Consider the following 144,179-nt stretch of genomic DNA (forward strand, 5'->3'; position numbering starts at 1 on the left):
CAATACAAATTTGGTAGTGTCAAGCCACGTGTTAAAAGGGAAAAATGCCTTATTTCTATTAAAGTGCGTCGCTCAAGAACGCCTTCTGCTTAATCTCCCTAATATTCACTCCCGTTTCTCATTTGTTTGTTTTGTCCACAGTTTATATCAATTATTTGCGGATAAGAGCGTTCGTTTGAAGCAAGCGGTTATCCATCCATTTTCCATGTACTCCAAAAGGACAGAGCCATTAGTGTCCGAGTTCTAAAGGTATGGACTCTTTTAAGTTCATAGTATAGAGAATGAGACTGAGTTGCCCGGTCCTAATTTAAATTAGTTTCGTTAACAAATCAGCTCATAGCTGAGCGGATAGAGCGTTGGAATTGTTATCCGGAGGCTCCGAGGCTGTGGTTTCAATCCCTGCCATGACCGCTAGCCAGATTTGTTCTCGGTAATTCCGAGCTCAACTCTTCGGTCACGCTTTTAATAAGCCAACTGATTTGCCTCCCGCTAGCTGGGATTCTTAACCCTGTGGGCCAACATGGAAACTACTGGTTTACCAGTATTAGTGTTACCTATAAAGTCATTATTATTTTTAGAGTTAATAAAAAAAAACTCTAACGAATAATGGAACTTTACAGTTTTCACGCCAAATTTCATTTAAAGGTAACCGAAACTCTGTTAATAAAATCTGGTCAGGTTGTAATTCAGAAGAAACCACTGCAAACTGCCATAGTTCGGTAATTAAGGGTTGAGGCTGTTTTCCCTTTTTCAAAGCTACATCACCAACATTTATCCAATTTATATCATAACAGAATGTGAAGACTTTATTATATATCAAATTAGTTAATGATATACCTACAAAGACTCAGTGACCTAATCTTTTTATTAATAGTATATGTTAACTATCGACAGATATTTTTATACCTATCACTTAACCCTTTTCTTTCAAGTGAATTTTCACATCCTTTGACTTAAAGCAAGCAGATGATATTTACGTTAGTTTTCGCCATCAAAATCTTGCCCACAGCAAGGATTGGTTCCTACATAACCTTTTTATTTTTAAATCTACACTTAAATGAATACAGAGCTGTATGTGGTTCTTTGCAGCCGAGTTGTCTATCGCACACACGAATTCTCTTCTTTGTCAAACCTTAATTTTTTACCGACGATAAAATGGATATTAAACACCGTTAACTCAGTATAAAACATGTCGTTCGCCACAAAGTTACTCTCGAATGAGGGTACTCCCTTATAGAAGCAACATGGGTTTGTGGGTTTGTCTTGGCTCTTCTTAGCTGATACTAGATGGGTCCAGAAAATGAAAGTTTGGATCTGGGAAGAATAGATATTTTCCAGCCTCGGCTTGAAAGTGGGTAATTTTAAGTTGAGCCTAGAAAGGAGAGCATAGTTTGGTTCGAAATATGAAGAAGGATGTAAAGCAGGGGGCTGCGAACTCCGTCGAAAATTTGGCGGTGTAACCGGTCTCTTCTCCGCTCTACCGTGCAACACGCCGTGCATACGTTAACATCAGTACAGTCCAGTACTTCGTGTCCTAAAATTCTTTCCACGAATTACCCTTCCAACCTTGTGAATCTCTCTCAATACCTCACTGGTCTTGGTCAGAATAGTCAATTCCGGTGTTCGGCCTCTTGGTGAAGTCTGACATATGATACGGGCGTTGTAGTAAATTATTTACACATTGTCACCCAGGCGTTCTCCACGCACTCATCGCATAAAACGTAGCAACACCAGTTAAAATGGCAACGGCATCTAGACTTAATAGTCATGTGGACCGTATCGTAGCCTCTGTCGCAGCAAAGATTATTACAGTTGTCACTGCCCAAGGAATCCACTTTGCAAACTCTTCCTTTCGTCCCTGGAATGCTCAGCGAGGCATCCTGTCGACAATAGTCAGGAGAAGATTCATAAAATACCAGATCCCTCAGAAACTCGTCACGATGCGCAGCCTTTAACTTACGCTGAAAAGGTCGAAGTTTGCCCCTGTTTCGGTTGCTCACGCGAATTGTTGTAGCAAAGTCATACTTCTCCTTGAGAACTGTCCCAATTTCACCGAAATCAGGGACAGTCTTCCAGCACGTTTTTAGGCTGCATGAGCCGGATACCCCAATACATTTGCACTTGGTTTTCATAAGATCAAGCACTGCCTACAAAAGAAAAAGGAAAGGAAGAAAGTTCAATTCAGAATTATTTCAAGAAATTTCCCATCTAGTAGCGGACAAAGTCAAAATTCAAAACGAAATTACTTGTTGCCACGCGCTGAAAAACAATTTGTCTTGGGTCAAACCACAGCTGAAAAAGTTCGGTATAAATGCTTGTAAATTGAAAATTTTAAATATCTTATCATCGAATCCCCTCAGGGCTTTTCAAGGATAATTTATTACACTGGTTGAGGGACGTTTGCCAGACTGCTTGGAGTGCAGTTTTCAAGTAATAAAGGAATGAGTAATGACGCCTCTTATGTGATTGTGAAAGTGAGATAGACCACCACACCGAACTTGAAGGACATTATTGTGTGGGATCTTTTAAGACCCACAGAATATGTGCAAGACGTGTGAGACGGAGACTACGGTTTATCTTCCCTATCCCAAATTGTCACAAGTTAAGGCTGGGCTCAAAATAGCGATTAATCAAGGGACAATGTCCGGCCAGAATGGCAACGTGACTGCCCAAAAACTTCACTCGACAGTCATATTGACCGGTCTTGCATACTCCCATTCTTGAACACACAGCCAAATCCTCACCTGTAAATCTTAATTAGATTTTTTTGTCTCTGTGTAAAAATACAAATAGAAACTTACACAAGGATTTGTTAACTTTTCTTCCCAGTATTTTGATTGGTGAGAAACCGGACTTGACGGAGCAAAAATTTCTTTGGCCGGTTATCGTGTCCGGCCACCCAAAAATTATTTTGAGCCCTGAAAGGATTTCGTCCATAGGATCTTTACTTTGTTCACTTTTGAAAAGTGGCACAAGGAAGTCGAAGGCTGAGCTAGTAGCTTTCAGTTGAATGCCAACACTATGGGACTTCGTCGCTTAAGAGGTAAAGCAATTTTGCAAAGCATGCGTATTAGTTGAACAGGTATTCGGACCGTAGCGGAAGTGAATAAGAGGAAAAGAACCCACTGAGACGGAAGTAAATATTCAGGAGTGAGGATTGGAATTTACAGAACTACACCCTCTCCGGCCAACCGCTCCGGCACGATGTTTGCTGTTCATACGTTACCTGATAGCCTTTCGTGTCGGCACGGTACCTTACTATGATTCATTTGCCTGTGCAATGTGATAATGAATATTGAATTCGACTAATTAACTGTTCGACTCATGAATCAACCGTCGATCTTCATCATTTTGGTCGACCCATATTAAATAGGTATTACGTTCGGTATGAAAGGTTCTACATTTAAACTAGGTGCAAGTCTTATTTATTAAAGATTGGGATAGCCTCCAATAGAATTTCGATTGTATTTAAGCGCAAATGCGTTTGAAGCCAACAGTTAGTTTATGCAACATTGTGATAAGCGGTTGTGATAATACCAGGGATGCCCACCGCCGGGTTGTTCAAAGCCGGATAAAGATAACCCAAGGTTAGTGCGAGATTTGAATTCAGATATGAAAGCTTAAGAAAAAAAGTTAGGTTAAATATTTTTGTCTACAATTTGATGACTGGATGCTTTAAAGGAGAAAATATTATCCGAGGAAATGCTTTCAACAAATGAAAAAGAAACCCAGATTTAAATTTAACCCCAGGTTAGCGCTAATCGGCCTTCGAACAACTGGGCCCATGTCTCTCTTTCGTGTTCTTCTTCTTTGGTGTGGGATTAAAGCGATATACCCAAGCAGCACTTAATTAAAACACATCAAAAGACATTTTCAATCGTTCTAATCAAGCCCGGGGCGATGAGACGATATAATGCGTTGTTTCTCTGACTGAGTTATCTCATAAATATTTTTTAATCCTCCTCTTATGTATTTTAAGAAATTTTAAGTATTCGTTAATCCTACATTATCTCACAGAGTAAACGTAGTTAAAAGATAATACGCGTAAAAGGAACATCTTGGGTGACGAAAGAAGTCAACAAATAGTAATCCTGTAAATATGGTCTTATTATGTAGTTTCCAAGAACTCCTCAAGTTAGTTTGGGAGATTTAGCTGTCACATGCAAATATACTAGAAACGTTTTCGAGATATTCTTCCTTGCGTATTTAAGGGACAAATTATTTACGGTATAATACTAGATTTGATTGACTCAAGATAACACAAGTGTGATGTTTGCGTGTGATACCTGTGAGTCTTTGCTAAATTCCCAACACCTTTGACATACTTGTTTCCTCTAAGATGCCAGGTTATTCTATAACCATTTATGATACATGAATTAAACCGAAAATACCCTTGCCGTGTAGCACGCTCATTATGATGGGGCAAGTTAATTTTGAGTTCAATACCAGTTCTGGAAGAGAACAATTTACATAGCTATACCCCTTTTCTTCCAGAACAACCCACTATGTAAAGTACTAGAGTCTCCACCCTCTCCAGACAGTTTAAGCATCTAAACTAAACGTCATTATAGTATGTTTTATTTTCACACCATTAACCCTTTCACTGCCAAATCTAGCCAAAAGTAAATTTCGATCAAATTTCCAACTTCATTGAGTGAAATATTGAAAAACAAATAGCACCATGTGTAAGTACAGGCAGGGAGGTCTCATTTGAATGGTCACATCATAGGATTTCATCCACAGACTTGAAAGTTAGAGTCAACTTACAAAACTCCACCAAGCACTCTGACAGTGAAAGGGTTAAGACGCATTAAGCCTACTTATGGCTTTGTGGTGGAGGATAACCATTTTCTAAAACGTGTTCAAAATTTTAAGGAGTTATTACGTAGAACATAATCATGTTATTTTTGGAAAGCAAACAAACAAATACTTTTAGTTCCAAAGTCGCATCAACATCATTATTCCCAAGGATCGGAGAGGGAAAAAGTTCTTCAGAGGGCTATGGGGAGCGAGGTGGGCGGGTGTAGTATTTTAATGAGGGAATCCGAAGCCAGAAAGAATACGAAATTGCAAGGAGGATACAGAAATAGCCAAACCTTTCACCATGTGAACTTTTTTAAGATTATCTTTGCCGAATTAAATTATTTTCTCTTAGTCTTCCGTTTGGGAATTTTAAACAGTCGTAACAAGATCAAATTTATAAAAGCCTCAGGAAATATCGATATGTGAAAAAGACAGGAGGCAACTAGTCCAATCTTTATTTTTTCCTGATTGAACGAGATTAAATGCATTCCACCCCAGATTAAACTGTTTCACTTGTCGAAAACTAATTAGGCTTTTAAATATGCGGTTTTGCTGTGTTTGTAAAACTAAGAATTTGCCTCTCTCTTTCGTTTATCACCATACAGGACGCTTTTGACATTGTTGATCTTAACAGTGTGCAACACGCGTGTTACATGTAAATTTTGTAGAAGGCATGCATGATTCGCCACAAGTCTCTCGTAGCTTAGTGGTTAGAGTACCCATGACCTATTTGCGGGAGGTGCATGTAATTGGTTCAAAAACGCGGGCTTTTTTTCCCCTTCCTTTTACGCTCGTGTCATGATTTACATATCAAGTTGAAGTGTCTTAATAAATCGCTTGCGTCTTTTGAAAAAAATTCAATAAATCCTTATCTATTTTGGTTGTAAGTTGCTTACGTCCATCTAAAAGTTGAATCTTGCAGATGTGCTTTTCTAAAAGGGTTACCGGTACTCTTTCCCAAATAACCAGTTACCCAATTATAAGGCAACAGTTATCACGTCTACTTAGCTTTTGCGACTGTGTACAATATCCTGTATTGTAACCATTTAACTGAAACCTTCTGCCCAGAACTTCCTCATGATACAATTAGGTTTTCAATTTTTAATATCTGACACTATGAAGTTTCTTTTCTCAATTTTTCTTTTTGTACTCTTGGAATGGGAAAGGGTTAGCCAAGCATTGCTTCAGACTTAAAGTCTCTGGATGTAATCTTTTGGTGTGGCCTGAAACCTTTCTGGAGATACTTTCGCGTTATGTCATCTGTTTGCCATTACTATGAGATATGGAATTTGCTGGTCTTCTAAAATGTCGAGTAAATATATGAAAAAAATAATTCCGTTATTTACCGTCTGCAGTATTTATAGCACTAATGCTAGTGGGGTCGAAAACTTAAAAAACTTAAAAGGAAGTCCAGCGCTCTAACCACTCGGCCACGCTGCCTCCAGCTTGGAAATGAAATTGGTTGCTACATGGGGGATTGAAAAGGAAATGGAATTTTGCCAAAGAGAAAGATGTAAACCACAGAGAGGGTGAATAGTCCTGATAAACTTGCGTTGTTAACTTTGACAAACATTTATACCTTCAAGAGCATAATGATAAGTGAGTTTTAGTTTTTGAAATAAGCCAGATTTTGGAGAATTAGTAACTTTAAGATGCTTTGGTCAATTGCTGAGTTGTTGTAATCCCGAATTAATGGATCTTTTAATAATGGCAATACGCGATCTTATTCACTTTACTGTAGATAAAGCACTTGAATGTATTCATGTCTGCCTCTTTGTCTCTTTTAAGCCTCTATTCAAAGATTTTACAGGCCTTACTGACTATAACTGCTTGCTTCCGATCACTAAAGCGATTGAACATGGTTGCAGACTGATCCTCCTTTAAAAGCGTTACCATACATGCGATGCCTTGTATTCCCAAAAAATCGAAGGTAGAGCTCGATCGTGTGATCTCTTACTTCGCAAGTGATTTTAAGTAATGGATCTTATCCTCATGATACAATTAGGTTTTCAATTTTTAATATCTGAGACTATGAAGTTTCTTTTCTCAATTTTTCTTTTTGCACTCTTGGAATGGGAAAGGGTTAGTCAAGCATTGCTTCAGACTTTAAGTCTCTGGATGTAATCTTTTGGTGTGGCCTGAAACCTTTCTGGAGATACTTTCGCGTTATGTCATCTGTTTGCCATTACTTTGAATAATGGAATTTGCTGGTCTTCTAAAATGTCGAGTAAATATATGAAAAAAATAATTCCGTTATTTACCGTCTGCAGTATTTATAGCACTAATGCTAGTGGGGCCGAAAACTTAAAAAACTTAACAGGAAGTCCAGCACTCTAACCACTCGGCCACGCTGCCTCCAGCTTGGAAATGAAATTGGTTGCTACATGGGGGATTGAAAAGGAAATGGAATTTTGCCAAAGAGAAAGATGTAAACCACAGAGAGGGTGAATAGTCCTGATAAACTTGCGTTGTTAACTTTGACAAACATTTATACCTTCAAGAGCATAATGATAAGTGAGTTTTAGTTTTTGAAATAAGCCAGATTTTGGAGAATTAGTAACTTTAAGATGCTTTGGTCAATTGCTGAGTTGTTGTAATCCCAAATTAATGGATCTTTTAATAATGGCAATACTCGATCTTATTCACTTTACTGTAGATAAAGCACTTGAATGTATTCATGTCTGCCTCTTTGTCTCTTTTAAGCCTCTATTCAAAGATTTTACAGGCCTTACTGACTATAACTGCTTGCTTCCGATCACTAAGGCGATTGAACATGGTTGCAGACTGATCCTCCTTTAAAAGCGTTACCATACATGCGATGCCTTGTATTCCCAAAAAATCGAAGGCAGAGCTCGATCGTGTGATCTCTTACTTCGCAAGTGATTTTAAGTAATGGATCTTTCAATACTTCTTTATTCTTCAGTGGTGACATCGACCATTTCCCTTAGCTGTAAACAAAGCACTTGAATGTGTTCATGCCAGTCTGTGTATAGTCTCTTCATGTTTAGCGATGTCTGGCCAGAAATCAGATTAATTATGGTTGCAAATTATTTTCAATAAGTATTTGATGCCATGTATTGATCCTTAAAGAGTCTCTTTAGCTGTTTCTCTTTTAATTGGTAAACTGGAGCTTTGCAAGAGAAGGGAGTGTTTGATCGCAGCTCAAATGATTAATAGTCCTTGAGCACTGAAATTCAAATAAAGCGTTCTAACGGAAATAAGGATCCGACTTTGGAACCTCGTTCACAGTATCGATAAGTGTGAGAACTGGATGTATCTTTTTTACAAAATGAGCATTTTTTTAAACAGCAGTCATAATTTGTAAAGCAACTCAATCATGCCATTATCAAATTTTCAAAGGAGAAGATTTTCTGAATTAAATAAGGGCCTACTGTACTTTTTTTCGCCTTAACTTTCTTTTGCAACAGAAAAACAAGTATAACTCAGCTGAGACCAGCCAAACAAACAAGTCCACCAGGTATTTGCCCCAGGAAGTTTTGTTAGATACAGACAAACAAAATGGATCTCTGCAGAGACCATCCAACCACTGATTTACACCATAGTTACGGAGACTTAGACTTACTTGCAAAGAAGCAAATGAAGCTCAGCTGAGACCAGCCAACCACTGATCCTTACTATAGTTACAGAGAAGCAAATGAAACTCAGCAGAGAACTAGCAAGCCACTGATGTCCACCATAGAAAAGTCTCCGTCTTAGAGACAGTTTTATTACAGATCATTACAGACAAGCAAATGAAATTCTTCACAAAAAGCTCCTCGTACCAAACTAAGCTTCATTCAAAGAGTTATCACGCAAACAATTAAGCAAAACTGCAATCGCTGTCCTTTATATAGTTCAGCTACGGGACAAAAGAAGCGCAAATCGATGTTTCAGAGACCGTGGACCGCTGATGCTCTTCTTTAATAAGAAAATATCTGACTTAAAAAGTTGAGTGTCCAACAAAGATGTCGGACATTCTCCAGGACCTTTCATTCATTGAAGAGTGTCTTCAGAGAGGAATCTGCCTACCAAAGAGTGAACCTTGAGAAAGTTTTCTTTTAGAGAAAAACGGTGTGAATTATAGTTTAAGACAATATTCACTTGACTTAAGGTACAGAAAGCAGCCGCAAATGTCGGACTACATCTAAATGCAGTTAAAACTCAGGCAATTGTCCACAATCAAGATCCAGCACTGAGTAATGAAAACCAAAAGGAACAGTGGCTGATTTAAAATACCGAGGGTCTTGGATCGATGACTCTGTCAAAGACATGAAAACGAGAAAAGCTTAAGCATTGGTGGCGTGCAATATAAGTTGGGCAAAATTTGGAAATCTAAACTGTGTAGGGAATTAAAGGTTAGGGTATTCCTGGCAACAGTTGAGAGTGTTTTCCTTTACGGCAGCGAAACATGGACTCGGACCTAAAGCACAGAAAAGCAAATTGATGGTGCCCATACTAGAATGCTTCGCACAGCACTAAACGTTTCTTGGAGGGATCCCATTACAAATGAAGATCTGTACGGTCACCTCCCAAAAGTTTCTAGAGAGGTCAGGGAAAGAAGAATGAGAGTAGCCACAAAGAGGAGGAGGCATCGAAGCACCTCGAAGCTTGTGTTGTGACAGCCACAACACGGACAAATTAACCCTCTAAGTCCCAATAGTGACCAACATAAATTTTCTCTTAACGATATCCCTACATTGTCATGAGGTGAGGTTATGAGAATTAAGAAAATCATCACCTAAGAGAAAATACTTTGATCTTTTATCAAATTTTCTTAACTCATTCTTTAAGGAAATGTATAGAGATCAGTTTGGAGAATTTGTATGTGGATATTGGGGCTTAAAGGGTTAAGAGAGGGAAGACCTAGGACCAGGTACATACGCACTTTGCTTGAGGCCACCGGGTTCGCCACTTTTGGAGAACTCAGAACGGCAATGCTAGACCAAAGTGACTTGAGAGGGAGAATCCATGTTGTCCGAGCGAGTGCTCGACCCCTCCTTGTAATGAATCGTTGAAAAGGACCTTGTAACAGCAGTATAGCCAGACACATCTGGGAAAACGAGTATCGGCCATTTCATTTTCTGTGTCGAAAGTAATATTTCATTCCTATGTTATTATTAGTCGCCATTCGTTTGAATAATCACTCGATCCCAACAGGTGTCTTGTGTTTGTTTATGAATGGGATGCCTACTGGAGGCCTAAAATCGTTTCTCATGCGAAAACCACTTTTTGTGCTAATTGCTTTTGCAAATGTGACTTTTGTTTTCTTTCTCTATTCACGATTAGCCTTCGCTGGGTTCATGGAAGTGATGAATTAGAATGAAAATAACACAAAAATAAGAAAAGATATTCACCTGTATTCACCTGTGTCATAAACACCTTCAGGGAATTATCTCCTCCGGATAAGGCGAAAGAAATTGAATACACCAAGCACTTCTTTGTTTCAGAGATAACCTGTATGCCCTTGGTATACACTCAGGTTATCAAGAAATGTCTGTTTCTAATTAACTTGAATTGCGGCTGATGCTTCGCAAGGCGACCTTTTGAACTTCAAAAATGAATTTTGCATGTGCTGAAATTGCTGCGTGATGCACGAATGTTTAGACGCGTTTAAAGGCCAATTAGGCTAGTTGAAACGAAGTCAGCAGGAAAATATCCAACTGTTTTAAACAGATAATTAGCTCCTTCAATTCACCCTTGGTTTAAATCGAAAAATGAGGTATCAGAGCCAAACATTTTTCGAGAAGAAAGAGCGATATCTCGGGATACCTCTTGATCACTTCACCGTAAGCAACATTACTCTTCATGTCTACATATGACTTGCATTTTGCTTGAAATGTTCCTTCACACACTTGAGAAATTCACAATTGGATAAGACACTTCCTTCTACAGTAGAGTGAAGGGAACCAAGGCAATGACTGAATTTCCTTTATAAGATCGAAAAATATTCTCAAAATTGTGTGTAGCGTGTCTCTGTGGTTATGGTCACGTTGGGCTTCCTTTTACCACTGAAGAGGAACTACAAATATACATGTTACAGCACGGAAGGAACTCTTTTCAAGCAATCAAGAGGGTTTCCGATCAGGAAATCAACTCTTTCGCTGCCTACTGGGTTCCATCGACAAACTATTGAACCTTCAAGGAAGCAGTTCCTGCCTCATGGTCACGCCCAGAGAGAGAATCACGATAACATGATTCTCTGATTCTCACAATTTTTTTCCTGTTAAATTCGTGTAGCTTGTGATGCACAAAATGACTTTGAATAGAACACAAAGACAGATTCATTCTTCAAGGTGAAAAGATACCTTAATCATATATTTTTCAATTTTCCCAAATCACACTGTTAAACATGAAGGTATCTTGGTCCAACGTTTTCTGTAGACTTTTTATCAATTTTTTCCTATCCCTCTCTAACCAAATACCGTTTTTAACCGAGTTTTTATGTACTGTTATCCCTATTTTTAGCAAGACCGGGTCCCTGTCTGAGATTTTCCACATTTCAAGTGGATGGTACTAACTTTCAATAAGACTGCCCCTTTACTCAACCTGCCGGCGCTGAGTGCAGTAACCTGAAGTTACCCAACTTAAAAGATAAGCTTAATGTCAACAAAATATTCGAGACAAGAGTTTATCAAAAGTTTCCCACGTGCTTGAGTCTTGCTATTGGATTAAGGGCTCGGTGAAACCCCGACTAATTGTAAAGCATGTTGGATTTGAAGTACTGTGGTTCTCACGCAAAGAGAACCCAGTGCTTCCAGGCACGTGTGGGCGAGATATCCTCGCACAATCGGACGAACAAGGAAGTAAAAAGGAAGAGAAAACAGAAGAAGATTTAAACTCTTTTCACTCTACTTCTTCAGCTGTTCTTTAACAGTTGATATTTGTTATCTAACAACTGCAAACATCTGTTTTATTTCGTACCTATTTGGAATGTTCTCGTCGGTGAAACTTAAACGATGTATACATGACAGATAGCTGACCCTGTGTCGCGACTTAAGCCTCAGTGTATCATCGGCGGTAAAGCATTGTACTTTCCGAGTCAATTAAGTTACATGAACAAGTATAAAGCAGTTCTTTAGTCTATAGACTAAATGACTTATAGTGTTACCAGTCAAATAAATATCCTCTCTAGCAGTACTTTGCCGTTGTACTAACTATTTGTTTGTCTTAGTTGGTGCTAACTTTACTTAGAGTCTGTAGGCGAAATCATATGGTGTGCAATAAAATGAAAGCTACCGACCAGTACTTTTCTGTGGTGCTGTTTATTATGCTGTACAAGGTGGTTCTAAGTGTTAAATCCGTGGGCGAAATCCTACAAGAATAAGATTTATTTGTATGACTACAGTATTGCAAAAGTCGTTTATATCTAATTCTTAAAAAGTTGATTTAGTAGCCGGGGGGAGAGTTATGTATGAAGTTCGTTTAATCAAACAACCTACCAGTCGACCCGCCTGGTTGTTGTGCTGATTCATCAGTGATTTTATATCGGATCCTTTCTCTCGAGAATCCATAAACTTGGCTGCGAACTTTGCACCATATAATGCGTTGTCGCTACAGCCTCCCCAGCTCCAGCCCCGTCCTTCGCCAGTAATGGTTTCGTCACATCTACAAGTCGCCAGTTTTCCCATGCTACATGACGTAGCAATGGCTTGTGTCATCCCTGCTGAGATGATGGCGTGCACAAAAGCGGTCTCTCGAAAACCTGCAAGTGGCAACAAGTTAATGAACTAGGCGCGCGTTTTGTGGGATTACACGGAAAATTTCGATCGCTATCTCCGAAAAAAAGGCCAGAGCCGGACGTGAGCGAAGGTAAAGATTGAGGTTGCGATAAACTCGTTTTGCCCAGATTACTAAAACACAGATAGTAATGTGCCAAAGTATAGGCAAAAAGTTTCAGTTTAATGGTCATGCCATTCTATTTTGTTCACGGACGCAAAAGGTACAACCTTCACTCTTCTTAGGCTGTTAAAAGAGTGAAAGGTTCATGGAGGAAGTGCATCAATGTCCATTCTTCACATATTCGTTTGATTAAATTTAAATTAAAAGCAGTTCAGCAGACACTTTTTGTGATACTGTTATTATACGGACCAACGTGGTTCCAAGTGTGTATAGGACGCGTTTTTATGAAATCCTAAAGAGTGATGAAAGCCACAAAGAGGTACCTTTCGCGCTGTAAGCTTCAGTGTGTGATGAGATGAAATGGATCTTTGCTACAAAGGATGGCATCCAATCAAAGGATTATAGCCCTTGTTAGAAGTATCAAGCCCAGTGTATGGAGATTCCAATTTGAGTACATTAAGCACTCTAAGAAGAGGACTTTTCTTTGCAGCAGACCTAAATGTACGCCAAAGTGAATCGGATGAGATTGACGAAGGTTTTTATGCACTTCTCTGGAGATCTAATCGTCTTATATTCCAGCATCGCATGTTTACACTTACAAGGGCGGTAATTGTTAACGAGACCTTTCACGTTGAAGGTAGCTCTGTTATATAAATAAACCTTTGCTATTTTTATGTCTTGACTTGTTTTCATCATTTTTAATGCCCTAATGACGTCTGTTTTGGCAATAACGAAGTGCCAAGCAACTGAAAAGCCTCGCATTCCCAAAGATCGCTTAAGAGTTCTGATAGGCTGCCCAAAGAAGTTTAAGAAACGCCGATTAAACTCTAGTTATGAGATGAAGGTCAGAGACAAAGACCACAAACTTCCTTTAATGATAATTCCCCTTTAGCATGTACTTCCCAGGTGTTTGTCACTATGCTATAAGAGACTTAGACGTATTCTTAATTAAGAAGCCTTCCAGAAGCCTTTGTGTTTGGTAGACTAGTATCAACGTACCTCTCGCAAGCAAGCCACTTGTCAAAGGATTCTTATTTTTGGTTTCCAAAGCAGAGCAATTCCATCGATGGTACTTGAACCTTTCTTGACACTCGTGAACAGCCATCTGCGCCCCTTGCAAAGCGCTCGCCACAACGTCAGCATGGCTTTTGCACAGTTCCATTTGTTCTTTGCTCAAGGAAGGCGTGTTCTTGCAGACCGTGTTTGGGTTGAGTATCGGATCTACTTCCAGAGGGACGCCGGAGGTAAAGATGTCGTACCCTGTAAATCTAACAAACCGCTGCGGGTTTAAACTACTGACCAGTGGAAATTCGCAACTACAGTACCGAGGAAAAACTGTTGCCTACCTTGTGTCGTTTGCCAGCACTTGTAGGCTCATGTAAACACAGGCCAAAGCAATTGCTTGACGTGAGAAACGCATCGTTGAAGTCCTAAGATTCCTATGGTGGCTATACTTGCGTCTGTCAGTTTTGTGCTCCAGCTAGAGCCCCTGCTGTTGAAATAATGAGCCAAAGGTGAGGTGTGTTTTCAAATCCAATTTCAGTTCATTACATACAGACCGCCGACCCCGTGAATGACACACCAAAAGCTAGTGCCTTGGCCACAGCGCGAGCGATCGTAGTAAACATCACCGCTTTCCAATCGATCGAAAATGCATCTGCCTCTGTCCCTTTGGGAGTGACATGCAGATAATATGGTCTGCCTTGACATGTATCTTATGGTTGGATGGGTAAAGTCGCTTTTTGTCGACGACAGACATGGAATGAGATAGCCAATTAAATAACGTAATGACTTTACACTTTAGGGAGATTATCTCTTGGATATACAATCCCAAACGGGTTTATAACTGCAGTTAGATTTTCCACGTCAAAGCTAAAGTTCTTAGGATGTTTTTGTTTGTGTGGCACCATGTTATTGGGTGTAATAGAGTGCCATGACAAAATCCTATTTCCCAAAAACAAAATGAAGTGCACATATGTGCAGACAAAAACATGGACACCGTAGTACCTAGTCTGTGGGGGAGGGATCATTGCAATAAAATGCTCTTTGATTCACATAGGTCAGGTCGAGTCAAACAAAAGTCAACAAAATACCCGCGGTCAAATGGAATAATTCAATTAACAGCCTTTTGAAACTGGAACTTCCCGGTGTACCCTCCCGTAAGGTGTGACTATTGGGCTTTTTTGTATACAGAAAACCGATGTATCTGTTCGGGGATTCTTGTCCAAAAGAATTAAATTATTGTTAGCTCAGCGATTTAGAAGGAATAAAGTTTTAACGGTTTGGGTATGTTTAAGTTGTGCACCGTACGTTGCCTATGTGGAAACAAGAAAAGTACGTCCGGATTAAGTCAAAATCCTGAGTCGATTTATGAAGCATTACTCCAGGAGGGGATTGCAATTTTGTGAGAAGTGAGAACTTGCGGACGTTTGTGCAGAGCTCAGCGGCTTTCTCAAATTTCGCACTTTGTTTCTAAAGTTTAATTCTCTGATTATTAGTTTTTCATCATGGACAATGTTAAGACTTAACGTACCCTAGCGTAAATTGTCGTTTTTGATAGATAATTTTTCTTTTTTTCTTTTTTCTCTCTTGTTATTGGTTCCCTAAGCTTGTCCCGCCTTAGATTAGCCATCACTATTTGCTGGCATGCCAAACTTGTAAATTTTTCTGAAAAAAACAAGCGTGTGTCTGTACTTTGTACTATCTTTAACAGACTTTGTGCCGCTGTCATTAAAGGGTATTTGGTGGTTTGGTCTACGATAGACAAGGTTTAAAAATTAGGGAGTTTTAGTCTAGGATTAAGTTACATTAACCGGCAAACTAATCAGTAGCATTATGAGTTAAGTCCAAGTGGTCAATAATAGGACAGGAAGTCTGGCATCTGACTTAACCGCTTAATTCGTGTTATTTTGTATAATGTCTAAGATTTTAAGCGGAAACTGCTCGGAATATTTCAAGAAATATATACAATACCCTCGAATGCTGTTCAAGGCACAACCATAAGCTTAGGTCAGCAAGTGACCCAGTGGCGTTAGGACTAAGCTTCTAATTACGCAACATCTCTTGCGCCTTTCACGACTTTGGAATACGTTATGCAACAACCGCAATGGTGCGGCATTAAGAGATTTTGTAAGTTTAGCAAACTTCTGACCAAAGAAATATTTCGTTGTTGTTTTACAACGCTAACTCAGAAATAAAAGTGTAGGGGATGCTCGTCGTCTCACTTTGGGGTGTAAATTGCAGATTTTGTCTCACTTAGGGTGTTTGGGATGGAAGGTCACTATATTGGACCATTCAGGTATCTCTTAGTACTGTGCATAAAGAAATTTACAAAAATGTCCTGACATACAGTACAGAAATCTTCCTAAGGGGTCAGTTTAAGCTTGAGCCACACCCACATTGGTCTCCCTTAGGGGTTTAATTTGAGTTTTCCGGCGAGAATCCCCGTCACGTTTTTATGTGAGTCCCCCCAACCACCACCCCCTCTCTTTACACGCTGTTCCGGGCGTTTAGATACAGTAGTTGGGACTACACAAAAAAAGGGAGCAGGAACATAGGCTAAATGAAGCTACAATGGACTATAATAATAATAATAATAATGCTTTATTCACATACATATACGTATACTGATAAACATGATACATAGTTGAAGAGGTGGAGTGCGGTGGAACCTCGACATTGCAAAGGGCCAAGGGAGTGGCAAAATTTGTTCGCTATAACGAGGTTTCTTTAATACTACTGGGGTAAAAAGAATCATTCATTATACCGAGAACTTCCTTATTTATAGGTTTGTTATATCGAGTTTCACTGTAAAATCATGGACCTGTTCCAAAGATCTTACTACAACCGGTTTGAAGAGTATGTTTTGTTTTACAAGGGTTATTGTTCTACAGCGTTCGTTATATCGGGATTTTAGAGTTGATTTTAACTTCGTCATATTTACTAGACAAAGTTCTATGCCCAAAAAAGTTTTAAGCCTCCCTTTTCATAATTGACGGAGGGTTGGACTTCGCCCTTTCACAAAAAAGGGAAGAATTTTGACTAGTAAACGAAGTGACGTTTTTGAAGAGTTGCCAAAAGGTTTACAAAATTTCTAAGCCGAAACTGTAATGTTCTTGTTTATTGAAAACGGTCACGTTTTTATCCCTGGACCTTGACTTCTATTAAGAGTACCGGGATACCACAAGAATCCATTAGGGAGCTTATGCAATTAACCACAACGACAACGTCAAAAACCAACAGCTCTACACTTACATGACGCCTCGTAATATATTTCTTTGACGCGTCCAATGCACGACTACGACGTGAAACCTTCTAATACGACGTTTTATGGAGGATGGGAACATTATCTTTCTGTCTTTGAAGCTAAATAAAATCTTAACAATTCAAGCCCACTAAAAATCGCCTACATTTAGCTATGATATGACGTTCAAACCCCGGAATCACTCGCTTGTAATAAGCCATTAATTTGCAAGATGGCGTCATTTTACTACTAACTACTACCAGAATCCTTTGGGGCATTGTTTTCTTATGCAAATTAAAGCTTTTGATATTTAGACTTCCCTGGGATTACCAAATTTGAATATGAAAAAAAAATGAATTTCAGACGTCATCTCGTAGATGGCCTATTTGCATGTACAGTAAAAGAAACCGGAATAGAAACCTGTTGATTGGCCCAGAAACAATTCTTATGAAAAGCCCTGTTCTAATTGGTTTGATATCAATTCTTCCCATGGGATTCGAATTAATTTTTCGTGTCTGACAATGATGTCAAAATGTAGCTTAAGCTGATAATGCTTCATCTCTCTGACTGTTTTCAAACAAGTAACATCAAACCATAGGCTGTGTTAATACCATACCGTATAGCATTTGCTCCGCCATGAAAATCATACCTGAAAGGTCTTCTGTTCACTGTACTCTAGGCGGCGCAATTTTTGTGAGGGAGCGAAGCTGCGCAGCGCCGATCTCGAAAGTGGAGCGTTACGTATCGGATAGGTTTTGTGCCATACTTTGGTGCATTGTGAACACTTATTTGCCGGCTAAGACGGAAGTAAATGTTCTTGAGTGAGGACTGGAAATTAGTTCACCAAACCCTGTCGGCCAACCGCACCGGCATGATGCTCGATATGTGTGAACGATTTCTGCTACTCCGGGCCGTTGATGCTTTGACTTCACGAGCACAAAATAATTCGGTATAGTACACGGTTTTCGCGCCTCGTGCAGGTGGAATGCAACAAGTTGTCTCCTTCCCTTTCTGCTCGAAACGAAAAACAAACAAACAAACGGTGTTTAAAACCAGGCTTAAGTCACGCCTAATTGTTGAGCAGCGAGACAGTGGGATCTGAGCTTAGGTATTGAAACAGGAAATAATAGGGGTCTTAGTCGCCGTTTTGTCATATATTTGTTTTGATGTCTTTTAACTGGTTTTGCTGATTGTCCGAGACATAATTCTTGGCAAGCCACAAACCATTCTGACCTTTTTAAAACTGCTTAAAACTTCAGTCTCCACAATACGTAAAGAGAGTGTGTGCAGGGGTTAAATGTGTTTTAGTTTAGTCGTGAATTGTAGCTACTCTAAATAAAGTCGACAGGATAAAAACATGTTAATTGGTTCCAAAGTTAGCCAGGACTATTGTTGAAGTTGTTGTTGTTGATGATGATAACCATACTGTGTTTTTCTTTATCATCGTTTTACAAATTGAAAATTGGCCTTTTTCATCTCAGCGGAACTACCATCTCATCAACTCTAAATGCACATTTTAAAGACACGTAGCATTTTAGTTAAGCTACTTTGAAAAGTCTGCAACTAGGGCCCCTTTTTTGTGACGGTTTGTTTCACTAATCGCGTTAATGCAAACCTTGGATAAGCTTAAATTGGGATATTTCATGAAATATGCTAACCTTGATTATCCAGATTATGTCATCATCTGCCCTAGCAACAAACTTCCCACCAAAACATAGACATTTGGGTGGATTTCTACTGTTTGTAACGACTCTGCTATTACTCTTTTAAACATTCATAAGCCTCCAGCTTTCATTTTAAGGTTAGTTCTTACTGCACAGTTTTACCTTTGCAGTTTTATTACGGTTACAAGCTTTGTCAAAGTGCATATGCTATTCCAACCCCAAAACATTTTGTACATGTTTAGTTAAATAGGATTGTTGTAACACCCTTATGATCTTGTATTCTGGTATAAGCAAAACGGCTCCAATAGCATTAGTAAGGGAGCTTATTACGACGGTGACGGCAGCAAAAACACGTCAGCCCAAAAAATAAATTCGCGCTGCTTCAAATGCCATTGCCACCATTCACTCACTCACCATTCACTCCCAAAAATACCCATGTCAAAATCTTGAAAGAATTTAAAATTTCATTCTGTAAAATGCAAAAAAACACAATTAGTACCGTATTGTGAAAGTACTGTTCAGTAGCTTTCATTTGAATGGTCACACCATAGGATTTCGCCGAGAAACTGAAAAGGCAGAACCACTGTGACCTTGTACATTATAATAAATATATAATATCCTCGCATAAATAGAGAGACCTTTTTAGTTGACTAAGATGTTGACGACTAAGAGTACGAGATTTTCTTAATACTAAGGGACGGACCATTAAAAAACTTATGGGGGGGGGGGGGGGACCAAGTACCAAAAAAATTTTTTGCGCAATGAAAAAAATTCTTGCACGCCAATTAATCCTAAAAAATATTCATGCTATGGCCTGAAAAAAATTCATACAAGGAATTAAATAACGAAAAAAAATTCCTGAGGCTCGAAAATTCCCCTCCCCTTCCCCCATAACTTTTCTAATGGTCCGTCCCTAAGTAGAGCGCGCGGGTGAACCAGCGTCAGGGAAAACGTGGTAGCCGTCTGCATTCTTCTACGGGTTTTAGCGAGGATGTCATAGTGGCGGAAAAAAGTCATCAAGTGTTAGTAGTTTTATCGTTTTGCGATGGGCCGAGATGGGGAGAGAGAGCTTAACCTCCTTCGATAAAAATAACCGTGTTAACTTATGTGTAGAAAAAAAAGTACAACGAAGCTTTCCGGGGTGTATATGTTTAAAAGAATATACGCGAGAAAAAAACATTTATTTTAATTAGTTTAAATCTGATAGTCGTCTTCGTCCTCGAAGCTAAAGGTCTGTAATGTCCGCTTGAAAGAGGTTTCCGCTAAATAAAGGCTCGTTTTAACCCTTTCACAGCCAGAGTGCTTGATGGAGTTTTGCAAGATGTCTCTAACTTTTTGAGTCTGTGGACGAAATCCTATGATGTGACCATTCAAATGAAAGCTTCTGAGCAGTACTTTCCCGTGGTGCTGTTTATTATGCTGTACAAGGTGGTTTTAACTTTTGAGTCTGTGGATGAAATCCTATGGAGTGACCATTCAAATGAAAGCTTCTGAGCAGTACTTTCCCGTGGTACTGTTTATTATGCTGTACAAGGTGGTTCTAACTTTTGAGTGTGTGGATGAAATCCTATGATGTGACCATTCAAAAACAAGTTCTCTGCCTGTTCTTTTACATGGTGCTATTTGTTTTCTGAAATTTGACAAAATGAAATTTGGACATTTGGTCGAAATTTGCCTTTGGCTAAATTTGGCAGTGAAAGGGTTGAAGGAATATATGTGAGTTCAAAGTGGGACCTCCTGTTTAACTTGTGTCGGATTAGAAAGGTTATGTGGGGTCCGCTTAAAGGAACATGTCATGATGTTTTGGTAATAACTTGTAAACCCTAAAAAAAACAATGAGATAAAGAACCCTCAACTGACGGTTCAGTTTCGTTTTATCTTTAAATAAAACTGAACTTTTAGTATCAAAAAAATTGCTTCACCACTGGCTATAACTTTTTAAGTGTAGGTCTAATTGGCTTTCGAGGGCTAGGAGGCTTATTGTACAGATTTCGCAAAGTACAGCTTTTCAATTCGTTTCGCTTCGCAAAACGGGCTACAAATTGGGCCAAGTGTCTAAAAATGACCAAAACTGATCATATTTAGTTTTCCCTCTGACAGAATCAGTTGATTCTTTCTGTTCGAGTTCCAAGTATAACTGTGACGAAATAACTGAGAATACTTTAGTTAGAAATTTTTTATGAGTTTTGAGCAAAACATCTTGAACTCCCTTCGAAATGGAGTTACAATGCCCTTTAATACAGGTCGACTGTGTCACAAGAAATTCCGTGACTTTCCCCTAAGCGATCCGCCTTTTTTGCCAGAATTTGACCTTCTGCTTTACTTTAGATAAAGTGTAAAAGGTTGCCGAATAGTGAACCAGCTGATTATTTCAAGCTTATTGAAAAGGTCATTGAAAAAGATGGATGAGGTCATTGGAGCTGAACATTCCTTTTAGTTAAGTAAAAACGATGCTCTCAAAGGGTCACGGAAACCACTAGAGGTGCTCATTCCTTGCTCCATCTCGGCATTGTTTTAAAAAAGGAAGTCTTCGAAGTTTAATCAAGTTAGCACCTATAATTTAGTATTGCAAACCAAAATGACATTTCACATTCTTCTCATACCTCTGTTACATTTCCTCTCAGTTTTTCAGCTGGTTTTTCTACCGTACCATTCTATTGGATTCCCTATACTGGCCTTTCCTTCTCCAAGATCTACACATAAAGATAACTTAAAAATTTTAAATTAAATCCTTTACACTGGGGAAATCCTGTAGTGCGATCTTTCAAAATGAAATGTCGGCAGTCCGTTTGTTCTGACAAGTACTGGTTCTGAATAGCATTGATTGGATTAAAGTTTAATAACCACACCTTGAGGGTTTAACTTCAGTTCTTTAACAACTTTGGTCAGATCAGGTTGATTTAACGCAGCTACCTTTAAAGAAATTGGGTATATTAAAGTGTAGAAAACGTTCAGGAAAATAGTTACCTTCACTTGACAACAAACTACAATCAAAGCCGCTCTGTAACCTAATTGGTGCAAGAGTCCCAGGACAGTGAATGTTGTGGACTCACTGCTTGCCATCTGTATTCTTACGTTATTCATCTCAAACTCATTAATAATTCCTAAAGAAAATAAAAAAGAAATTAATGTTTAATGAGTGTTTGAAAAGCAGATAAAAAACTGCTCATTTGTGCATCCTTAATTTCTCCTTCTAAAATTATGTTGTTTGAGAAGTAATAGCAACCATTCGACACAGTGTTTCATGACCAGATGAAACACCTCGAAGTTCGTCATAAATACTCCACTGCCGGTCGTATTTTCACTTCTCGGTGTTTCATCGATCTAGTGATGAAACACTGCGTTTCATGCTTGATATATTAATACATCTTGTTTTCAACACCACTTTCGTGTCCTTGACCTAAAAGTAAAGCTCTGGAATTAAAACCCTCTTGGGCAAGAAACCTATGGATTCATGGTTTTCCTGATCTCTCCAAATATTCGGATTTTATAACCAGTGAATTCCTTGTTTTAGCATGATAGACCCTTACTGGGATAAAAAAAAAAATGATTCCTCGAGAGCCTCCAGTTTTCTTGTCCTAAATTTTAAAGACGGGGTCATTACACCTCCTGATCTTGAGACCTGACTTTAAGCGATTTGTTTTCTAAAAATTAATTTGCGATTGTCTCCATGATAAGCAGGAAAATCACTTTATAGCCCTGATAAAATAACTAATTCTTATTCGGACCTCTCTAAAGGGGTCAAGGACCTTCGGGACAAAATAATTATTTCAGAATTACTGACTCCAGAGTCTTGAGATAAAAGAAACCAGGACTCTTGGCTCGAAAGGCACAGAAAACCAGGCTTACTGTTTTTCTACCCAGTTTACGATGCGAACTCTAGTCTTCCAGTCAGTTAAAGATTGCTTCAAAGGAGACTAGCGCTCAGCACATAAAGAAAAACGAAATCAGGGCTGCAGCATAGCCCACGAATCACACCTCCTCTAACACCCGCACCACACCACACCCAAATTTAACGCCTGAAGGTGTTTTAAAAAGGAAAGGTAATAATGGAACTTATTTACTTTGTTCCCCTGAAATAATTCAACTGTTTGACAAGAAAAATCTTGTGGATATCACCCTTTTCCACGACGGATATAATAAGAGGGGTTTATCTCTAGCTATGAATGAACCTTTACTCCCATTAATTATTTCAAGGTGGCCTTTAAGGTTTTTCATGGGGCACGTTGGCCATCTGAGTAACCCCCTAACCCTTTCTATCGTAAGAGACTCAACCATGCAGCAAATATAGAGGATAGTGAATTTTAAATGTGAGATAAAAAAAGATTTGACCAGGTCGTTCGCTGGCCACAAGAATTGTGTCAAATAAGAAGTTTGATAATCGAGAAAGCTTCAGGTCATTATCCTTTTATTTGTCCGTGAGTAATAGCAGAATAACCCCAGCTTATCACTTGGATGGTAATGCAGTAACATGCGAGAAAGATTTTGAAATACGATGCTGGCAAAAAGCCTTTAATAAGAGCTAACAGAGACTCTTTAGACTATAAAGGGATATATCTCAAAGTGGGCTAAATCCTACGCTTAATAGATCCAAAAGCTTCGTGTTACACTTCGAATGAAAGTTATTGCAAAATAAGTTCATCTAGAATAATGGCAGGAATAAAGTAAAGAACAAGTGCCACTTACCAATGTAAAGCTTTTCACCCCCGAGCACGACCGAAATCTAAACTTAAGTCATGCTAACACCAGAAAAAACAAACAAACAAACAGAAAAAAAACTATTTCGAGAAAGTAACGCCCCGCAGGCATGCCCCGGCGATATGCTAAAAATGGAGCATAGAGAGGAGATTTTATTCGGACGGTCACATCAAAAGAGGCGGGGGGCTTAGGTAGACCCTGCTGTCCACTTTTACCTCCAACTTTACTTAATACCTCCTCTAAAGTATATGACAAGAAAATGCTGAGAATTATTTGATGAAATAATAGGTGAATATGCTTTTTTTAGCGATTAATAGGGCTTTTATTTCTCACGGAATGTCTTCAGGGTAAAACAAAATTATAGAAAAAGAAATTAAGATGATGGTTTTATATAAATTAAACAATTGTTTTCTGCTTTTGTCATTCATTGTGAAGAATACATTGAAATTACCAAATGTAGTAATACCGGAATAAATTGAGATTTTTGTCACTACTTCTCCACGATAAAATGACCTTTTATCTAATTTTGATAGTATCAGCGCTTCCTCTTCCGCTATCGAGTGTTCTTGCATGTATATGGAGTCTTTATCGAATTGCGAGGAGTAAATCAGTTTTCTTAAAGAACTATCAAACTAATCCGCTTCAAGGTAAATTGAGAGGCTGAATCGCAGAGTTTAATCCCATTTTTCTCTGTGTGGTAAAAGTGATAGATTATGCTCTGGTAAATGGGCGCTTTGGCGAATTTAATCTAGTTTGCTCTTGATTGAGCAATAAAACGTACCTAGCTTATACAGTTCACCTGAAACAGGAATTTAGTTTGAGCCTCTTATATGCTTTAATTGTATAACAATAGTTCAATTTACTGTAGCGCAGGAACGGATTATATCGGCAGGCTTGATCTATAGCAAATACTTTCTTTGTTCGACCGACTAACTGTTAAGTACACTTTAGGCTCGATTTCCGCCGCTCTCTCGGTCGGGGGAGGAGCGCGGGCTCATTTCCCGAACAGCGGCTGGTAATCGAGCCTAAGTAAACTTGAATGAAGCGAAACTCGTAGGAAGAGCCTGAATTGTCCAATTAGGATAGGTATGTGCTACGACCCACATGAGGGATATATACCCTCAGACAGGAGCCCATCGGGCTCCTGCCTCAGACCTTTAAGACTCCGTCGTGTCAGCCGAGGGTAGCTTTTGACGAAAAACTGCGCGTGCGCCGCCTCTTTCTGTAAATTAGGGTCCTTTAAAAACTACGTCGGCAACGGCAACGGGAGCGTCAAAAAACGCTTAACGATTAATGAGCCAAACAACTCTGCCCTTGCATCACGCTTTTTTGTACATTTCTTTGCAGTCGCTGCACAACTATGACGTGAAATGACCAAATTTTAAGTTAACTTGGGAACGGGAACGGCAAGGCGATAAATTCTACCATCTCTGCTGTGCTGATTATGGAGGGTGTTATCGGCCGAGGCGGTGACATCCCCTGGCAGAGATCGGTATAATTCTTCACATCATACGAAAGCACGAGGCCAAATTGCACTTTAAACATGCTTACCTCGATCAATGTTAAGTTCCCGTCTTCATTCATCTGTTTGGCAAATTCACGATATAAAGGGATGTTTAGTCTAGCAAACAGCACTTGTCATCCGTCGAGTCGTAGCTGTTCTTTTTTTTTTGTTATGATTTTAGGTAGAAGTTCAGCCATTTCGTTTTCGCAAAACGTGTAACATTTCCCGCCATGGCTATAGCCTGCACTATTGACGTCATTTTACTAGATATTGCAAACGTCTTCCACCTTATTTTGGTCAACGCTTGTGGTTATGAATATATCAATATTTTCGCGGCACTGCTCACCCGGAGTGGCGAATCAGTTTGAATCAGGTTTTCCATCTGCCCATGCGTTGAGTGCTACTTTAGCAAATCCATATAATAGCGTCTCCCAGCTGTCTCAAAGTTTTCTTTTCATCCAGGGCACGAACACGAAAATCCTAGTAAACTTTTGTATCGTCAAAAATTCTGTTCTCTAATCTCAGAGCCTAAACAGCATCGCAGTGTACATGTACGCGTTGTATGAACAGTAACCGAAAACGAAATGTATGCTTCGGATTCATTCCTCTTTTTAAAAAAGTTTAGCCCTGTGCCCTGGATGAAACTAGTGTTTCTATCTTTTCCTAATTTTCCGAAAAATCCGTCGAGAGAAATTGAAAAGCAACACTCCTAATTGTAAAAACTTCACAAAGAGAAAATTTAAATACACCTGTTTGTAAGAAATTACAAGAACAATGCAAAAGTTCTGCCAAAGTGGTGCTCTTTATTTATTATGATTTTGTCCACACTGGAGTAAAATCCTTTCGTGGTAAGGAGGAGCGAAAGAATGGCTTGAAAATGTGTTGTCGAAACAACTTTAAACTAATTCCTTCCCCCTTAAACGTTTTGAAAAGAAATCTCCTGTCTGACGCCCTGGCTAACTCACCATTTAATAATCTCTGGAAACCGGCCAATTTCACGTTTACAGTAATTCGACCGATAGCTAGCTCCTAGTTCCCATTTATATCTGGTTCACAATTATTTTCCAAATTTTAGCCAGCTCAAGAAAATGATTACTTTGATTTTACACTATTTGAAGCGAAAAGAATTACTCAAGATGACCGTTGTTCAGGTAGTCAAGCCTTTGACTGCTGACGTCAGCGTTAGATGGTAACTAGAGTTTAAGGAAACTCGTGGCATCACGTTTTTAGAAGCTCTTAAGACGATTTTAAGTCTTTCAGCGACCTCTTCCTTAAACTTAATTGAATCAGATACCGGAGGTTCAAAATGAATAGCTTTAAAACGTTTTTGAGAGAGGTGAATCTCTCATGGTCATTACATAAATTTCCTGAAATAATGACAGATTTGATAGACGAAACGAAAAGAGACAAGTGTCCCTTAGCAACCTCTTATATTATTAGGAAACGTTTACTCTGTTCTTCTAAATATTTAGACATGACAATGCAGATTCTATCATCATCAATTTTTACGTTGATAAATATGTTTCAGTGCGTCTTGAATATTTCCGATGAATTGCAATGAAGAAGAAGGCTTCTTTTAGAATGAAGTGAAGTGTCAGCTCTTAAAAAGGTCGCCACCATGAGATAATAAAAAACGTTTATTAGTTTCCCTTGGATAAGATGAGCTGTATTTTCGGTATTTGACTGATAGGGCTAACCATATTGACCGTCAGTTCTTTCAGAAGTAGAAAAGGTTCATACTGACGGACGTATTTTTCAAAAAACAATGAACCTAAAGTGTGAATAGCTTTCAAAACTATTCACGCAAGTTTAAAAGGATAAAAAAAAATTCAATAAAACTTTTTTTTAAAATACCTGTGTGTAATCCCGAAAGCCAAACAGGGAATTCAACAAGGCCCTAAAAAGACAGGAATAAAGAAATAATGAATATGCATGGACATAAATGCCAATATTACTAAATTATCGTGACGGAATTGACATCGCAAAAAATACCATATCTTAATTTGCATACTTAATCAGGAAATAGAACGAGAGATGTAGGTTAAATATAACTTTTCAATTTGACTACTACAGTAACTAGTGAAGTTTTCGTCGTCAATTTATGAACTCAACCTCAGAAAAAAAAAGAGCAAAGTGAAAAATAGTCATTAAGGCGTTTTAATTCACTTTTCCGTTCTTGATGACTGAGAGTCTGAAAGGATATATTACTTTAATACTCGGCATAATTCTGGTAAGGCTCAAATGCAACAATTCCAATTATTTACGAACGAAATCCTACAAGACAAAAATGTGAAAAGCTGATCATGATAAACTAAACTTGATTTTGCCTGTTTGTTTCTTTGATTAATGTTGGTTGTCCTTTCAAAGTTCCACTGAAAAAACTTGACCGTTTACAGAAAATTTATATACTTTTATTAAGAGTGCAAATCGATCTTCCCCTCTTTTGAGGGTACAGAGTTTAGTGGATCTGGACTTTTTAAGTGATTTTATCAGTATAAAATCTGGGAGAGATATTACCGTCGTTGCTGCTGATTCAGTTTATCAGGACTAAATCTGAAAGGAGATATTATGTAATAGTTAGTATAGTTGTCTTATCGGAAAAGAAGAAATATCAAGTTGTTTGTGAATATGAATGTGAATCAAACCCCAGAACAGAAAGATGAACAAACCAAATAAAACTGAAATTGGTTTTGTTTTTTTGGTGTGTTGAATGACGACAGTCGTACTTGTTCTACAAAGTAAAGTGTTTTAATTTTTTTGTGGTTTAAACGCTAGCAAATTAACACAAATCGTTTCGTTGAAGAAAGCCGTTTGACAGCTTAGCGGACTGAACCCCAACATTGTCAAAGTGAATTGAGAGGGCTTTCTGGCCTAAAGGAGCCTAAAAATATTCCTGTCTTTTAGATATTTTATGCTACAATTTTTTTTAATGTTTTCCTTATACACGAGTTGCTATACTTGGAAACCAATAAGATGTAATCAAAAGCCGTTCTATAAAAAAGGGTACTTGGAAAGCTGTTAGTACCATTTTCCACTTGACACCACTTTATAAACTAAACACCAAAGCTTGTCTTAAATCACGTATGAGTAGCTTTTCTTTGCTAGGATAACTCACGGTCTTATGATTTCACTTTGGGTTTTTATTTCCTTTTGATCAAAGAGTGTCCTTTAGATTTTCAAAGTTTAAAGACAAAACCACGTCACTTTTATCCTCATCAACCCACCATTTTGTCAAAAAAATATATGTTCCTTAATTTAACTTTTAAAGTAACTACTAAGGTGTTTTATTCTTCAAGAAGAAGGGCATCCATACTCGTGTTTTCAGTCTAACCTTTATTACTCAAGGACTAACTTCACTTTGCCTATAACATGAAATAGAGCTTTCTTAGGAACTATCATATGTAGTTAATTAATCTTAATTAAATTTACAGTAATAAGATTTGTATTTATATATAGGATATTTAACTTTTGTATTTGTTGCGGCTACGCGAAAGAGTGATTAAAGTTTCCCGTACAAAATCTTTGACCAGACGTTGTAAAGAATCTTCTATTTATCACGCATATCATGGCATAGTTAAAAGCGATACTTTAAGTCTTGCAGACCTTCGACGTTAAGCGGTTATCCTTTTCAGCATTTCAGGTTCCACGCTACTTTAACCCCTTCACTGCCAGATTGTTTGATGGGGTTTTGTAAGGTGACTTTAACTTTTGATTCTATGGACGAAATCCTATGATGTGACCATTCAAATGAAAGCTCTCTGCCTGTACTTTCACATGAGGCTATTTGTTTCTCAAAATTTTAGAAAATGAAATGTGGAACTTTGGTCGAAATTTGCCTTTGGCCACATTTGGCAGTGAAAGGGTTAAAGAACACAATCAAATTCCACGAGCTAAAAATACATGCAATTTCCATTAATTTTTTAGTTTCGAGTTTTATTGTGAATTTCAAATAGCCTCCAGTGTTTTCACTTAGCAATAAATGAACATGCTTTGAGAGATGCAAAAGGACAAATGATAAATGATAAAGTTATGTTTTGCATTGACAATAATTAATCATGTCACAATTTAACGCCATTAAATCATCTTTCTTCAAACAGCCTTAATTCTATAATTTGCGAGTATCTTATTTCCTATATTTACTCTAAGGGCGGTAAATACTAAAATATACGATACACGATGACGCCAAACGAGCATCTACGTGTCCATGGTGTAATGCAATTTATATGTATTAAAATTGGTACCATAAATTTTACACTTTTTAGGCTACTTCCCGGTACAAATGAAAACTTTTTATAGAGATCCTAACTATGTCAAGCACCCTCTATAATTGTTAATTGGAAATAAAATTTCAAGTTTTAAAGTTTAGCAAGATATATTTCTGATTATCGTGAGTAACCCTTCCTTTCTCTTTCTATGCCTGAAGCTAAAATCCTTTTAAAACGGTACTGTGGCAAAATACTCTACTGTTTTTTGTGAAAAGAACTTTAAATTGATTAGGAAGTTGCGTCTATTTCCTGTACGAGTATTTAGTTTATATTCAGAAGAATTTCACTATTCCGTCCGACCACGCAAACAAAAACTATCTATAAGTAAAGCATTCTAGGTACAAATCACTGCGCAGTTTAAGTCACCGTGTAGATCGGCTTCGAACATTATGAATCCAGGCTTAGTGCTTGCCTATTCCTTAGGGATTTTCATATGTATTTCAGGTAAGAACAAGTGGTTTTCTTGTGAAGGCCTAATTTGGAACGGAAAAGAAATATAACCACCTTGAACGTCATGGTCGTTTTTTACAACAGGTGAATACAGACTGCACCATTCTTTCAACAAAATGTCATCCATCAGAATAAGATTCGCTCATGCGCAATCTCAGTGCGTAAAGCCAAACTATCCCTCGGAAACTTAATGAGGCGTTATAAAAAACTTCGTGAGGTCTCTATGCTATTAGGTCCGTTATCCGTTATTCAGTTATATCATGGAATAGTCTCCTTTCATTCTATTAAGCATGCTACCAGTGCTCAACAGTTTAAGTGTTCTACATGCTCACTACTGATAAGATCAGGCTTAGTTTCTTTGGCTATCGGCCGCCACAGTTACACCCGTAGCAGACCCTTACTGTGCACACGTATATTTCCATTATTTACCTATTTTTTTCTTCCGATTTAAGTATTTTTATCTTATAGTTTTAGACATTGTAGGGGTTGAAATTCAATTGTGGCTCCTTCCTAGTTTTTATCTCCAGTCAGCGTGCTGTTGTTTGTTTGTATGTAATTTCTTTCTTGACAAATATATAAGCCCTTGAAAGTTGAACTGGCGAATTACTGACGGACGTTTTGGGTTGGGTTGTTTTGCTTGATTTTTTCCAGGATATTAACTAATATTATAAATTAAGATTTTTGGCAGTGTCATGATCAACTCCTCTTGTTAGTCTCAGAGCTCGTTTACTGAGTACATGTATGACACTAGCATAAGCACGAAGATATCTACGGAGAGGGGGAGGGTACTCAAACAAAATTTTAAAAGGGGGGCCTCCGCCCTGAAGTCCAACACCTTGCGCTTTGACTTACCTAGTTTAAATCCCTTTTAACTGCTGTGAATGCACGCTCTTTTAAATATGAATAAATCACAAAACTGGTGATTTTTCTTGCCTTTTTCACAGCCATGCAATCCTTCTGTAGGCCTTTTCGATAAATTTACAGACCGAAATGACAGATTTTCCTACCCTTTGATATACTTTATCTAGTGAAATCCCTACTGTTTATTTACCCGAGGCCTGAAAGCCTCCCCGTATAGGCCATAAAGAGTACCCCCCGGGATGCAATAAGCGTAACCATTTCTCTCTTAAAAAGATCAAGGTAAGAAAATTCTTAAAAACATTCTTTTGTCAAAAGAAATAACTAGTACTATGTAAAAGTTCTGCCGAAAAGGTTTCATTTGAATGGTAACACTATAAGGTTTCCTTCACAGATTTAATACTGGTTTTAGTAGCAGATAGAATGGTTTTCGTTTGAGTGTCGTAAAACCCAAACCAAAGTAATTACTCTGGCCAATCACATAGGACACAGACAATACATTGAACCAATCAAAACTCGAAGTAATTACATGTGGCTGACGCAAAGCGCGGGAAAATGCATGCGAGCGCGTCACAATTGGCTTTGGTTTTACTTCTGATTGGATGAAAAGGTGGCGCGAATCTTTTAAGCCAATCGCATCGTGTAGAAAGTGCAAAACCAATTACTTTTCGACACTCAAATGAAAACCGCTCTAGTAACGAAATACGCAGACCCTGAATCCACCACTGTTGACGTTAGAATGAGAATCCAAGATGGCAGAAAAAAAGAGTTCAGTAGCGAGTGCCAAAATTTTTGTTTTTTTGTTTGTTTTTTGCCCTTGTGCTCATTATGGCCTTCTGCCGATTTATACGTGTGACGCTCGCAAAAACGTGACTGCGGGCAAGCGCACAGACACAAAGCTTTTCTACTTGCTTCGTACCGATTTACACGCTTATTGAGTTAGGCTTATGCTTTTAAAACAAGAAAGATTATTAAAATGTAGACATTGCAAGATTGCAATTCTCTATACTTATGAGAACTGAAGGACAGAGTCACACGGGCTTTAAACTGAATTATGAAAATAGGATAAGTAGCTATCAATTCTGGTTACACACAGTTGTATCAGTTAAAAGTAGCATTCAAACTTTTTCACGCTTTTTAGGTGAAGGGCTCCTGTTCTTTCATTGCTCCTTAATTAAGAAATTAGAAATAAGATTTATAGGGACAATGTTAACAAATGTTTCTCGTCTTAGGGACATTTGCTCAACATCACATGATGTGGCCGCCAAGACCTGGTGACGAAAAGTATAAAGAGGGATGCGGAAAAGAAAAAGAGGGCCATGACCTTCAATCTCAAACCCTAAAAACAAAATGGGGAAATAGCAGGTGGCGCAACTATCCAAAGGCATGGGAAAATAAACGAGACGAGACCGAGTATCCGCCAAGGCCTGGTGATGCAGGAGTCGACGAAGACATGGGCTCGACTGCATCCAGTCTTTCCGATGCCATATATAATGAAATACAAACCCATAAGCATCACGGAAATCGAATTGCACCTGGCAAAAGATCTTTAGCCCGAAGGAAGCTTAATCGATCAGATTAGATGCCTGTACAAGCTATAGAGACAAAATATTTATTGTCTGGAAATGTCTTTAAAATTGACTTTAAAATAAACGGCCACTGTGTTGAGCTCGAGAAGGAAAGGAAGTTTAAAAAGATTTGGAATGTTTTTTTGTTTACAGCTAATAAATATCGTTTCCCTGCTTGGAAAGTTTTTATTTTTATTGCAAGAATAAGGAAATGCGATCTTTTATAACTACGAATAAAAAATGATGCTGCGCGTGAAAAGTAAAGATAAAACATTAGTTTAAAGGCACGTTACCTTTCATTTCAAATCCAAAAATTAGACAGGGCGAAAAAAGTTTTAGCTTTAAGTGACAACCGTTTTCGCGTTTCGTTCGCGCTGATTAATTACTTGTCTCTATCTAGATTTGCATTGTCCTTGCTTTGACATCTGCGAGTACTTACCTACAAAACAAAAATTTAGTTTTCCATGACTTTCCAGGCCTGTATAACGAAATTGTTGAATTTCAGGACTTTCTCGAGGTTGTGCCATTAATATCTATTAAATCCCTCGTAAAGATTTATAACCTGAACATATGTTTGCTAAGTTGCTTTTGCCCTTTTCAATAACCTTAACTTTGACATCTCTTTCCTCGTAGAGGCCCCTGCTGGTATGCCCAAAATTAAACTGAAATAATAAGCGCGCAGGGGACAATTGGAAGGAGTAACTCTTTGTCCTTCTCCTTATAGAGCGGTTTTCATTTGAGTGCCGAAAAGTAATTGGTTTTGCACTTTCTACACGATGCGATTGGCTTAAAAGATTCGCGCCACCTTTTCATCCAATCAGAAGTAAAACCAAAGCCCATTGTGACGCGCTCGCATGCATTTTCCCGCGCTTTGCGTTAGCCACATGTAATTACTTCGAGTTTTGATTGGTTCAATGTATTGTCTGTGTCCTATGTGATTGGCCAGAGTAATTACTTTGGTTTTGGTTTTACGACACTCAAACGAAAACCACTCTATCTATCAAATTGACTGATCCAATAGGAGTAAGATTACCACTCTGATGACAACGTATCCGAAGAAAGTTTCTGGTCATTCAATGTTCCCCGTATCGATCAAAGTGTCTGTATGGGATAATGGGAGTTTTTGGCTCAGGAATAGAGAGATTCCAGAGTAGGGTACGCACTACATTTCCAACTACTTCAGGAACCATGTCGACGATGGGTTCTCTGTTGAAAACGCTCTGATTTTTAAATTGTTTGGGTGTGGTCTTTCTTATATCTTCCAATATGTCGGCCCAGTTGTCAAGCAGCTGCTGGGGATAGTCGTTGTGATTGTTGTTTGTCGCCGTCACTGGAGTATATCGCACGACTTGGCCTCGAAATAAAATATCCGAGGCCAGAATAACATATTTCTGGCTCTCCCACCAACTTATGTTCTCATAGTCAAGTCTGTACGGTAAAATGTATTTAACCGCGTGGGTGTGAAAGGCGTTAACAGCAGCATCAAACGAAATAGATACTGGTAAAATTGGCGGTAAATCTCCATTAGTTGGTCGTGGAGAGCAGCAAAGACCAGATACGTACGAGCCATCTCCTAGTGGCTTCCCACATCGACTGCAATAATTACACAATCCCACAGCGGGTTCGTAACTAAGTAGAAAGTTTTCAAATGCTTTTAGTGGGTGTTTTGTTCCCGTGCTGTAGAAATCTTGAGATGTGTTAGCTGTAAAGGAAAACTCTATATCCTCGTCAAGAAAAATGTAATACCGATAATTGATTTTTTTGTTCAAGGCCAGTCCATATAAAATATTTCTTCCAGAGCTCCATGTAGTATTCCTGTAATTTACATACACCACACCGCTCAAGTTTGTCGATAAATCTAAGCATTCTTGTCCCCAGCTTAACACTATGAAGTCTCGTTCGGTGCTGCTCTCAAGATTTACAAATGACCGCAGATGTTGAGATAGACAGCTCTCTGCTTGCACAAGGTATACGAACGGCTTCTCTTTATAGCTAGATAATTCTTTGGCCAATGGAAATGCTATTTCGTTGATCCTTAAGACATGTAAATACGTTGGGAGGGATATGGTTCGAACATGTATATAGACGACGAAAAACAATCCCAAAGTTGATAGAACGACCAACAGGGTACAGCTTGAACGCAGAGGCGAATACATCCATGGACTATAGCTGCTAAACGACAAATTCTGACAAATTGCACTGAAAACGCCTTTAAGGCATTGGAACTCGTTCTTTAAATGGCAACGAGACAAAATGACTAAGGTTTCCGTTTTGCAAACAAAAACTTCATCGAACTGAGACAGCTGATAGTTCCACCACCAGAAGGGCTGGTACCAGTAGCCTTTGGTGTTATTTTGTATTGGATGGCATGAAAACACAACACGGTAAATAATCGTGTTTCACATCGAAACAGGGAAATATCAACTATTTAAGCAAATGAAAAACAACAAGTAAAATATCTCTTCGTTTTACGTGTCTAGACTCCGTGATTTAAATTAAATCCGTCTTTAGCTTGAAATGTTAACTACAAGTTGACTGTTGTTTTTTGGCGGTCATCATTTTGATACGGTTAAATGAATTTCCAAAACTAGGAAATGTTGCCCCTGTGGTGAAATTAATTTAAAAAGATACAACACCAGTGTTTCCATTTATTTTGATACTTGAAAATACGTGTGATAATTATTGCGATTGTTTAACTTAGTTGGATACAATATCAACGACATTAAGATACCTCAACAGGAAAATACAACGATTTCATTGTTTAGGTACAGTTTTTTGGTTATTTTGAGAACGAGAAATTCAAAAAATTTTGTCCATTTTCGCTCCGCTGATGCGATAATGGCAAACTATCGAAGCATTTCAAAGGTCACTCACCACGACAGGTTACTTCATGTATGCTCTAGTTTAAATTTGTATTTCAAAGAATTCAAATTCCATATTTTATATGGATGTCTCTGAATGCCAAGAGTACATTTTTGGTAGAAAAATATAGAAAATGAAAGATAAAATATATTCATGAGTCATATATGTCCCTTTTCTAACCCTTTTACTGCCAGAGTGGATGATGGAGTTTGTGAGGTGGTTCTAACTTGTAAGTCTGTGGACAAAATCCCATGGTGCGACCACTCAAATGAAATCTCTTTGGAAGTACTTTCATGTGGTGTTATTTGTTTTAAAAAATTTTACAAAATGAAATTTGGGATTTTTGTCGAATTTGCCTTTGGTCATATTTGGCAGTGAAAGGGTTAAAGTAATTTTAACGTTAAGTATAATAAACAATTAAAAAACTCTGATTATAAGACTCATTCAAGCATAATTGTATTTGTGAGCGGTCTTCTTAACGTGTTTATTGAACCTCGTTAATAGAGAGAAGTCGTTCCGTCACGTTGCCATGGTAGCAAAATTTCTGGATGGCAACAAACCAAGGGCGCGATCCATTCAACCAAAATTCCAACCGGTCCGACCGGGAAAAGAGGACCACCTCAAAAGGTGGACCCGTTTTTTCGAAACTTTTCCGGTTGGACCAAACCGATCCATTGAGTTTTGGACCGAAATTTCCGTAAAGTTTGGTTGAATGGATCGCGCCCCAAAACGTCACTTAAAAAGTGGATACGCACTGTTTCAAACTTCATCGATCTTATTTAATTTCTCGTTTGTCAAGTATTGGCGAAATTTTCTGGGTTGAATCCGAAAGAACCGTATCTATGTTGAGAAAAAGAAAAAGAAAATTTTTGTGTTGTGCTCTCTTACTCCATAAAGGGGGCGCGTGAAATTAGGAAGTTTAACGTCACAGTAGTGCAACAACAGCTAAGAAATGGACAAAAAGCGTGATGTACGTGCAAAGTTGTTTTTATTGCCAATCTAAACCTATTGCTTAATTGCCGTTCGCCGTAGCCGTTGCAAAAACTCTCTGTTGTTGTGATCTAGGAAATTTTGCTACCATGGTAACGTGACGTCGCACTTCTCCTCTCTATACGGACATTGAAGAAAGCGTCCGAATTGTAGAGGTGTTCTTTTTATACAGGTGAATATGTTACTGGTAAAACCGAACTGCTGAAAATTTAATCGTATTTAATCAAAAAAACGCCTCGGTATGGCTTAGTGGATTTTCACTCTTTTACAACAATTGTCAGGGGCACCGCTTGCCTTATTTGATGGAGACGTTCATAAAGACCTTTATAAGGCTATATGTCCACTCGATAGGGTGTTTTCACTCACGTGGCCAACATCTATGCAAATTTATTAGAACAAAAGAAAGCGTTTGCACTGAAGAAAAGAGTTCAAATCCCACAGGACTGGTTATTCCGGGCAACTTTAAATTTCTTTTACTGTTTCTTCAGAAGCGAGGACTGATCACACCCTTGTTCGTTTAAGCCCTCAGAGTGAACAGCAGCAACAAATTTCTTCTGGTGAACAGAGTGGTCACTAAAATTAACGAACAGTGATCACACAAGATGAATTCGCTTTATAATTTAACATCTCTCACGGTAGAAGAACCCCGAAAACTCGAACTCTGGAGGGAAACGAAAAACAGTTCGAGTTAGCGGGGAATTCGAGTAATCGGTGTAAATTTCAGTGAAATTTTGATACTGAAATTTTGATCAAGGGAAATAGGAAATTTAGTTCGAGTTAAGCGAGTTCCAGTTATCGAGGTTCAATTGGACTTCTATAGGAAATGCATAAGGGGGACGGAAGAGAATTTAACAGTTTTGATAACAGGGTTGAAAGGCTGCAGGAGTATCTCTTTACAAAAAATGACGGTACTAATTTCAGAGATTTTGAGACTTCTAAAGGAATTTTTTGCAACGTTTTGACCATTGTATGCGTTTCGTCGTCAATACATTTTTCTAAATTGCCGAAAATGTCGTTTAAATCTAGCTAGCATTTGAGACTTCAAGGTTGAGCCTTATGTATATGACTCAAGAAAAAAAATCTGAAAGAACCATAACTTTAGACATGCACTTTAACCCTTTAAACCCTAAGAGTGGTCAGCATCAAATTTCTCCTTGTAATATCAATGCTTTGTAAAACGGAGTGGTCATGAGAATTACGGACATGATCACACAAGATGAAGTTGCTTGATATTTTATCAACTTCTCCACACTACTTCTGTAGGAAATGAATAGGGGCAACAAATGAAATTTTGATCTTATGGGTTAAAGAGTTAATAGATTTTAAGAGTGTTCAGCCACGGTTTGAAATTCTTTTACTGCACTCTCCAATTGAATACAAATTGGGCGTTTTCAATTATTATTTAATAAACGCTCTCTGCAATATCTGGTTTACACTTTGAGATGTGAATCTGTTGTTTTCTGAGAAGTGGTGTTTAACAAATCTTTAGGCGAAATGCTACGTAATACGTAGCATGAAACACGAAATTTTAAACCCTGACTTTCCTATTAATAAAAGACTGACAATATTTAAACAAGTCCGAGAATTAAAGACATTGTAAAGAGCTTAATATAAAGTGTATCTCGGACATATAAGTATCTAAGTTAAACAGAAACAAAAAAATTGAATATTCTATACAATTTTGTCCCTAAGTATTAATTAAGTGAAATGTATATAAATATTTTTTAAGGTTTGATATAATCAGTGTTTATAGAAAATAACTGTAGTATGATCGCAAGAAATTCTTTCTACGTGTTTCGCCGTGCTTGACTCACAGTATGTTAGCTTGTGCATTGAAATATACATTTGCATTTTTGAAAGCTGACAATGTGGTATATTTGCGTCTCTAAGCAGCCGAATACGGCAGCTGTCAATGAATGTCTCGCGCATGCGCGCGAACCAGCACAACCACATTTAAAGTTTCTTATTCAATACCTTGACTCTTTCTAAATTTCTCATTTCTAAATTTTAACCGAAAATATTTTAGAACGCTATCTAAAAATATATTCGTTGAGCCAAAGGGGAGTTTTTTCGAATTAAGCAGGCCTTCGATGTGTCAGTTATTAATAATAAATGATTCTAATCTCCATGGCGCAAACGACAAACTTGAATTTGTAGAAATTTGCATTTTCGCAATGGCTGCTGTCAAAGTCGTGCATGAAGGCTAAATACGAAGGTGTTAGCACTACGATAAAACCGGAAAACAAAAGCCTTCTTGACTCCAACTTTTGAGATTTAACATTTATAACGCCGAAGAGGATTTTAAGGCAGCATTACCGTCATAAAATGACTGGCATGTCGTTCAATGCCGCGCTTTCTATTTTGAGCTTGGTGATTATTAGCCGAGCTTGGGAAACGCTGGCGAGCTCTAACGCCACCAATGCGACTAGCGGTAAGTGTTTAGTAGAACTTTTCGATCAAAAAGCTTCTGGAAAATTTACGGTGCAGGATAGCGTTAGATTCGATTGAAATATGTCGATTTTCTAGATCTAATATGTTTGTGTTATGCGCTAAAGAAATATACAAGATATATTTCGCTGTGCAGGTGACCGGCCAGCCGATGGATAATTGAGTTTACGTCGGTAACCTGGGATAGCCGTGCGTGTAATAGAAATAGAGAATAGAGATTTATGAAGTGCTTTTAAAATACAGATAATTCCTTTTAGAAGAAAAGATTGAATTGTTGATATTCGCCATGGCTTGATGACTTTTCTGAAACTCTGACAATAACTTTAATTTGCTGTAGATGGATTTTAGTTCAAAGTACCGAAAAGGTTAGTTCTTAAAGGAACTACTGCTTCAGATTTATTTTTCGATATAGGATTCAGGGAATCATTTAAGTTTTAGAATACTGACTAGGTAATGACTTGCTCAAAGTCTCAAGGAAATCCTATTTTCTTTTTAATAATTAATATTTGCGGTAACGGAGAACATCCTCATGTAAACTGCATAACGGGAAATAACTGTTTCAACATCGGATACCATGAATTTATTTCAATATCTTTCATGACGTAGGAACTGATTCAAATTAGTGACTTCAATTGCAGTTTACCGGTAGGAATCATTTCCAGTCGAACTTTTTTAAGAATTAACCACTGACTATTAGCTGAGATTATATCCTCGAACTCTTGCCACACTACAGGTAACTTTAAACATATCTTTAACCTCTCTCTGAGGGGGTTTTGAGATAAACGGCCTTTTTTCTGACAAGAAACGAGATAAAATACAATTTGTACTTTACGGTTGATAGTTTTTTTTTTCCACAAAAGCTTTTGTTCTCGGTTATATCTTTACGATACCCTGGAGAAAAAACTCATGACATGTACAGAAAGCTGAGAGATTAAAGTTAGTCTTGTGCCATCCCATTGCGAGAATTTAATGAATCTCTTCGTGCTAAACCTGCAATAGTTTTCAAAGTTTTAATTTATTAAAGAAAGCTTGAGTTCAGAATGCATTCTAGAATATTCCAGCTAAGTTAGGCTTGTCAGCGAATCGTGGGCGTTTTGTTGTATCCATGTAGATCTGCAATATAAGTTATTATAAATTTGCTCTCGTATTTTACCATATAAATTATGCATAACTGACGTGTAAGAGAACTAATCGTTCTCATCCGCTTTGTTCTGAAAAGATGAAAACATGCCTTAATTAAAGATGGTGAAGAAACAAATCGGGATAAACCGTAACCTTTGTTTTAACCCTTTATGACACAATAGTGTCCAAAATCAATTTTCTCCTAACGATATCCATAGCTTGTCAAGAGCAAGGTCTACGAGAATTGATAAAATGATCTTAAAGAGAAAAATCTTGGATCTTTTATCAAATTCTCTCAACTAATTCTTTAAGGAAATGTATGGAGATCAGTTTGGAGAATTTGTAAGTGGATATCGGGGCTTAAAGGGTTAATAGCGCAAATGGGCGAAAAGAGGAGAGAGCTCTAACATATGCGCAGCTTAAAATGAGGACGGATAAATCAATACTGTTAGGTAAATAAACTGAAGCAGAAGTTGTTCAACTGAAAACACGCACGATTGTCAAAGTTGACTCAGTTTGATAAGTACAATCAGTATCAAACAAGAAGTTATCGGACGCATCCGTTGCACAGTAGATGAAGATTTGGCGCAAGATTTTCTTAGGCCATCACAAAGCAAAGTCATGGCTGTACAACATGTTCAATACCACCTCAAACACGAAATTACTCTCAATGCCCAGTTAAATACTTCTATAGCGCTCAAGATGATCTGAACTAAAATTCCCGGTTGTATTTTCTAACAAAGCTCTCACGTTATGTCTTTGAACCCAAGTTAAGTCAAGTCCCATACCGTCTCTTTAGTTCTTTAAACACCTGGACCCGGTTGTTCAAACGTTGATAGCCCTATCCAGGGATAGGTATTGGGGAGACTAATAATTATTGCACTATCCACTGGATAGAGATTTATTCGGTCAATAGCGCTATCTAGCCTCTGAACAGCCGAGGCCTGTCCTATAAGGAAAAGATTTGTTATTCACGAATATCAATCCTGACCTTGACAAGTACAATATCAAGCAAAAAGATAAACGGACGCATCAGTTGCACATTAAATCGAGTGGTTGGTAAAGAGACAGGTTTGGGAACAGCGGAATGAGAAGAGGCAGGGAAGCACTTTATCCTATTCTTCTTTTCTCGCACTGTTTGCTTGCGCAAAGTTCCTTGCAGTTTAGAAACAAAGTTCGTACCCCTGGGTACCCAGAATGAGCCAGAGATTCGGAACTTCTTTAACCAACGACCTATGTGCAGTTCTGACAAATTAACTCAGACGTAACTACCTTATAAACAGCGACGTCATCTGATGAGGTTTGGGTTTGACGTTAGTTCTGGGCGCCCTTGCTCCGTGGGGTTTTATTCAGCATGCACTCCGAATTTCACCTCCCCCAAAAGCCAATGTTTCCAAAATTCCAAAGTTTGATCTAGGATATAGAAGACGAAAAGTTACTCTTTGAATACTACCATAAAATTCTTTTTTTTCTTGCCATTTAGTTGTTCATTTATTGATTTGTTTATTTCATTGGACCTCGCTGAATTTTCTATTCTCTTTGTCTTACAGTGTTAACTTCGTATTCAGTCTGAAGAGTGTTTCGAAATGTAAAACAACGTCTATAGACCACTGCCAAACTTAACAAAGTTTCTGATTTTAAAGTGCTCCTTCTAGAAGTGATGATGATTTTTTTCCAAGCTCATACACAGTTGCTTAATTAGATTATTCACATAACTCATAAATGATTATTATTTCGTAAAACATCAGCACTTCTTCATTGAAGATTTGCATCATATTCATCAATCTCTGTTTTTGTATTGTATTTTTATGCCAGCATGCGCAAAACAAGTTAGCGACAGATGTCCCTTGTCGCTCAAGATAGACTGGTGGGAGATTCCCCCCTATATCTACAAAAACGAGAAAGGCGAGGTCAAAGGTATATTCCATCAGGTTTTGGAAAAACTGGTGAGAGAATGCTGTGATAAAGATCCGGAAGGAATTCAGCTGGATAGTGTCCCAGTCTGCGTGAAGCTTAACTACAGTGAAGTGCCTTCCAATGACTCCGAAGTTGTCAAGAAACATATCAACATGAACGGTACATAAGCAGGCTTTTGTGGTAGTTTTTAGCTGTGTGACGTTAACATCACAACTAAAGTCTGAATTATTTTAGCCTATCACAGCAAGCGTGATAATTCAGATAAGCTAAAACGGCAAACGTGGGAAGACGCGTTTGCAAAGTTCATGACGTGTCTACGGAATTAATTACTTTGACCAATCATAATGCACATGGGTAATCAATGAACCAATGATGTCCTGAAGCAAGTACATCAGTCAGTGACGAGCGCGGGAACTTGTGGCGCAAGCAAGTTACGACTGGTCGAGGTTTGGATTCTGACTGGCTGAGAATCTGGCGCATGATTTTCATAGGCCATCACAAAGCACGTTCATGGCACAACAGCAATGTCACCCCAAATGCGAAATAAGTCTCAATACTCAACTAAAATCTGTTCTTAATTTGAGTTGATTATAGTTTTCGTCCCATGTAAGGGAATTCAAGACAGTCTTGGATTCTGGATTCCGCGCCGTGGATTCCGGATTCTTGGTCCGGATTCTAATCGTTAGTGGGATTCCAGATTTCTTGTAGCTTTATATATAACTAACAAAGCTCTTAAGTTATGCCTTAAGACTTAAGTCCCAGATCATCTCTCTATCTCTCTGAAAACTAGCAAAAGGTTACTTGAAAGCAGCGTAGCTCATTTCACATAGGATTTGCCCAACAGTGCCCATACTTTTTACTTTGTTGAGGAGAAGTGCAGTAAAATTTCAAGAAATGAATGGAAACTATAATATAAGCTGTTCCTGGCTCGTTTCAAGCCATGATATCACCGGCGTGTAGTGTAAGATCCATTTGAGTATTGCTCACTTGCTGCATGAAGGAACGGAGAGTGGGAGCTCTACCTAATATGTGACGTATTCGACACAAACGATTTCTTCCTTGGTTTTCTTTAGAAGAACTGGGTGGGTAAAAAAACTATCATCTATCTATCATGTCATCGAGTCCCTTTTTCGCCATGTCACACGAACTCCAATTAATAAAGGCAAGCGTTTTGATCTTCGGTGCAAAGCTGACCTAACATTTGCCAATCCTGGTTCTGTGTTTGGTGAGCAGTGCAGTAAAATTCCTTTCCTTGCTGGGAGCTACCATCCCTTCCATGGAAAAAATGCAATGGTGCTAATGTAGTTATTCGCGAAAACCTGACAGAAACCGTAATATTTTCTTTTTCTTTTAAAGGCACCGTGATGAGCATGCCTATCTATGGCGACATGAAAGACATAACTTTCCAAAATCACCCATTTTACCCTGTTGTGGAGTCCCCCGGGGTCGTTTTCATCGTAAAGAAGGAGGACTCTTCAAACGCCGCTAAAGCTGTCATGGAAGCAGTCTTCCAAGGGTGGCCTGTTCTATTGCTCACGCTGATCATGGCCGCACTCTCAGGAATAGTGGTCTGGGCTCTAGTAAGTGTGTTAAACGTAATGTTTACTGCGGTGAAGCAAAGTATTATTCGAGGAAATACGGAATTTAACGTAAATGGCAAAATGATAATAAAACAAATAAATACTTCGCTTTCTTCTCTGTTCGTAGGATACCTACTGGAACCCGGAGGAGTTTCCTCGCTCTTTTTTCAAAGGAACATGGGAAGGTTTTTGGTGGGCTTTCGTTTCCATGACTACTGTTGGGTAAGCTACATTTGTTGATCCGTTTACACAATTCTTGCCTTTTTTGGTACTTGGTAGTAAGTAAACTACTCTTTCTGCGCTTATAAAAAAATCCGGTCGGTAGGGACATTTGTTATGCTTTACGGTCGTTATCATGACCGGTTTACAAAGAAAGCAAAAGCAGTGACGAAGAAACAAAGTCAGGAAAAGAAATGAGTACCGCCCCCTTAAAAATGTTTCATGGACAAAAACAATACCTTTCAGTGCGCTTTTTACTTTTCTGTGCATTTCTTCGTCGTTTTCTTTGAATTAAAACAAGAGTGGTAAATGCTGCAGGGTATAATTTGACATTAAAAGATTTCCTTTTGAGAGAGTCGAATGTATAAGAGGCGGTACGTTCGCGTCGACTTTCCTGTAGATTCATTTGACCCAGTTACTATTTTTCCTTGTGAGCTACGATCATTTGCCAAAAGTGATAAGGGGAATGGAGCTGAAATGTGTCACGCAATTGTTTCCGTGATCGTTACCGAGAACGCGCCGGTCAGCTGTTGTATAATTTCTCTCCTGTTCCTAATAACAGTTCTAGAAGTCTTTGCGAAAGTTAACGTGACCCACCCTCCTTTCTGAAGTGGCAAATTTACAGTCTTTCATTCTCGCAGGTGATAAATAATGAGCTTGCGCTCCATCTAATTTTTGATTCTTTTTCTTTCAGTTACGGTGATCGCGCTCCTCGCTCAGTTTTGGCGCGAACGTTTGCATTCATATGGGTTCTTATTGGCCTCGTGATCATCTCCATTTTCACTGCTACAGTTACAACGTCGCTGACAGCCATATCCCTCAGCAACGAAATCAAACTTTACGGATCAGACGTGAGTCATTTTCAGCCTTTTAACCCTTTAAACCCCAGGATCCGTATACAAATTCTCCAAACTGATCTCCATACATTTCCTTAAAGAATTAGTTGAGAGAATTTGATAAAAGATCAAAGCACTTTCTCTGTAGTGATCATTTTATTAATTCTCTTAACCTTCTCTGACAATGTATATCTTTTGTTAGGAGAAAATTAATGCTGGTGACCTTTTTAAGTTAAGCCCATAGGAGAGGGCGAGGCTAGCCACTGCCTTTGATCTCGCCGCTTCGCACTATGCACGATTACCCACTAGGGCTGTTAAAAAACTATATAGGGAAGGAGCCATAGCATTTGGAAATGAGGTGGATAAAAAAACACATCACCCATTCCTTCCTGTTGGCACAAAACTGACTGACCCAACCAAACCTCAATATCTCAGTACCTAATTCTGTTTGAGTTTTTGCTATCTTTTCACCGGCTTGGTGTACCGTATCTTTGTCATCAGGTTGTTGCTCTGAAGAACACAGAGGAGCAAAGGCTTGGCGTGAGAAACAATGCTAAAGTCACAGGTTGGTGTAATAAATAATAACATCCATGAGGAAACCTTCAGCATCAATTTTGTTCTAGCCGAATAGATTTGACCCCTAAATCCTACTTTCTGAGGCCAGAGACTCGCCACCGCCCAGATCAAAGCTCTCAATGTCGATTACCTTTTCGTCTCGAGCCCGAGATCAGTGTTTCACCCGTGAAGCCAAATGAGGCGAATTACGGTTACGGTAAGAGACTTTGCTAACGGTGTCATATCCAATTATATTTTTATCACCTTTATAGAGGACGTCAAAAAATTAGCGTTTAATCCTTCCAAAATATTTTAACTTGGGGGCGTATCTACCCTTCCCCCTCTTATACCAAAAAATTTTTTGGTCATATCTAAAATTAAACAATCTTTTTGTTTCAGAAAAGAACGTCGTCGAAGAACTGAAAAATGCCGTAACAGACGTGCAAAGTAAAATAACCGGGGCTCTTCTAGACAGTTACGTCGCGGGCTACTGGGCAAATAATGGGGAAAATCCAGTGTTAAAAGACAACAACCTTCGCGTGGGCACTGTTCTCGATCATCAGTTTGCATATGGCTTTGTGATCACTGGTCTTCTTCAAAACGACGCAACGGAGAAGTGCATGAGGAAGAAGTTAAACAGCATGGAAACTGAGATCACTGAGATTATTCAGAAGAGCGCGCAAACAATGGAGGTAATGAGGAAGTTGTGAAATCATCCTGTCGAATCACTGCCACAACTGTTGCCAGCCTCGTTTTCAACCTCGTCCCGAAGGCCTTCTCTTTTTCCAATCCGCCATTTTAATTGAAAAACGAAACTACCCCTGGCTGCTGACTCGTCCCCAGTCGTCTAGTTGTCTCTACTCATTAATTATCCCCTTCGTTAAAGAGCCCGTTCTAGTCTTCCACGCCAAATACTAGCTAGTACTAATAATGAGAGACGACTGGGGACGAGTCAGCCACGGCTGTATGATCTCATTGGCTCTCTAACTGCCCACCTACCCCTCCCCTGAACCAACATTTTTCCCTAAGCGAGAACTTTGTGTTAACTTTGAGTTATGGGAGGGGCAGGTGAGCACAAATATGGTAGTTCAGAACCGAAACTTGAAGCACGAATCTACTTGACTTACACAACACAGCCTGGTCCTCTCAGTCGAGATCGAGTGCTTTTATAGCGTTCCAGGTGACCAGCTTAGTTTCATGCGTACCGAGAGGGAGAGCCGAGCCCCGGGGTTTATTATGCTAGAGAGACTGCCCGCAATATCACTATTTTTCTCGCCTCCTTCCAACCCTATTACCCTAAGTATATTTCTTTGATAGTCATCTCCAGGCTTAACTCCTTACATTTGAAACCAAGCTGGCCGCTCGTAAGGGTAGGCGCGCGACGAATAGGAGACTGGAGACAGTCTAGAATGAATTTCCAGTAGAACAGGATTCAATTAAAACTTGTAGATTCTATGGTATCCCATTTTTTTTTGTTAGGATCCGGAGGCGAGTGCAGCCGTGGAAAAGACCAACAACTTGTTCGACGCGGAGTCACCTATGTTCAAGAAGGCCATTTACACATGCATAGGGTTGGTGGGCTTGCTGACCATCTGTGGGCTCATCTGGGAGTTTGCTTACTGGAGACCACGTCAACCCAAAGAAGCTAAAACTGGTGAGTGAATAGTTACTCTATCCGGGGGGAGCTGGGAAGGAGGGGAAGTGGATACCCTCATATATACAGTGACTATGAGAAACTGAAAAGCATTGTTTTTAACAACAAGTGGATATGGATTTAAAAAGTTACAAGTCTACAGTAGGGGTGCACGTGAATACTGCTAAGCAGCCTAGTCTGTTTTTAAACAATATATGGCTTTGGAGCTTCGGTGTCACACTACCACCAGGAAATTTTTCCGCTGAAACTCTGTAAATTTTGTACAATTGACTCGAACGATGTCCAAAGAAAAAAGAAAGCGCGTTGTGACTGATGATCGGAAAATTCCCCTATTCGCTGCCCTCACTGCCGCCGGTCAACTCGGACTCTTTTTCCTCCACTTTGGAAAAGTTCTTTCGCGCCACCGCCATCGATACTTGGCCAGAGTGTTTTTATTCCTGAGGAAAAACCCTTTTCTTACCAAGTTTTTTTTTCGTGTTTGTTTGTTTACAGAGGTGGAGCGAATCGTGACACCAGAGACTTCGTACGAAAGCCTGGTAGCGATGCAGTGCGCCGAGATCGAGGAAGCCATGATGAATGAAGTGCAGCGATTTTACATCGCCTGGAACAAGAAACTTGAAGAACTGAAGCGCAGAAATGGAAATCAGTTAGGGGCGGGTGACTCTAATGTGATGGGTATGGGAGTAAGCGGAGGAGATATGAGAAGCATGTGAGAAGCATGTGAACTGTACTCATTTAATGACACGCACTAGCACTGGCCTTCCAACCTCTCCACAACGATCACCTCGGGAAAAGGTGGCACGATTTCCTAGGAGTGTGGTAGTCTTTATAGGGAGGTTGAAATAAGCCTAGAGGTTATAGACAGATATAGCAAAGACAATGCAATGTCAAACGCAGGACTGAACGTGACCTCTGGTGCTTAATTGCCGCGTTGCCATTGGTCAAGTCGGTTTTTAGAATTGCGCGCGCAACCGTCGCCACTGTCTTCGCGTTGTCTTTGCTAAATCTGCCCAGCTGTTTTAACCACAAGCTAAGGTGAGGTGACCGATGTAGGGAGGTCGCTGTTAGCACGATAGAGGTTTCACAGTAATTTCTTTAGATTTTGTATCCTGCAGTGGAGGCTGCGAATTATAAGGCAAAAGAGCCCTCAATATTCCTCTTCTTGGCCGAGGGTTTGGTTTTAAAAGCAGAGAAAGAATTTGCAGATCAAAGGAGAAAAAAAGCAGGAAGTTGGGTCTCACATATTTGCTGACTTTTTCTTCAGAGATTTGGAGGGGTGGAAAAAGGCCGTGGCATCGGCTGGTCACACGTCCATACAGACACTAAGAAAACTTCTCATATATTAGCGATTAATGAAATGTCATTTCAAAGTTGAAATCATGAAACTGTTGCAATAGCAAGGGGTCGCTATCCACGTGTTCTAGCGCCACGCTCCTTTCCACCCCTCCCAATCTCGGAGGGAAAAGCCCTTGGAACCAAGTAGGGGGGGGGGGGGGTGGAGGGGACAGGAAGGTTTCAAAGAAGAACAAAGTAAGGTTGCAGTTAACGTGGGGCGATGAAAAGATAATAAGGTCACTCATGCCATTTGTTGTAAATATCAGATATAGTTAAAATCACGCGCCGTAGGTTTCCAGATGAAGACCACGAGATGATACTCAAGAAAACTAGAAAAACCACTTCTTAGTCACAAGACAAAGAACAAATTCGCTTGAGAACATCACGTGACTTATATTGGGAGAAAGCAAGCTAAAGAGGTCTATTTCTTATTTCATAGTCTCCTGTCTCAGTGCGAGTTTTCTTAAATAACATACTGAAAAAAATAAAAAGAGCCTTGCTCGGGTGTAGTATATCTCAATCTTAAAATGTCGGGCCGATGTTTACGATTTCTTTCGCCACTGTTATGATACTAGTGCTCATTTTTATTCATTGCATTTTAAAAATTCATTCATTAGATTTCAATTGAGTGGCCAAAGTAATTTCGCGATTGCTTTGCTTTTGCTATTCTATGCTTTGTGAATGGCTGGAAAATATCTTGCCACCTCGGCCAATCAGATACAGACCAATCCCAAGTACGACTTGCTCACCCACGTCAGTTTCCGCGCTTTGCACCTGGCGCCTTCAATAATTGCTTTCCGCGGTTCTGATTGGTTCCTTGGCTAGACTGTGTCGATTGTGTCGTGATTAGTCCACAAATATTTACTTTGCCAATGTGGCAGTCTTTCACGGCTTTCTACTGAAAACTGCCGGGAGAGGTCGGAGATTATTATTATTTTTTTTTTGCAAATTGTCAGGTAACGATGTTCAACATCTTCCAGCAATATTGAACCAACAACATGCTGGATGACGTTAAATTTGGCCGGGCATTAAGAATGGGATATATTATCACAACCTGAAGGCCTGTCGTAAATCGTATAATCATAATTCTATGAACATCATAGGAAAATTTGCCTTGCATAAACACTGACATAACTGGTCAAGGCTCGGAGTTAATGAGGGGTTTTTGCTGAGTAATTTGTTTGTTTTCCCATTATCTCCCAAATTCTTTACAACCCTTTTTAAAAGTTATCCATATAGGTTCAAGGTTAGTTTTCCTAGCTTTATTATTCAAATAGTATAGATGTAAATAATCTTACCAAATATATCGATGCAACAGCTTTCAACCGTTTCATTTGAGCAGTAATGCTGGTCACATTGTTCTAAAAATAGATTCCCCAAGTGACCAGCATTACTACTCATTTGCATTGTGCTTTCATGAGTTGTAAGATCGAAGAGTTACAATGTACAAATTACACAGCTTTCTTAGAAGACCTTCGAGAACACAAAGTAGACAAAATAAAGTTTCTTAAAAACTGAATAAGAAATTGACTCACGTCATTTGATGATTGACGGCCTGTGACGCACAAAAAAGTAGTAACTCAGGAAGAGATGTTTAACGCTTGACTTTTTGAACCCAAAACGGTCAAGCATTTCAGTGCATGGGGCATTGTTCTCTTTTTACTTGCAGCCTTATCTGCCAGAAGAGTCTTCTTGGCTTCTTGTATTTCGAGAGACTTAAGTGTGAAATGGAGAGTAAGAAGGAAAAAATGGAAAACGTTGGATTATAGGCCAAATGGCTGCCGCTCCACCACCACCATCATCATCATCATCATCATTATCTCTCGAGCAAGCGACCAGTCCCTCGAGCTCTCACTAGTCTTGAATCATAGTAGCTGGATGTGCATATGTTTTATATCTATAAAAATGAAATTGGCTCTAACAGAGCTTACTTGACGATTTTAATACAGTAAATGAATTGAGTTAACCTGGAGTCAGTATAGAAATCAGAGATCGGGTTTAACTTTGAAACAAGTTTTATTTACCTCATAAAAAGACAACATAAGGTCTAAAACCTGGTAAAGTTTCGCAGTTTCATAAATATATTATATTCATGGAACTGCAGAATAAAGATATTCAATACGCAGTAGTATGCACGAAAGTAAGAAGTTGTCATTAAGCCCCGAAAACGAAATAGGCTTAAAGCCCCGTGCAAACGGACGCAAAGTTGTTGGCCAACAACTCCCAACATTGTTGGATGTTACATGTTGCGTCCGTTTGCACACCCTGTTGCACGTTGTTGGATGTTGTTGCGTGTTGTTGCCCAAAGTTTGAAACCGGTCAAACTTTTCAGCCAACAACTCCCAACATTTCTTTTGTTCCGTGATCGCCAAAGCGAAGCGCAACAATGTTGGATACGTTTGCACAGCTCTTCCAACATTGTTAGGGCCACGCACGCTCATTACGCATTTTACAAAGACTTATGGGTTGTATCCTTCCCACGATGCAATGCAGGTCCCAACATTGTTGGGAGTTGTTGCATCGGTTTGCACACCACTGCCAACATGCACGCAACAACTCCCAACATTGTTGGCGCGACAATGTTGGGAGGTGTTGCGTCCGTTTGCACGCAGCCCAACGGGCTTCGCACCCATGACCCCACGATTCTGGAAGTAGTAGTGCTCCTCCCAAATGAGCTATCCACGGTCAGACCAAGCTTTTGTCGGGGACAGCGCATATATTAGCTAACCTTTGCACGTTTTGCATAGAAATGAGTTAATGTGGAACAGCGACAAAAATTCTCTTATTGCTACAAATCGTAAAACAGTAATTATGAACGGGTTCTTATTTCTATGTTGTTGACATATTGTAATTTGTGAACTTTTCTGGTTGGTTTGAACTTCTTTGGCGTTTACGAGATATTGTATTTTTACCGAACATTTAGAACTAGTTAACGGCTTTAATTCAAGAATTCTAAACCGCTTGACACTCAGCGGTCGATGAATTCCGTTGCATTAAATTTCCATCAACAAACACAACTGATAAACTTGGACCTACCTCATATTCTGTTGTTTCGAGTAGCTGCTAATCCAATATAAAGACCTTCAAAAACACAGGTTATGCGTGCCAGATAAACAGCTTATGCACGTGTTTTAAAGACTAGTAGAATTTGGATCAGCCAGGGGTGGGTCGAGAGAGATTGTCTACAAACAAAACTCCTCTCGTGTGTAGGGTAAGGATGCGGTGACCGATTGACCATGCCACTTGAGACTGGGTGGGCGTGTTGTGTTAAAGTAATGGCACTTTTTAATGGGCCATTTCCGAGTTCCAAAAACTCTTACTTTCAAAAAGGCTAAGTGCAAAACCCTTGCTGTGAAAAGTGAGTTTTATTTGCATGAGAATAAATAGTCATTTTCATGTCAATAGCTTCGCCCCTAACCTCGCTTTAAAACAGAGGCTTCGGGCAACTCGGAAATGGCCTGTTCGTCCATATTTGAATAGAAATAATAATAAAAAAATTAAAATAATAATTCTCTTTTCAAAACAATAGAAAGGTGCACCAAGTGAATAGAATCAGTGAAGAATAGATTGCGTGCAGTCTCCTATTTCTCTTTGAAAAGTTACTCCACGAGTATTGTAACGTTGTTGTTTGTAATCGCGCAGGCTTGGATAAGAATTGGACGGATTTTAAGAGAAAAGGCCGACTCCAAGCAGTCTAGTGAAGAATAACTACATGAAGAAATAAAAAATTCCCTGAGCAAGGTAAAAATTAACAAGGGGTATTCATTGAACGTGAAATGTCCGAAAAATGGTAAGATTTTAAGAAAGCTTAAAATACCTAGAGAGGGTGGAGTCCTAGCGTCACACCAATGTCTAAAATTGAAAAAAAGTACCCTCCTCCCACGTTGATCGAGTTATTCGCCCGGGGAAGGTTCAGACAGCTAAAAAACAACTTTAACTTTCCTTTATTTATGTTTTTTAAGAGTTCGCTTTGTACAAGCATACAATAAACCTTTTACAAAATTTTAACCACTAGTATACAAACTCCGCTGCTAAAGCAACGAATTTTAACTGACAAGTCCACGTAGGAATTACTAGGCTATATTTCAGTCCCACAAGTTCCAACAAGTGACCAGCACTTAAAACACAATTTTTTTCGCAGAGGTTCTTGTAGTAAAAAAGAATAGTTAAATAGTTAAAAGAATACAAATTTTTACGTTACGAGCACTTTAACAAATACTGGAGACAAAAGAATAGAGGCATTAATAAAAAATGGTAACTTCCAATAAATTCTCCCTGGGAGAGATTCATACGACTGCTGATGAGAATTTGGACGATAATAGTGGAACTCGAAGGATTAAAACAAGTCATCGATTCTTTATTAAAAAAAAGTTGATTAGAGATTTAACTAGTTTTTATTTTTTAAACCCTTTGATAACTAACAGTGATCAATATCTAATATTTCCTTAAAATGCCACTAGTCAATCGCGCAGAAAGGGAGACTTCACCGAAACGTAAAGATCAACAAAGCTTTAGATACAATGTTTTGATTGTTTAAGAAATTATCTTTGTTAGCACTATATGATGTGTAAGGAAAACGAGTGTTTTCCAGTGTGGAGAATATGTTAGGTATCTTTAAAACATGCATGATAGTTTTTGGCGAAAAAACCTTCGCCGCCGGTTGAATACTTTTTAGCGTTACGTGAAAAGTAACCTGCGAATACAGCCGTTTGCCATCACTCCCCTTCATTGAGACGTTTTCTCTCGCCTAACGACCCCAAATAGGGGAACGATTAAAGCCTCCGTCTTCGCAGGCTACGAGAAAAGGAATAGGCCAAGTTCTTTGATTCGCAATCTACTTGTACCAAGGCTAGCAAAAGCCGCACACAGTTGTTAAAAAGTTTTTCTACACTTAAATAGCAATTGTTTATAAGAAGTGAGACTTTGTTTAAAGGTTTCTTTGATACAAATATCTTTCGGCCTTTCTAATGTAAGATGGCCAAGACGTGTGATTTTCGAATTTCCCGACAAAATTACACAGAAACATCAGTATCTAACGAATCGTTCAGCGAAGAAATCAATATTCTCAAACGATGACAAACCAAATTCTGCCATTTACCTTAAATTATCTAAACACAAACCAACAACTCACATGTAAACTAAAAGTAACGTTTTAACAGCTAACAACGGAGGTTTTTCACAAAACTCAGTAAGACCAGTCTAATCAACGACATTAACACCCAATGGAAAAATTGGAAAAAACTAAAGCAGCAAGTAACAAAGTGTGAAACAAAATGAAAAAACAAAATAAAATAAAACAAAAACAACTTGCTATAATTGTATTACTGAAGCTTATAAAGACCTTCACATTCCGTGAAACATGAATCGTATAGACCTTTATCTTCACGACCTATATCCGCCATCTTTGTACGGCCGCAAGGAATCATGGAATAGAGCAACGTCACGTGGTCTCCCAGGGGAATGGCAGCAGATGACAGCTGCTAATACAGGAAACCATGGTCAAGTTCGTTTAGTTCCTAGCCTCATTCCCAGGGTCTCTCTGTTTCAATTGGTGGGAACGAGGTTGGCTTATTCCTTCCATCCGGGAACGTAAGTTCCACTCGAGCCAAATGTACAGCTCGCCTTTCGTGTCACTGTCTCTTTCTTCTGGAGACATCTTTTTGGCATCCAAAAACGACAAAACTCAACTTATTCACCTGAAACTCCTTGACCGTAAGACGTTCTTTATACTTCAATGGACATAATTTACAAACTAGACTGTGAATGCTCGTATTGGCCATTTTCATTAGCCGCCTGAGAGACCAAGTGCAAAGATGGCGGATATATCAGGGTCATTACACGTTTCTGGGAAACTGCCCACCTACCCCTCCCCAACGCCAACATAAACACTTAATTCTTACTTAGGGCAAAATTTGATCACTATGATCACCATTAAAATTTTAACTTACAGTATAGAACTCAAATTCATACAACTATTTAACAAAATTGGTATCAAGGCAAACTACTTCTTCCCTTAATGAATTTACAAAAGCCAGCAGCCCGTAAAGAATGCAAACATGTCCCTTACAAAATCGGTTAAGATCACTATAACAAAGCGAACACCACAAGATCTGCAGTTCGAAAATTGCATTACTGTATTAAAACACTCCGTTATGATTATTTTGCTAAGATAATTATACTTAAAAAGGCGCAAATTTCACATATGTATACTAATTTCTTATGGTATCAAACGGCTGTCAAGAGAAAAAATACAATATTTCACAAGCTGTCTTTTACCTACGGATACATAATTATAATTACTTTTTTCGATATTTGTTCCTTGGTGTTTATCTTGAAAATACATTAAAATTAATTTACTTTTTTCTTAACGCAACCAGTTTCAAAACAAAGATTTCATCAGTCCCGGCAACTAGTTTATCACGTGTTGCTGGGCTCGACCGAACGTCACTAACCACTTCGTGAATTTCCGACGTTGATGCGAGGCCGTCCGGAGATTCATTCTCCCACCGTCGAACAGTCGCAAAGTTGATCACCTGTTACTAGGTTCGATCGACGCGAAAAACCACTCGGTAAATTTCCGAAGTTGGTGCGAGGCTGTCCGAAGATCGTCTTGTAATCTTTTGTTTTCTTTCTGTAGTTTTCGGAGTTCTGAATCCAATCGATGCTTCTCCTCTCCTTCCTACAGAAACAACAGACAAGTCTTAAACCCTTTAAGCCCTCTAGTGATCAGCTTGAAATTTCTCCATGTGATATCAATGCTTTACAAAACAGAGTGGTGATGAGAATTGAGCGAATGATCACAGAAGATGAATCTAACAGACACTTCAACAAATTCTCCCTACTACTTCTATTGGAAATGTATGGGGAAAACAAAACAGAATTTTGAATTTTTAGCCATCATCAAGGCAAACAGGCACCAATCTACCACAATTCCTTTCTCTTCCTCTGGACCGAACGCTGTAGACCTCTCCCTGCTCCCCCCTCCCCCTCCCTCCTTTTTGATTCGCTTTGACACGGTAAAGCTAATGTTCAAAACGTCTGTTCTAGAATCTCTTTACAGGGGTCACTAGTCAGGTCATTTCCGATTTCCAAAAAACTCTCACTTTCAAAACGTGGCCAAGTGCAAAACCGTCCTTGTGAAAATGAGTTTTATTCGCATAACAATAATAAAAAAATCATATCAATGGCTTCGCACTTAGCCTTGCTTTGAAACACACTTACACGTCTACAATCATCCCTATGCTTTTTTACGCTAGAATCTTCTAGAAGAGAACTGATAGTTTCATTACTGACCTTCATTAAAGCATTCGATACAATAGCCAGCTTCATTTCAAGTTCAGCTTCTTTTCCTATACTCTCTCTTGTGAGCAAACTGAAAGTAATTATATAAAAATACTAAACATGGACCACGAACGACGGACATTTTGCTTTCTGCCAAACAAAATATGGTAATGTAAGGTAGAGTCTGCATTCAAGCCAAGTGGCCTGTCAGGCCGAAGTAGGAGCTTATCCCCGGTTTCTGTAGCATGGAGCGACTAGGAGTATTCCTATTCCCTCCCGCGTCACCCCTACATCCCCACCACAGAGGGGATGCCAGTCCATCGCTGGGTTAATTTTATTTTATTTTATTTAATTCGTTTTCACCGCATGCATTAAGAACAAACATGAAGAGAGCAGCGGGAAGGACTAGGGGGGGATAAGAACCATGGGAACTAATTCAACCAATTAAAAAGAATAACTTATGTATAAAAAGAGGAAAAATATAAATTTATGATTCAAAAACTCATTAATAACTCATAAAGAAAAAAACAAAATCTACGTCCAATTTTTGAACCAAAATAACCTAACCTGCGTAGCACGCGTTAGGAATTAACGGGCGTAAGAACGCAAGCTAAAAATAACCCCAAATCTAAATTTTAGTGCACGTATCAGAGATTTTGAAGCCGTTCAAAAAACTCGCAGTCGTGTATCATCAGGTTTAAAAACTCGAGGCGAACACTCCTGCTCGTGTTTATAGACAGTACTTAAAAAGACTACGATGACTGATGCTGTGGCCAAGCAACATGTGGGCAGTCAGGATCAAAATTCCTAATCTTATTCTTGTAATACTCTCTGCAATGAGCGTAGTTTAGTGTTACCATTCAAATGAATCCTCTTTGATAGAACTTTTTCATGGTACTGTTATTACTTAGGATTACTTTAAACCAAAAAATGAATTTTCCTTCGCGATGATGATTATACCATGATGATGATTATAATTATTATATTTATTTTTTTACTTTGGCTACTATTAAAAGTAACAAGGCTAAAGCACCAGGGCGTGCATGCAAACCAGTCACATCAATATATCTGCTAGAAATAGCCAACACGGCCCAGTAATTCACGGAACAAAACATGCTTTTATGAAAAACGGGAATACTAGGCAAAGAAAGCCGTTAACATTTTCTTTAATAACGTCATGATTAAAAGCAAGACTCACCTTTCTCCGGAGTTTCCTTTCGCACTCTGCGGAGAAATAAAAACATACGGACGTGACTTTTCTTGCGGAGAAATCAAAACAGACAGACGTGACTATTTTTTATTTAGAATAAATTTAACTAAAATAGATCAAAATAACCCCTCCATTGTCATCGAAAGAGTGTTTAAAATAAGGCACTTAAGCATTACTTGGAAATGTAAAAAAACTCGTAAGAAAACTAAACATCTTCTTCAAGAAGTGAAACATTTCAGTCTCTAGTAAAAACCCTAGGGTGTGATAATTCGTGCGCATTTTACATATTTCACAGAAGGAATTTGGGAAGGGGAGCCAAGCTATCCGACAGGTTAACAAAACAGCCACTAGACCATGACACGGATGTTATCGCGACTATTAAGTAAACTTTATTTACAAACTACAAAGAGATATGATCAACTAGTATGTACAAGAACACGTCGCTTACTTCCCTTAGTTTTGCAGACATGAACTCTCGTCCAATTTCTGAGCGGCGGCTATAACTTTTTACTTTCCACTGTTTTTTTTTTTTAATTTTTTTTATCCTGCGCGGTAGGTCCCATTGAGGCGAAGGGCGGCAATTTCACGTAATGTAAAGCGTGGAGATATCCTGAAGGGCGCATGCGTGATTCTTGGAAACCGCATTCGTGCGCGCAAGCGAAGACGAAAGTTAAGCAAGGGGAAAAAGAACGCTAGAAAAATAGAACCTGTGACGTAGGCTAAAAGTTACCGTTGTTCGCGTGATTCTTTGATCCAATTTACTACAGCATGAATAAATGGCAAAAAAAAACAAAAACAAAAACAATCAGACAAACAAAGAAATTGAGAATTCAGGTGAGAAAGTTTATCGACACTTTCCGACACTAAAGTTTATCTCTGTCCATCACGAGGTACTCCGCCTTGGGGCTTAAACGCGAAAAAACAAAGGAAACAGATGCCTGATGGCATATCTTGCTCTGACAAAAGACTTCTTAGCTCAAACCAATGCTTGATGTGGTTTTCGTTCGGCAAAACAGAAACAACTGCCATAGGAGTTGAAAGCAAATAAATATTAAACGATGGGCAGATAACAGCGGAAAAATCAGCATTTTTCTGGGATGGTAACTTTGAGTGCTAACATGACTTAACGTCTACCACAAAACCGCCTTTGATGGGCTGTACTTAAGTACTCCCTTCAACCTCTGTACCCTACGAATTGCACATAAACGACTTGGTTTGTTTTGTTTCGTTAACATTCTAGATCAATGTTGCGATAAAACCTTTAGATACTGACCAGGGGCGGATCCAAACTTAGGTTAAGAAAGGACTGTTGAACCTTTTTGTGGCAAATCACTTTTCAAAGAGAAACCACGTGTTTCACACTGTGAACACCGCGGGTAATACTGCTTTGCGAGCAGAGGCGAACAGATGATCCCTGGAAGCAACGCGTGTTTCATTAAAAAATTCAGACACTTAAAAAGTGATATACGATTCTGTCGATGTGAGAATTTTAGTCTCAAGCGTCAGGTCTGAGGGAGGGTGGGGGTGGGAGTCCGGACCCCTTGGACCCTCCCCCTGGATCCGCCCCTGCTGACGCCCTACAATAACCTCTCTATTACCGACACTGAGGCTACCGGTACGTACACACGGCACCGGATAAATTTTCGACCGGTTGAAAAATTCGTGCGTTTAGGCGTTCCATTCTCAGGGAACAACCTTAACCGTAGGAAAATTTAGACGCCTAGCTGTTGAAAGTTACGTGTGAACATAGCAAAAATATTGAATGGTCCCGTGTAAACGAAGTATCCGGTATCCAGTGCCGTATAAACGAAGCCTGAGTTCTGTTGGTCCATACCGCTAAGGCGCTTCCCTATCTGGCTCAAGGAGTCGGACAGTTTTTAGCAACGTAAAATGAAAGAAATTGCCCTCTCAAAAAAGGCGTTTTTGTCCGAACGGAGGAGAGGTGGACCAGGGGGTGTTACTTGGGTCAATTTTTGCTGGGTATGTGACGCTGGCCTCCCAAAATTCCTACCCCATTGTAGTTTATTTTGTGGCCAATTGTAGACCCCATTTTACACACTTTGGCCAAATGTAATTTACTGCCACTTTCTGTTTGTGCATCTACCTTATAAAGCCTAGTAGGTGTGTCATCCTAAAATGAATTCACACACTCTTTTGATAATTCCCAGATACAAATATTTTCTTAACCACAAAATCTCGAAAATGTGAGACCCCGTTCTAGTCACTCTATTGAAAAAGCAACTCCATATAGTCAATCCAGCAGCACATCCTTATTTGCCCATTACTAGGAAGTATTTCCCGTGGAAGGTTCTCCCCTCGGGAACAGGAAGTGAGCAAGTTACCTGAATCTACATACGCAGATGTTTCTGATTTCCTAGTTCTAGAGGTTTCTTTCTATATTCGCCCCCACAAAACGGCTTGAGCCATTAAGAGGCGAGAGAAGAAATATCCGAATATTCTCTCGTCACTTTGCACCTCAAGGTCGAAAAGAAAATATCTGGAACAGCACCGCGATTTCCGGGTGTTCGACCCATTTTGCTTCCTAGCTTCTCTGAAAAACGTTTGGGCAAGAGTCTCTCTTGGTTTGACAAAAGTTGTAATATATTGATATACTCAGATGACGATTTCTAGCAAATAATTTTCATCAAATAGTTGAAACCCTAAAAATTTCCGTATTTATAAAATTCTTCGAAGTCTTGAGATTGAGCGATTTGAGTCAGCTATGCAGGTCGAATAAAGTTATCCTCTGATGCACCGCACTCTTTCGTACGATGCAACCAGATTTTTTAACCAACATTTTGAATCGGCCACAAAATGAAGTGAATGAAATTACACTTCCTGAGGCCCCCTCTGGTGCCTCTTGAGTCAACAAATATCAAGATATTTTACAAACATTAGTGCTGTTTATACTTCAACAAATTTAAACAAATCCATGCAATTTTGTTTCAAAGCGGAATTAGCATTGTTCAAGAGGGATCACGTCATTTAGTCAAATTTAACACGACTCGGCTCCATAAACGTACAGTGACTACAGTAAATGTTTATAAGTCTAACCAAACATTGCGCTCAAGAATCTGACAGATGGTAACTGTTAAACGCACAGGAATATAGATATGTCTTTATGACTCATCCTCGCGTGAAGCGAGGCCGCACTTGAATAAACCCAGGCAAAACCCAACGATTTTTATTTCACCAAAATGGAAAAAAGTAATAATTAATAATTCACCTACCGGTACAGCAAATATTCTTTCGTCAAAGCTATGTCTTCTTGGAACAACAGGGATGTAAAACTTGTGCGGACCGTGAGAGCGGCCCCTACCTGAAAATATAAACAATCACGTACAATCAAGACGAACACGGACAACGCGCGTGGAGTGTTAACTTTGACGCCGGGCAAAATTAGCAAGCACACGTCTCGCAATTTCTTGACCAAATATCAGCACGAAAAGAAAATACTCCTCAGCAGCTTTGATTACTATGGATGACTCTATGTGGCCTTCAGGAACGAATATCTCAACCGCAAAAAACACAAATAGTATAAGATTGGCCACGACAGCTATAGAAATGCTTACTAGAAGTCTCTGCTCCAGCTGATGAAGGCCTCGCGTTAGTTCGCCACAATATTCGTGGATATTTGCGCTGAGGATCGGTAACAGGCATGGCTAAACCACCTTGTCGCTAGCTAAAATCGGCAAGAATCTTTGCATCACGAGACGCCATTGTTTTTCGTTTCATTTAACAACGCTACTACACAGATTCCTGCCGCGGGGCGTTTATTTATACGTTACGCAGGCCTGTTTATTACGCTACAGTGAACCTTTTGAAATTATCCACAGGCGGCCAGAGGAGGCCAAAATCTTCTCCGCGCCTTCGAAACCTTGGACAAGATTGCTAAGAATCGACTACTGTATAACATTATTACCACCCCAGTATCCCTTCCAAAAGTGGCAGGGACACTTTCGTCAGCCCATAGATGATAGAATCATGAATATTCAAAAGACATGACTAAACGCTCGATCGTTTCAGTCATTGCTTTCAAAAAAAAAAAAAAAAAAAAAAAAAAAACGAGATAATTAGCTATACGTTAATATGCTGAAGATTTTTAACGAAGGTTAATGTGGTTTTTAAAATTGAAAAGATTTGCTTCACTGAATCTCCAGGAAATGAACTAAAACGCTTTATACTAAAGTAGCCTACTAGAAAATACGACGGGAGCGATCACAATGTTATAGTTACTGCAACGGCTTAACACTCTTAATAAATTTAAGGCACAAGAAGTGGATTTTTCCAGATTTAGAACAATTTGAGGTTATCTTTAAAAAAGAGGGAAAAGGCCAGCAACTAAAAAGGCTACAATCAATTCCAAGACGACCGCAGAGGTATGGAAAACCAAAAATTAAAAGAGGACAATAAAAGCGAACTACTCCCTACAGACAACCCCCTATTGACCACTCCAGAAAATGCCATAACATACCATAATGCTCTTTCTTTGTCACCACAAAATTTTGCATAAGCATTGTTTTCAGTTTCTCTGGGGGCCATTTTTTATAAAACTCCCAAGAGAAATTTAAGACAATGCTTATGCAAAATTTTGGGTGACGAGCACAGAGCATTACACCCTGCGAGCAGAGGCCCTTCGATCTTCCGACTTATCTAGGAAGATCGAAGGGCCTCTGCTCGCAGGGCAACAGCATTATGGTATGCTATGATATTTTCTGGACGGACGGTTCCCTTGCTCCAAAGTACCATCCCACCCCTATAATACTAGCCTGCATAAATGACGCTTTATGAGCCAAGCGAGGCGAACGCGGCATTTTGCGCAAAGCGCGAGACGAACGCGTAATGACGGTTTTGTGAAGATTAGAGAAGTTGAATTTGACGATGCTTACGTCCTCTTTCATTTCTTTGGTATTTTGCTCTAATCAAAAGTGTATTTTTGACTTTAATAACAAGACCCACTTGATACGGACACTTCCTGTGGTCCCTTCAGTGTCCAGTTGACAGTAGTCCGAAATGACATCTGCCTCTTCGCCCACCGCCACAGAGGGTTGGGCGAAGAGACGGATGACATTTCAGACTAGGAACTGAGAAACTGAGCAAGGATTTCAATAGTCTGCTACACAGCCGTTTTTTGTGTCGTCACGCAACGCTCCTCCCCACGGAGCCTTGCGTGACGATACTAAAAACGGCTGTGTAGCAGACTAGGATTTCAAAGGTAGAATAACCTGTGACATAGCACCAAATGAAAGTACTGCCCAGTAGCTTACATTTGAATGGCCACACAATAGGATCCCTCAGCACTGAGACTGAAAAGAGCTACAACTACCTGGCATATAAAAGACATAACTCGAATATAAGGAAGAATTTGGAAGTGGAAGACTTATCCTACGTGCAGCAGGGTGCAGCAGGGTCGCGGATGACGAGTGACGGCAGGCGCGGAATGACGGGTGGCGACCATCGCCGCTCATCACCGAGAAAACCATAGAATTGTAGCAATTGAATGAATCCGAGTTACATTTGACAAAGTCTTATTTCCATCAAGCACAACCTATCTAACCTCATAAAAACCGGTTGTGAAGAAACAGGCAACGAACTGCATGGAAACGCATCCTCGCCTTGAAGAAAAAAACTAAAAACTGACAGATTTACGGCAGACATACGCCCTCAGTTTAGTCTCAGTTCACGTCATTCCGATATTGGTATAATTATCTTTGTTTTAAATAGCGAAAGTACACTGCTTTATTTAAAGACGGTGTAAAAATAATTCTCTCTTTCTCATCGTCAGCAAGCTATTCGCATCATTCACAAATTTTTTTTTACCCATTTCCTAGTTCCAGTAATTCAATATCAACCTAAAGCGACCAGACAATATGATCATGTCTTCCAAATTAAGTAATTATGCGGTCTTGGCTTCTAGAAAAGGACAGACAAATCTACTTAGTTATGATTGTCGGTCAGTCCTGAGTATTATTTTAAAAATCTACGAAATAGCTTCAGCAAGTTCCGTGTGAGAAACACAATTTACTTTCAAAAATACAAACGCAATATTTTGTAATAAAATTCTAAGGAAGACCAGACTTCGGAGAATTTTCTCTTCACGTTTTTCCGCTTCAACCGAATGTGAACAAAAATTGCACAATTCAGTGGCGACCCCTCCTAAAAGTAATGAGGTTCTAAATGGCCGGAAGTCGATCATCCGATTCGCGGTTAAGAGTGACGTCATACAAGCTTTTAACCCCATCATCAGATTTGATCTTCACAGGAACACTATACTAGTACAGTAATAAAAAGCACCGAGGAATAATTAATAACACGCAAACACAGACAAAACAATATCGTTCGACTCTAGAACAAAGCTATATTAATATAGTTGACATGAAACTGCAGTTTGAAACATCTGATTCGTGAATTTTCTCACAATTTCAGAAACACTTTTTAGACCGGGCGAATTAAGAAATTGTAACACCTCCAGCGATAACATGTACAGATCCGTTCCCCGCTGGTTAATTCACTTAGCTGCTTCTATTGAGTAATCCCAAACGGATCTCCGCTGCACATAAATGGTTCTCTTACACCACAAATCTATCAAAGAACTATGTTCAGATTTTACAGAACAGGAGTGACACTCTCCGAGAACCCAAAGCTCATCGTGTAACTCTTACTCAAACACTTTCGAGTTATCGAGTCAAGTAAACATCATTTAGTGTTGAGTTATGATTTCTTTATTCGTCAGCTAATTAGCTAAATACCATAAAATGAGCTCTAATGCGTAACCATTTCACAGATATAAACATTATCCCTCAAATCTTGTAACTAAAATTTCGTTTTAAACCGTCAAACGATGGATAATGCTGTTGAGAGTTTGTAAACCTTCGATTCTTATTTGTTTCCCTATAGACTTACGGGTGTGCGTTCACATTCAAGCACGATCCTTACAACAATGTAGTCCCTGGTTTAGTCTACCAAACAATCAATCCTATTAGGACAATGGTTCACTTTTTCGTGCGAAAAATTTCTTAGAAAACGATTGTTCGATCTAAACTTCCTACGTAAAGTTGAATCAGTGAATCTAGCCGCCTCCGCCAAAAACAACACAACACTGAAAAAAATATATAAAAATAAAAAGTTGCTCTTACGTAAACCATTCGGTGTGAGCGCTTGAAGCCGTGATTTCATTTTTGGAAGGTCCAAGATGTTGCTTACGTCCCACTTCCTTCTGGAACTCATTGTTCTGTGTTCGAAACTATAACTTGGTAAACGAATCCACCTTTAAATGGACAGTATCGGTATCAAGAGCCTTTCCGTCACGTAAATTCCACGCCAGGTTTATTTTTAGCCAAGACGTTTTTTCATTTAGATTACGAAATGTAAACAAAGATTTGTTAAGAACGAGTCTTGTCTGCAATTTGCATAATAAAGAACCTCAATAATACCCACTAATAAACGAACTAAAAGGAAAAAACAGTGGTGCCAATTTCCGTGAAGATGAATTCATGGGTAGGGAAAAGATGCGTCTCGCACTATTTCACTTTCACCTAAGAGAACTAATTGCTGACAACCATGTCACACTCAATCAGAAATCATTGTTATATTCCTAGACTTTCACTCAACTAAACAGGGACTGCCATTGGTTGATTCTTGGTCACGTGGCCTTGACTAAAAACAAATGTATCCCGATCGTGATACATCAAACAATGTATCCCGCTCGGGATACATTGCAGCACGTGATCAAAGCATGGTGGAAAGTGGCGTGACAAAAGGCGGCAAAAACACCGCCAGGTCCTGCCAGTTTTCTTTTTCGTGAATGCACACAACAACACAATCACGAAGCCTCAAGCTAAAAAGCAACGATTTTTAAAGTTATCCCAGAAGTTCCCAGAAGAAAAACAGCAGCTAGTGGAGGAAAAAGATGCAGATAATATAAGGAAAGTACTTTTGTTTGTAAATCATTCATTCAGTGGTTTTGAGAATTAAATTTGTGTTGTTATAAGTACCGAGTCGACTGTTTTGGTTCGCTCCGGTTATTCTTTTGTTGCTGTTGAAGTGAAAGTCTAGAAATATAACAAAATACTTAATGTCAGGTCCCTCGGGAAACCAGTTAGTTTTGTTTTCCCTCGAGTCCTGATGTTTCCCTCGACTTCGTCTCGGGAAACATCAGGACTCTCGGGAAAACAAAACTAACTGTTTCCCTTGGGACCTGACATTAAGTGTATAATATTAAGAGGAGGTCGAAAGATCAAAGTCTACAGTAACTTTTGATCATCGTGTGTGTCATAATTTTATCTAAGGATCGAAGAGCAAAATACGCAGGGTATAAAAACATGTATACTGCGATTCCGTTGCCCTTTAACTGGAATCAAGCCAAACACTTTAGCGCAGAGCTGGCAGGGGCACGACCACCAGGGGAACAGAATACAGGATAGGATATCCCTGGGGTAAAGTTTCGAAAACAATTCTCGCATGCGTACAAAAAGAAAATCCCTTCCGCTTTGCCTCTGTTCGAACATACCAGATTCCACAATGGGCCTTGGTAAAATAGCGGATAGCATTAAAACTTTAAAACTGTCTTAACAGATAAACTTATTAGATAACATTTACAGCTTAGCTGCTTTAAATATTTTCTGATCGACAACCCATGTAAAGGCGCTGTCTCGACTCAAGACTTGACTCGAGTTTTACAGAGTGTTAGTCTAGTTTTTCGTTAAGCTCAAGAACAATTGCGCCTCGCCTCCTATTTTGTTTGATGGAAAGGGACAAATCGGGACCACAAATCGTCTTTCACTTTTCTTTGCCCAATACGAAGGAAGAGGTAATTGTCCAAGCTTCCGCTTGAAAAACCTTCCAAGAGTAGACTACTCGAGGAGGCCAGTTGAGGCGTCGACCTTCGGGATATTCCGCGCATTAAAACGAATTACAACTCAATTCTCTTCCAACAATTTCAACAAATAATGAAGGAAGAAGGTTATTAGAATTACTGAACAAAATGATCACTAAAGAGAAATACTTTGATCTTTTAACAAAATCTCTCAGCTACTTCTTTAGGGAAATGTATGGAGATGAGTTTGAAGAATTTGTATGTAGATACTTAAAAAATATTTTGACACTCGATCTCACTGTTACTCTAAATCTGTGAAGGAAATCCTATGGTGTTACCATTCAAATGAATCCTCTTTGGCATAACTTTTGCATGGTGTTATGTATTTCTTGAGATTTTACAGAAAGGAATTTGAATTATTGTGAACTTTATCTTTGGTCACTATTAGGGGAGGAAGGGTTATACACGGTTTATCCGGTGTATAAAAGACTAATCCCTAAGGGATCAAATAAGATTGACTTTTTCAAGTTTGGAACACTTATGCGAGCCACGCCAATGACATGAATACCACTCCTAAGCAGCAATTTCCGCACATATATTTTGGTTGAAATCTGACCGCGCTTACCTTCAAATGAAAGCCACTGAGCAGTACTTCATCGTGATGTTTTTTACTATGACGTACAAGGTGGTTCTAACTTTTGCGTCAGTGAATAAAACGCTGAAGTGTGACCACTCAAATGAAAGCGACTGAGGAGTCCTTTGATGTGGTACTGTTTATTACGCTGCAGACGGTGGTTCTAGCATTTTTAGTCTGCGGATAAAATCCTAAAGTGTGACCACTGAAATAAAAGCTAGTGAGCAGTACTTTCCTTTTGGCACTGTTTATTATGCTGCTGTAAAAGGTGGTTTAAATTTTGAGTCTGTGGATAAACTCCGAAAGTGTGAATATCCACATAAAAGTTACTGCGCAGTAATTTTCCTGTGGTACTGTTTATTATGCTGTCCAAGGCGGTTCTGACTTTACAGTCTGTGCATGACGTCCTGTAGCATGACCATTCATATGAAATCTCGTTGGCAGGACTTTTAATGGGTCCTTTTTCTTTTCCACCATTTCTCAACATTAAATTTTACATTCAAGACAGAAATTTCACTTTTACAGCTTGCGGAATGACAAGATAAAGCAATCTTACCTGGTGCCTTTATTCTGCTCAACGACTTGTCCTTGTCTCTCTTCTCCTTTTCCCTTTCTTCTCTAGCGACAGAGGACTGGTGATGCAGCAGGTCCGACGCGCGTGTCAGCGAGTGCAGTACATCCTCAGCCACAACGAGCGAGGAACCTTTATCGTACTTGACAGCTTTTGCCGCATGAAGAAGCCGAGAAGTCTGATCAACGATCGAGTCACTCGGTTCTTCACTAGCGCTCATTTTGATCTTGGTAATCCGCGCGTTTTTGAGATGGGAGTGTGACTGAGAATGCGAACGATGTCCTCGAGATTCGCGCGGCATGGTCGCGTGAGGCGTGGTCCGTGTGTCCCACTCACGCGGGAGACTCGAAGATTTTTTGTGACTCTCTGGGGAGAAGAGCAATTTCCCTGCAATCATCTGACTAGCGTCCACAGCGTCCGCGTTTCTTTCTCTGGTTTCTTCATCGGTAGAATCAGAATTTCCGCCAGCAGCGGCCACTGATGACTGCTTTGAACCATGGCGTCGCCTGCTTGATCTCTGACGTGGAACCGTGTGCGATTTATCAGCAGGCAAGTGATGGCCTGGATTCGCAGAACTTGTCAAACGGATTTTTCTTTCGGAGCGCACCACTGGTTTAACGGACGTTCGGTTAGTGTCGGGCGTCCGAAGCTTACTCGGGCTTTGCTCGCCCGATTTCTTTCGCCTAAGATGATGCGGGGTTTTCACGTCGTCATCTTGCACTCGCTCGGCAGGCATCTTCGCGCTATCATCCTGCGTGGTGAGTCTTGAATTTGTCTGTTTGTCCTCGCTTACATTTCTCCAATCCACAGGGGTGCTTCGGCTTTTAGCGTGGTAAATTTTAATCCCTTCCACCTTGTCACTGGGACCTTCCAGGGACTGCCGGTGGTTTTCCAAGCGTTCGATCAGAAGATTCCTGGCAGCCAAACGCGCTTCGTACTCTGACTTGCGCCTCATTTCCTTTTTCACTTCCACGGATGTGGGTGACGCCTCGACTACCGTAGTCGTGGTGTTTCTGCCTTGCATCACATTTTGCGGCAGATCGCCTTCACTCTTTCGCTGCAATACCCTGCTCTGTTCCCTGTCCGCTTCTCTTGTCAGTCTCTTCAAAATGTTTCCTTGTGAGTCTTCACCTTCGCCGCCTCGGAACTGGTTCAGCGTCTCCCCGGACTGCGCTCTGCGGGGAGTTAGTTGAATATCTTGCAGCGAACCCGAGGACGCCCGATCCCCGACTTTCATTCGTAAGCTCCCATTTCTTTCTAGGCTCCCTGTTCCATTTGCGATCATGTCTGGGGTTCGAAACCCAAACGCTTTTTCGATCTGGTCCACTGTGTCAGACATAGAAGCTTCAGTGATGTCCTCGTAGCTTGGTTTCTGTTTGTAAGTGTTCACTGTCGTGATCACGGCTCCTAAACTTGTCTCCTTGAAAGGCATGGCGTCGTTTTTCTGCGCGACATACGGCGTTGTTTCGTGACCCGAATCCCGTTTGTTACTGTTATCCGGCATTGCCTCGATGTTCACTCGGACAGCACCGTAACCGTCTTCCGGAAATCTGGAATCCATCGTACCTCCATCGACCCTGGAGTTTCCCTCTCCATTCACGACCGTTTTCCGATGCCTCTGCGATGTGCTTCCAAATATGGGCTTGTCAGGACTGCGGGGAGATGGCGGGGGAGAGGAAGGCCCGCTTGCGATAGCGTATAACGTGCCCGACGCTGTATGGGCTTTCACTGTGACACCAACGGACTTTGCGACACCCTGAGACCTTTCCCCATTAGGAGTCACACTCGTTACGGTGTACGAAGCCCCGTATGTAAAAGCTCCAGCCCCGTATGTACGCGGGGTCTCTTGAAGTGTTTGCGAGCTACCGCTGACCGAAGAAGTTGAACTCGTTCCAGGCGACGCCGGGGAATCAGGAGGGCGGGAGCCAGAATACATTGCTCTGAAGAGAAAAAGAAATGAGGGATCATTTTACGTTTTACTGCCCACCTAGCCCTCCCCTAAGCCAACGTTTTGCCCTAACCGAGAAGTAACTTTTAAAGTTGGCTTAGGGGAGGGGTAGGTGGCTAAAGGCCTTATCGTATCAACACGCAATTCTTCATAGGTTACCGGTCACTTCCCCCCCAGGTAATTTCGCCCCTGTTACTTAGCCCCCTATTTTCGAGTCATTTAGCGCGCTTCAAATGTGATATTCTTCGTTCTTTAAGCCATAAACCAAAACAAGAACGCTTCAAATATAATATTCCCCGTTCTAGAATAGGGGGGTAAGTAACCGGGGCGAGATGACCGGTAACCTCTTCATATGGTCTCCATACTGGTAGGTTTATTCTGGTGGTGGTGAGGGTACTTTGGTGAACAATCAAGACAACAAAATGATGTTATACATTTGTCAGTGAAACAGGCGACTCCAAAAAAATCCAAGTCATCCCAACGAGAGTCAAACCTAGCCCTCATACTCCGACCACTGAGCTATAGAAGTCTTGTTGGAGCTGAGGTCATTTAACCGGGTTCATGCGAAAATCATACAACATACTGCTAGGAATTGCACGTTAATGGACGGCTATTCGCAATGAAATTAGTAAATATAGTAAATTCTAAGCCTCGTGAATATATGTGAGTGACTTTTTTTAATGTCAGTCACGACGCAGTGAAGATATCATTGCGAGCAGTCTCTTACTTTTTTTTTTCAAGATAGTGGGAGATCAAGCGTCAACGCCAGCCTACGAAACGCGAAAACTGAGGGCTTGTGTTTCTCGCATGTCACGCACGCCACATCACTAACTTTGTAGACAAACGAAAGACTATATGCACTCTAAAGGTACGATGTAACAACGGTTAGTTACCTTGCTTCAACAGAGCCAGCATTATTCGGTCGCATCACCCAAGGACTGTCTTTTCCGCCTTTGCCATTGCTTTTTGAGCCAACTTTAGACGGTGGCTTACGACCGCTATCAGCGGCTGAGAGGGACGTAGACGACCCCGCTGAAACATCACGTGAATCTACATCCTCTCCCACTGACGAGGCACTGCCAAATGAGGAAATAGTCCCCACTGAAGCACGACTGGCACTCCAGTAGGACCCACTAGGTAGCTGGATACCCCTGGGGAATAAAAAGTATCATGGCAAGTTAAACTGTGCCCCTGGGGAAAAAGTATATCTGCATAAGAAATGATAGGAGAATTAGGTTGTAACCCAGGAAAATGTGACCACCCACGCCGAACATAGGTAAGTCCTTGGACTCATCTCGAGAAAAATCATTAGTCCCAATCCAGAACCAATGGGTCCCAGTTTAAAAAAAACGAGTCCGAAATTAAAAATGCTTGGGCCTTTATGTAGACTGTTCACAGTCTTCTATTTTTTCGTGAGATCGTCGAGATGTAGCGCGTCTTACGATCTTACGGAAAAATAGAGGACTGTGAACAATCTAGCCTTTATGTAACCCAACAGTAAAAATAATCTGAAGACAGACTCCAAATGAAAACTCTGTATTACAGTATACTGAAATTAATATAGTCCTATTTTAAAGCGGAACAAAGGCTAAAAGAATTGTGCACCGTTTAACAGCAGCCATGATAATAACTGCCACAGAAATTACACGAACGGGATATTTCTACAAATACACATGTTCAGATTGATCGATCTTTGCGGACGCATGCCATGAATTATTTTGCGTCTTTGGGGATTTATATGCGTCAGGGACGCAGGACGCAGAGGTAACAAAATCACTGAACATATAGAATATATTAGTTATCCAATGCTTTCCCGTGGTATACCGTGAAATATCCTGTGAGTGACTTATACAAGCAAGCCTTTGCATAACTAATTTATCCTGTGCCTTTCATCATGACGACGTAAAATGAAGAGACCTTTACAACGAAGGTAAACTGGAATAATACAAGCTGTAAGAAATATTATTATTGGTCATTCGAACTATTTCGCCGTTTCTGATTGGTTCTAATCCCTGGCTAACTGTTCATAACCTGCTGGCGCTGACCAAATTAAGAAGATACGGGTAATATACAATCATTGACGTCATCAACTCTGACGTCAATGATTGTGCGCATTGCGAGCAGTGCACTTGAGTGTAAAACGAGAAATTCAAGTAGGAGGTACACACTTTCTTGGTTTTCCGCTCTGGAAGGGCGGCACAATAACAGCAGACACTGATCCAGGCTTGCGTAATATGTCAATCATCTGATCATGACTCAGCGTGGCTACAATCAGCCCATTGATCTGGAAAATAAGGATTTGTTATGACAAATAAGTCATTGACATCATAAATTTCGAATCATACAGGAGAAATAGGGGAGTGAGAGCAAGTACCCTTTCTCCTAACCTGTTCCAGGCGTTCAGAGAGTAGAGCGCGGCGGTCAGTGGGGAGCGAGTTACGAGTACACCAGGAAAACGGAGGGGGGGGGGGAGAGGGGGGAGCGAGAGCTTTCCCCCTCCCCGTTTCCCCCTCTAGTCTCCCCTCCCTTTTTTTTCTTCGTGAATTTGTCTCCCGTACCCTACTATCTGAACGACTGCAACTGGCTACCTTTCTCCCCCCACCCACCATCCCTAGAGCTTGCTAGTGCGTTGCAAAAGGCGTCACTTTTTAAACACTGATTTGCATGGCATCACTTGTGTTTCATGATTTTGCAAAACGGGTAGCATACTTGAATTTCCAACTTTTGGGTTGAGGGCCAAAATCTAATGACAAAACTCACAGGGTTTTCAGTAAGAATTCTAGTAATAAGAGGAAGGTGTAACGTTAAAGGAGAATATTTTGAAAGTCTCCACGCCTGAATAAACAGTAGTCATAGGCTACCGCACGTTAGCCGGAGAATTCTCCGATCTCCCATGCCAAATGAACACCCTGTCAACAGCTTTCCAATACAACCTCTTCAACAGTTTTTACATGGGTACGAGCTAATTGTATCTCTGGATTGAAGGTTTTAGTGCATAACCGAAAGAATACAAAGCATTTCTTTTATGACACTACTCTCAATTGGTTCTGTACTTGAATTTTATGACTTTGTTCCAAACCTCAACAAGTCGAGATCCTTGTCGCAGCCCTGCCTGCCAGGCAAGCCCTGAATTTTCAACATCCGCGATCAGTCCTTCAAACTGTACATGAAATCCCAACTGTCCCATGTTGTTGCGCCGTAAGGTCATGGTTTGGGTCTGTCAGGAAGAAAATACCTGCTTTAGATTTGAGGACGAGGAGCGGAGGACGACTATGAGTACGAGAGTTTTTTCGCGTGTTGTGGACAAATATTTAACCCGGAAAGGTCATTGTACAATTTTCCACCTGAAAAAATTAGTGCGGTTATTTTTATTGGAGAAGGTTTAGCACTTTCCCGGTTGCAGAATGTAGAAACTTCTAAAATTTAATAACTTGTTCCGGCCAATACAACATTCTCGCTAAAACTCGTGATAGAATGACTACGGCTTTTACGTTTTCCCGCCAAAGAGACGCTGGCTCACGCGCGTGCACTACTTAGTACTGAGACCAAGTACTCGTCTCAGAATCTTAAGACTATTATTATTAATAATAATACTATTACTATTATTATTATTATTATTATTATAATTATTATTATTACTATTATTAAAAACCTTATTCGCGATGTTTTGCAGATGATACAGAGAATACAGGGAGCAATGAGCAAAATGACTGTCTGATTTATCTACCAAAACATTGAATAAAAGATTTACTGTTACATTTCATAGAGCTAATCACATCGAAATATGATTGGTAGTCCCACCATTGTTAAATCTGTCTTCCTTCGACAAACAAGGAGTTTATAGTGCACTGAAGGACGTTACTATGTGATAATATAAAGGCACATTTGGCTGGCTCCCCTTTCTTTACAGGGTAAAATGAAGTTTAAGTGGAAAAATAAACTTAACGTAATATATCAAGCATGAGACGCAGTGTTTTATCACCAGGTGAAACACCGAGAGCCGTTATGAAGTATTTTTGACAAACTTTGAGGTCGCCCAGATGAAACACTTTGTCGAATGCTTGATATTACTTCTCAAACAAAATGATTTTCGAAGGAGAAATTAAGGATGCAAAAATCAGCAGTTTTTCATCTGATTTTCAAACACTGATTCAACATTAATTTCCTTTGTATTTCCTTTATGAATTATTACTGCGGTTGAGAATGCTGTATCATGAATTTCCTGTTTAAAATATAATAATGAATGTCATTGGCTGATTGCCACGACTTTCATTTCCGCTCAGCAGACATACACTCTGCCAACGGAGCTCACCAGGTAGTTTAGCCCGCATAGCAGGCGCCGAAAGGGATAGGGGATTGCGAGAAAGGGAAAAAGGGAGGGGGTTGGGGAGAGAGGGTAAGGGATTTTCTCCATCTTCCCCTCCCCCTCCCACTCTCCTTTTTGCGCCTACTACGCAGGCAACGAGTGGTTTGCTTTAACCGGGCAGTGTTTGCCTATGTAAGAAGAAACACAGAAAAACAATTTTACCTGGCAACCAATAGAAATTTCTTCAAGTCTCCTAACAATCTCTGGGATGTCATCTGAGTCAGATGTGGGAATGTTTAACACCAAACATTCTCCACTGCCATAAAATACCTTGATACTGTAGTCAGAAAAGTAATGCGTATTACATAAAACTCTCAAAAATGAAAAACTATACATTTCAAGGGGGAAAAACCAAGCGCTCTGTTTTCTATAACCATAAATGGACACATTAATAATATTATTAATTTTACTGACAATAAAGATACCTTTGTGAAAGTGACGTCCAGCCAATCACTGATTTAGATGGAATGCTGAACAAAACTTCCTGCAAGAAAATGAAAAAAATATATATACAGTCGAACCTCTCCAATACGGCCACATTGGGGACAGAAGAAAATGGCCGTTGTGAAAAGGTGACCGTCAGGGGCGTGGCCAGCTTTTGACTAGATGTAGGCCTGGCCGACTTTCATTTCCACGTGCCCTGAAAAGTGTACACATGACTAATACGCACTGAGCTCACCAATACTTTAAGCTCTTAAGCTTTTTAGCTCATGCCCAAAACGCATAATTTATTGCAAGGGGTAGAGTGATCAAACCAAAAAATTGTAGGCTGAGGCCGTTGTGGGGAGGTAGGGGTGGAATATGACAAATATTTTTTTCAGGGAGTACAACATGTTTATTGTGATACGTTCATGCTTAATGTATCCCATGATGGTAATCTAATCATATATAATATATACAGATAAAATACACAAAAAGCTTAATAATGGTTTGAATCAAAAAGTTAACGAGCAAGGTTCGCAATATTCGCTAAAAGTATCGTCGACAATTCATGCTCACTACAGCGTATAAATGGAACACAATCAAAAGAAGATTGCCATAATCATCAACGCACTATACCAATCCAATTTCATGACTTTTTAATCGATGACAGAAAAAAATGGCCATTGTCAAGAGGTTATTTTAGCACTTGGGGACACGCTTTAGTGGTCGTTGCTGTTGTAAAGAGATGGCCGTTGTAGAGAGGTTTATAAAACAGGAGTCAATAATAGGCTGATTTAGCAACAGAACGAGAACGTCAGTTGAAGACGGCGCGCGCACATCAAACAACTGGCTTGATCAGTTGATCAATGGCAGAGCGGCAAATTGAGGACCGGAAGTCGTGTTTAGTCCTTTCCGTGCGCTTTCCCGTCGTCAAATGACGTTCCCGTCCTGTTGCTAAATCAGCCTAATGTATGGACTGTGCAACGGGACAAAAAAAGTGGCCGTTGCAGAGAGGTGGTCGTTAGTGGAGATTCGACATATTTTTTGAGACTAATCACCTAAATAAAAATTTAAAGACATCTCTACATTTACAATCATAAATGAAACATGGATAGAACTAAGTTGGAAAAAGTTGTACAACTAACCTTACTAGAGGAATGGATCAACACCAGTGTATCAGCAGAGATGCCCATCTTACACTCAATCACGGATGAATTCCTGTAATCATCAACCTGCAAATAATTCATACAGCAATCAACTTTGAGTTCATGTAGCATACCGTAAATCCTCTATTAAGCCCCACCCCGGGAAAAGGGCTTATTTATTTCAAACACATTTGAAGAGGGGAGGGGCCTTAATAGAGTTGGGGGGCTTATTTGAGAGGGGGGGCTTATTCAATGGTATCAGTTCTCCATAAATAACTAGAATACAAAGTGGAAAAGCTTAAGTACAAGAGGTTGGGGGTCATGCAGCCGAAACTTCCAGTTGGTAAATAAACCATCCCGGATCAGTCCACACGAAGTTTTACAGTCGTCATTGGCCAAGCAAGCGACAAGGTCCTTCCCCATATTAAATCAGACAAAGGACTTTTATGAAAGTCTAAACTACATGTACCCTCAATGATTACTTTTTATAAGAGAGTGGGTAACACAACAACAAACAAACAAATAAAAACAACCAAAAGCAAAAAACCAACTATCACCTGTACATTCCAAATTAATGCTCCCCTGGAAACTTTCTCTGGCGAGATGGGTGGACGAACCTTCTCCTTCTTCTTTGTTGATCTTAGAATACCTGGCAAAACAGAGTGTCACAGTTAGGGCTCAAAGACCTGTTCATTTATAGACTTATCAAAAACAAAACAAAAAACACCCGCTCTTGATTAGTCCTTAACGAATGGTCTGTGGAAGCAGACCCACTAATGAAAGATACAGCAGTAATTAAAGTTTTTGCTTCCAAAATCAATTTTTGAAGAAACAAATAAACGTCTACCTTTAATAATGATGGTGTAGCAGTTGCCACAAAACCAAAAAGTCAAACTGATTATTCATTAAGTATATATTTACTCAAGTAAATATAATGAGGCTGTGAAGTCTCATAGTTATCATGACTATATTCAAACCAATGATCTGAGAAATGAACTCCTTATCGGTACATTTTGCGAAGGATCCAGAATATTACAGTTGTTAAAAAAAATAGCAAGGCTGCATTAATTTTTTCAGGATTAAAAAAGTATCCAAATGGGCAAGAGGCAAAACAACCAGTTGGCCATTTTGCAAGAATGAACTTGCAAAATGAACGAATTGAACTTAAGACTACCAAGAATAAATATCAGCATGGTAAATCAGAGTGGAACTTAAGCCCGGATCTTCAGACTGGAGCCGTAAAATAATTTTTATGTGGCTAAATGTAATTAAGGCAAAGTTAACCTCAAAGCAATGCTGGTCAGCAGTTTTCCCAGCTATGTTGGGGGTGGCCCAATGCCTCTAGAAGGGGCACCTTGTAAACTTCAAAGTACTAAATCCATCATGTATGTATTATTTTCATTCAGGGATGTCACTAAGATTTCAAGTTGCCGGGTAAATGCAACAAGTAGGTGGGGAATCAAACAGCTAGGGATTTCTTTTGGTTTTATGTTTCTTCTATTTGCCTATGACAGTGGCCGGGGAACACATTCATAGTAGCCGGAGGAAATCCCTCACCCCTGGCTCTTAATAACAGCCCTGTTCATTGACAATGTACCTTTTCCTTTGGCACCAGTCTCCAGTGTGGTGTTGGTGATAAAGTTTGTTGCCAGATCTTTCAAGTATTCATGTCTTGTTCTTGTTGCCATAGCACTGAATTTCTCAGACTTGTGAGCAGCATTTTCGGCATTCATAACTGTAAATTAAAAACAACAACAAAAACTAACATTAAGGTTTTTGGTTTAGCAGTTTAGACCACTCTTTGAATTGGTCTTTCAGTAATACTCTCAAAATTTTCGTTTTTCAGCCACAATTTTCATTTTTCCTTTTGCACTCACATTTTGGTTTTCAGTTTTTTTCAAAAGGAAAAGTTGGTATTTAGGTTTCCTTGTTTGTGTTCACTTTCAAAAGATCAAAATTATTTCAACATTTTAAAATTTATACTTGGCTGCAAGGTTGAAAGGAATACAACAAAATTTATTCATTCACAAATTATTCATCCCTGAAGCTCTAGGTGTGTCCTCGACAGTGCTCGACTTTCAGAAAAAAATCTTGGGGCCAGCTGGCCTCCAAGTTTTCATGTTTGGTCGCCAGAATAACTATTCTAGTCGCCCAAAATTACATTTAAGAACTAATGGCATACAATAAACCTAACATCTTTTAGTTAGCCTTAACAGAAAAAGAATGCTTTAGACTTCCTTGAACTTTCTTTCGAACGGTTTTCGCTCGAGGCTCGATTACCAGCCGGTGTTCGGGAACATGAACCCACACTCAAGCGTAAATCTACTCAAACAGGTATTCAAGCAATGGAATACACATTTAGATAAACAAACTTTAGGAATCACAAAAAATCTTATTTGGGTTATTAAAGAACAAAGTCTGCAAAATTTGCTCTGCGTCCCATGTATTTGCATGTTCAGAAATGAACATCGGTGAAACTTGATCTGTTTCGCGGTTGCCTAGCACGTGATCGAAAGTCTCCAGAAAGAGGAGACGTCGCTAATGTTTTCGGGCAAAGAAGTTGATTTCGCGAGAAGTCTGTTAGACAAACAGCATGTCTTTTGAGTTCAACGGTACTCCATTAGAAGTCAATAAAATATGGCAGGGTCGTCAGGCTCAACAGAAATTTGCATAAAGTAGTTTACCAGAAGCTTGAGAAATAAGCGTCGTTCGTTCTCTATCAGCTTAGGCTTTTATCAGACTAATCTGCTATAAAGTCCGCAATCAAGATACATGTTCGACATAAAGAAATTGTTTTAAATCGATGTGCCAAAAGTCATTCCAAGAGAAACATGGGACGACCTGTTGAGAATTGCAATCAATTTGCTTGAAAGTCGATAAGACTTATGTCGAATTTACAGTCCTCTTTCAAGTAAAAGTCAAACGTCAGACGGACCAACTGTTAGATCATAAGAACAATCCGTTAGAGTGTTGGAAGAAATCGTTAAAGCGTTTAGACAAATGGTTAAAACGTTTAGATACACCGTTAAAGCGTTTAGGCAAAACGTTAGAGGGTCAGAAAAACCGTTAGCTATCCGTTAGTTTTGTAAAGGATAACAAATTATCATTAGTGTACGTTTTTCCAGAGAAGAAAATCCCCTATCTTGGGGGCCAGGTTGGCAACCAGGCGTGAAAATTTAGTCGCCACTGAGAAAAAGCTAGTCGCATTGGCGACCCCACAGGTCGCAACGTCGAGCCCTGCTCTATTCCCCCAAGCCTTGGAGCCGTGTATCAATAATTGGTCCACATTAAAAGTTGATGAAACAGTTAACAGATCTATTGGTTAAAAATTTTAGTGTAGAGTCTGGGCACTAGGAATTTACACTCCAAAAAATTGAATTGCTTATTTTATAGCTCACTGCAACTCAGTTTCGCAGCAAAGAAGGCCTTAACCTGAGTAGTTTCCAGAAGATAGTGACTCCAGGATAGGGGCTTGATTTGAAAGGAATAAAACAAAATTCCTCAAGTAGCCCCCCTCCCCCCCCCCCCCCCCTTAACTTGTAGTGGGACAGTTTATGCTGTTACATATGAAGTAGATTATTCTAAAACCGGTCTGAACCACTCTGGGGTATAACACGTGTGTAGCTTCTGTACCACAATAGATCCGTCTGTCTCGTGGTGATTAAAGTGTTGTGTTCTCAGTTCTACTCATGTCAAATCCCTCTACAAAAGTGGTGGAGAACCTGGGCAACCTTGCCCTAGGAATCACTACCAAATCCTGGCAGTTTGTTTGAAAAGTACGCTATCAGAGGTTTTGGTTTTAAAAAGTACAATAACCATAATAGCATTATTTATTGAGAGGGTGACACTAGTATAGACAGTTTAAATAACTTATAAACCTGTGGCCTTCTAAGTGTCTTCATCTAGCCTGTTCTAGGTGTTCAGCTCATGGGGACAGTGCAAAGAGATGTGAGCAGAAAAAAAAACACTCTCCCTCTTTTCCTCCATATTTTTTTCTCACTCTCCTCCTTAATGTTGCACTCCACTATCTGAACGCCTGGAACAGGCTAGTCTCCAACTAACTGGAAACACTTTCCAGATTGAATTTGAATCTGGATAACTGATACAGACATGCCCAGAGGTAAACGTCCCAAAGCAAGGAAGAGAACCAACAGACTCTACCCATGTATGGTGTTGACACCAAACTTGAACCTAGGTTACACTGGTGGGAAGCGAATGCTCTCACCACCGTGCCATCCCTGATCACCCACAATAATCAATATTCAGACAGATGTACAAAGTCATGGAAAAGGATCTCCTTACCTTTTGTCAGAAGGAAGTCTGCAAAAGCCTTTTGCTTTCCAAACTTGGCCCCAGCAGGTATATTTGGTCCAAATGGAGGTACATCTTTAGAACGACTTACAGCGACTCTAAACATAAACATCAATAATGATTCCCAACTTATAACATTGTCATGGTTATCCTAGCCTGCATTGCAGACGTAATTTAACCCCAGTAGGTTAACGTCTTAGAAGCAGCACCGAGATAAACGTTCTGGGCCCCCAACAGACTCAATGAATTACCAAAAGTACATTTTGAACTTCCTTTAACTTTGATTGGCAAGTTGACAATGGCTTTTTCAACAGACCAATCATGGTGTGTACTCAAATCATGATACAAAGATGGGGACCCGGAACAAGGATTTCAGCGCTGTTTTCCAGACAGACTTTAACCAGAGTTTAGTTTCGTCTGTAGCGCAGGCTAAGCTATCTCTGACTTCTTCAAAATGCAACAGAGTGAAAAAAGGGCACGGGAAATCTAGCTCATGGATGATCTTGTCAATGTTTAAATCTGATTTTCTAACTTTGTTGGCCTTCAAATTTAATGTGAACCATTAAAAAATTTCAAAATATTATTTCTAGCGTGCAACTTGTAAATTCCTGAGTGGGAAGAAATTTTCAAAACTGTGGGTCTGCCTCAAAAGGACACCTCTAATGTTTTTTCCAAAATAAGGTTCCACTCACAATAATAGTACACCTTTCTGAAACTGTATTCCACCCACTAATAGAAAAATATAGTCAATCTGTCAATTTTCTTTAAGTAATTCAACAATATCATTAACTTTTACCTCAAACTCAAAAAGGTTAAATCTGAACATTATTTTGAGAGGGCTGCCTTTTAGTCAAATACCTGTAATATGTATTATCAGAGCAAGGATTGAAAACTCTGACCACAATGAACACATGCTGAAAGTGAGATCTAATATTCTTCGGTGTGAATGGAAGTGCACCAGGCTCTTGGAACACAATAGTGACTATGTCATTGCCAATGTGTCTTTTTCTGAGAAGCTGCAACAAAATGGAGAACATCATTCCATGTTATTATTGACAATTATACCAAAGAGCACTGCCTTGGAGGAAATACAGAGAAAACATGTATAAGGCAGTCACCCTTAGGAGTGACCAACCAACTGCTTAACACAGGTTGACCTTTCAGTGGCACATCCAGGGGAGGGGCCAGCAGGCCCCCCTTACATTTAGACCAAACTGAAGCCTGAAGGGCCGAAAGGGTCTGGATGACTGCCCCACCCCCCAATCCCTTCTCTCAAGGTCTGGATCTGGCACTGACCTTTTGATATGGGCATTGGCAAGTGATCAACACTTGATTCTGGTGTAGTTACTACATATGTATAACATGTATTAATTTTTATCTCATTTCTTCATGGCAACTGGTAAGAGCAAAAGGTTTTTATCCAAGTTAACTGATCACGCTGACGACAGCTGATAAACATGATACCTGCTGTCTATTATTAGGTGTCCAGGGCAAAAGTGTTGAGACATGGAACATAATTTCTCGACCGTGGAACTGTGTGTACACTGAATACTCTCCAGTGGAGTCATCTGCAAAATAGAAATTTTACAATCAGTACTCTGACTGACAGTGAGTTAACCATCAGTCTGTTCATAAGGTAGTTATGGTTTTATGGCAGTTTATAATATCTGTATTGTCTAAAATAACATTATTAAATTTTACTCGCAAACCAGAAGGTATTGTTTTAGTAAAGAGCTGCACCTTCCTTATCTCTTTTTTCTCTCTATCATTCTTGGTTTCATCACTCCTACCCCTCCCTACTTGAGTTCCCCCCAAATAATTCCCCCAAAGTTCTCCTCCCCCTCTCCCAAATAATCTCCCATCAAAGTTCCCTCCCAACTCTCCCAAATAATCTCCCAACCATTCCCCTTCCCCTTCCCCAAATAGCCCCCACCAAAGTCCTCCTCCCCATTCCCTAACTAATCCCCACAAACGTTTTTGCTTTCTGCTACCAAAAAGGTGATATTGTTAAAGAATAATGTTTATTACTTGCAAGTGTAAGGATGATTTCTGAAACCAACCCAAAGTACACTACATGTCTGTTTGTCTAGAACTTACTCCTGTTATCCAGCTGGGCTCTGTACCCTTCAAAACCCTTCAGCGCAACTCTCTTTCCAATGAGTTCCAGAAATTCATCAAAAGCAGGACCTGACATTTCTGTTAAACAAAAAAGGTACATGTTGGGGGCTGTTTATATGATACCGGACTGAAAAAATTCTGGAAATAATTATGGGTTTCTTTTCAGAATGAAGTTTGTACTGCATTCATCACATGATAAAATTGAATCGCTCAACCTAAGGCATTCTCGCGAACATGGTTTTCATGCCAGATCAAATACACATGCGCCACTTGCACAAGTTTGGTTCCAGTTTACATGATACCAGAATGAAACTTCATACGAGAACAAGAATTTCACCAGAATGAACTCATTCCAGAATGACTTGAACAGGAACTGCATGTTGCTTCAGTATCAAGTAAGCAAATACAGAGAAATAATATGGAGATTGAATGAACTCATTCCAGAATGAAAGTCATTCCGGCATCAAGTGAATAGCCCCTAAACCTGAACATCCTAAAAAACTCAGATCAGTTCAGGTTTCTGGGACAACGATGAGTTAGGGGAGGGGTAGGTGGGCAGTTTCCCAGAAACCTTAACTGATCCAAAAACTACATCATATTTCTGTGGCATGAAATAGTTATTTCTATTCCCCATTGAATTGCTAAGTTCATTGCCAGGTTACCCCCAGAATCTAAAAAGCTGGTAACTGTTTTTTACACCTCAGTGGGTGGAGTGAGGCACTGTGACTGTGAAACAAAAGATCACATCAAAATGCCTCTGGCAGGACCAAAACCTGGACCTGTTGAAATGAAGACCAAAGCACTAACCACTGAACCACCGAGTCCCCCAAGTTACATTTTCAGCGTGTGCATTACCGGAAAATTTACAAATTCAATAACCGCATGATGTGCCACAGCACTTCCAAGGAACTTTACTGTTCAACAGTAAATTGCAACCCTTCTTTTGATTTAAAATTTTCTCTCTGCCCTAGTTAACCACATAATTCAACTTACGGTTGTTATACATTTCCTCTTCTGTGCTTTGTCCATCTTTGCAGTACAATACACCAACTTTAAATTGATTCGTCATCTAGAAACAAACAAACAGGATATGTTAACACTGTCTATAAAATATTGTAGATGTACATCACTACCAATAAAATTGCATAAAACATCACCATCAATGGAGGTCAAAAGTGTTGGTAAAACTGGCAACCTGACCCCTCCCACCCCAAACAATTTTGAATTTTGTACAAGTTGGGTAAAATGAGTCCTATTCTGGGTGCAACATTGCTAGGGGGGTGGGGGTGAAGGGGCGATAGAGTGATGAGCCCAAGCGATCAAAAATTGTCATTAGGGGCTCCTCCTTAGTCTCCTGTAACTTGGTTACTTGGAAGGGTTTAGCCTGCAACCAAGCAATCCAGAGCGCTCTGGCGGCAGGGTGGGAAAACTACGTCTCTGGAATTTGAATTCCACCTCTACTTCCCCTGTGGCTACCCGTCAACTGAGCTGTCAGATTTTCGCCAAACAGCACAAAATAGAACAAGCATGAATGTAAACAATCATTGAAAAACACATGCCAAGGGTAATGACATAATTTCTAATGTCATCTCTGCCAATCAGCATTTTGCATTGACTTTTTCGATGCAGAAATTCAAATTCCAGAGATGTAGTTGCAAGCTCTCCTTCATCCCATCCCGGAAAGCTTGCTCGCAGGTTAGGAAGGGTTTTTCAACAGTGTTCTAACTCCTTTTGTGGCTTGATGTGTGGCCGACGCAAGTTTTTCAAATCCTGGACTTTGTTTGGCTTCCAATGTACAGAGAAACAAACATTTCATCTTGTCTTCAAGATGTACATAATAATGTTATCTTTGTTACTTACCCCTTGTTCATCCAGTTTCATAAGCTGCTCAGGCACCTAACAAGAAAGAAAGACATTTTAATGCAACTTAAGTAAGTTAACAACAAAAAATCGCTGATACGTGTTCAGCTGTCAATGGTAGCAGCTAGACTAATAGCACATCTCCTGAGCACCCAATCATTGTGGGAGCACAAAGCATACAGTTGTCAGAAAGTGTTGAAGTAGTTGGAATATCTTCTACTAATAAATCAGATAAATAGCACAGCAGAGTGAGTAACCAAAAACATAAAAAAAGCTAGTAAGAATCACACCCTACTGGAGCCATCTACTCCGCAGGGGCCATTCCTCTAATCATTAAAACGAAAAGGGAAAATCAGGAAACTTCTTCAACAATAAATTTGCCAACTTCAAAACTTTTTTAGAACCCTGAAAGTAGGTAGTGATTTTGACCAGCTGCCAGCTTGACAGTAAAGAAAGCGTATTTGATGAATAGACCATTTTACAGTTGTGGGCTTAGTATCCTAGCCTTTGAGTGAATGTGAGGCTGAGGTTGACCTTGTTTTGGTGCATCTAATAAATTTTAAAAAAAAGCTTCCAAATAATTATGGTTATTACCTTGATTCCAGGCTGTGCCATTCTCAATGCAGAGAGCTGGAGTTCTGGGCAGACATGTTCTAAAATGTCTTTGGCAGGAAGAGCACGTGCTGAGCCATGCCGTGATGTCGATGGAATTGCCTCTTCTAGAATACTTCCTCGAAGTGTAGTGAGCTGCAAGTCCAAAGCAACACATCGGGTCCCAGTTGTTCAAATGTCGGATAGCGCTATCCACCGGATAAAACACTATTCACAGATAGCAAAATTGATTTCCGTAATACTTATTCGCTGGATAGTAATTTATCCTGTGGGTAGCGCTATCCAACCTTTGAACATCCGAGGCCAGGGCTTTCACCAAGAGCTGGGGTTAGGGGATTCCCCTGCCGGTTACCATTAGCAAGACTCCCAGCGACTTTCATGGGAAACAAAGGGGAAATAAAAGCTTACTTATTCCATCTACCTGGCAACATGAAATTTTAGTGACAGCTCTGCACATACTTTAAGAAACTAATCTAAACTGCCTGCTAAAAGCTGAGAACAAAGAAACTCTTTCTCTTCTTTCTTACATGCACCTCCTTCATTAAGGAGGGCTACCATTCAAGGAGCATACATGACTAGGGATTCTCTTCCAAGATTTTCTACGCCCCCCCCCCCCCCCCCCCCCGCCTCCCCAAGAGCAAAAGTAAGGGACCAGGGCCACCAGCCAAAGCAAGAGCACAGCATCAATATTAAAAAAAATGATTTTAAGGCAAATAAAAAATTTTAAACACTGAAGTTTACCTCACTTGTCCTGACAATGATGCGATACTGGTATTGGTTTCCCTCAGAATCACCGCCTCTCAGAAGAGACGTATTTTCATCAAGTCTTTCTCGTTTCAGCGACAAGGCAACTGGACCAAATTTTTCATCAATGCCAAGATAGTTCAAATGCTCTGGAAGGAAAAGGACACATGGCTTTACACTCACAAGTTTAAAACCCAGTGCTGGTCAAGCTTCCTTTTTACCCCTCAGATTCAATTTTTTAATAGTACCAGAAACACAGAAAAATAATTGTATCCCTTTAACAATATACATATAATGTGCAAGTAGGTTAACCTTGTGGGTTTGTTTGTTTTTAGCTTAATATCTCTTGGGTTTAAAATCAATTTTTGCTCTATTACCCACTACGATTAGTCCTCACTTTTCACCAAATGTAAAGGAATTCTATCATTCAAAGCAAATTCTTCTTTCTTTTCATTGGCCGAAAGCCCACCACGTGACCTGCAAATAACTGCCTACAAATAATGGTCCGCCCATGCCGTACAACTGTGTTTGGCTGCAAATAATATTCTGCACATGCGTAAAGGAAACCATGCTTATCTCCTTCTTGCGATCGCTCTTGCATGAAAATGGCAGATCACTTCGCTTCCCGAGGATATTCATTAAAAAAACAAACTCGGTGATCGAATGATATAACAATTATTGAACTCGGTTATCGCAAAACATCGTGATTTGTCAGTGTTTCGCAGATGAATTATTTGCCTTAGCTTCCGCAATTATTGATCTGCTCACCACAGACAAATCATGATATTTTGCTCAACCTCATCCAATAATTGTTAATTTACTTTTCTATTTCACAGCCCAGTCAGAATGAGCCATCAACCAGCAACCTTATCACTTGCAGTGGCATACATGTATATGCTGCCTACTATTAACCTATTTCATAAAAATGACTTTGAAAGAAGTGTTGTTAATTTTCACAGCAATTTGCAAAGCATTCTCAGGGTGCAAAGAAAATCATTTTTACAACTTGCCATTCAGGCAAGCTGAAGCTAGTATTTACTAGCCCAGATGTCATTGCAACTAGCCCCAAAAGCTTTTTGACAAGCAGAATTGATTTCACAGTTCTTCTGTTATTCAAATTCATCAAAAAACATCACTTGCCCATCGGGCAAGTAAAAAACAGAATTCACTAGCCCAATAGCAAAATCCACTAGCCCTGGGCTATTGGACACTACTTTCTTTGCACGCTGCATTCTTCCTGAGACCAGTCTAAAATTCTACACATAGATGGAGAAGGTGGCTGTAACCCATTCAACAGAATTTTTACATATGTATGTAAACATTGATGAATTAATATCAACACTTTTAACTCTTCTGTTGCTAGACAGTAACGGCATCAAACAAACTCGATTTAAAAGTTTATAAAACATAGCCAGTCTTAACGTCTTATTGATGCTGACAGTTTCGATGACTGTCAGCCATCTTTATCAAAAGTTGAAAAACATTAAAAGTGTCAGAAGCCTTAAATAGGCTTCTGAAGGTGTTAATTATTGCGATAAACGTGCAAAGTCATCAAAAGTGTCAGCATCAATAAGACGTTAAGACTGGCTATGTTTTAAGAACATTTAAATCGACTGTTTAACTTCACTAGCCTGATGAATTTCTTCAAGAATCAAACAAACTCCCAACCAATGTTACAATTAGTTAAGAGAGGTTACCATAGCAACAGCTTAGAGCTAAAAAAAGGCAGAGAGAAAAAAAAGACTGAGGCATGCACCTTGTCTACCATTACTTAATTTTGAGTCAATAGTATGTCAGCGTAAGTTTAGAACACTTTCACCTCTAGACCATGTTATGGAGAGATTGATTTGTCACTCTACCTTCTAAAGCTGTGGATGAAATCCTATGTTGCCATGCAAATACTCTTTGACAGAACTTTTGCACAGTGCTATCTATTTTTTAGCATTTCACATTTTCTTTCCTTTGACTACGAAAAGAAGTAAAAGGGATGAACACATCTTATTTTCACCTACCTTGTCCAACAAAAAAGTTCTTGTAATAATAAGCTCCATGATCCACATGCTCAAACACTCGTCCATTTTCATTGTAAAAACTTTCTCCAAGATACAAGAATCCACTTTCAGGTTTTGAATTATCAAGAATTGTAACTCCAGTACCACTGCTTAGATTTCCTACTTGTGCAGAATCATATGCAGTCAATAAAATATCAAGGGTTGACCTTCTTCTAAAGTTGTCTAATTTAGGTTCCTTTGGTCGCGAGGGATCATGAAGACTTTGCAATGCCGCAGTGCCCCTTGATAACCCAATTTGAGGGTCCTGGTCCTCTTCACCGCCAAGTTCATTCCGAAAATATGGGCAACTTAGAATGAGATTATTACTTTTCTCATCGCCAAGGTCTGATTCCTCCTCATTATTACTCACGCTAGAGTCTGAACCTCGCCGTTGTAATTTATCATGGATCGTTGCCGCAGTAACTTTAGTTGACGCTGCAGATGCTCCAGATCTTTTGTTCTTTCTTTTGAGTCCATCACCTTGTTTGGAATACTGCAGTGCAAGTTCATCAAAATCAACCATTACGCTGCGACAATCATAATGCGCAAAGAATTTTCTAGATGGCTCATCTCCAATCTCCTCCTCTCCTGCTTTTGCATCTCCAGACCCCTTAAAAACTCGAAACAAGTAAGCATTGTTTCTAAGTGAGTTTTTACGTTTAAGCAAAGGAGTCCTTCTTTCAGTGAGCGGGCTTGAGGAGGCTGAACTAACTCCTGATTTGCCTCTAACGCCATCAATGGTCTGGCCTTCATTATCGTAAAACCAGGATTTCTGACCTGGTTGTATATGTCTCTCATTTTGAATATTTTGTTCAAACTTCCTTATTAATGCAAAAAAACTTTCATTAGTAGGGGAACGTTGTTCAGCATCCCCGCCATCTGCATAATTGTTCCTCACAACCATATTTATTTCACTTGTGTCGCTGCTACTCCGCACATGCATGGGTTGTGGTTTCATTTTTAAGGGGCTGTCAGCCCCATAAATTGAACCGGTGCTTCGACGAATTTCATCATCCCTGTTGTATATGTAACTGTACCTGTAGGCATCGGAATCATCTTTAGCCCTACAAATAACAGAGAAAATCAGGCATAACTACAGAATATGGGGCAGCCTCTTTAGAACTATTCTTTTGAGTGGCTCGGTGGCTAATCAGTGAGATAAAATGTAAAATGACCTTGTCATTCTTTTTTCTCATTGTCCAAGACTCTAACGTTGACTGACAAACCGACAAGCCACCAAGCTCATCAGTGAGATGAAATGTAAAATGACCTTATCATTCTTTTTCTGGTTCTCCAAGACTCTCACCTTGACTGACAAGCCACCAAGCCACCGAGCCTTTGAAATATAAACCTTCACTTGTTCTTTAAAGCTTAAACCCATATACATGTACGTTAATTGCCATCTAACTCTTTATGAACTGAAATATATTTTTCTTGTTCTTTACACATTTGTTACCTGAAAATTATAATGACGTAATGTACAATCATAATTATCATAAGCTAGACCAAGGTTGAATGGAATGAAGATTTAAACAGCCCTCTTTTGTGATTATGAAATTCCGAAATTAAAGGTGAAGGATTTGTAAATTAATTAAGGCGTATTACAAAGAAAAATTGTCAATTTAGTTGTTGGAGATATGCTAACGACAAAAAAACGTTTAAATTTGCCATTGAAAATTCTTCAATCTTTTCCATCAAATACCTTTGTTGTATCTATATCAATTTATCTTGAGATCTCAAAAGGCTTCCCTCGCTTTTTAAAAAAGAATACTCCCTGGCAATTTCGTTGCAAACCATAGTTGATCAACTACAAATAATTAATTTTCAATTTCAACAAATGAACAGACGATCACAACATTCAGCCACTTCATCACATAATAACGCATTTAAAAAACCTCAAATTGAAGGAGAGTACACAGTTTGTTTCTTCTAAAAACAGGCCAGTCCAACAGCGTGATTGTTATGATTTCAAAAGACAATGCCGAAATTCTCTAGCTACAAGTGCAACATACAAAAAATCATAAACATACAAGCTAATTCAAAACCACATTCAAGCAATTCACAATTCACCTTTTCTCTTCCATCATAAAAGTATAGTTCCTGATTCGAATAAAAGCCTAGCAAACTGACAAATTTCTCTTGCTGATGAAAGCGATGGTTTGCTCATCCCCGCCACAATTTTATCACGAAAATTCACGTTTCCGGTATAGATAAAACACAAATGGCCGCTCTGCTCAGTGCTACGGTTGGTTGGTGGGACGATCGAGAGAGGTTGAATCACTTTTAAGTCTTCCTCGCAGCGCAAGTTTACTTTCGAATCGAATAATCCCCACCACAGTTCGTAAAACACATCCTAAAACGCTCAACAAGTTCTCTTGGCTTTATAAGTTTACAAAATAATCCTTTCGTGTCCAGACGTGCGAATGTCATACCGCAGAATCTTTTTCGCTTCTGGAACTACATGTATCCCACATCGCGTTTTCCGTATCTATGAGAAAAGGAGGCAAATGTACTTCACCCAAAAAACCCAGAAGATGCCAGTAGAAACACGAGATGCGGTAATTGGCTCTTGAAAGACGAACTTTGCCACTTTCGCCTTCAGATGTTGACTTGCTCCGAGAAGCTATATCACAGAATTTCGTTATAATCTGATAATTACCAAGGCCAAAGCTTGCTACTGAAGCCGCTGAAACCTTCAACGTGTTGACAGTTCCAACGAAAAATGGGTGAACTGAACTCTGGTGCCACCGTAAATACCGAAGGTCCAACGTAAAGCCAATCGATAAATTCGATTAATCCTTGAAATGCCAAAAAAGAAAGAAAGCGTTCTGTTGCAGCAATCCGTGGTACATCTGGCTACCGTGAGAAATTGTTCGGTTGATCAGTCTGCATTAATTCCAAACGGATGGAATCACAGAATTAGGAGCAGAAAATCAATACGAGCTAAAGAACGGCTTACTAACAAAAGCACCTCAGATACAAAGTGACCTGATAGGTCGATACGGAGTTGGATTTCAATTTATGAATTTTAACGAAGGCAAACGAATCTCCACAAAAGCATCGTTCTATTTTGACGCGTTCAATCATCAGTCACACATGAATGGCGATGCAAAATGTCTAGAAAGATTCAATCGAACTTTCCACTACACAAGTAAAACCAAACAAAGCCTCTAAAATTACCAAAACAAAACAATATACAGACGCGATCACGAACATACAAAATTCTCACCTCTCCCTTGCGAACAGAGCTGAAATGTCCGATTTCTGATAATATTCGGAAACGTTCGTAACCATTCGTGAACTTTCGTATCGTCGATACCTTGTCGCTTCACTCAGCAAAGCCATGCCAAAGATTATCTTATCTTGTACTTGTAAACTTAATCTTACCCATTCAAATGTAAAAAGAAGTAAAATTGACTCCTAATGAAGAATGTAAGAAATCCGGAAGTCGTGGTTTTATTGCGTGGAGTTTACGACAATCTTCTTAGCTGGGCGATTAATATACCGTTACATAACGTTCATACTGAGAAATAAGTTCACAACAGAACGGGAGAGGAAAGACGACAGCAGATCTTGTGTGACAAGCGTGACAATAATTTTGTTTGAAAAAACCTTCAGCCAGACTTCACATTCCTTTAAACAAATCTTTTTGTAGAAGAGCAAAAACCATCAATTCCTGACAAAACACGTAAGTAATAGCCCTGTCACGTTTGTCACACCCAAGCGCGTTTTGCCGTCCTCTTCAATTCCTTCTCCTGTGCCGTCCTGTTGCGTAAACTCACTAATGAATGGCTAACATTTACTTCTGTATTAGCATCAGTAAAACTTTAAAAAGCCGTGTTTAAGGTTCATGAAGCAACAAAGCCATGGGGTGTATAGTGACCAAATTATTGCCTCGATGTTGAAAAGAGAAACAATATTTAGTACAAATTTTAATTTATACTAAATATTGTCTATTGTTTCTCACTCTCTTTAAAAAGCCACTGTGAACCGTGGCGAAGTTTTTCCTGGAACTGACTTTGTTCGCCAACGACTCTTTAATGTAAAATAAAATATTTTTCTATACCTGTAAATTAAAATAGGAATTTTCACCAAAGCCATGTGAACATCCGTCCCGTACTGGCCAGGTACCTCAGCTTCCTATATACAAATCTTTCTATTTAGTTTAGTCAGCAGCCGGAAATCCGACATTTTTACAGATTTAACACATTTTGATATTTTTATTCAGGTCAAAGGTCCATGGTGCATTTCGGTGACCTATCCTGGACGTGTAAACGAATTGACCATGTGACCCGAAACGGTGGAAACGTGCCGGCCGCGCGGAAAACTGGGGCTCAGTAACTCGTAGAACTGGAAGCGATGATGATACGCTTCTTAACATTAACACCAATCGTTCAACGATTATACGATTCAACTGGCTTTAAATTGCTATGAGCCGTTTCTGAATAGGTTCCTGGATATGGAGAGCCATTACACATGGCTGGAAATGCCACTAGTCCAAACAAATGCAAGCGTGCAGATGATGGAAACTCTTGCCACTGGGTGATCAAATACGGATCTAAAGGAGATTTCCCCTATGCTAGGACTTTTTTCTTGTTCTCGGCGATTCTGGAAGCGAGCACCAAACACAAAAGGGCAAAAATAACCTTTGCGAGCCCACTCGTTTGCGCGCGGACAAGGCAAAGAGAATAAACAAAAAAAATCATCTTAAACAAAAACGGGGAATTCATTCTTCTTCTTTGCGCATTGCTACTACAGTGGAATATAATAAGAGCTTCTTTTGAAAACTGGATTTTCTAAAACTTCCAGTTCTTCGAGCCAAAAGTTTCCCAAAAGGTTGCGCTAAATTTTCCGAATTCTCGAAACAATTTCTACTAGGGGTTCGGAAAATCGGGATTCCACAGTAATTATAGAAGATACAATTTGATACAAGAAAGTTGTGCCGTTGCAGCAATGCTATCGGTGACCTTCGGAAATCTTCGGAACTCTTCGAAAATGTTCCAAGGAATGTGACTCAGTTCGTTACCAGGTTTTATCGGTCGAATACCTTTCTCGATGCCATGTTGCTTGGTAATCTGGCGAGGGTCCATTGATATTTGGGTCAAAGGAGTGGTAAACTTTTCGTTGACTGAAAACGAAATTTCTGTCTCGAAAATAACCGTTCGATAACATTGACGATGACTAGAGAAGACTTAGAGGTATAAGGAACAAATGGGATGATATAATTACCTATTAAGCTCTTCATGTTGTTGAGGATATCCGTTTGATTTTCAGGAGTGTTGTGGTCCCGCGTCGAGCAGACATTTGCAGTTCAGAGATCGTGTGCAGAAAACATTCTATTATGGCCACTATTCGGACAGATCATTACCATCTTTGGCTGTAACAGGTACAAAGATGCTTTCGTAGTTTTTAGGTTGAAATACAGTTCTTTCGCTCTCTTCCAAAATGACATTTGGTCGTGATCTGCTTGTAATTAAAGTTATTTTTGCAAGCATGCTTGTAAACTGTATGTGCTCTAAAAAGCGATGACGTTTTACACTTTCTGCTTTCTACATATTTTCATTGTTATTTTCAGCCTCAAGGCCTGGCAAAATTTCAAAATTTTGACTCTTTTAATGACGTCGATTTCGATGGATTCGTTTGGCACGAAAATATTTCCACACCTCACGTACAGCACGAAAGGAAATAAAATTGATTATATGCTCTTATCTGTTTCCTTTACGTTTATACAAGCTTAAATTTTAATCTTTTATATAGGTTTTCTTGACAGAAAAAAAAATCATGCCGGCGCATGTGTTAGCAGTAACATATTGTTATTTCTCACAATACAAAAGGAATGTAAATGCTGCTTCTTGTTGTTTTATGTTTGAAGCCTGGTTTAACTGTAGAACACCATGCCTTGAACAAATTAAATATGATACACAAGAATGAATTAAGTGAGGAATGAATTTAACACGGTATCCTTTCTTGCGTGCTAGCTATCTATCGGTATACAGTACTCAGTAAGAAAAAAAGGCAAGAAGTCATTCAATCAGTAATAATTATTAGAAGTAAATCCAAAAATGAATGTGTATGCTACAGTGCTTAATTCCTCATTCTTTTGGTCCAAAAGTGAAATAAGTAACAGCTTTCCTTCTTGACTTATTCTCTCTTTATGGACTGCATAGCTACCTTCTAAGGTACATGTAGCTGTCCATCTTTAATCAATTTTTTTCCCTGTACCACTTAGCCAGCTTCTAACCTGAAGATATTTGTCCATCTTGAATTAATTTTTTTCGTGTATTTTCATACAGCAAAGCTGTTGTAGATAAAGACCATTCTCTCATTAAACCAGTATTCAATGTAGTTTGATTCAGAATTTTCTTTATCTCCTATCCCAGATTATAATAATTCTTTGAAGAAAAAGAAATCCTGGTTTAACCTGGGAACAGATTTTACTCACAACAGAGCCACTGTTTTTCAGTAATACAGTCAATGTGGCAGAGTATTCTGCCTGGGGCCTTGTGGTGCTTCAAAAAATATGTCGCCCATTAACTTTTACTGGTTTACTCCACAATGTAAAATAATAAGACAAAACTCACCAAATACGCAAGGTCCTTGAAAAGTGGCATCCACTTGCTAACAGGAAAAAGATGAAAAAAGTGAGCCAGTATTACATTATAAGTTGGTCAGCTGTGTGTTATTGAACAGCATGAAAGTGAGGCAGAGTGAGTTTAAAAAAGAGCAATGTCAAATATATTGATCCCTGACTGAACCAACACTGGCTATCAGCATATTGATTGACAGTTTTTTTTTTAATTCACCTCAAGATAGTGGCGTTTAAACAAGTTGCCACTCTCTTCTGTCATTTCCTGTACAAGACCGTAGAGTAAGCTGGGGTTTCATTTAAAATTGATGTAGGCAGTAGGTTTGAGTAGAGTAACCAACCGTATAAACAAGGGGCTGGTAGACCCCTTCCTCTTGGGGTGTCTGGAGGTGTGTTCGCTGAGAAAATTTAAAATTTTTGAAACCCTGTAAAGTGAGTTCTCTTGGTTTAGGCTCTAAATTGAGTTTTAAAGATAAAGGAAGTTTTTTTTATCAACAGCAGCATATTTTTTTTTTTTGCTGTTATTATTTTACAAAACTTATAGTAACCCTTCATCAGCGATGTCAACAGAGGCCTTCACCCAGCGATGGAAATTAGAATTTGTAGCTACTTACTGTGCATTCTATTTGCTTATAATCTGAGATCTCCCATTAATTTTGTCCTCATTATTTTTTTTAAATATATATTTAGATGTGGCAGTTGAAGTATTTAGTACAGTTGCTCCTACAAAGAGAAAACAGCTTGATGCAAGTTACGCTATGGCTGTCTCAAGGTTAGAGAGTGATGTTGTATGTAGTTGAAAATAAAATTCAGGGTAAAATAGTTTCAATCTACAGCTAGTTTGAATGTCAATTTTTACATTATCTCCTAACCCTAATTATTATTCATGTTAACCTTATTATTTATGATGTGAATAATTATTAGTGTTACTAGGAGACAAAGGAAACTGATGATGCCATTCATGATTAATAAATATAATAATATTATTAGGGCTAGTACATGTAAATTGAAAATCTAACAAGTTTGAAACCAATTTAATTAACTTGTATTTAATTTTGGAATTACATCAGGTACAGTAAAAACCTGCGACTAAGAACCTTGGTTTCTAAGAACACTGTATCCGAAAATTTGCCCATTAGGCACCCTCTATACAGGAACCTGTTAGCCTAAAATTTGAAAGAGGTTCTTATTTTCTAAAATCTATAAAAAATCTGTACACTTGGCCAAAATTAATACATTGTAAGATACAGTGTAAGTCAACATTCAGGATCCTCTTTGGAGACACAGGTGCCTTATAACTTCAAATACAGCACTAATTTAGTATGCAAGTTTTATTTAGGAATATGCTGAATACAGCTAAATACTCTTAGTTACAATCAAAGGTCGCGTACAAAAATTCAGGAAATTCTGGCTAAAATAGAAAAATCGACAGAAGACTCGACATACAATTGGGGTAAGACAGTCATGCCTTCTGCTCTTTTTTTTTCCTTCAGAAAGTAAGAACCGTAAATAGCCTAAATTTCGCTAATTACTAGTTACGTAAGAACCTGTTAAGGCTACAAGATTGTAACTTGGGAAAATGCTGGTTCTTACCTAGGGATTTTTACTGTAAGTACTGCATGTATGTGATCCCGATATGTGAACCTATGGATATTAGAATTATTCACAGAGACTTTCTCTATTTCATCACACCTCATATGCCTCGCCTCACATCACTAACCCACCTCTGATTCCACCTGCATTTACTCCTCACCCCTCTTCCCATAGTACATGCAGTCACAACTGACCCACCCCCCCTGTCCCAAATTAGATTTTGAGCTTAACTGTTATCTCTATATTGTGTTTATTAGCTCTTTTACTTCCAGAACAAGTTATGGCGGGATTGTTTGTCACTCAAACTTTTAAATCCGTGGACAAAATCCTGTGTTGTTAACATTCAAATAAAACCTCTTTGGCAGAGCTTTAACATGGTGATATTTACTTCTTACAATTCTTCAAAAAGAAACTTGAAATATTTTCCACTGACCGTAATTAATAGGAAAATGGTCAATGCAGGGCTTCTGATATTTCACGCGGTTGTGGAGCCGCGAAATGCAGGTAAATCCGCGAAATTCACAAAACACGAAAAATACCACGAAATTCGGTAGAAATCTTATCAAATACATGTCTGTACAACATATTTGAAATTTATTTCAGGTATAGGGGCTATTTACTGCCGTAAACTTGCAAATTTATCTTAGAACTTCGTCACTGAAACGTGTAAACAACTTCCTGAAACTACCAGGCGTAGATTATGTTGCGAAAAACTGGGCATTAGCCATGATTTTAAAGGCTTTGCCATTGGTTCGTTTCTGGAGAGTATTGTTGTTGAAAGAGCAAATGATGTCCTCTGTTAGAAAAACATTAAAAATGCTGGTCAGCGCAAAACCGATCGATTTCTAGCGAAATTTGCCTTGAAAAATTAATAACCACAAAATCGGCCGTTTTTTACCGATTGCTTTTTGGTGAAGTCTGCCCCGAAAACTCCCGCGAAATTCCCGCAAAATCAGCTGATTTTTCCGCGAATTTGTCCCTAAAAATCCCGCAAAATTTGACTTTTTGTTCCGCGACCTATCAGAAACCCTGACAATGAAAACCATTCTTACTTTTTTATAAATGTTTCTGTAGGAGAGCTAAGATATCCCCCTGTACGCTGATGATGGGAATTCTTTATTCTGAACGGCTGCGACAGAAGAACCCTGATTATCTTAAAAGGGTTTCCTCATCGGATTTGTTTCTAATATCCATGGTGAGTCATCTTTACCAATACTTCCTATGTTTTCTCAGGAATATGGGAATAGTCACAAGATGATGGAATAGGCTTAGCTTAGGCCTGGACCAAATGTCGAACTTTTCTTCTTGAGACAAACCAAACTTAGAGAGTTAAGTTCATGAAAAGTTTGATGTCTGGCTCAGATAAGTTCATCTGAATGAGTTTGGATCATCCAATACGTTCTATCCATGTGCTTCAGATGGATAAAATGTCTAAAGAGCGTCTCCAGGAAAAATGTCGATCTTATCACATGCGAGGAGATAAACAAATATGTCAAAAAGTTTGTATGATGTATATTTAGCCTTGTTCGGGAGAAAATTGATTAAAATTGCTTTCTGGTCCGATCCATTTTATCAGTTCAATGCGTCTTAAGTTCAACACCCAACAGACGATCTTAATTAAGTCAACCCAAATTAGAGTTTGGTTCGTTTCATGAAAAGTTTGATGAAAAGTTTGACATTTGGCCTTAGATGAAATCACCTAGTGTAAAGACAGGGATGCCCAGCTCAAGGTGTTGATCAGGGCTGTCACTACAATTTCAAGTTGCCAGGTGGATGCAATCTGTAGGCGGGAAAATGAACAGCTAGGAAGTTCTGTTTTTTCTTTGTTTATTTTCTTTTTGTTTTCCTGTGAAAGAAGCCGAGGGTTACGTTCATCATACATGTACATGTAGTAAAAAATGTGTTGCCCTTTGTGACAGCCCTGTTGATCACGATTGAAGAAATGTTGCATCTCTTTTTTTCAGGAAACAGTCTATCGTGCCATAGTGAATGGTGAAATATACATTTAACATGTTATTGAATTGTAAAATGATAATACTGAAGTATTATTGTTTGTGTCATGATGTAGTTACTGTACAGCTTTACCAACATCTCTTCTACAATAACTTTACGTAAATACTAACTTGTGATCAGAGCTTTCAGTTTTAGTTATTTAGTGCATTAGAGCAGCATGCAAAGAAAGTCATGTCCGTTAGCCAGGGGCTAGTGGATTTTGCTATCAGGCTGGTGAAATCGGTTCTTAACTTGCTCAATGGACAAGTGAACTCTTGGGGGGAATTCAAATTAAAAAAAAGGACTGTAATCAATCCCATTTGTCAAAAAAATTTTTCAGGCTGGTTATAATGACTCTTGAGGTAGCACATGCTAGCTACAGCTTGTCCTTTGTACTGTCTCTGGCTGATAAGTATGTTGTAAATAAGTCGTTGTTATTATTGCCTTACAGATGGTGGCATCAAAGTACCTGTATGATGAAGGAGAAGATGAAGAAGTCTTCAATGATGACTGGGCAAAAGCAGGCAAGTAACTGTCTGTTGTGACATCTTTGGTAAACTGTCTTTTAGGCTATGTTCACTGTATACCGGATACCCTTTGCAACAGCACGAAAACTGTACCGGATAAGGCCTCTGTTCACAGATAAGAACGGTGATTAATCGAGCAAAAGTTCACTGCACCAATCTCTTAAGTGGAGTCACATATCGGATATGATTATTCATTCAAAATATTTCTCCTTTTCTGATTGACTAAAAGTACACTCATAATTCATCATAACAAGCTACTGTTGACCAAATTTGGAAGAATTTTGTGATATTGAACCGATTCATGACATCAAAAGTGCAGCAAAGTTGCAGGTTATTGAATCATTAAACGAGAAGTCCTGGGGAGGAGGTTGAGTTGTTTTGGCAGTGAGAACAAAAATGGCGGACATTTAACTCGTTTTACCAGGAATGAATAGGTGAACTATTGGCTAAAAACATAGCAACAACAGCAAGAAGACAACTCCAAGGGCAACATCTGCTATTTGGAGAATATTTCCAGAGCTAAACAACCCTTTAGCTTCTAAACGTTAAGATTAATGAGCTCTGTCAAAGATGAATGTAACATCGATGGAGATGTTTTAGCTTGTTTTAAACAAGGAATTATTTTGTATGAGTAATAAAACAGTTATACATGATAGCTTTTTGTGTTAGTGCAGAAAGCTATCCTGTTAATTGTAAACATAGTCATTGCTCTTATTTAATTTGTGCTTAAAGCCATTATTGTAAAATTGTCAAGCTGTATGGTCCAATAAATAAATAAAGACATGTCTGTAAATTATGGTAATTTGTCTTTTAGTCCTCTGGAACCATATAGTAAAATTATCATGCAATATGTGGATGCAATAAAAAATATACTTTCTACTGTGTCTGATCTAGGATTTCCTGCTAGGGAAGGCAATGTGTCCCAGTCAACAATTTTCATAGGGACATTTCGTTTTTTGGGGGGTCACTATATTTTTTTTTCATTCTAATGTACCATGTGTTATGTTATCAGCAAATGCAATGTTCGAGAGTGAATTGAACATACAGTCATTATCTAGAGGAAAAATAAAATATTAGTTTATTCACGTGAGGTTGATTTGAGATTTGATTTGTGGAAAAGCAAAAGAACATACCCTTTGGTGGATCAAACTTCAGACATTTGTACAGTGTTCTTCTCTAGCCAACTCTGTTGAAAGTGGACGTTTCTGCTGTTTCTTCTTTAAGTTGTGGCCCAAAAAATGCTGAAAGCCTTCTTTGTTTTAACATCACTTTGCATTTACGCACATCAAGAGAGGGGCTCTCAATTAAGCACGTGGGTCTACATAATCTACCCCCTATAGGGTTTATTCAAATTAGTTGCTGGCAGCCTAAGAAAATTGATCCTTTTACATACATCGTATTCTCTAGATTTTGGTTCCTGCTTTACTTTCAACCTTCTGAAATTGAAACCAAAATATTGTTTTAGCCCTTTAAGTCCCAATAGTGACCAAGATCAAATTTCTCCAAACAATATCCATACACTGTTAAGAGATAAGTTATGAGAATTAATAAAATGATCACACAAGAGAAAATGCCTTGATCTTTTATCAAATTCTCTCTACTTATTCTTTATGGAAATGTATAGAGATCAGTTTGGCGAATTTGTATGTGATACCGGGGCTCAAAGGGTTAAGAAGATTTTGCACGAGGAGAAATTACATTTCCTTGTGTCGTTTTCTTTTGAAACACAATTTGAAGTGCATCAAAATGACCCAGAACAGGTATTTGAAAGGGACATCTTTGCTCAAACTGTGCAATCCCACAATGGCGCACTCTTGATCAACACTGTATCTACTCATTACTGTGCGACTTACTTGAACTGGGGCACTTAGAAGAAGATTGTCCAATCACAAAAGATTCTCAAGTTTTTTGGCAAACAGACCAATAAAATTCAAGGTTCAAGTAAGCAACCATTGAAAACTTTAAAACAATTAATGTCATTGGTCCTCTTGCCTAAAAACTTGAAAATCTTTTGTTTTCAGAAATCGTTGTGATTGGACAATCTTCGAGCTGTCACATTTCAACATGCTGAAATATGCTTTGAGGCTGCAACCAACCTGCGCCGAATTCAGCTGCTACTAGAGAGCTTAAGCTTCACGTATACAGCGAAATTAATGTGAAATGGCAGTGATGACCATGTGACCATTGTCCTCACTGTTTGTAATACCATCTTTTCGCAGTGTTTTTAGGATCATGAGTGTTAGGAAGAAGAGTATTCTTGTTGATGATCATTCACATTAGCCCTCATATCATGGGCCATCATCGCCATTTTTATGTCTGCCATTTGACGTAAACATGATGCTTGACCTCTCTACTGACTGCCATGAGCCTATCCGCTCTTCTTTGTTGTTAATTCAGTTAAATTGCTCTTAACCACTTAGACATACTAGTAAATTTTTGGAGTCGGCTGATTAAATATCTGTTTTGTTTTAATTTCAGGAAATAGGACTGTGAATGAGGTAAACAAATTGGAAATGGAGTTTCTGGCTTCCATTGTGAGTGATGGCTTTTGTGTCAGTTTTATTTTAGTTGACTCTGCTCTATTCCTAAGATTCTGCTTTTTGTCAGTTTTTGGCAAGGACACTGGTTTTTGTGAGGTTGTTCCTTCCTTCCTTGCTTCCTTCCTTTTTTCCTTGTCACAGCCTGATTTCTATAAATACTGGGCATCTATTCAATTTGAGCACCCACAATGTAAACTACTGGGCTAACCAGTAATTGTGAAAGCCATTAAAGTTTTATTTATATATTTTGAGGGGTCCAAAAAGGGACATTTAATAGATAGAGGGCATTTATTCTCATAACTGTAACAAGCTCAACAAACTAATGTGCTTGTGGCGAAGATATTAAGAGGATTTTGCCCTTTTTTGCTAATTCGTAGTATTTTGGAGTAATTCTCTTTGCGGTTGTCTATTAGACAGGGATTGTTTATTAGGGAGGGGCATCTAAAACAATTTTAACAGCATAGAGGGGGCTCTTATTAGATAAGAGGCATTTATTTGGAAGTGGGTGTCCATTAGGTCATTTATGCTTTCTTGTTAGTGACAAACTTGTTGTGCCTTGAAACAATAGTTTCTTGGTGTTCAGGATGGGTGCAATCAGCAAATGACATAAAAACCAAAACACAATAGCCAGGGGAGGATCCAGGATTTTTCTTAAAAGGGGGTGCACCTCTAAGAAACTACCATTTTTACGGCATTTAACATAAATTCTTCAGCCTTGTCTCATGTTTCACTTCAACACCAGTAAACCACAAAGTTTTTCCTTTTTGGCAGAATACTAGTTGTATGAGAAAGCCACATGTCATCCCAGGGAGGGGGCAGGGTGCTTACCCCCTGCACCCTCCCTTTAGATCTGCCCCTGATAGCTAACCGACTAAACGTTTCTGCAACACAAGAAACACCCCTTGAAACCCTATTTGCTGAACATTCAACACTTCTTTTTGTTACTGACTTCCAGGACTGGAGCCTTTTCATCAGCAATGAGGATTTCTTGGATTTTGTCAACAAAGTGGAATCAAGGTATTATTGGGTGTTATCGTACATGTAGGAATAAAATTAATGACACAGCCTGGAAAGTGACGATGCTTACAAGAGCTTTTCATTACAAACTTTAAGTCACAATTCAAACAGGGTTTGAAAGGTGGTCATAACTAGAGCTGGCCACGCAAGAGTGGTCGCAAAGAGAGCATCGACTGTATTATTAAGACAATCTAAGATCATGGCATTTTAATTCCACAGAGTAGCAACTACACATGGACTTGGCCGTCGATGGTTCACTTACGGAGACCTTGGCACACTGCTTGATAATGCAAATTTTTTGAAAACTCTGGGGATTTTCAGGATGGAAATCCTAAAGGTAGGCAGTCTAATTTTAGGGGTGTTGCTGTCAGACTAAGTAAACCTATACATGGAGTAAATGAATGTTTCTTTAGATGTGACCTTTCAAGTGGATGCATGTGGAGTTTTCACATTATCGTTTTAAGAGATGTTCTTTCATGTGATATCCAAACACCAAGGAATGGGTTTTGTTAATCGAGTCTTTATTTATCATTAATTTTTTTTGGAAAAACTTCAAAGGCACAGTGTATTTCATTTGGATATCAAAACTGTGTCATGTGACAGTTTAATGCAACTTCTCAAATTGTCAATAATATGTTCTGGATTGAATTTAATTTGTCATGGTAACTAGCTATTTCAAATCAACAGCAGAGCACCATGGGTAGTCACGTGACCATAGGTCTGTCCATTCACCCTCTACATGTGAGCTGGTGTCAAGTGTCTCACTGTGCATTCCTTTGCCCAGTTAGGCTGATAATGGTGAAACAGAGCTGCAATAAAAGCTAGTCAAAGGACCATGTCAGATTAAAGTTTGCTTATGCCCTAGACTATCATTTTGTCGCTGAAATTTTGCATGGAAACTAAAAAACAGATTTTTCCTGCACCTTCCCCCGTGGCAGGTGTCTCACGCTCCAGGCCCATTTCATACTTTGTTCACCTAAAAAACATTAAAAATAGCAGCTTTTCTCCAGGCTTAAGATGAAAGTATAACAAAGTGGCCATTATTTTTTCAGGTGTTTTGTGCTTGTGCCTTGGCTTACATAATGAGTTTGTCATTGGCATTGTCCCTAACTGCTCTGGCTAGTAGGCATCATCATCTTCATTTAAGAACCACTGATGGACTTGCCGCTCCTTGCTTGCCTACTGAATCCACCAGCCATTTCCATCAAAAAGCTGTCATTAAAGTACCCCCACCACTGCAAGAAAGTGCATTCACAAATGGTTCGTGTAAATTCTGCACTAGCTCCCGGATTCTCACACAAGGAAAGAATAGTCTTGGAGAAAGATCACTTAAGCAGGGAGTTAACCGGCAGTTTGGTGAGGACCAATCAAGATTCACGTCAGAACATTTCAGGAGTGTCCTTGATCCTCATTCATATAGAATGCCTATAATTCCAAATGAAACAGCTCTCACTGTTGAAATTGTTCCCAGACTGTCCGAGGACAAAACCCATAGAGTTATTCCCAACTTATCATGCGTTCCTTCTCATTTTCTTTCCAATTTGTCCTCGCTTAAAGTCCTACTGCAGTCTGCAAAGTTATCAACATCTATTGCTAAAAACGCAAACACGAACTCGAAGATGACTGTTGCTGAAGGTGACTCTGTTTTTTCTGAGATTTTACAAAGAAGAAGAAAACTTTTTAACCATTTGTCTTCAAACCAGAGCTATGTTTGTGTGGCATAATGAGATATTTAAATGTGTAGGTGATGCTCAGTGGGGAAGGGGGGGGACTCTGGATTTCAATTGACAGGGATGACCACAGGGTGTTTTTTGGGTTTAAAAGCTCCGGTTCAGGGATTTTTTTAGATGGGAAAATTTGGCAAGTGTTTTTGTGGGTGACTTGATTAAGTAAGGGTTTTTCTTGGCTGTTTTTTGTGTCATGTGGGTTAATTGAAATTCGGCTTGGGATTTTTTGAGGGGGTTTGTTGCAAGCCCTACGGATTTTGGGGACTTTTAATTTTTGCCCCCATTTGATCATCCCCGTCACTTGAAGAGTACCCCCCCCCCCCCCCCCCCTTTTGTGAGATGATGACTAATTGTTCATAGTTTGACAAAAGTGACTTTGGGTTTTGCTAGTCGTGATAATTTTTTTTTTTTTTACAACAAAGAGGGTAAGTATTTTAGTTTTGAGTGTTAAGAGCAGGCAAGGTACATTTAAATAGCTGATTCAATGAAGCTATTGTTTGGCAGCCACTCAAGCAAACCATTGCAGTGAGCTCTGTAATTGCATGTCCAAGTGCCCAATTGCCAATGACCAGGCCCCAGTTGTTCAAACGTTGGATAGCGCTATCCACCGGATAAATCACTATCCAGTGGATAAGTATTAGGGAAACCAATTACGCTATCCACTGGATAGTGATTTATCCGGTGGACAGCGCTATCCAACGTTTGAACAACTGGGGCCAGTATTATTGTCAAAGAAACCTTTATTCTTGGTTTGCAGCCACGTTACAAGGGGGCCATGTTGGTGTCAATACAAAAAACACTTTTTTTGTAGAATAAGTATAGGTAATAGCATGATTTGTAGTGATATTTGGCATAAATACCACAAGTAATATTTCAAAATTGCTATACGTAATTTCATGAGCCGTTAGGCAAGTCAAATTTGAGACAATTTTGAAATATCACGAGTGGCATTTATGCCAAATATCACGTACAAATCATGCTATTATTTGCTTTTACTACTATCCGCAAAAGGTTTTTAATTTTCACATGTAGGTATTTCAAATTAAGCTGAAATACCACTGCTCCAAGCCAATCAAATTGCAGTAATTTCTCATGTGGTAGTATAAGTGATGAAAATGGAATTTAGTTCCCAGAGAGGAGAGAAATGCTTTTGTTCTTGGCCGTAATGTCACGTGCAAACCAGCAATTGAATTAGGTTTTATGCATAATTCAATTAAATGATGCTTTGGCCACTGGTTATTGGCAATTGGGCTTTGGGCATTGGGCATTTGGGCATACAGAACTCACTGCCATAATTTCCTTGTGTGACCACCAAACAATAGCTCCCCAGTGTGCAATTGCTGGTTTGCATGAAACGTCACGGCCGCCATGTTGGTGATCAAGAACAAAAGCTTTTCTCTCCTCTGGGAACTAAACTCTATTTTCATGTAAATTCTTCAAGAAAAAATTCCATTGTTTTGACCCCCAACATGGCCGCCATGTCACATGGTTGCAAACCAAGAATTGACATTGCCCAAAGCAGCCTTCATTAAATCAGCTGTATATTTAGCAATTACTGGATGAGGCGGATTATGATATGAAAAATTATGTAGATCGAGGAGGGTGTTATCCACCGCGCCTGGGAGCCAATTCGAGCATTTATGGTGTTTCTAGATCAGCTATTTTTCTCATTTTTCACTTATTTCCATAACTTATTTCTCCACATGGTAGATGCTATATTCATTGACACAAAAATAATGTGAAGTCACCATGCTTGCGTTCGATTTTGGGTACTATTTTGGTACTCAGGCTCCTCTCACATAAAGCATAACATTTTGGTAGAAGAACTGTTCTGAAACATTTAGTAGTTCACAGCATAAAAATAATGTTATTTACTCTACAAAGCGCTCTGTAGGAATTTTTGTTTCTTTAGTTGGTTGGCAATATTATGTTAGAATAAATACTAGACCATACAAAATACTAACATTAGTGACTGTTTTCTTTAATATAGTAACTTTACATGTCTTGGTTATTTTACTTAGTGATACATTTTCTTGGTTGTAATACTTTTTGACGTCAGAGCCGAGTTAGAGAAACAGAAAAAACAGCCGACATTACCCGACCCCATCAACGGTTTCCCACGAAATGACGTCTGAGAAACGAGCGTAGAAATTCCATATTGATGACACGACACAACCCAGATAGATCTAAGTAGTGCCTCTGATTGGTTGAAGCAAATTTCACAGGCGGCACGACCAATCAGAAGCACTAGCCAGATCTTGGCACTCACGCGTCATCAGTGTGGAATTTCTGCGCTCGCTTCTCAAACGTCATTTCGCGGGGAAGCCGTTGGTAGCGTCGCGGAATGTCGTCTGATTTAGATGAACCAAAAATAGCCTACGTTTTGCGACGCCACAAACGGTTTCCCCGCGAAATGACGTCTGAAGAACGAGCGCAGAAATTCCACACCGATAACTTGTCACTACCCAGATCTGGATAGTGCTTCTTATTGTTTGAAGTGAATTTCCAACCAATCAGAAGCACTTACCAGCACAGAATAGTGTCACGTCATCAGTATGGAATTTTTGCGCTCGTTCCTCTGACTATAGTTCGCAGGGAAACCGTTGGTGGAATCAAGAAATGGTGGCTGTAATTCTGTGGCTAACAACGTCGTCCAATTTGTGGTGGTTTTTTAATAGCGACCAGCAGCAGAACTTACATGCTGCAAGTTTTGTATTTACATCAACAATAAGGTCTTCCAAGTGAGCTACGTGTACCCGAGTCTTTATTTCATCAAACTTTCTAACTGTTTGAACAAGTTAGATAAAGGAGTTTTCCAAGCTGAGATTTATTTACTTGAGACGTAATTTCTTGCTTCTCACACAGACCGAATACATTTTTTATAGCGGACATTATTTCATGTCGGTAGCTCGAAACGGTAGTCATCCGAGTAACAGACCTGCAAAGCTGAGGCCGACGTCGTTATTCCCCCCCCCCCACCCCCCCGCCCCTTCCCACCTTCTTTCCATTGGTGCTCCGTTTAATGGATATTTAAAATCTACTTAAAGCTATAGGGAAACGATCAGCAGACAGGCACCAATTGATTTATTTATGTATTGCGGACGACAAGAGGAGCCCGCAATCCTAATCTCCAGGTTGTTATTACGCATGCGTCGCATGTATGCAGCCAGCATTCGTTTGGACTTCCAATGAGAGTGAATGGAATGCAAATAACGTAATTTGATCACGCGCGTTTAGACCTTCTAACACACGTAATCTGATCACGCGTGTTTTGACCATCTGTCACGTGAAACTTACGCGGCAACTTACGCAAAGCACAGCGTTGGAGCAACAGCGTTTTGACCTTCGATCGCTGTCGCGCGCATTTCGTAACCTTTGGTTATTACTAGTCTAACTATCCATCTATTCAGGGTTCGTACAGGGCATGGAAAATCTGGTAAGTTATGATTTTATGTCATTTTTCAGGCCTGGAAAGTCATCAAAAAGTAGAATTATGTTAAATAGATTAGATAACGCAGTTGTCAAAGCAAGCACAATGTAACATAGGTACGAGTTAATAAATGGCATGGGTTTTAGTGGACACCGGAGTTTACGTCTGTTGAACTGAGTTGTAGGTCACAAAATACCCTAATACAAGGAAGGTTTTGAAAATATTTGAAACGGTCGCCGCCGTTCTGGCTTCTGATTGGTGCCAGAAAAACACAAGTTTTCTGGCACCAATCAGAAGCCAGACCGGCGGCGACCGTTTGGAACTGGTCTGGTAAGACATTGTCCCCAGGGGCTCTTCTCGCCGTTCTTTACTTTTCTTCCTTCCATATATAATTTTCCGCCCGTTTAGACTTTCCCTCGTCCCTACTATCTGCCCCTGGGTCTCCGAGGATGGTTTAGCATATAATGGGGCTAATTTAAACATAATCCTTTAAAAAAAAAACAGGTACAAAGAAAATCAACGCCCTTAAAGCAGGGCACTAAAAATACATAGACAGGGGGCAATTAAAAAGATTGGATAGACTGGCGCTTGAAATGCCGTTCCGCCAAGGACTTAACGTTAAACAGTCCGTTGCCGATCTTATACCTTCTATAGCCCTGGATGACTCTCTGTACACTGGACTGCGGATACGGATGAACAGAGCCGGTAACAGCCGGTTTCGATACTTGTCGAGTTCGCTACCTGTTTATGCAGCCGAAGTGTCCTGAGTCCAGGGGGGTACTCCGGATTTCAGGCGACAGGGATGATCGAATGGGGGCAAAAATAAAAACCCAACAAAACCTCTGGACCGAAATTTAACCCCCCAAAAGACCAATTTCCGAGCCATAAAAATTTCCAGAAAGCATTTAACAATTATTTGCCGAAGGGGAAGTTAATATTGTTGAATAATCCCCGAGAGGAAGTCAAGGGGATTATTAAATGATTAACACGAAAAATCGATAGAATTAGTTTTGAATACCCAAAAAAATCCTACTTAAATCAAGCTACCAAAACAAATAGTTGCCAACATTTTCCTACCAAAAATATCCCGAAATCGAAAATTTCCACCCGAAAAAAATCCTGCGATCATCCCTGTCACTTGAATTCCGGAGTACCCCCCCCCCCCCCTTTCCCCTTAGGGACCTGAGTCGACTCAGTCACCCCAGGGAGATAAGAATGAGAAAGAGTTTACCTTCAAACAACTGTCAAATCAAAATTAGGGTGCGTTTTGTGGCATGGGTGTCTCCAAGATTGGACTCGCGTCCCTCCCCACCCAATGTTCCACCCTATGCAGAATTTGGTGTAGCTAATGACTGTACGTTCAGATTAGTGTCACCTTTTGTTGTTCGATTGCGAGTTTGAGCTGAATGCCCTGTACAGGTTTGCCTTTCAGAAAGATGAACTTGTTTCTTCCCACAACGAAGCAAATTTTTAGTAGCCTTTCGCAGCTTCTTATGCATAAACATGCAAATAAATGGATTGTAGCATGCAGACGATTTGGCGATGTACGCTGGAATCGACGCGCCGATGTCGCTGACCAGACCAGGGTCGTACATGGCTATAATCGAGGCGATGGTGTACGGCGTCCAAGCGAACAGAAAACCGGTTGTCATGACAACCCCTATCCACGCCATTTTGGTCTCAGCTGCGACAGTTTCTTGAGTAACAGTGGACTTTTCTCCCCACTGCTCACGTGCTTGCTCACCTAACTTGCCAAGAGTTGTGTACGACCTGTACAAACAGAAGATGATCGCGGCAACTGGTACCACAAAGCACGCCAGAATCAAGCACACGGCGTATGAGACATTACCAGCCTCTCTCGACTTCCAATCCATGGAGCAGCTCGTTCCAACTCCTTCTTGTACGTAGCTTGACCAGCCAAGGATAGGGAAAAAGCTCCAGACGAATGAGTAACACCATAGAAATGAGGAGAGAAGCAGGGCTTTCCTTCGGCTGAGCTGAGCGTTACCATTTTTGTACAGCTTGTAAAATGTGAAGCAACGTTCGCACGCGGCCCCGACCAGATTCATCATGGATCCGAGACCAAAAAATGTGGTGAGGAAACCATACGCGGTGCAACCTGCGTCTCCAAACAGCCACTCGCCTCGTGCGTTGGCTGCCACTAGCAGTGGAAGCGCTACCAATGAGTAAAACAGGTTACTAAGCGTAATGTTGAGAATGAAGACGTTGGGAGCATCTAAGAGCCTCGTATTTGTGAAATACACGAAGCAAACGAGAAAGTTGAGGGCTACCCCACATATTCCAAAAACGGACCCAAAAGCTGCGAAAACTTTAAAGACGGTCCTCATCGTCAGTCTTTCACCTAGAGAGCCAAAGAGAGTAGGTGTTATGAGCATGGGCGAATTAAGAAAAAGTATATTGTGATTTAGATTAATTGATTTGGCTTATCTGAAAGGAATTAGTTCAGTAGGGCCTGATTGGGCAAACTGGTTCAGTTTGCCAAGATCCGCGTCTTGTGCTGACCAAATTTGGAAGATGGTTGCTATCACAGTCGAACATATGCTCCACTAACGTTCACTCTCCACAACGGCCTCCTCTCTACAACGGCCACTTTTTTGGCGGACAGTCGATACATCGGTTCTTGTTTAAACCTCTCTACAGCGGCCGCTTTCTTCTGTCCCCAAGGTGGCCGTTATGGCAAGGTTCAACTTTATTCTACGTACTATACTGACAACAGAGACTGGCGTTAATCGTGGAATAATGAAGTGGAACTCCTATAATGCGACCACCGTTGGGCCGTAAAATCCTGGTCGTAATAACGAGGTGGTCACATTAACAGTGTCTTCAAAATGATAAGATGACTCAGTGATGTTTTCGTTTTAGTTCGAAAGAATATGCTTGTAATACCTAGGTGGTCGTATAAACGGGGTGGATTGACGTCACTACTGACGTCAATAGGAGGGCCTGAATGGGCTTTAGTGTTTAGTGTTATTTGGCCAATTCTTTAGTGTTTACTGTTTACGGAGAAAATAGTGTTAAGCGTTTGGCGGATTTTTCGTGAAAAAGAAACACCATAGTCTTTTAGCATTATCAAATCTTATCTCCTTTTGGAAAATTTTCGGATTTCTCCTCGGAAATCTTCGGTTGTCTTCAAAGATCTTCGGCAATCTTCGGACATCCTTGGTAGTCTTCGGGGGTCTTCGGTAGTCTTCGGAAATCTTCTCAAATAATCGGGAATTGTCGCAAAATGGCCGAAAACTTTTTTATATACTAAACAAAATAATATTGGCTTGTTTGGAGTCGTTTTTGTTTCTTTTTGGAAAACATTTGGTGGTAGGTGGTCGTATAAACGGGGTGGTTTGACGTCACCACTGACGTCAATAGGAGGGCCTGAATGGGCTTTAGTGTTTAGTGTTATTTGGCCAATTCTTTAGTGTTTACTTTTTACGGAGAACTGTTTGGCGGGTGTTTCGTGAAAAAGAAACACCATAGTCTTTTAGCATTGTCAAATCTTATCTGCTTTTGGAAAATTTTCGAATTTCTCCTCGGAAATCTTCGGTTGTCTTTAGACATCTTCGGCAACCTTCAGACATCCTTTGTACTCTTCGGGGGTCTTCCGTAGTCTTCGGAAATCTTCTGAAATAGTCGGGAATTGCCGCAAAATGGCCGAAAACTCCATGATATACTAAACAAAATAAAATTGGCCTGTTTGGAACTGTTTTTGTTTCTTTTTGGAAAAATTAATCGTTACAGTGAATTTTTTACTGGTGGTGTTAAAATGCCTAAAATTTAACTGTTTCATTTTACAGAGCCAAAAAAATAAGTGTTAGTGTTATCTAAATACGTCCATTCAGACCCTCCAACATGGGAATAATGGACAAATTATCCACGATTGACGTTGCGCAAGACATTGGCGTGGCATTTTAGCTGTTTGGCAATGGAGAGCTGAAAAAAAAAGTTTAAAAAATAGTCGAATTACTGACTAAAAAGATAGCACGAATGCGCCAAAAAAAAAACACTCAACGAATTGTAAATGTTTTTTGCACTTGAGGCATATTTGAAAGTACAAGAACATCCATTCATATTGTAAAACTGCCAAGAAACAGGCAATCGTTTTAAAGAAATTCTAACCGCGGAAGTGAGGTTGAAAATATTGTGAATTAGTATAATTAAAACGATTATTCATGGAAAATATCACTTCGACTTTAAGTTTTAAAATGCATCTTTGTTGAAGTATACGAAACGTCAAGTTAATTAAAAATTATATTTTTTAATTCCGCTATGCGTTCTTTCCTTTTGTTTATCACCGCTAGTTGAATGTTATTTCTTATGAACATACAATGGCCAAGGAGCAACTATGAGTGAAGTCCCCTTTTACGGAGCATGTTTGAAACTTAAGCCAGCAAGCTGCCGTGCGACCGCAGACAACTAGCCGCAAAACCGCGGAACAAAGAAGAAGAAGGAAAAGAAGAAACCTCTAAGGACCACTGTAGCCTTCCAACAAGCTCTTTATCTCGTGGTAGGCCTCTCACGATACTCCCAAATCGAGAGCTTGCTCTCTCGCACAAGCGATACCGAATTTTTTTTTCACACTTAAGTACTCCCATTCACTACCCTGCCGAAAAGATTCTTTCGTGGATGTGACTAAGAACCTGCCTTCCCATATGCGACATCTAGGAAAAGTAGTAGTTTAATTTCAATCTAGTCTGAGACGCTGCTGATAAAACGGACTCAGCGGTGCACTAACATTAAGTGAAACTTTAGGCTAAAAAAGCCTACAAAAAATGAACTCGTGCTTTGATTAGTACTTACTTGCTGTTGAATGTCAGCCACCGCATGTTTTCAAAAACATCAGGTGCTTAAAATTCCTTTAAAAACTATTTCTTTCTTCCTGATCAATCTTACCCCTGTGCATTTAGCCGCTTCTCAGTGCCATATCGAGAAACGCAAAAAAAAAGTCTTGAGAAACACTGGAAGCGAATCGAGACAGGTGATGTCGATTGACTCTACTTCAACCCGACGAAGTCGAAATGACCTCAGAAAATAATTTCCGCACGGCTTTAAGAAAGACAGATAAATTTGCATTCGAGTTCGGTCCATTTGTATAGCATGAAGATGATTCATTGTGGCAAAAGCTAGCCGAACAAAAAAACATTTAAAAGTTGTAATCATTTTTTCCTTGGAGTGTTTGGTCTGATTGGTCTGTTAAGACTTGCTTACAATTCAAGGACTTGCTTCCTTCCTGAGAAAAAGGAAGAATTCTCAGTCAAACCTGATGTGATTAGATAAACAAACTGATCGAGCGGCACTTTTCAGAATAATTGAAACCTTTTTTATGATGAATCAGTCTTGTGTGGTAACTCAGATAGATTCGATTTTTGGCATTATTATGGAATTGAATCTGTCACAACGAAAAATCTATCTACTAGCGGAGAATCTCACATTAATACAGTCTTTGCATATAAAAAGCAGAATGTTTTCTAAACCACTCGTTGCTCAAAAGACACCGCTGAAAGCAACTGGCCTAGGGTTGCTCTATTCTTAATGTCAATTTAAGTTAATGTAACCGATTAAGGATTTATCTAATTGCGATTTCTTGAGATTTCATCAAGTCTTTAGCATACTGTTATTTAGCACTCAATTCTGCGGCTTTTACAGTGCTCCACGAGTAGCCATTAAAGTCCTTGAGCAGCTTTTAATTTAAAATGGGGACTTTAAGATCCGAGGACTGCTACTGCAGCTGCTAAAACGTCAAGTGAATTCGCGTTCTTTCCATTTTTATCGCGATTTTTCGAACTCACCTCAAATGAAGGTGGAATCTCATGCAAGTGAATTCCTAGAAACTATATCCAAGTTCAAAAAGAGAAAGATTATATAATTTCATCGATAGCTTGCTTTCGTTCTCCATTAAAATAAAAGTAAACATTGGCATTTTCACGTCGTAAACTTACATTGACGGAGAAGAAATGTACAAAGAAAATGTGATGCACCAGCAAAATTGTTGTTTTGCTGTTTTTGAAGGAGTTCTTGTTGCTCAAGTAGATTTAGGCAAATTTTCCAAAAACCATTGTTAAAGACATCCTCCAGGAATAATAGATGGTAAAGTAAACTAACCTGAAAAAAAAAGCACTTGAAAAAGGAAATCCAGTACCAAGTCACGTGATTGACCACGCCCCCTTCCGTTCAAAAGTTGCAACCAACGATGCCCACCACTTACTGAATGTGTAGCCCCAATATCTCCTAATCAAAACTTTGACCCTACAAAGTGTCTACGAAATCAGCTCGGAATGGTTGGAATCTTTACAAATTGTATGTACAATTGCTGTTAATTGACTAGTGCCAGTTCTCCTCTAACTAAAATTTTCGTTAGGAGAAAGACGTTAAATATCTTCGTCTCATTCCAGCCGTTTTTACAAAAAGACATCAGTAGCCACTGTTTGGACCTACAAAAGGAAAACGGTTTGCTTTCTACATACTGGGCATTTCGGCCTGAAGGATTTCTAGATTAAACAGGGCGTGGCTGGTCACGTGATGCAGTTATAATCAATTTTTAAAATGAAATTTGAGGATTTCTTAATTATGGTTAGCCTTAATATATTAGACGTAGGGCATCAAAAAAAAATAACGTAAACCAGCCCCCTTAAAAATTCTGAGAAATCTGTAAAGAACCGGGCCTTAATCTACTTGAATATATAGGGTAGCAAATTTTAGCTGAATTAAGTCTGATGTAGGCGCAAGGTTCCCGAGTCTCAGCGACATATCCCCACCGAAAAATTCCGAAAGTGCCCCCTCCCTCCCCCCCACGAGGTGAATAGCCAGCTGTATCAGTAATCGCGAGGATTAGTGAGTGCGTTCGAATGTTTTCCCTTGGAATTGTGGTTGCAGACTATGTCACCAAAGTGATGAAGATTGCACAGTGCAGTGAACCGCATATGGGGACGAATTAAATCAGCGAGATTGGTTTGCATTGACATAGTCACGTTCCTTTTTATCAATACAAAAAAAAAATCAGCGCAATATCTTCATTGCTTTTGTGCATGCATGTTTTGATAAATATAACTCGGGTGCAATATCTCTAGAACCTTCTTAGTATATTTAAACAATTAAGTAAGAGATTTTTACTCCCCACTGGCGAGCTGAACACAATAGAATATTTCTGAAATTTTGAGGCAAGTATCGGAAATAAGCCAACTTCCAAGCAATCAATCTAACATTGATAACGTTACCAATATCAAGCTCTTAGAAAAAAGGGAGACTCATTTGAGATCCCGCTGCACTCAACGACTTCTTTGCGAACTCAAGAATACAGACATCGGCTTTAAATTTATATTCAATTTGACTTAGAGTGAGCTTTCAGTTGAAAGTTTCAGATATATGTTGTGGTTCAATTTTAGCCTTCGTTTAATTTTTCTTTCCCTTTGTTTTTGGGTATGGTACAGTGTATAATAATTAGTTAAAAACAAAGGGAAAAATACAATTTGAACAAAAGATAAAGCCATAAAACTACGAGCAAACGGACGCAACAACTTCCAACATTGTTGGCCCAACAATGTTAGAAGTTGTTGCGTCCGTTTGCCTGTAGCTAGAAGTTTGACCGGTTTCAAATTTGCGCACTGACAACTCCGAACAACATGCAACAAGGTGTGTGAAGACGGACGCAACATGTTACATCCAACAATGTTGGGAGTTGTTGGTCAACAATGTTGCGTCCGTTTGCACGGGGCTTAACATATAAAACCAAAGCAGAAACTCAAAGGTCAAAAAACTAATAGGGTTTTATAAGCAATTTTGTAGGTGACTCATAATTTTTTAGGTCATTTCCTTAAGGTCACTATCGGGCAGGGCCTCGTCCACACTACTCTCCTTCGCAGCCGTTATTAGGGTCGTCACGCAACGCTCCTCCCTACTAACGGCCGTTAGAGGGGAGGAACGTTGCGCGACGACCCTAATAACGGCTGCAAAGGAGACTACGAGTCACGTCCACATGGATAGGTTTTCTTTCCCTCTTTTTTTTTTCTTGGGAACGGGAATATTTTTATATCCGATTTGGCCTGTCTTCCACATGTATCCGGTGAAAGCTGTCACCGAAAAAGCATCTTTTCAAAAACCCTCTCAAGAGTGGAGATTTTTGAAAACGCCGTTTTGCTGCACTCATATATAGATGGATGAAAACGCCGGAGGGTTTTGAAAACGATTACGTCAAGGTATTGAATACCAGTAAATGCGAGCGCTCCCAAAGATGGTACAGTTTCCAGCCACTATTGCGTTTTTTCATTTTTTAGATCCCTGATATTGGCTACAGCTATTTCGAGAAAGGTTGTTGGAAAAAGTATGAGCGACAATCCCGAAAGGTATTGTAGGTGGTAGTGAGTTCACTGTTCTTCAACGAGATTTGAAGGAGTGGCACAAGAGGCAATGGACGTATGTTTGCGAGTGCTTAAGGAACGGAACAAAAGTAGGTTCGACAGCTACAGTGCCAGGAACAGTGTATTGATCATATCCCATAATGCCTTTCGCGATTGTCGTGTGCACAATTTTTCCAACAACCTTTCTCGAAATAGCTGTATACAATTCTGCATTATATAAGGCTGATCGTTTATTAGCTGTGAGGGAAGGCCGGCCATTTTGGGTCGGAATCACGAGATTGAAGAACCCCATTGTGGACCCACACTGCAGGTCTTTGAGCAGACCCCTTCGGCAAGACAAGACATACCGTAAAATTCGGGAAATAAGCCCCGGGGCTTATATTTTTCAAAGGCTCTTTTCGAGGGGCTTATTTTTGGAGGGGCTTATGTACGGAGGGAAATTTGCCTTTCAAAATCGATTGGGCTGGCCTTATTCGTGGAAGGAAATTTGCCGTTTTTCTTTGTTTACCTTGTATCTGAGGGCAATTTCCAAGTACAAGCCCCCGGAGAGGCTTATACTTGGAGGGGCGTTTTAACGGAGGTTTTTTTGCGTTACGAGTTTTGGGGGCTTATATTTGGAGGGGCTTAAACATGGAGGGGCTTATTTTCGGAATTTTACGGTATAGTAGCCCAAACTCCGAACAGCCGACATTTCTCCATGCCACCAGTGGTTTCCCCGCGGAAAATTACGTCTAAGGAACAAGCGCAGAAATTCCATACTTATGACCTGCCACTTCCCAGTTATGGTATAGTGCTTCTGATTAGATGAAGCAAATTTTCAACCAATCAGAAGCACTACCCAGATCTGGGTAGTAACACGTCATCAGTATGGAATTTATGTGCTTGTTTCTCAGACGTTACACTGGGTACCGGACGTTTTGTCTCGCGTGCGACGAGGAGTTTCGTCGGCCTCGGTGGAGAACTCCTTTTTCTAGTTTAGTATTAGAAATATGGTCTTTCATTGTATATTTCTCGGGAAAAAGGCGATCATTATTACATCCAAACACAGCACAAGGATCTTTTTTCCCAATTAGAATCTTATTCTAACAAAACTTTAAGAAAAAATGTCTCGAAAAGAGGTCGAAAATACAAACGAAATGTGCTCATGCCCCCTGGGCATCCTATAATACTCCTTAAATCGAATTAATTCAATATGGCCGCCGTATCGGTAAAAAGGTGCCATTTGGTAGCCTGAAATTCATCCGATTGCTTCGAGTCGTTTTCTCCTCTCTGAGGGAGTAATAACGATTCGAAGTAATCGGATGAAATTCAGTCTAGCCATTTGGTAGCACAAACGGATCAGATAAAATATTGTTGAATGAAAAAACTAAACGATTAACGTATAGGTTAAAGAGAAGAGGATTTAAAATGCAGCCTTGACGCACAACTCTAGTGTATTGAAAAAGTTGTGTTTGACTATTTCCAATCCTAATAGAACAGGTAGAGTTTGAGTATTTATGACTTTAAAGAAGTTTCCTCGGGCATTTATTTGTAACAGCATGTATAAGAATCCACTGGGTGCCAGACCGAACCACACAATACTGCAATACTGCAATAATCAAAGCATGGTTTAACTATTGACTGATAAACACTCGTCAAATTTGAAACTGAAACAAAAGACCTAAACGTGTTTAAGACTCCTAATTACCAGGAGATACTTTTTTGAGACACTAGTAATATAAGAACCCCAATGTAAAAAACTGGCCAATTTCTACAACCACTGGCATTTGCTACTGCCTACACTTTTAAAGCAAAATTCTGGTTATAGAAAGATCGAGCCCTTGCCCTTGTGTAAGAGTCGTTATTCTTTGGCTTGAACCAACTAACATGTGTACAGTATTCCGTTTTTAAACTTAGCCTGTTTGCTATCAGCCAGTTTTGGAGGTATCGGAAATCTATGTAGTTCAGGGAATCTGAAAGCAGTGAAATTCAAATTAGTATCATCCGCGTACATTCATGTGGCAGCATGCATAATCCATTATATTACTAAGATCATTTATATTTATTAGAAATAAAAGTGGCCAAAGTATTGAACCCTTTGGAACACCACATTTTAAAATGGATTTCTCAGAGAGTACTCCGTTTATATATACAACGTGATAGGATTTAAACCATTCCAATAACGGGCGGCCACGAACTCCAATATACTCCAATTTTGTCAGTAGAAGCTCGTGATCTTCTATATCGTCTCTATCAAAGGCGTTCTTAAAAGGTCTAGAAATACAACTCCACTAATCAGTCCGGCCACTGTCTGTATTAAGACACCATTGATTGGTGATATCAGGAACAATGGCCATGGTTCGAATCCCGTTGAGGCCGAATTGCAATTACCACTGCAACAATCATCAGGGGCATCCAACGTCAATTTTGGGAAAATATCTGTTCGGAAGACGATTTCAGATCTAGAATTTTCGGAACATTTGTTGTAAAATTTCTTGCTTGCCTGCCTCTCCTAGGGTTTTCGAACACCAAAAAACTGGTATAATTGCCCATTTTTAACGGATTTTTACCCTAAAAACGTCACCTAGAATTTTCTGGAGCCTATTTTCTGGCTGAAATTTTCGAAAAGGCCAGTTTTGATCCCTACAATTTTTCGGATCACCAAACTTTCAGCTAGGGAATCCGAACAGATGAAAAATTTTTAGGGGATCAAGATGTGCCTATATCTACCGTTTAAATACTAAAATACGTTTAACAATGCTATGTTTAAGTGGTTTTGAACTATATTCTCGTTGGGTGCCCCTGGATCATATCTTCACCTAAATTTGTATTTCGGCAGATCACATCATGTTCGTTCTCTTCGAGCGGTTTCTCCATATATTAGGATTTTTTTTGGCGGGAAACGAAGAGGTCATATTTGATCTTTTCATCCATTGGCTCTAATCGGGTGAATTTATGTCCCGCTCCCACAGTAGAGCACTTTCTTCATGGCTTTCCGAAGTTTCCTATACATAAACAAGTAAATGAAAGGATTATAGCACGCTGAAAATTTGGCGAAATAGGCTGGGATCGACGCGCCTATATCGCTGATCAGATTTGGATTGAACATTGCTACAGTTGAGGTGACCGCGTACGGCGTCCAAGCAATTATAAAAGCCGTTGTCATGACAAAAGCTATCCGGGTCATTTTGTTCTCGGCCGCGATAGTTTCTTGGGTAGCAATGGAGTTCTCTCCCCAGTGTACCCGTGCTCGCTCGCTCAACTTTTGAACCGTTCTGTTCAACTTGTAGAAACAGAAGACGATGATAGCAACCGGAACTACAAAGCAAGAGAGAGTCAAGCATGCGGCGTAGGAAACATTCTCCATTCCTCCTGACTTCCAATCTACAGAGCAGCTGGTTCCAACTCCTTCCTGAACATAGCTCGACCATCCAAGGATGGGAAGAACGCTCCAGAAGAACGAGTAGCACCACGAAAACCCGGAAAGAAGCAAAGCTTTTTTTCGACTAAACTGAACTTCGCCATCGTCAAATAGCTTACAGATTGTGGTGTAACGTTCGTATGCGGCACCGACCAGGTTCATCATGGCTCCAAGAGCGAAAAACGTTGCGATGAAACCAGACGCAGTGCAACCTGCGTCTCCGAATAGCCACTCGCCTCTGGCGTTTGATGCTGCCAGCATTGGACAGGCGACCAATGAGTACAGTAGGTCGCCAAGGGTGATGTTTAGGATGAAGAGATTGGGAGCATCTAAGAGCCTTGTGTTTGTGAAGTAGACAAGGCAAACGAGAAAGTTGAAAAGAACCCCAATGATTCCAAGAAGAGAAGAAAAAAGTGTCAAAACTACGAAGACTGTTCTCATCTTCAGTGTTCACCTACAAAACTAAAGAAAGCAAAGTTACGGCTAATTAGTCATGCACTGATCCATAATGCTAGTTTAACGAACAGTGGAATTTCCCATTCAACCCATTTTTTGCCTGAGCGTCCTGTCGCACTTACATGTGTACTGTCGCAGTTTGTAATAATCGTCGCACTTTGTAATAAAATTGTCACACTTTGTAATACCTTTCGCACTTTGTAATAACACTGGTCGCACTTTGTAATAAAAAAGCTGTCGCACTTTGTAATAACAGACCATCGCACTTTGTAATAACACTTGTCGCACTTTGTAATAAACTTGAAATAGATGGTCGGAGGACAAGTAAACCCAGTAATAAGCGTCATCATCGACAACAACAACAACGACAATAATAATAATAAGTGTTCACATCAACTTCTGGCTTCAAGATCTTTCTAAGGAAGTACAACTCTTTATATGCGGACGACTTCGATAGAGAGAAAGTGTCTTCGCCTATGACAGGGAGAGTCATTTAAAATGGGAGTTCGTATTGGAATTTCATTTTCATTTATTACAAAGTGCGACAAGTGTGATTACAAAGTGCGACAGGTATTACAAAGTGTGACAATTTTATTACAAAGGGCGACGTTTATTACAAAGTGCGACAGTACACTTTGTAATACCTATCGCACTTTGTCAGAACAGTTGTCGCACTTTGTAATAACAGACCATCGCACTTTGTAATAAAATAAGCTGTCGCACTTTGAAATGGATGGTCGGAGGACAAGTAAACCCAGAGACGATTTAACTGAAAGTTTTGGAAAAACCAGTGCCCAGGAATGTAAAAAGGCCACTTCCGCCCGGTTGACGTGCGTCGAACAAAAAAAAAACGACCGCGAGTACTCGTACTAGCAAATTTTATCACTTCAGTTGCCCCCTACAATATCACGTGACATTGCTTTTATCCCATCGATCCTAAGGGGCTTTTGAGGGAGGGAGGACTGGGTGATTTGGTTTCGGGTGAGAATATTTTGCAAAAACCTCTGGTGATAGAATGTTTTCCCTGAGCTTTCAAAAAACATTTCAATGTTTTATTGCTCTCGATAATGGAAACGGAGAATAATTATGTTTAAGTGTCTATTCTGCGATTAAAAATCGCAAAATCTGCAGCAACGACTTAATGCACTAATAATTGATAGGTTCTTTAGTAAATTTGTCGTGTAATTCCATTCGGTAAGACTATTTTGTAATTCTAGCTTGCTTGTTTTAATTTTTATTTATCCGCATAGTTTATTTAGTTTACTTTAATCTTCATAGCTTTTTTTAATCTAATATTTATGACTGCTGTAACCTTTCCCCTTCCGCCCGCCTCGTCTAGCTTTTGTTATTTGCGGGCAGAGATGGCACAACGATGAGTGTAAAAATAACGTATATAAAAAGCTTAAGCTTACATACAACGCCATTGTATATCAGGTATTTCCTAGGCAATTTTTTTTTCCTCGAAATCAGTCTGCAGGATATGTTTTTTCTGAATTTACCCATACCCCTTTTGAAAAGTTAAATGGTCTACCCCTGAAGCGCGTGCAAAGATGGCGAGCATCGTAAATCAATTGTCTATTGAAGATGGAAACTTAACATCGATCGAGGTAAGCATGTTTTACCTTGATTTTAAATAGGAATTATTATTTACACCCTCCTCAATCTCTATAGTTCCTTCGGTCATACTCAGACTCATCCAATATTGTTGTGTATTATTACATTCATTCACGATAACTTTATCAGCAGTTTTCGTATCCATAACTCATGCTCAAGCTGCTTCCATCGGCTTTTAGATGCTATTTAAAGAGACCTCCTCAAGATGATTGTTGTTCCAAATTATCACCCCCATAGAGGGAGAAGTGCGGAGGAGAATGAATTGTATACATCATCTAGGTTGCAATATTTGTACAGATCCAAGTTATTTCTAAAAGTTCTTCACAATCTTTGAGTAGCTAGGTAGCGTAGTACATACTGCAAACACAGAGATCAGACCGTTGTAATCAGGTAGTCGCTTTAAAGAGGTTAAAAACAATGGAAAATTCATCCTCACCCTAAAAAGTGGTCGCAGTCGTATACGAGAGGTAGTCGTTTACTAGAGGTTCCAGCTATATAAGGCTTTGCAGGAAAATATTTGGGTTTTTGTCTAAGTTGTCGTTTATGGAAAGTGCTCGCTTACGAGATGTAGTCGCACATGAAGGCGCAACTGTATTAAAAATTTTAGTATTATAATAATAATAATAATAATAATAATTATTATTATTATTATTATTATTATTATTATCATTATTATTATTATTATTATTATTATTATTATTATTCTCACTATTATTATTTTTTATTATTGTGAATTTATATATATTTATCTAAGTATATTTAATCGAAATTTTTAAGTCACTTCTCTCTAATAGTGTCTCATCCAGGACACGTTCTGATAAAATTTGGTGGCAGTCAGTTGCTATGACTACGATACATGACGTCAAAAGTGCAAGCCGTACGAACGGAAGGTAATAAATACATTTGCAAGTACCAAACCTAAGGCCGCAAAATGAGTTTTGATTTAAAACAATCAAGCAAGAAAACTGCTTAGTTTCTTAACCATTTGAATACTGAGGTTCTACATAAACTTTTGATCTAAAATTTTGATCTAAAATTCAAAATGACGAGAAAAAAAGTAGTACTTTTATTTATAATTGAATTTCAAGGACATAGAAGGACGTCTTCAAAAGTTTTCCTTGTCTGAATAGCTCGCAAGTCGGCCTTTATTTTTGTTTCGCTCAGGCCCAGTTCAAACGTCCATTTTTTCATGTACCGAACCTAATCCCTTTAATTAAGTACATGAAAAGGTCGACGTACGTTTGAATAAATTAAGTCCGACATGTCTAATTTAGGTCGACCCGTGAATTGAGATCGAATGGCCCAAATGGGAATTTCGACTGTCGAGCGACTTCGTTTCAAAAGTTCAACTTCTCAAGTGCCGTACCTAATGCATAAATTACTAAAAAATTTTTGCACTTGCAATCATTTCAGACCATTAAACATCGTGAAAATGAATTGAGTCCGACTAATAAAGTTCGACGTCTGAATCAACCGTGGAACTTATATCATTTGGGTAGAACTAAATCGGTAGTTCGGTACACGAAAAAATCATATTTTCCCACAGAAAAGGTTTGAAACAAAACTTGAACTTGACACGCCTCCCGCCCGCCCCCAAGCTGAAAGAGAAGGCGTTCGTACATTATGGGCCTTACTGAAGCAATAAAACGCAAGCCCGTCTTATGAGCGCTCTCAGTATTTGTAAATTGACAAAATTTTGTCTTTTCGCCACGCATTTCGAGACAATTTCATTAGCATTTTCTCAGGACAGGTCTTCTTGCTGATCTATCAATACGCATTCATCAACGCGAAGCGTCTTTGTTTGTTGTTGTTTTTTTTTCTTTTTCTCAAACCTAGCAAAACCTTCCATTACGCCAAAATTCCTGGAAATCCCCTATTGAAAGGTTGAAGATTTCCCCTCCAAATAAGGAGAATACTCGTTAACCGGTCAGTCAAATAGATTTCTGAAACATCCAAGCAATTTTGTCAATATCAGAGCCCATAATATCGCTCCATTTTCCCTGTCTGGCATTTCGTTTTGGCCTGTTAAAAAAATTACGAAGAATATTTACTTGGAATGTAAAAAGAGCACAACCGGTAGATTTTTCCTTTCCTTTCTTTAAATTTGTGTCCCTTCCCTCGCCTCGATTACGCTCTTCTATACGCGGGTGGAAGCTATCATGAATGTTGTAAATTATATGTGTGAATGACTGAATAAAGTTGAAAGTTGAAAGTTGAAAGTACATACCTCTGTACTGCTTGATGAAGCTTTCTAGTTCTTCCGCGGAGTTCAGTTTGCTTGGTCCACTTTAGCCGTTTTAACCTAACGCCAATTTCCTCGAAAAGTATCAGTATATATCAGTGCCAAGGATTGATGGCGATTGCATTTGCGAGCGAGTCAGGAGAATTTAGTTCCGGTTGAGAGATCTTCTTTCTCTCAGGCGAATGCCGACTCATTTTAATTGCAAATCAAAAACTAACCAGATTTAAGCCATGCTCATGCTCACACTAAACTTGATGGTTTTGGTGCCGCCGAAAAAAGCTATCTGGTATTCTACACCTCAGTGGCGGATCCAGGGAAGGGGCCAGGCGGGCGGCCCCCGTCGCTTATTTTTAGACCAAACTTTGGAGATCGCTACAGATAATTTCACCTTTCAGGTCCCCGTAATGTCCTATACAATTCTGTATCATAACAGATCGTTTTCACATGGCGTCACGGCGGCCACATTTGTGAACAAAACAATGGATCGGCGGCCATGTTTGTGTACAAAAAAAATCCTGTGAGAATTGAACTATTTTCACATGTTAAAACTTTCTTTTATTCCAAGCAATTTGCAAAGCTGCTGACCACCTGACAGAAAACGATCTATACAACTGTATATGTATTATATTTACATGCATTGGGGAAAAGATTAGCAAGAAAAAAGCACACTTCCTTTAATAGATGGCAAAGAATAATTTCTGATATGCAGTCGAATCGTTCGTAAGCAACAAACTCGGGAACTCGAAGAAGTGGTCATAACTATAGCCTGCGAAAACATCCGTTTCTCCTCGCTCTTCGCCGATGGGGACGTTTCGCGTGGAGGAACGTCTGCGACAGAGCGACAGAAATTCCATACTGATGACGTAAAATCTGTCCAGAATCCTGTCAGAAGCGCTGATTGGTCGACGGAGTAGTTACATTGTTTTAGTTATTGTTTACGAATGACAGACAAAAGACAAAAGGCCACAAAGGTCAAATGTAAACGCGAAGAATCTCTAACAAAACAGTCAATATTTGTGGAATATAGTCTTCTCTTGAAGAAGCATTTGAGTTTTGCTGGAGCTCTTTGGCAGATGAACACAACACTTTACCAAAATCGACCAGAAGACACGTAAAATTGGACAAATTTGTGTTTGGAACCCCATGAGTACTGGGTTTATTATGTAAACATTGGTTTGCGTCATCAGTATGGAATTTCTGCCGCTGAGTCGCAGACGTTCCTCCTCGCGAAAAGTCCCTATCGGCGAAGAGCGAGGAGAAACGGATGTTTTCGCAGGCTATCATAACTAGAGCTGGTTAGACTACCAGTAGTCCCCATTTTTCCTTAGGGATAGTAGATAGTTTCCTTATCTCTCGTTTCGTAAATTGGCCTGTTCCACGATCAAATCATATCTTTCTGCCATTTCCTATGCACATAAGCTCAAAGGTTTTAATGACCCTACCAAATCTTTTCTAATTGACAAGCTGTTGACAGCTTTGAACCGTCAACAGCCGTCGGACATTCGTCTGCCAATTACACGGCCCATATTGCACCAGCTGATTCGCTCTCTTACTTTTTCTAACTCTTCGGCATTTCAGCGTTCTCTTTTCTCGGCGATGTTTCTTGTCGCGTTTTACGGTCTTTTTCGCATAGGTGAACTGGCCTCCAAGAGCACACGATTTGCGCGTTCTGTCGTTCAGTACAGTAATCTAACATTCTTATTTTGTCAAGGCCAAGTGCTTGGGGAAAAGATTACTATTACCAAGTATAAGCATAACGCTAGTCGCAGACCTTTTGACATTTTACTTGCAAAGGATGTGTCTTCCCCTTTTTGCCCTGTTACAGCCCTACATCAGTATTGTAATATCAGGGGAAATCGTCCAGGGCCACTTTTTTGTCACGCTGATCAGACCCCCATCTCCGGTTCACCAATTCAATGTCGCACTTCAGCAGTGCTTATCTTACTGTGGTCTGGACAGTAGTCGGTACAAGACTCATAGCTTTCGCATTGGCGGCGCGTGCCATGCCGCTGAAAAAGGTTATTCTGACGCGCAAATTCGTGCTCTTGGTCGCTGGAAATCCGACGCATTTAAAGTTTATTTGAAGTCGGAAGTTCTTCACGCTAATTAATTGATTTGCCCACGTGTCGAAAGTAAGTCAGACAATTGGGCTGCTACTTGGTGGGCTTAGAAAACCCTTTTTTAACTGACCTTTGAGTTGTTAGTTCCTAATCTTATTCATTCTGTTTTTACGCCTGCTGAATGGGTCAGTCATTGGGCTGCTATTTGGCTGGCATTAGTTCTCGTTTTGTATGACTTAGCTCGTTCTGTTATTATGCCTGTTGTGTAGGTCAGTCATTGGGCTGCTACTTGGTTGGCATTATCTCTCGTTCCCTTGTCTTACTGTTAGGCGGTTTTTTAGCACTTTTGTTCTTATGCTGGTTGCGTAGGTCTGTCATTGGGCTGCTACTTGGTTGACAATTTTTAAGTCCGAATTTTCCTATCGATTGTCATGATCTCTCTAATTTGTATACCAGACGTTCAATGTCACAGTTCAGACAAGGGCTACCGTTTTGTTGGCGTCACGTTTAGTATTGACAATTTTTTTCATAGTTTTACATGTGTCCGACAATTTTTTCGCTTTCCAGCTTTCACGCGAGCTTTGCTTCTTTTTGTGGGGCTTCAGCCACAGTTGTGTGGCTTGTGGCGGATTTTTGTCGCCCCATTTTTTATTCAGTAGGTTAATCGGTTTACATATATCGATGTGTTGTGATTCTGTTAGCTTTGATTTCATTAAACCTGCCACAACCGTGGTCAGATTTATCCAACACAGTTGTTTGTTTATATTTTCGTTCTGTTCCTTATCGGAAAGTACGTAACCGGAAATGCAAGCAGAGCTCGCGCAGAGTTGGGCCTTGTTTTGAACACATGCCTTGATACAGTGAAACCTGTATTAAGCGGACACCCTCGGGGAATGCTGTAGTGTCCGCCTAATACAGGTTTCGATAGTTAACGTCATTTGAGGTATCAAATGCCATTCAAATGAACAGTGGAACTCTTAGAATACTCTCAGAGACTGTGACGGTATACGTTTGCATTTATTTCTTTATCAAAGTGAAACCAATTGATCATAGTACCATAAACAGTAGATTGCAACTCAAATTTGAAGAAATCAGATGAGTGAAAAAAGCTTTATACAAACAAAACGAAATAGAAAACAATACAGTACGGTGAAACTAATCAACGTCAAGTCAAGTTTTTAAATGTAAAAATCAAAAAATTTGTGGGTGGCAATTCCAGGCAATCTCTCACATTTCCGGTGTCTGCCATGGTGGGTCGTGGAATTTAATTACAAGTGTCCGTTTAATACAGGTTGGCAACAATAGAAATGACCATTTCAGGTACTTTTTAGGTGTCCGCGTCCGCTTAATAGAGGTGTCCGCTTAATAAAGGTTTCACTTAAAGTAAATAGGGAAATAAATTTGGGGACCTCGGCTACTGTCCGCTTAATAGAGGGTGTCCGCTTAATACAGGTTTCACTGTATAAAACTAGACATTATGGCAGACATAATGTAATTTATGGCAAGGCATGATACTCACATGATAACTCGCTAGGTCAGGCTGTACCAGGTACTGCAAATCTAGCCAATTAGGTTATAGGGCGGTGTCAGGGTTTAATAAGTAGGTATATCGAGGTGTTTTTCCCAGTAATTCTTCCTTCTCTCCCTCGTCATCAACTCGGTCAGATCTCGATTCTTTCCCTCCTCCTCCCCTTTCACCTGCCTGCGGGTTATTATTGTTCACGGTATTTCCTGTTTCTTCTTTTTTCCTTTTCGTAAATATTTAGTTCTGTAGTTTGTGGCGGATTTTTGTCGCCCCATTTTTTATTCAGTAGGTTAATCGGTTTACATATATCGATGTTTTGTGATTCTGTTAGCTTTGATTTCATTAAACCTGCCACAACCGTGGTCAGATTTATCTAACACAGTTGTTTGTTTATATTTTCGTTCTGTTCCTTATCGGAAAGTACGTAACCGGAAATGCAAGCAGAGCTCGCGCAGAGTTGGGCTTTGTTTTGAACACGTGCCTTGATATAAGGGACTGGTCAAAAAGTATAGGGGGTGGAGGTGGGGGGGGTTGGTGGGCCGGAGCAGAGAGGGGGTGGGTCATGAGGTTTTGAGCCTAGTGCAAGGGGTGGGTCGTGCAATTTTCAGCTACCCTTAGGGGGTGGGTCACCCTATTTTATTTCATAAATAGGCACTAACTACTAACGAGACAGTTGACTACACTTGTTATATAAAACACAGCCAGCTGGAATTATTGCTAAAATACTCAGAAACCTCAGTGTTGTGCGAAAAAATACAAAGGGTGACAGGCCGCACACCTATACGGGCGTGGAACCCTCTGTTAACCTTTTTTTTTGGCTCTACGAGCATGTCCTTTAATGATTTTCCTTTTTTGTAAGGAAATGATTGGTGGTTCTTTAAAAATTTTTTGAGGTTATAGGTGGTTTTGTATAAGACTCCATTTTTTCATTCAAGCTTCCTTTATAGTAGACACTGAGGGCTGATATTGTGACACGATTGGCAATTTTTCTTTTTCCTCCTGTTGTTTTGTTTTAGAAGTTTAGACTCCCTTTGGTGAATTTTATTTCTGATAGTAGGTTTTCTATCAAAGATTGTGGGTAGCCTCCGTCCATCAAGCGTTTTTTTTTTTAATTTGAATTATTTTCCTCAAAGGTTGTTTCTGAGGAGTTTTTTCATAGGATTCTCAAGGCTTCTCCTTTGACAAATCCTTTTTTAACATTTGGAGGGTGACTCCAGGTGAAATGTGTATACAAGAAGGTTTCCGTTTTTTTAAAATGTGTCTTTGCATCAAGGATAGATTTTACGTTGAATCTTGTGCCTTTGTATACAACTGTGTCTAAAAACGCAGTCTCAGTGTCAAATGTTTCGGCCGTGAATTCAATAGTTGGGTGATGTAAGTTTGCTTGTTCAATGAAGGCTTCGATGTCTGGTTTACTCATGTCCCATAGGGAAAGCATATCGTGTATGTAGCCTTTCCAAACTGTTGTTCTAAAGACAGTTTTGCTTAGAGTTGTTGTTTCAATATATGTCATGAAAATATTGGCAAAGGAATCAAAACTGCTGTCTTTGTGCCCATTGCAGTTCCATAGTTTTGGAGGTAGTGCTTTCCACTGAAGTGGAAGAAATTTTTTTTTTTTCTTTGTGGATTAATCTAAACATTTCCGGCAAGTAATGTGTAGGAATGGGTTGTCTTTCTAGAAATTTTCATTTACTTTGTAACAGACCATTTCAATATACCCTCGTTTTGCTGTATATGTGTGTCAAGACTCATAACGTCCATCGAAACAAGAAATGTTCGGTTTTTCACTTTTGTCTTTTCAGTGAAAGGTATGATTTCTGTGATTTTGATATTGGTTGTAGCAGCTAGTGTATCAACAAATTTTGTCAAGCACAGAACAAGGTTTTATTGGATTATTAAGAGGAAACCAAACATCCATGTTTTAACTAGGGGGTGGGTCATGCAATTTCCAACCTTGCTTTAGGGGTGGGTTAGTCATTTTTGGGCCCGAAGGGAGGGGGTGGGTCACGTGTTTTTTATCAACCACATTTCCAAATGCTCCGGCCCACCCCCCCGCCCCCCTATACTTTTTGACCAGTCCCTAAATACTGATCACGTACTAAGAAGAAACAAAAAGCAAACTGCAGTGATATGACAGGAAATACAAACGCATCACTGGAAAGAAAAAAAAAGACTAACATTTTCACTTAGGGAATTTTGGAAGACTCTGCTGATTAGGCATTTAGAACGTTCCTTAAATGAAAATGTCAGAAGTGAAAAACTTTTTCCTTTTTTAGTTTGCATGTTTTTTTCTTTCAAATGCAAATTTTCCTACTATATGGCATCTTTCGTTCATCTAATTAGTTACTTATTCTACATTTAAATTTCTGTTGTTATTCAACGGTTTATTACTTCTGAAGAAGTATGTTTGTAGCATACGAAACGTCAAGTTAAGGTCTTTCTTGTTTCTTTCCAGAAAAACTTTTATATTTCCTTATGTGCATCACCGCAGTTTGCTTTTTGTTTCTTCTTAACCTACGATGGCCAAAAAGCAAAAGTATCTGTGATCTCGTACTGTTCAAAAGGTTAAGGAAGATATGCTCTGTTCTTAAACTTTCAACAGTATTTACCCTTGAATCGTTACCTGACCCCGAGGGAGAGATGTTCAGTTTTCTTAGTGTTAAGGTCACAAATGCAATAATTGGTGCCAGTTGTAATAAGGGTCCCAAATGTAATATGAAATTGGTGCTAAATGTAATAAGGGTCCCAAATGTAATACGAAATTGGCGCCAACTGTAATAAGGATCCCAAGTGTGCCAATTGGTGCCAAATGTAATAAGGGCCCCAAGTGTAACAATTGGTGCCAAATGTAATAAGGTTGCCACTTTTAATAACGAATAGGTGCCAAATGTAATAATGGGGCACAAGTGTGGTAAGGGGAAGGTCACAAATGTATTAATGATTACTTTTCTATTAAGTCATTGGTCACAAATGAAGTCCACGCAGGTGGAGAGAATAGACGACGACCGGAAATAAATTTGCGTTCACAGGCTCACAAATGTAACAATGGCGGGCACCAATGTTAGAAGGGTGGGTCACAATAGTACTGCAATTTATTTAATTTACAATAGCAACAAGGGTCAGTCGGAAGATTGATGTCAAACTATACACAAGATGGCAGAACATATATTGTTTAGATCAGTAGACTTTCGCTAGGGTGCGAGCAAATACCCGTTAAGTACTAAGCATCCTTAAGAAAATTAGAAAAGTTACTGATTCAGTTCAACTCTTAATTAACACTGATAATCAAAAATGCAGTCGACCCGGCGTGAATGTGCCTCGATGATGTTCCGCCTTCAACTTCCACGAATAACATCCCCTAAAAACTGCATTCAGTAATTATTTATCAGGTGTTTTGGCAACCATGATGTCGATGGTTGTGAAAACATCATTGATGAAATGACTTATCCTTTTTTCAAACCTAATTTAACTCACGTGTAGTGAAGTTAAACTGTTGAGGAGAGCATTAAGTCGTGAGTTCTCAATGTGAAAAATTACTACAGAATTTCATTAGGACATTTCATGTTGATGAAAAGGAAAAGACTGTGCTCCTCCTCCCCCCCCCCCCCCCCCTTTTTACAATTGACTGTTTCCTGCTTTTGCCTTATCTTTGAGATTGTTTGTTCAGTGTATAGCACATGATTTCTTTCTGAACACGATTTGTCTCGCTAGTGTATGCCAATGACTGTCTGCGGATGTGCACGCATAAGGAACGGTGCCTCCATTTTCGCGGGAGAAAGTGTTCAAAAATGATGCTAAAAATAATTGATGTGTGAAAACGCCGTTTTAGAGGCTAAGTATGGGAGTTGATGCTCCTCCCTTATGGTCTTCTGATAAGCGGTATTAACCTCAATAGCGTCATTGATAATTCTGGCCAAATAACCCGGGAGGTATTCTGAGGCGCTGTTCTTGGTGCCCGAGCACTAGTGCCTGTTCTTTGCAATAAAATTGAATTGTGTTCACACCCTTGGTACCCGATGCGTAACTGCTCCATTTCGCCGTGACAGAAGCCATTGAAACATGAGCGTAGCAGGAAGTGCAGAACAGTGGATTGTCTCGAAACTAACAGAAAACAACGTGTGCACACAGGGACCTGGTGCCTACTTTAGAGCTCTATAAAAATTCTTGACCTTGTACTTTAGTACTGGCATCATAACCGGGCTCTAGGTGTGAAGGCTGCCTAAACCTAAGGTCTCGACCTTGTACTCTTGACCCGGCATGGGTTGTTGAAAAAAAGGTGTGTTTACACCAGTGCCTAGCGAGACGGCACTCAGGCACCGTCTCCAAACAATAAGTGTGAACGCTGCCTAAGGTCTTGGCCATGTACTCTGGAACCGGACACGTGCCCGAATCTTGGCGTGTGAAAAAAGGTATGTTTACATCAGTGCCCAGCGAGTACCGTGCTCGGAAACCGTGGCCGAGCGCTAAAGTGATCACGGTCTTCCACTTCCTTACTAAGCGGGATATGATGCAAGCGATGATCGTACGTTTTGATTAGATTAGCCTTTTGTTGTGTTATTACGAGTTTGAGCTGATGTGCCAGTGCCTGTTTGCACATTAATCGGGTGAACTCGTGTCCTCCCACAGAAAAGCAGTTTCTTCATGGCTTTCCGAAGCTTCCTATACATAAAAACATAAATGAATGGATTGTAGCATGCCGATGATTTGGCGATGTACGCTGGAATGGCCGCGCCGATATCACTGATCAGATCTGGATTGTACATTGCTACAGTTGAGGTGACGGCGTACGGCGTCCAAGCGAATATAAAACCAGTTGTCATGACAACAGCTATACGGGCCATTTTGCTCTCGGCTGCGATTGTTTCTTGAGTTACAGTGGAGTTCTCTCCCCAGTGTCCCCTTGCTTGCTCGCTCAACTTTTGAACCGTTCTGTATGACTTGTAGAAACAGAAGACGATGACAGCAACTGGAAGCGCATAGCAAAAGAGAGTCAAGCATGCGGCGTAGGAAACATTTTCCACCCGTCCTGACTCCCAATCAATAGAGCAGCTGGTTCCAACTCCTTCCCGAACATAGCTCGACCATCCAAGGATGGGAAGAACGCTCCAGACGAACGAGTAGCACCAGAAAAACCCGGAAAGAAGCAAAGCCTTTTTTCGACTAAACTGAGCTTCGCCATCGTCGAAAAGCTTGCAAATTGTGGTGTAACGTTCGTATGCGGCTCCGACAAGGTGCATCATGGAACCAAGAGCGAAAAACGTGGTGATGAAACCATACGCGGTGCAACCTGCGTCTCCAAACAGCCACTCGCCTCTGGCGTTAGATGCCGCCAACATTGGAAGGGCGACCAATGAGTACAGTAGGTCGCCGAGGGTGATGTTTAGGATGAAGAGATTGGGAGCATCTAGGAGCTTGGTGTTTGTGAAGTAGACAAGGCAAACGAGAAAGTTGAGGAGAACCCCAGTGATTCCCAAAACACATGAAAAAAGTGTCAAAACTATAAAGACTGCTCTCATCTTCAGTAATCACCTAGAAAACAAAGGAAAGTAAAATAAAGTTAGGACAAATGCTATTTAGTAAAATCCAACTAGTGGTTTATTATCAATGCTGCGTTCTGATTGGTTGAGCTACTACTAGGCTAAATGTTATAGCTCACTAGTAGCGAGAGCACAGGCTGTGAAAACCAAAACAGTGGCAGCTAAATCGCGTTTTGCTAGCTAAAGTTGTTTGTCTCGATATTTTTTACCAACTAGTTGGATTTTACTAAAACAATTATTCATCTCGCCCTCATGGCCTCTGGCACAGAGCCCACTCGGGCTCGAGGAATAATTGTTAAGTATATACAATACCGGTATAGTATGAACAACAACGTCACAGAACTGGAACAAGTCGTTCACACACATCGACAACTTTGCGGGAGCGGTTGGCCGAGAGGGCTTGGTAAAATAAATCCCATTCCTCTCTCCTGAATATTTACATCCATCTCTTGGATTCAAGTCCTCTTTCCTACTTATTCACTTCCGGTACCGTCTATATCACCTGTTTCAGTATTTTGCACTAAAGTATGGCACAGAATCCGATATGTGACGCTCCACTGCACTCTCGAGATCAGGGCGGATAAAGGTTGGGCGGTGAAACGAGCGCGTCCGAGCAAAAAGATGTGATGCAGTGGAATGGGATTCCCCTTAGAAATGTCGCCTGTTTTCGACTTCGGTCAGGGCTTGCGATGTGGTTTGTCCATTAGACATTGCCGCTGTGACTGAATCATGGCGGCTTGAGCTGTTTTCTTGCATTTCTTCCTCGTTCCTTTGAGCTGCTACGCTGTCTTCGAGAGGCAAATGTTGCTATTTTTTTTCGGTAGGTTTAGTTGGATCTACTGAATTATATTTTCGTTCTATAACCCTCCAATGTCGATGTTATTCTACAACAAAAACAACTAAAAGCTGTATAAAACACGAAGGAAAATCTCATCCAAGATACAGCAGATGGTGTTTCATGACTAGATGACGTGTATTTTATAAATGCGTGCAGCTCGTGCAAGGTGTAATTATGCTAATTTCAATTAATCACCATCATCCTTCGTTTTAATTTTGAAGAAAACATCTCATACGTCTTTCTGTTTTTCCGGAAACTTCAAAATTAGTTTTCCCTAAGTTTCTACTGTTTACTTCGTTTTGTTTTAAAGAGAAAAACGGAGAAAAAACCTTACAATAAATTTTATCTCAATACATTTTGTTTACATGCGGTTGCAGGATTTGCGACGCATTGCGCGACGCCATGGCGCGTTGCACCTACTCTTTCAAAATACATCAAGCTAATTTTCTGTAATGTTATGTAAAATTTATCCCCCTTTAACATATGTAAATATTAAGGTTAAGAGGTGTTAAATTTGCAAACGAAACGGCGAAAGACGATTAGGTCATATTTAGCGGAAGGAGGAGGCATTGAACACTTTTAAACAGAACTCAAATTTTGGCATTATGCGACCAACAAGTTTGACTTTTAGGCATACAGACATAAACATATGAAACTGTTTATTAATATTGTTGTGAAAGGAATTTATCTATTTTACACTGTAGCCTGAAATTACAGAAAGAAAATAGGACTTCAGGTTTGCAAAAAGGAATTTTTCTTCGGCCTAGAAGCGCACCGGAAGCGTGGAAAGAGCGTTCGTGCCAGTCCTACTCCGCATCACACATTACATGAGAGCGGAGCGCTCGTTTCACCGCCCCAACCCTTAATCCGCCCTGCTCGAGATCGTTTCCCTCCGTTAAAACAAACGCACCGAAATCACTGTTCTCAGTGCGTGAATAGAAATAAACCCTATCCGGCATGGTTTTCGTGCCGGTGCTAGAGTAGCCTGCGTAGCAGGCGCTTGGAAGTAGTGGGCACAAAAAAAAAACGGGCGCGCGAGAAGGAGACACGCGAGGCTCCCTCACCCCTCGCGTGTCTCCCTCGCGCGTGCCCTTTCTCTCTTTCGCCTACTACTTCCAAGCGCCTGCTACGTAGGCTAGTGCTAGAGCAGTTTGGTATTAAGAATAATTTTAGTTCAATGAAGAGTGGAATACCCTTTTTTGTGTGTGTTCAACAGATAACTAAAACCGCAAGTTATCATTGTAAAAAGTACCACAGAATTTGCCATATTATGGTCCACTGAAAATCATTCTAAAAAGACAGTGATAACTGTCGATATTCCTGTAAATAAACAAACTTGGTGAATCGGTAAAATTAATATGGGCAATTTCACAATCGGTTTCAGCTTCAATAAATCCTACAAAACTTGCAGGACATTTGAGAACGAGCCGCCCAGAATGTGGGCACGTTTATTTACTGCTTAGTGACAAACTACCAACGAAAACAACACAGAATATATGTAATCCGTTTATAGTATCAACACTTCAGCCGCATAATGCAAGCGAAACATGCGCTTGACATAAACTTAAAAACACACCCTATCACTTCAGCAACCCATCAAAAATAAAACCAGTAAAACTAAGAAAAAAAACAGTTCATGAATTATACAAACCCGTTAGCACACTGCCCTTCCCTAGTTGCTCGGATCCTAAAATTGACCAGATTCGACACTTTTTACAAATCAAGAACGTATATTATATTAGGGGAGTAATAAAGTTGGCCTGAAGGCATTGTTTACATAGCCAATGTGGCATCCTAAATCAACTGAACACTTGTCAAATCTAATCATTCCTCAAAATGTGAAAGCATTGTTTTGCAGAAATTAGAGGATATCTCGGTAGAGATACTGTCAAATTTGTGAGACTTACTCGGGGACGTAGTTAAATGAAATCAAGAGAGTTCATTCTGCTGGTGTTCTTATAAACCTTTGTTATAGCTACAAAAGAGAGTAAACAATTATTGGATTAGGTTTTTTTTTGTGATATCCGCAACAATCAAGGTCGCGGAAACTGTTATCAGCTGAACCGAAACATGGCTGTTTTTCACATGAAAATTATCATGTTGACAGGCTTTTTGTCGCGTTTACGGAAAACGGCAGACGTAGTTATAAGATGCAAGTTTGGGAATGAACAGATAAAAATTGTCTAAAATAAATCTGATAGACGAACGTGACAAGAAACGACTTTGTCCCGTGTAGAAATAATAATCAGCAAACGACAAGTAAACAGAAAACTTGGTCACGTGGTACAATTTCAAGTTTGTTGATTGTTGTAAACGTGATGGTAAATTTCTCTGATACAATTAACTCCTGATAACTCGAACCCTCGCTAACTCGAACTTCGCGCTAACGAGAACCAAAATCGATTTCCCTTAGATTTCCTTCATACGTTTACTGTAATTTTTCCCCGTGGTAACTCGAACCCTCGATAACTCGAACCTCCCGTTAACTCGAGGTAATTTTTGTTTCCCTTCAGATAATTTCTATAATATAATTTTATCCTCGATCACTCGACTGACCATGTTTTTTGAGCGCGTGAGAAGTCAGTTAAAAAACAGTGTACTGAAGCCCGGAACATAATTTTTATAAACAACACTGTCAATTCTTCGTCTTTACTTTTATGTCACTCCAGTTCAAATTCAGTGTCCATCCGTGTATGTTAATCAAGCTTTGTTGCTTCTTTTTTTCAAATATTAATCTATATCTCTTGCTGCCTTTTAAGTGAAGTGTACATGATACTTGCATGCCCTCCCCATCCATTTACTCATTTCCTTATTTCCAGTCATTTGCTTCGAACTCCCGATAACTCGCACTTTTTCCATTTCCCTAATAGGTTTGAATTATCTGGAGGCGTCTGTAACACGATTTGCAACTGAAAAGCAGGAAGGTTTGTAACAAAACAAGGTCACACCAGTCTCGCCACGCAGGTTAGTCTGCAAGCCACGCCCAAGCCCAAACAGCCGACTAAACGAAAAAACTTCGCACTCTAAAATCAACTCTGCTGGCCATTTTCTTAATTGATTATTCGCGATCCGAGGCAGCCAATCAAAATTCTTTCCGTTGTTTGCTTATTGCTCGGTATGCAAATTTCTATAACCGCATAAGTAAAAAAAAAAAAAGAAATGAAATAAAATGTATTCGCTGTCTTTTATTTTTCTTCAAAGCGATATGAAACAGTTATGATCAGTTATACTGAAACGTTTATGGTTCGATGCGTCTTCCCCTTCCTGTTTGCTAATAAACGAGCTCAATATTTTAGCAAAATACCATTTATTTTTGAGGCCTTGGGAAATATTTTTCAGCACTTTCGTAAATAATGACATTTGCAATTTTACAACTTGTCAGTCAGTTAGCTTAAATTCACCTAATAAGTTGACAAAATGTATTAAAGCAATAACACACAAGCCTTGATAAATCTAATAAGCGCTGTCAATGTTTTGTAAATTAAATAAAAAATATTCTATCTTCAAGGTGCTCTTTCGAAATATCCTCTTCCGCAGTTTCTTTAAGACAAGACCCTCAGTCTTGGCAGAAAATCAAATTTACTGAAGCAACGGCACGCGTTCATCAAGCGTCTTTATTGCATGTTTTTTATGCGAGTAAAACCCGTCCGGCAATCCAAAGCTAGGCTGCCTTCCATAACGCTGAAATTCCCCAACTCCCACGTCAAAACATAGATAAACCCGGTTCTGTCCAGATGGATATTTTCACCTCTGAATGAAATCATCTTCCTTGACCAGTCAGTCTAATTGGTTTAGGAAACAGTGTGAGCGAGCACCACCAAAAATTTCCGCTTAAACAAAACTAGAAACACATACATTCAAGACCTTTTTTAAATAAGTACGTCGTTCCTTTAGAGGGCATAATATCGTTCAATTTTCTCTAAGCGAGTCTGACTGGTCTTTGTGGCATATTTTAAAAGAATATATACTTGGGATGTCAAGAGGCAAAACTGCTAACTTACATACCTTTCTGCTGTGAAAGTTTTTTTTCCTCAAAGTTCAGTTTGCAAGAAGCGATTTAGCAAAACGCCAATCACAGCACCCAATCTCCTAAAATGGTTCCAAAGAGTACGCAAAATTGCTTAACTTCGCCTTGATGGTGACTGCACCTTCTCCATGAGAGGTTATGCATTCTAACTGCAAATCAATTTCCGAGATTTAAAATTATATAATTTATATATCGAACGTTATGTAAGGTTTGGTTCACACGTGCGACGCAAATATAAATGCGGGGAAATTCGTATAGGTAATAGCATGAATTGTACTGATATTTGGCATAAATACCACGAGTGATATTTCGAAAATGTTATACGTAATTTCACGAGCCGCTAGGCGAGTAAAATTTGAGACAATTTTTGAAATATCACGAGTGGTGTTTATGCCAAATATCGGGTACAAATCATACTATTATTTGTTTATACTAATACCTGCAAAAGGTTTGTAATTTTCACATGTAGGTATTTCAAATTAAGCTGAAATACCTCTGCTCTAAGCCAGTCAGATTGCAGATATTTCTCATCTAGTAGTATAAAACTTGTGAACTGCCCTTGCGACGTATATTACACGTGCGAATCGGGGAAACGGAAACGCAATTGCCAACACAAGGTGAAAAACACAAGTTCCATCGTTTCCAGGCGACCACGGTTCAGTGGAATTGAAAGCAAGATGGCTTCCTTTAATTCAGCCTTAGATTCCTTATGTTTGCGCTGGACGTGTGAACGCCTCGCAGAGAGTTAACTAAAAGGAGCAACGAAAGGTAGGGACCAACTCTAGGAGTCTGTTTTAGCGAGGTGTCCCACTTATTAAGAGTAAACTAAACCGAGTAAAGAAAGGAAGGAGCCAACTCTAGGTGCCCAGTTTCTTGCGGTGTCCGCCTTATAAAGAGTCAACTTAACTAAACGGGGTAAACAAAGATAGAGACCAACTCTAGGTGTCCTTTTTAATCTAGCGAGATGTCCGTCTTATAAAGAGCAACTAGAAGGAGTAAAGAAAGACAAGGACCTCCAACTCAAGCTGTTTGCTTTAACCAAACCTTTTGCTATAGATTTTCACGGGCTCACTTAAGGATCGCTTCTGCCTCAAGACCCCTATTGGTCAGTTTTAAGCAAAAGAGCGGGAACATTGAAATTGGACAACATTAACGTCTGTAGTACATGTGAAAGGCGAGTGGTCGATTGAAAAGAGAGACTGAAGAATAGCCCTGGAGATTGACACTGCTCGGTCAGTTCCAAACTGTCGCACGAGCTTTCATTATCGACATCTTGTTTAGTACAGTTTAGTTCATTATTGATCTGTTGTTTGATTTAAATTTATTTGCCGAAAGAGTGTAAAAATATCGACGTGTGGATAATAAAACCGTTGTTTTAAAAAATCTGGAAAACGATCGACTGAGCATACGATTACATTTTTCTTTTGCCTGAAATACCGTATGTCATTCTGCATTGTTTTCCGGAAATTAGTCGTTTATAAAAACTTCAATGTCCGCTTTTCTTCAGCAACAATGTTTCTACGCCTGCAGTATTATAGGTCATAGAGAGACACCACATAAAATGATCGCCGAACGATTCTTTGCAACGCTTTTAGCTTTGCAATGCCCAATGATAAACACGATTTTTGATCGTCAAAAATGGACGTGGAACACGGCTCAATCATATACTTTTTCAAAAATCCTGTTAGATACTGAGGTATATTGATTTAAGATTCTGTTTCGGAAAAGGCCCTTGAAGCGGGACCACTGTGAGATAGACATGAAGAGATCAATGTCAATTTACTATTTTATTCTTAGCATGCTGAATGCTGCCATTTTATCGGATTCCGGTAAAAATTTGATGCAATTGAATAGTTGATCAGTTGTATTTTGATTTCGCTAAGTGATTATGATTCCGCTTGTAACCTAGAGTGAGGTCAAAACATGTTCCTGCTTCTATAATCTTACCAGTATTTACGATTTATGCCCTCTTCCTCCAGTTCTACGTGAAAGCGTCAAAGGTGCTTTGTACTGCCAAGGAGAAACATTCAAAGAGGCTTTCACTAGAGTAAAATAGGACAGAACGAGGATTTCAACAGTGACACGGATATTTAAGTTTCAGCTGTTCCCTCGTCCCCGTCGAAAAAGCATTTAGTTCTCTAATTCACTCCAGGAGAGCTTTAAGGCAAACTTTTAATAAATTTGCATACGAAACGCCCATCAGGGATTTTCAAGGTATTGAAATTGTTGGTGGTAAAAGCAAGCAAAACAAAAAACATGAAAATTACTTTTATTACGTCTTTGAAGCCTTAAGTGCTATGCTGCACGTTCTATTAAAACATCTTAATGGAGTTGAGATGTTTCGCCGGCTCTGATTGGGCTCCTGAACGGTTTCTTAAATTCAAGGAAGTGTTAGTTCCCGGAAAACGCCAAGATTTCTTCGTCAAATTTGACACAGTTTGATAAACAAAATCATTCGACGGTTTATTTTTTAAGAAAAACATGAAATATATCCTTGTGTTGAATCAGTCTCCGGTCAGAATCAGACAGAATCTATTTTTGTTAGCATTATTCTATTAATACGAAACGGAAATAACGAAATGCTAAAAACCGTAAACGAAATTTAGACGGCGGGAAATCTCTTTTCATGCCATTCAAACAAACCTTGCACCTGTAAAACTTTTCCGAAAAAATATATCTCTTTCTGAAGTAATCTATTCTCTAAACTTAAGGATTATTTGTAAGCCTGAATAGTCATTTGAAGTGAAATCGATGCGTGCTTTTTTAAGAGAGGAAATTTTGATCGCTGCTATTACAGATTAACTAGCCTACTATTAATGCATAAAGTATAAGTGATTAGTGTATTTTTCAAAAAACAGGATCTTACCACCCTGATTTTAAAAGCGCAATACTCATCGTAATTTTCTTGCTATTTGATAGGAAAAAAGTGTCAAAAGAAAGAAATAAGCGAAAAAAAGAAAACAACTGACCCCTTAATAACATCATTTACTGAGAGCAAGGAAATAAATCCCTGAAAACAGCTGCCTCTTTAGCTCTCTCAGTCTAAACCTTTTTGTCAGCATGCAGAAAAAGGCTAAGTTGTACTTGCTGACTGATTCAAGGATTATCTGCTTAATTATTGTATAACTTATTTTATTCGTTAACACTCCATAATTTTCTTTTGGCGTTGTGGTAGTAATTTTAAAATCAATTACGGCGGTAAGTGATCTTCACCTAGATCTTGTTATAAATTCCATTAATTCTGCGGTACTTACAGTAGTGCTCTTTAAAATACTCATTTTGTTTCTAACTCAATACCGCTCGAAAAGTGGAGTACAGATTTAAAATTCTGTCCTCGCTCAATTAAAATCATTAACGCTAAATACTAGTTCTTTTACACAAAGTGGATCTCTCAATGCTCAGTCCAGCACTTTAAGCCACTGTGGGGTGCAATTTAAAGCCTCCTTCTCTTTAAGAAATCATTAACTCAGGCTTGGATTGTAATGGTTCTCATTAAGTCTCTGCGGCAACAACTCTACATGAGTTTGGCTCTCGAAATTAAGAAAAAAAACATCAGTGAATGACAAAATGCTTAAGTGCACTATTCCTTTCGGTTCACTTTAAAAGTGGAACCAGTTCAATCACGCGTTTTGCAGTCCATTTTTATTTAGTGCTATTCATTGAATCTTTTAATTCTTCATGGTGAATTTATTACAGAGACAAGATGTTGTTCCTGTTTTCAAGTGGGCAAGAAAAATTCTATATTTTCGCCAATATTTCACACTATTTGTTAGTTATTATTTTCAAGTTGATTGTCTGGCTATCTTTGTTTGCCAGTAGTTTAACTTATCATTTCAACTGACCCTCTGCACTTTCTACACTGGGTCAATAATTCAGTCCTTGACATCGAGTGTAGACTATGTGGTAAAGGATGTGAAGGAGATTACAGCTAGTTTGCAGTACATCAAAAAGACACTGGGAGTTGAAACCACTTCAAGATAGTTCAATACACACCTTATAAAGTGCGGTGTTCCTCAAGGTTCTACATGAGGGCCGTTGCTTTTCCTGATTTATAAGAACTATTATCGCGATGTTTCAAAGATTTTGGATGATTGCATTAACATATTCGTTTCTCATTACAAAGTCAACGTTCTTGAATAAGGTATAAGATATAAGGACCTTGAATAAGGTATAAGATTTCAGGGTCCAAAATTTTTTAGTTCACTTTTTAAATCTATATTGAAACATTTCTCCTTCGTTCTCCACATGTAGATATTAATATTTGTTTCTTTGCTGCCTTTTGTCTGTTTTGTGTGTTTTGTTTTGCATTCTTTTTATTCTAACCTATATTTCAACTTGATTTTGCATTTGCCACTCATTTATTGTATTCATATAGCCTTATGTCAGGGAGAGAATTCGGAAGAACAAGTCCCCATGCACGGTTTCAATTTGAACTTCCTCGCCGAAAAAATATTTCTGATTGTTTTACTTAATATGTAATTTACATCCCCTGCAACCTTAAATGATCACCATTATTTTCTTCCACGAATGCAATGTATTGAATGACTGTATTTTTCTGGCAAATGAATGAGCTGAAGCTGAAACACTGGGTGAAACCATCTCTTTTCGCGACTACAAGGTTGAGATTTGACTTGAAGTTTTTTCGAGCATATTCTCAAAAAATATTGACCACTGAAGGCTTTATTGTACTTTCTTTTACCAGAAAATTTAGCACTGTTCTCTTTTTTGAAGGAGGTTAAGCCCTCTCCCAGTGGGAAAATTGTAAAACCTCTAACATTTGATAGCTTGTTTCTGCCACCAACACATTCTCGCTAAAACTCGTAGTGAAATGGCAAAGGCTATTACATGATTTCCCGCCAAAATGTCGCTGGTTCACGCGCACGCACTACTTAGTATTGAGAAAATCTCGTAATCGTAATCGTCGTCCTCTTAGAATCTAAAGCTCTCTAAAAAAGCGGCGCCTAAGGCCCTAATAAAGCTTAACCGAGCCTGGGAACTTTCCAGCAGCTCAAGTCGGAGGAGCCACGCTTCTGAACAGCGGAAGGTCGTACCTTCTATCCTGGAAGCCGGGGTCAATACATTGCCTTTTTTAATGCTGTTTAATAACTATTATAGTGGTAAAGTTAAAAAAAGCAGTAGACTTAGGCTACATTGGCCGGTTAACTTTTCTTGCTGACAAGAACAGCTATCCGCGGGATATTATGAGCACCAATCCGATACGCGACTCACCACTTTTGAGATTGGCGCGGTGGAGCTTCGCTTCCTCACAGAAATCGCGCCGAAATAACTGTCCTTATGTGCGAACAGAAACCCTATCTGGTATGGTTTTCGTGCCCGCGCAATAGCTATCTCATATAACGTGAACATGGCTCTTCATCTAGAGTCGTTTTTCACTTGCTTCGTGTTTCTCGCACCAATTCAGAACTGGAGAAAATAAGAGCCGATCGTCAGTTGTAAAAAATAGAAAACAAATTTGCAAGAAAAATATTATTATAGATTTTGGACGGTAAGTTTCCTCCATCGAATACCATCTGAAAAAAACATTTGATGATTACTCTATCTTTTAAAACTAATTATGAATTTTTTAGTAATGTCCTGCAAAGGAGCACCCTGTGAATCTCTTCCTCCTAATATCTCTTCTTAAGGTAATTAACGCTGGCTGTCCTGTAATGATTTTTCTGTAACAAAAAATGAGTAGCATCTAACAGTCATTTTGCTGGCTTGAACGAGATCTTACCAAGGATTCCGGGACATTCTAGAACGTTCTAGGGTTGCTTTTATTATTGTTTTTGTTGCTGTTTAGTATTGTTTTCTTTTGTGTTAATTTTGTTTTATTCTGGCTAGAAACCTTGCCGTCTGCCATGCGGGGATCTAGAATTGATAATTTTTTCCTATCATAGGCAAACAGCGCTTCTTAAAATGGCTTTTAAACGATTAATTTATCCGTTTATTGCTTTTTCCTTGTTGGGTGCCTTTTGCCTACAAAGGCGCAATTCTGTGGAACCTCATCTGTGTACCTGGGAAGTGCCACAGAGCAATCATAGAGGGGCTTTAGCCCTGCCTTCTTAAAGCCAGAAGACTGGGTTCGAATTTCCTCCGACCAAAGGGAGATTGAGTTTGTATGTCTCAGCTTCCAATTTTAGAGCCGAAAGTGAGCTGTAGTGAAATCCACCCTAACAAGGTTACCCAATTTTCTTCATTTTTCTTCATCCTCCCATCCCTGTTATTTAACGGGCCATCCTTTTTCAAAGCTTCTCGGGTTCTGCGATACAAGTATTTCTAGTTTATCCTTTATTATGGCAAGTTTTTTTGCATACATCCTTGTTCCTTGCCGGGGTGTCTCTTCCTCTTCCTCTAAACTTTATCTGTTTACCTGGAAAGTGCGCTCCACAAAACAATATCGTAAAGGGGCCCGCTAGTGGAATATCTAAAGACACTGATTTTAGAGCCCAGCTGTTCGAAAGCTGATTAGCGCTAACCGGAAGTTAAATTTGAAGCTAGGGTTATTTTTCTTTTAGTGACCCAATGATCAAATTGTAGACACAATAAATTAAACTGAATTTGCTTTTTATGCTTTCAAATCTGAATTCAAATTTCACACTAATTCTATTGTCCTCTTTTGTTTATTTGTAGCTATTTTTCACTGGTTGTTATAAACTGTTTAACAGGTCAAGTAAAATCTCTCTATAGAGCTTATAAAATGTTATAGAGCCTTTACTCTGAGATGCAGTTATGATGACACAAAATGATACGCTGAACAATCAAAAGGGAGGTATAAATACATTATCAACCGTGGATTAAAGTTTTTAATCCTGGATTTGCTATAATCGGTATTAGTAACCGAGCCTTATACTGTAAGAACTTTTAGCGCCGTAGTACTTTAAGAAAATTCCAGCGTTTTATAGTTAAGTCCCGTTTAAACTTTTCTTAGACGAAAGATTTGCGTCATTTTTTAGAAACGGGCTTGTTCATATGAGCCGAGCCAGCCTGGTTACCGGGCCTGCGCATTCCTTATTTTCTCATAAATTGTCCGTTGTGTTTATATCAAAAAAGGTGGAACTACTAGCTCTAAGGCGATTGGTCGAATAAAATTACGTCACTTTTAAGCTCGGCCAATAATAAGAAGACCTAAGAGCAATATCTGGTGTTTCTCTTCGCGTTAATCGCATGTGGTCTCTCACGTTTGGGCGCCGGTCACGTTTTGTATTTCTGATTCATTGTACATTTTCTGTCTCTTCCCATTGGTTTTGTTTCTCTTACCATCCGGTATAATCATGGCACAATACGAAACATAAAAAGGCGCGAATTAAGACGAACTATGCCACATCCGGTTCACTTGACATAGCGAGGGGAAATACAATTTCAACTTATATAACTTACAGTATCCAATTTACATAACTTAGAGAGACGCAGGTAAGTATGGAATTGTAGAGAGGGAAAAATGATAAGTGACTGCTTAAATTTTCTTAAATTTTGTTTCATTGGCACACGAATTAACCCACAGAGGCGTCCTTATACTATACAACTTCACTAGTTCAAAAGTTGAACTGTCCAGTAGTCAACCAGATCAATTTGTGCAATTCTGAGGTCTTTTCAAGCAATATCTTAGGAAACATCGGCCAATAAAAGCTGCAAAATTACTGAGTGACAAAAAAAAGTATAAAATTGTGAGCCGTTTTTAAAGAGAATTTCAGTCTCCGAAACTATTCGATATACGGGCTCGAATTTTCAGAGATTAATATTGCCATACTCTGCTAATATTTAGGGACGTTATTGCAATATCTTGATCAGGGAATGACGAGTATATGTTAAAGAGGCAAACATTAAAATTGTACTGAGAAAAACAATCGTCTATTATGTGTCTTTTTGCCCGGTGAATTTTTCCCAAAATGAATACAAATGAAGTGTTCGCCTAAACTAGATATCAGGGAACATATCACTTCTTCTCGCAATTTAGCTAGCATTTTAAACCGATTTTGACCTTGTTAATTTATATAAAGACCTTTCAGTAGCTCAGTGTTGAGTGTTTAGGACTTGGAGGTTAGTGAGTTCGAATCTCATCTAGAGCTCGGACATTTTTCTGAGCTTTCTATTGCTTTCTATTGCTTTCTATTAAATTTTTCAGTAATTCGGACTAGTGTGTAATAATATCTTTAAACGGGCTGGCAAAAAAGAAAAGATGTAATAACAAATCTTCCTTTGGTGATAAAAGTTACCCAGGCGCTAAGTCCATTTATCTTGCAGTAATGCAGTGGTTTAATTTAAGTTATATTTGGCGCTTACATTTCCATAAAATCTTTGACATGATTTTAAATTTCTTTATTAGGGGAAAATAACCTTAAATAAGAAAATTCCTTTTTTATTCACGAAGCACTATCAGTTTAATGATGGGCACCTGTATCGGCCGGTTCCACTACAAACCGGTGCGCGCATATGTGTACTAATCTTGCTAAAAGCCAAATGAAACCCAGGTTTTACATAACTGTTATTGTAAACAAAATCTTTAGCTTCTTTTCCTACATCAGCCTTTTATGAATTTGAATTGTCCGGCTTCTCTCACTGGAATTTAATACCTTCGACTTTCTTCTATTTACTAATAAGAATAATTTTGTAACCATTCTAACCTGCCGTACAGTTCCATTTTTGTTTCGTATCAATTAAACCTTGAAAACTTTGTCGTAGCCTTTGAAACCAACTCAGATGCTACATAAAAACAAAAAACTTTTTTGTTTTCCTCTCCAACCCTACAATGCTTACTGTAGCAGCTGAAATTCCAAAGAAAAACGAAAAAGTACAGCTGATGGGGAAACATGCATGCGTGGTTTTTTTCTATAAAACTTAACAGTTGTTTCAATAATATAAGTGTTGATGATGATGATGATGATGATGATGATGATGATGATGATGAAGATGATGGTGATGATGATGATGGTGATGATGATGATGATGATGATGATGATGATGATGATAATGATGGTGATGATGATGATGATGATGATGATGATGATGATGATGATAATGATGGTGATGATGATGATGATGATGATGATGATGATGATGATGGTGATGATGATGGTGATGATGATGATGATGATGATGATGATGGTGATGATGATGATGATGATGATGATGATGATGATGATGATGATGGTGATGATCATGATGATGATGATGATGATGATGGTGATGATGATGATGATGAT

At 39.4% G+C, this 144,179-nt stretch overlaps 8 protein-coding genes and 1 long non-coding RNA gene across 12 annotated transcripts; 3 read left to right on the plus strand and 6 right to left on the minus strand.

Moving 5' to 3' along the window:
• Nucleotides 1–855: 855 nt before the first annotated feature.
• LOC140924403 (protein Wnt-10a-like) lies at nucleotides 856–14,571 on the minus strand. The gene is made up of 4 exons (XM_073374437.1): nucleotides 13,989–14,571; nucleotides 13,642–13,910; nucleotides 12,243–12,505; nucleotides 856–2,147 (listed from the first exon to the last, which is right to left on the minus strand). Exons 1-4 carry the CDS (start codon nucleotides 14,060–14,062, stop codon nucleotides 1,671–1,673), a joined length of 1,083 nt encoding a protein of 360 aa, XP_073230538.1. The 5' UTR covers nucleotides 14,063–14,571; the 3' UTR covers nucleotides 856–1,670.
• Nucleotides 14,572–29,319: 14,748 nt separating this feature from the next.
• Nucleotides 29,320–32,067, plus strand: LOC140924405 (uncharacterized). The gene is made up of 2 exons (XR_012164276.1): nucleotides 29,320–29,460; nucleotides 31,557–32,067. It is a non-coding gene; the product is annotated as an uncharacterized lncRNA (long non-coding RNA).
• Nucleotides 32,068–32,953: 886 nt separating this feature from the next.
• LOC140924785 (uncharacterized) lies at nucleotides 32,954–34,125 on the minus strand. Its single transcript, XM_073374777.1, has one exon. The coding sequence runs from the start codon at nucleotides 34,046–34,048 to the stop codon at nucleotides 32,966–32,968; it is 1,083 nt and encodes a 360-aa protein (XP_073230878.1). The 5' UTR covers nucleotides 34,049–34,125; the 3' UTR covers nucleotides 32,954–32,965.
• Nucleotides 34,126–37,916: 3,791 nt separating this feature from the next.
• On the plus strand, nucleotides 37,917–46,855 carry LOC140924412 (uncharacterized). The gene is made up of 9 exons (XM_073374445.1): nucleotides 37,917–38,175; nucleotides 41,130–41,390; nucleotides 42,588–42,811; nucleotides 42,939–43,033; nucleotides 43,725–43,881; nucleotides 44,368–44,431; nucleotides 44,821–45,113; nucleotides 45,901–46,075; nucleotides 46,568–46,855. Exons 1-9 carry the CDS (start codon nucleotides 38,070–38,072, stop codon nucleotides 46,786–46,788), a joined length of 1,596 nt encoding a protein of 531 aa, XP_073230546.1. The 5' UTR covers nucleotides 37,917–38,069; the 3' UTR covers nucleotides 46,789–46,855.
• Nucleotides 46,856–51,339: 4,484 nt separating this feature from the next.
• LOC140924372 (uncharacterized) lies at nucleotides 51,340–92,187 on the minus strand. Of its 4 annotated transcripts, none has more exons than XM_073374406.1 (23): nucleotides 92,081–92,187; nucleotides 85,461–86,563; nucleotides 83,446–83,597; nucleotides 82,687–82,839; nucleotides 82,093–82,128; nucleotides 81,226–81,301; nucleotides 80,212–80,310; nucleotides 79,579–79,682; nucleotides 78,973–79,130; nucleotides 78,106–78,212; nucleotides 75,401–75,538; nucleotides 74,361–74,452; nucleotides 73,804–73,890; nucleotides 72,661–72,719; nucleotides 72,398–72,512; nucleotides 70,949–71,086; nucleotides 70,038–70,153; nucleotides 68,763–69,020; nucleotides 65,907–67,861; nucleotides 59,132–59,220; nucleotides 55,890–55,915; nucleotides 54,704–54,782; nucleotides 51,340–54,089 (listed from the first exon to the last, which is right to left on the minus strand). In XM_073374406.1, exons 2-23 carry the CDS (start codon nucleotides 86,455–86,457, stop codon nucleotides 53,940–53,942), a joined length of 5,184 nt encoding a protein of 1,727 aa, XP_073230507.1. In that variant the 5' UTR covers nucleotides 86,458–86,563; nucleotides 92,081–92,187; the 3' UTR covers nucleotides 51,340–53,939. The 4 variants fall into 4 exon arrangements, with proteins under 4 accessions (XP_073230507.1, XP_073230508.1, XP_073230505.1 ...); XM_073374407.1 differs by lacking the exon at nucleotides 92,081–92,187 and adding an exon at nucleotides 90,729–91,003; XM_073374404.1 differs by lacking the exon at nucleotides 92,081–92,187 and adding an exon at nucleotides 88,729–88,934.
• On the plus strand, nucleotides 90,566–101,738 carry LOC140924374 (uncharacterized). Its single transcript, XM_073374408.1, has 9 exons — nucleotides 90,566–90,697; nucleotides 90,774–90,885; nucleotides 92,776–92,857; nucleotides 94,753–94,873; nucleotides 96,122–96,194; nucleotides 98,676–98,731; nucleotides 99,693–99,754; nucleotides 99,974–100,091; nucleotides 100,807–101,738. The coding sequence occupies exons 1-9, from the start codon at nucleotides 90,677–90,679 to the stop codon at nucleotides 101,476–101,478; spliced, it is 1,317 nt and encodes a 438-aa protein (XP_073230509.1). The 5' UTR covers nucleotides 90,566–90,676; the 3' UTR covers nucleotides 101,479–101,738.
• A 4,378-nt stretch (nucleotides 101,739–106,116) lies between these two features.
• Nucleotides 106,117–110,790, minus strand: LOC140925057 (melanopsin-A-like). Its single transcript, XM_073375013.1, has 2 exons — nucleotides 110,713–110,790; nucleotides 106,117–107,273 (listed from the first exon to the last, which is right to left on the minus strand). Exon 2 carries the CDS (start codon nucleotides 107,257–107,259, stop codon nucleotides 106,237–106,239), a length of 1,023 nt encoding a protein of 340 aa, XP_073231114.1. The 5' UTR covers nucleotides 107,260–107,273; nucleotides 110,713–110,790; the 3' UTR covers nucleotides 106,117–106,236.
• Nucleotides 110,791–116,209: 5,419 nt separating this feature from the next.
• LOC140925035 (opsin-VA-like) lies at nucleotides 116,210–117,118 on the minus strand. Its single transcript, XM_073374995.1, has one exon. It carries the CDS (start codon nucleotides 117,116–117,118, stop codon nucleotides 116,210–116,212), a length of 909 nt encoding a protein of 302 aa, XP_073231096.1.
• Nucleotides 117,119–129,024: 11,906 nt separating this feature from the next.
• LOC140924717 (melanopsin-A-like) lies at nucleotides 129,025–135,096 on the minus strand. The gene is made up of 2 exons (XM_073374729.1): nucleotides 134,955–135,096; nucleotides 129,025–130,103 (listed from the first exon to the last, which is right to left on the minus strand). Exon 2 carries the CDS (start codon nucleotides 130,088–130,090, stop codon nucleotides 129,113–129,115), a length of 978 nt encoding a protein of 325 aa, XP_073230830.1. The 5' UTR covers nucleotides 130,091–130,103; nucleotides 134,955–135,096; the 3' UTR covers nucleotides 129,025–129,112.
• Between the last annotated feature and the right edge of the window lie 9,083 nt (nucleotides 135,097–144,179).

The sequence above is a fragment of the Porites lutea genome, chromosome 14, assembly GCF_958299795.1.
Source record: "Porites lutea chromosome 14, jaPorLute2.1, whole genome shotgun sequence".
In the NCBI taxonomy this organism is placed as follows: Eukaryota; Metazoa; Cnidaria; class Anthozoa; order Scleractinia; family Poritidae; genus Porites; species Porites lutea.

Bases quoted from the DNA above. Each gene is read 5' to 3' on its own strand.
- LOC140924403 (XM_073374437.1), bottom strand. From the start codon at position 14,062: ATGCGTTTCTCACGTCAAGCAATTGCTTTGGCCTGTGTTTACATGAGC. The intron at 13,911-13,988 runs GTAGGCAACAGT...GCGGTTTGTTAG, and splicing joins GTGCTGGCAAACGACACAAG to ATTTACAGGGTACGACATCT. The intron at 2,148-12,242 runs GTAGGTTGTTTG...TTTCTTTTGTAG, and splicing joins ACAACCAGGCGGGTCGACTG to GCAGTGCTTGATCTTATGAA.
- LOC140924785 (XM_073374777.1), bottom strand. From the start codon at position 34,048: ATGTATTCGCCTCTGCGTTCAAGCTGTACCCTGTTGGTCGTTCTATCA.
- LOC140924412 (XM_073374445.1), top strand. From the start codon at position 38,070: ATGACTGGCATGTCGTTCAATGCCGCGCTTTCTATTTTGAGCTTGGTG. The intron at 42,812-42,938 runs GTAAGTGTGTTA...CTCTGTTCGTAG, and splicing joins GAATAGTGGTCTGGGCTCTA to GATACCTACTGGAACCCGGA. The intron at 45,114-45,900 runs GTAATGAGGAAG...TTTTTTTGTTAG, and splicing joins AGAGCGCGCAAACAATGGAG to GATCCGGAGGCGAGTGCAGC.
- LOC140924372 (XM_073374404.1), bottom strand. From the start codon at position 88,844: ATGGCTTTGCTGAGTGAAGCGACAAGGTATCGACGATACGAAAGTTCA. The intron at 83,598-85,460 runs GTAGGTGAAAAT...TTTTCCTTCCAG, and splicing joins GAACTTTTTTGTTGGACAAG to AGCATTTGAACTATCTTGGC. The intron at 59,221-65,906 runs GTAAGATTGCTT...TTATATTTTCAG, and splicing joins GAGCAGAATAAAGGCACCAG to GTAGGGGCCGCTCTCACGGT.
- LOC140924374 (XM_073374408.1), top strand. From the start codon at position 90,677: ATGACTAGAGAAGACTTAGAG. The intron at 92,858-94,752 runs GTTAGAGAGTGA...ATGTTTCTGTAG, and splicing joins TACGCTATGGCTGTCTCAAG to GAGAGCTAAGATATCCCCCT. The intron at 96,195-98,675 runs GCAAGTAACTGT...TTTTAATTTCAG, and splicing joins TGATGACTGGGCAAAAGCAG to GAAATAGGACTGTGAATGAG.
- LOC140925057 (XM_073375013.1), bottom strand. From the start codon at position 107,259: ATGAGGACCGTCTTTAAAGTTTTCGCAGCTTTTGGGTCCGTTTTTGGA.
- LOC140925035 (XM_073374995.1), bottom strand. From the start codon at position 117,118: ATGAGAACAGTCTTCGTAGTTTTGACACTTTTTTCTTCTCTTCTTGGA.
- LOC140924717 (XM_073374729.1), bottom strand. From the start codon at position 130,090: ATGAGAGCAGTCTTTATAGTTTTGACACTTTTTTCATGTGTTTTGGGA.